This window comes from Passer montanus, unplaced genomic scaffold (assembly GCF_014805655.1).
Source record: "Passer montanus isolate IOZ18808 unplaced genomic scaffold, ASM1480565v1 scaffold10, whole genome shotgun sequence".
NCBI classification, from domain to species: domain Eukaryota; kingdom Metazoa; phylum Chordata; class Aves; order Passeriformes; family Passeridae; genus Passer; species Passer montanus.
The window spans coordinates 5,244,720-5,388,898 of record NW_024356505.1 but is presented as its reverse complement, the minus strand read 5'-3'; the positions used below and the strand labels follow the sequence as shown (position 1 = coordinate 5,388,898).

At 40.2% G+C, this 144,179-nt stretch overlaps 1 protein-coding gene across 8 annotated transcripts; it reads left to right on the top strand.

Moving 5' to 3' along the window:
- Nucleotides 1-28,997: 28,997 nt before the first annotated feature.
- Nucleotides 28,998-83,132, top strand: LRRC3B (leucine rich repeat containing 3B). 8 transcript variants are annotated; one of them, XM_039712754.1, is made up of 4 exons: nt 28,998-29,155; nt 29,727-29,867; nt 72,139-73,077; nt 82,589-83,132. In XM_039712754.1, the coding sequence occupies exons 3-4, from the start codon at nt 72,304-72,306 to the stop codon at nt 82,598-82,600; spliced, it is 786 nt and encodes a 261-aa protein (XP_039568688.1). In that variant the 5' UTR covers nt 28,998-29,155; nt 29,727-29,867; nt 72,139-72,303; the 3' UTR covers nt 82,601-83,132. The 8 variants fall into 8 exon arrangements, with proteins under 8 accessions (XP_039568688.1, XP_039568661.1, XP_039568726.1 ...); XM_039712747.1 differs by lacking the exon at nt 28,998-29,155 and adding an exon at nt 29,162-29,360; XM_039712764.1 differs by lacking the exons at nt 28,998-29,155; nt 29,727-29,867 and adding exons at nt 41,025-41,042; nt 71,487-71,607.
- Nucleotides 83,133-144,179: the final 61,047 nt, after the last annotated feature.

Genomic DNA, 144,179 nt, shown 5'->3' with positions numbered 1-144,179 from the left:
CTATATGCTATCACTGCTACTGACTGAAGTTCTAGTAAGCAAATATATACTGAAATCCCTTATTAATACAGGACCACTCCCTCTTCTCTCCAAATTCTTCTGCTATCAGCTGGATCAGAACAGATGCCCAGTAACATCTGTTGAATACAGAGATTTCTTGCCAGCATTGTACAAAGTGTCTGTGTTGTGTTAAATGCCCTGGCTTTGGAAAGGATAGCATGAAAGTGTAGGGTGCCAAAGGAAATTACACATTACAGACACACTCTGTATTCTCCTGCTGTCCTTGCCATTGCAACAGCTGTAGCCAGCAGCAGTACCTGTGCTGGAGCAGTTTGAAATGTGAATGTGTGGGCGTCTGGTGCTGTTTCCCTGCAGGTCCTGAAGAAACTGTCTTCATCCTCAGGAGGTAAGCAGAGGGCTGAGTGCATGAAGAGAGCTGCACTGTAAAGGGCTTAAATGGAGAACCTGTACAAGGCTGACTTCACTGTTGGATTGTTTGATCTAATTGGAACTGGCGTTTTTGTCAAACCATCTTAAAGGACAGTTAACAGTACCTGGAGTCCTCTTCTCAGGTACTTAAAAAGCCTGGGGAACAAATATAGAAGTAACAGCAGGGATCAAGGAACACTTTAAAATACATAAGAAATCTGGTGCAATCAAACCCTTAATAAGAATTCAAATAGAATTAATGAGGAAACAGCACAATAGCCCATTAGAATCAAAGGACAATTGCAACTGCTGTGAAACAAAATAAAACAAGATGGCCAAGCCTAGAGCAAAACAGATGCCATCCAACTCTACTTCTAGATAAAAACTGGGTATTTATGAAATTCATAGCCTTTTTCTTCTTTCCTGAAGATCTCCTTTCATGTTGAAAGCTAATTTTGTTTGCTGTGAACCATGTCTTTTGTTACACTTATGTATCTGCTTATAGGAGCAGCTGTTCCATATCCTAGGGTGTTGAGCTAACCAGACGAAGCAGTTAAGTAGGCCTTTATAAAATGATGAGATGTCACAGGAAGTCACTGCTCACCAGGCATCCTGGCAACAATGAAGCTGTGGATCTGGGGAGGGTTTCCTAAGGCAGGTGGCAAAGGCAAAGTTTTGGGACTTGCTCTCTGAAAAAATGGTTGTATGAGGAGGAAAAAAAAAGAGAACAGATATGAAAAACAAAATAGAGAAATCAGAGGAAATGAAAGCGGTGATATTTAGCACAAACCCCTTTGGGAAAGCAGAATCAGGGATCTCAGAATATGGTGATTGATTCTGTTTTGCTCCTGCCATTTTCATGGAAATACTGCCCTTGGTGCAGTCTTTGTCAATAGAGGAGGGCACCCAAGGAATTACTTGACTAGCATCATCTGTTTATTTTTGCCATGAAAAAAAGAGAGCTAGATCCAAAATATTGTCCACAGCCTCAGGCAAAAGTATGACAAAAATATGTGTGCAATTATATTCCTCACTTTGGGCTTTGCTGTTATCAGAAGGCACACAATTGCCTCTCCCTGCCCACAAGCTCTTTCTGAGATGAAGATACAGATTATGTATCACCAGCACTCACAGTTAAGAGTCTTACCTCTTCTTCATATGTAAATACTGGGCAAACAATATATAACTCATAGTTATTATAAGTAGAAATTAATACTTTCATTTTGATGATAGAACAGAGGAGCAATTTCTTTCTTAATGTCATGTATTGAGTAATTTTCTTGGCAATGCTCGGGCATGGCTGGCAGGAAAGGGGGTTAAGTGCTGGACTGTGCCATAAACTAAACAACCTGATCTTAGTCTTCCGGAGTAGTAGCAGAGCAGCAGAGAGAACATATGTTTGTTCTCAAAATGGGAAGAACTGAAGTGAATCAGGCCTGGCCACCACTCTCCAAGACAGTGGCTACCATCTGGCATAACGAGATCAGACCACTGTGATGATACAGTCCACTTAACAAGACCACTCCCCCAAGGAAGCAGGGGAGTGGCTAACAGGGTCTTTCTTTCAGAGGCTTCTCTTCACGTTTTGGGTACATTGTCTTGGTCCTGACCCTACTTAATTCATAAGGTAAGCCCCTAAGCAAATTGACCCAAGTCAAAAAGCAGGCTTGTACTGGTAGAGTACTGTAATAGGACAGATCTGTGGCACCTGGGGACTCCTAGGTTAGATGATTAGTGTTAACTCATTAAATTAGGATATTACCACAGAAATATGTGCCTGTCTTTTTGGTGGATAGTGTAATGAGACTAGGCACCTCCACAGAAACTATTCAGTGCTCCCAGGAGTGAAGAACAAGATGCTTGGTTCGCCCAAGAGAAACAGCAAGACAGGTGTGTATCTTAATGGGCATCTAAATCAGGTTTTCTCATTAAATATGTCCATCCTTAAATCCATCCTTTCAGTACTCAGTCTGTGTCAGAGTGTGGCTGTTTTCTGGAAGGGGAAGAGATAGCAATAACTTGCAGAGCTCACCTGGGAAGTGTGGGCTCTTCTCAGCCTGAGGGCTTCTGTACAACTGCTCCCTTTTCTAAAAAAAGCTGAGTCTTTCCCACGAGGCAAGAAATAGAGTTTCTTGCCATTTCTGTGCAGATTGGCCACTGTGCAGGAAGGCAAGATGAAGCAATGAGGAAGGTCCTACAGCAGCACAGGGCCAGGCAGGGGACCAGCTAGAGAACAGCAAGGAGAATATCATTATCATGGTAATTTTCTTGACCTACTTTATTCAACTTTGGCACTTTGAAAGCAGGATCCCTAGCAACAGCATTACAGTCCTGAGGCTTCCTGATAGGGGCCTGGTGTTTGGTTGTTTTCAGCTGCTGTTCCACATCCTGAGGAAGGCAACTTGCCAGCAGTTTAACAAGGACATTGCCAAAGAACCTGTCTCTCTTACCCATGCTCTCTCACCCGTTCATTATTTTATATTGTTACAGTAGCCATGTTTGGGATAAAAAAATCAAACAAAATTTCATGCTACGTGAAAAAAGTGGTGAGGAAAAGAATGCTGTAGGCTACTTGTGCTGATATGAGGGTTGCTCTGTGTATCTGAGCTCATGATCCTATGGTTAGATACAGATAATGAGTCAGAGCTGGATGCTTCCCATAGAAGCATTACATTTTCACACACTGCTGGGGTGGTTTTATGCAGTTAAAAGCACACACAGACATACACCATGATGTCTGTATTGTACAGGTCATATGAAATGTCCAGCCAGTACTAGACTGGAGTGATGCTGAATTAGGGTGCAGACACCCTTGTTACCATCAGGTTTGACAATACCTCAAAACTCTGGTAATTCAGATGCAGAAAAAAGCTGTCATCCCCATCTGCTCTCTCCCACTGCTCCATGGCCTTTCCTTCCTCTTCTAGGCAGAGGCCCAGAGCAGGATTTGTACCTCTCATCCATGCTTCAGTCTCTAATGGGTCTCTGCAAGCAGCACCAGAAGCATCTCAGTCCCTGAGGGATGTTAACTCTTAGAAGAACAGGCCCCAGACCATCCCTCTTTTAACAAACCCAAACAGTGTCTTAAATTTTCCTCTCTGTTAAACTGTTCCTTTGAAGCCATTAATCTAACAAACTTTTAGTACCACAAATACATTTCAGCTCTGTTTTCAGTTCTCCTGGCTATAATAGTTGCTAGGTCCACAGCCAGTCTCAGAAAGAAGAGGGTTTCAAAGACTGCCTTGTTCTTCCTGAGATGTAATCCATTTTATTACAGCTGGCCAGCAGCCTGAAGTATGTATTGTTGCTGTTGGAGATAAACACATTGTGGGTGGAAAGAAAGACAAGCAGTAATACCTGCTATTAACAGCACAATGTAGAATGTGAATCTCATAGCACCTAAGGAAACTGAATCCCAAAATATCTTTGTTTTATGGTCCTACATATCATAATCGTGCCCATAGCTTTGACTTGAAGTGGTGAACTGAGACTTTGCAATAAAAGGTTCAAATGGGAGTGTTGAAATTTTCTTCTCCAGAATTGCACAGAATGACAGAATATGCTGAGTTGGAAGGGACCAACAGGGACCATTGAGCTCCTGTCCATACAGAACTAACACAGATTGTAGGTTCATGTGGGTTTTTTTGAGTATTGTTAATAATTTGTTTACATTGATCCAAGTCAGATGCCAGGGGCACTGGACTCGATGCTTTCTGAATTGTTCCAGACCTGGGGCCACTGAGCACCCAGCTGGGACACAGCACAGCAGGCTATCATACTGTTGGCTCTTTCTGAGGCACTATGCTGCCTTCTGGGTCAGTATCCAGCTTGATTTGCTAATCCTCTGAGCCAAAGGAAGGAAAGGAAGCATTGCCTGAGGCATGCAAGCAGAAGCAGCTGTGTGTGAGTGAAGACAGAGAGGTGGAGCTGGCAGCCAAAGGGTGTCACAGAGGCAGACCAGCACTGTGGTCACCTAGAGCTGGGGCTGGAGGCACACACAGCCTGGTAGGGTGCCAGCAGTAGTTACAAGCTGCAGGCCAGACAGCAGACTGAGGGGGTTACATCATTCTATTGCTTTTGCCCAGAGTGCCTTTGGAGGCTGTTTTAGAGACAGGTGGCATTTCATCCTTGCTGTGATCTATCAAAGTCACCCATCAAAACTCTGGCTACAGGGAAATTAAGGAGAGAAACACCATGAAGGGGAGCCAGGATTTCACCCATTGCTACCAGGATATCACACTCCCTGCTTGCAGCAGCACTGTGGCATTTCTTTCTGAATGTGAGTGTGCTTGTAGGAATCCCCTCCTGAAAGAGGATGATTAACTGATTGTCTGGATGCCCTGCTCTCACCACACAGCTGTTAAGACCCTGATGTTCCAGCAGAGCCTTAACAGGGACTGAACCCACCCCTCTGAGTATAGGTATTTACAGAAAACCTCCCTGCTCAAAACACACTGTGAATAATATATATATTGAGTTATTCTCTCTATATGCATATATGTAACAAAGATCTTGACCTATTAAGTGAGGCAAGTCTCGGCTACCTCTTGGTAAAAACGATCTGGATGTGTGCCACTACCACTTCTCTTTGTCTGCTTTATGTGGCTTGTAGGTGTGCAAAGCCTTGGCTGGCTTTGCTTGTGCATAAGGAAATTTTTTGGCCTTTTTTTTTCCTTTCTAAATAAGAAGAAAGGAATCATAGCATTTTATTTCTTTTTTTAACAGATAAACAGCTTCTTTGAATCTGTATTTTACCTTCCAGAATTCACTTTCAACTGCAGCACTGAAAATGCTTTGTTATAAATCATGCAACAGTGGGTGTATTTTATTTGGGCTGATACAGATTGTGCTGCTTTATGCTACTACTACACCACAAGCTGTGCATTTTTGCATGTCCTGAGGTATTTTACCCAGTTTTAGAAGTTCATGGCAGAACCTTGATTGATTTGAAGGTGCACAGAATTGCAGTATAATGAAAAATTGCCTGAGGTTTTTGCTGAGCTCATGGGTCTGTGAGCATTAATATACTCATCGCTATTCATAAACTGTGAGATACTGCATGCTACTTTTCAAGGATTTAATTGCAGTTTGCATTATAGACCTATTGCTGGTGGCAGGTGTATTGATGAAGTGGGGTGGTTCTGGGATATCTGCTATGTGAAAACTTCCCAGGAATCATTGTCATCCTGTTTCCAGCAGGGCTAAAAAAGAAGTTATCTGCAGGTACAAGAAAATTTTACATTTAGTTTCTAGTGATGCATTTAAACTAGAACATTAAATTTGAGCCTAGCTTCTGTTAGAGGGACTTTGGAGGTTCTGATGCCTGCCACTGAGGAGCTGAAAGCTGAGGGGTGTTTTGATGCATGAGCTTGGGTCTGGGCAAGTCTATGCACAAAAACATGTGCAAGTCATAACACAATGTGCAGATGATCCTCATCTCCTGTTATCAGGCCTTCTGAAGGATGGTTTCACAACGTTTCACTTCAATCAATGCTAATTTTCGTTGCTGTCTCTTTCTTTCTTTCTGTTCATCTCCTTGTGAACACTACTTCTTCAACAGTTTACCCAGGGCTGTTTGTTGCTTTGAAAGTACACGTAAAACTAAAAGTTGCCTGGGGTCACCCAGTTTGAATGTAGACCTCCCTGGTATTGCTTTGAGGACCCTGAAGGGTGGCATAACCAAATGCAAAGTTAGACATGACTTGCACATGGTTCACTTCTCAACTAGTGTAGGATGGCACTGCTTGTGCCACAGCTATGAAGTAACTTGTGATGGGTAGAAAGGAGAAGCTATCTTCCTATTTAGAAGATTTATCTATTCATAAGAAAGAGATATAATCAAATAAGAAATCTCTTCTATTCTTTAGATAGCTACATAAACAGTTAAAATTACCTCTTTGTGCAGGAGTTCTGATTTCTTCTCATTGAAGTTCTGATTTATTCAAACTTTCCTGGAAAATACACTTCATTATTGCAGAATTTTTGTGCTTAGCCAGATGAGAAACAAAAACATTGTTTGAGCTCTTTGGAAAAGAGCTCTTTGAACCAGATAGAAGGGGTAAATTGCTGAACTGAATAGTGATATGATATGAGGGCAATGGGAGAATGTAAAGTTGCTGTGTCATGACTGCAGCAACAAAAGTATTTTAAGGGGGTGATTTCTGCTAATTGCTTTGAGCCCTTTGCTAGTATCTGGTGTCCCTTACCACTGTTCCAACAAGATCTTTCCTATTTTGGATTGTGTTCTGTAGGGAGAGATTAGTGTCTTCATGTTATTTGGAAAGCACCCCGCCTGGGACTGGGCAGCCAATAATGAGTAAATAACTCATGTATTTTGGGAGCCTGTAACAGTAGCTGTGTGGAAAATGGCAAGTCTGTCTGGCTTGCACTGCTGTGTGTGTGTCATGAGTGTCTGTACACAGCACGTGTCTCTCTGGCTGATGTGACCACCAGTGACTGTGCAGATTGTGCACAGTGAACTCTACAAAACCAGAAGTGAACTGCTGGGAAATAAGTAAGCATTTCACAAAAAGCAGATCTGAGAGGACCTTGTGGCCTCTGTAGCCACTAATGCTGGTGTGTTGTTCTCCTCTGGCCCCATTTTCAGCACTGGCCACAACAGCACAATAGCATCCTGACTTGTTGGGTCAGGATGAGCTGCTCTCATCCATGACAAGGGTTATAAACATGCTGTTTCTTCCTCCCTTCCTCCCTGTCATGTCATGTCTGGACAATAGGTCTTCCAGACTTCTCTCAGGGGCTCCTCTTTTGCCCCATTTCCTATTCCTTTCACTCAGGAAACCCTGATTCACCACCCATACAGCCAGCCCAAGGGAGGACATTAAGATTAAAGTACAATATCATCAACTAAGCCAAAAATCTCCCAACATAGTTTATCTAACAGAATGGTGTGTGCCTCCTGCTGCCAAAGTCATGATTTCTTTACTTTCAGCAATGTGAGGATGCTAAAGCCAAGTGCACAAACTGGGTCACTTCATTACCATCACCTTCAAAAATTCAAGGTATGGGAAGGCAGTGCTTCCAGTTCCAGCACTATACCTGGGGCAGGCAGGAAATATCTTTCTCATACTGGGCTGTAAAATAGTTTTTCCTTGGTTCAAACTAGTAAGGTTATCCTATTTATTTTTCATTTATTTTGAATTTAAAATAATTCTTTACAATTTGAGAAAAAAAATGGCCCAATCCCCAAATCCTGTGCTATATTAGTTCAGCATGTATATTAAAAAAATTCCTTTTACATAGGGCTGGAAGGTTAGGAATGGGAATAGTTCTGCTAGGATTGGCTATGGGTAATGGGAAAGGCTGTGTGTGTAATTGCCTGATATGCTTAAAATAAGGCTGAGTGCCCAATACCTGGGCACTAGAATGGATGGGTGAAGAGCAGCCCAGCACCAGAGGGAAGCAGACTGTTGGCTCTTTTGCATCTCCTGCAACTTAAAATCCATGAGAAATATTTACATATAATGTGGTTTTACTGGGATATATTTTGCTTCTAACACATTGCCTACATTGCCCTAATTCCTTAATCCCAGTTTAGTTAGCTGGGCGAAGGCTCCTAATTTCAGGGGCAGACAAGCCCCCTAGTCCAAAGGACACACTGCTGCTTACATTTGTAGTCATGATCTGGCCACACAACCTTAGTTTTTTTCTCTGGTCTGCTACACAAGTACGACCTGCTGGCCAGTTGCTGTTAGCATTTAATATTAACACTGCAGTGAGAATGCACTTTCCCAGAGCCCATTTTTGCTAGATTCCCAGTTACAGAAACTAAGGCCACCTCTCGTCTTTTAATCCTTGTACTCTGCTTTTCTCACATCCTCTGTGGATGTTCTTCTTTTACCTTCACCAGAGAAATCTGCAGATAAAAACTGTTTTTCCAGCCACCTTGGATATTCAGTCATCTTTTGGTGTATTAAGTCTGGTTTTTACAGAAGTCTTGCTGAAGTTTTAGAAAAATCTTCCTTTTCCTTTTGAACTTCTTGATGTTTTAGCTGAACCCTTACAACTTGATCTGTGACATAATATTTAAATAGAAACTCACTGCAGGGTATTGTTTTGGTTTACTACGTGCAACAACAAAAAATATTCTGACAATTCCTACATTGAAGAATTTGCAGGATGAGACAAAAATTAGTTACTGTAAGTAATGTAGACACTGTACACATCAGTTTTATAAAAAGAAAAAATAACCATCAGATTAAGACACTGAGCTCATCTAGAGTTATTGCAGTCAGAGAATTCAATTCCACAGAGATATTTCTCATGCAACACAACATATGCTTTCTGAACATTTGCTCTCTGAAAATATAAATCACAACAAATGAACTGCGAAAGGCATGGCACTGACACACAAAATTACAGAACAAAAGAAATCTCTCTTGGTTTTCTTTGTTTGATTACAAAAAGCTGAAAGGTAAAGATTTGTTTACCTTTACTTTGTTAGCAAGATTCATCTGTCAGGTCTTTATGCTCAGGGCTGTTTCACGTGTGTGGTCATGGCTAACTAACATTTTAGGCACACTATTACTTCTTATAAATACTTTTTAGGGACCTATGGTTGTACTTAGGTAAGATCAACACACAAGGAACTCAGCAGTGGTTGACTTGAAAGGTCAGTACCTGTGGGGGCAATCTCAAAAATAAAATGTTCCCATCGGAAGATGATTTGGAGGCTTGGTGGGGGATTTTGTAGCTACTGGAAAAGTCTTGCAGTGTAAGTTTTAAAGCTTTTCTTGGTTCAAATGGCAATACTTAGTAGTTCAAAACATGGCTCAAGGCAGCAATTTCATTTCTCTGGATTTTTGGAGGAGAAAAATGTAATAGTTCATATAGTTGTACTGGACTTGCAGTTGAAAAGGAGCTTGCATGCTCTAAATGTATTTCAAATGCTGAGACAAAGCAGGTGTGCTCTTATAAACAGCTTTGTAAAGTCAGGTAATCTCGTCTCTGTATGTATTGCACCCTCCTGGTCTCATAAGTCATGAGATATGCATAGAGAGTAGTTTATAATGTAAACATTCAGAACTTCTCTGTCAGATATTTACAGGCTGGCACATCTTTTTTTAATTTATTTTTCATTTGATGTATTAATTTCTTGTATCTGTTTCAACTCTCTTAATCTGAGAGACAGATTTTAAAGGAATTCCAGATGCAAGGCAAACCATTAAAACTCTAAAGTCTGTTGGCACCTAATTTTGCATGGAAATGTCCAATGGTATTTCCAAAACACCAGGTCTCTTTGACATCTAATATGCATTACTTCTCAAAATTAACTAGTCCTATATCCTATGTAGGCTTTTTTGCAAATCCTATTTGATGCCTATCTGCACCTTTAAGTATCTAAATGCCTTTGTAAATCTGGATTCAAACTCTTGAGTACTATCTCAGAATTTAATGATAAGTTTTAATTAAATGATGAATTTTGCCTAAGAAAGCATTTAAGTATTCAGTCTTGGAATTAATCAGGTTCAAGCCAGGGAAGGTTAGGTTCTAGATAATCCTTACAAAAATTAATATCCTAACATTCTCTGTGAGTGTTTAGTCCCATATACTGTAATACAAAAAGATATACTATAATACAAAAAGATATACTCTCCACCTTTTCAGCAACTCAGTAATTTTTTCTTTTAACAAAGGACAATATATCAACTTCAGCCTAAGTCAACTGAGAACCTAGTATCAGATTTTGTTTAGTTGAAGTTTCCAGAAATGTGTAAATAGAAACATACTTCACTGAGAAATCTTTTTATATTACATTTTCTTTCAGATACTTGAGTCTAAGTTTAATGTAAAAATCTTGTACTGCCATCCATTTTGCTTTGGAGAGATACTTAATTTTTAGGGTTGTTTCTTTGCTTTAAGAAGCACTTGAAAATCAGCACGTCTGAAATGCAAACCAATAGAAAAGTAATCTCAGTTTTCTAAATGAGGAGAAAGATCAGAATACTCATTGTTCATCTTGCTCACTCCATAGCATCTAATTTTCTAGTTGATATCAGAAAGAAAAGAAAACAAAAATCAATTTTAGAAGTGAAAGAAGACATTGAAAGGAATATTGCAATATGTTAAGACCATAGGTCTCTTTGTCTTCTCAAATGCTATTATTTTCAACACTACACAGATTGCAGCATTAGAAAAAGAAAGTGGTACATGCACACATTTTTATGACCTCTGGCTGTTTTCTACTTAAACAAATAATGGTCAGAATCTTCTTTTGATATATAAGTTATGGATGAAGTGCCAGACAGGTAGCCTTTATATAATGTTTACATGTTTAATGATAGACATATCTAAAATTAGCCATCTTGCCCTTCCCTGTAGAACCCTCCACACTTTCTTCCTGTCTGTGATATTTACTCCAGTGCATAGTCTAGCCTCTTTAAAGATTGCTAATAAATACCAGGTGCCCGTGAACAGAAATAGAGAAGAAATGACCAGGTTTAATAATGGTTGTGGTGGCAATAGCCTCTAAGTAAAACTGATTTTGCTAGCCCCCAAAAACCAGGAACAAAGATGAGCATTGTCCCAAGAAAATGGGACCCTACCTGCACTTAGTTGATTTCTCATGGTCATAATAGGCAACAGGTAGTTAAAATGAGGAGTTATTTTTATAGAAGTAGCAAACTAACTTGTGAAACAATGGATCTAACTTTTGACAATGAACCTAGCTGAGGAATATTTTGACATCATACTTGGTGTTTTGAGTGTGTCCAACTGAAATGTCATGTAGTTACATGGTCGCATATATTAAGTCCACTTGCAGACCAGCCCTTCTTACAGACATAAATCTATATATTTAATCTCACAAACTCTACTATTCCTGCAGAATCAGTACTTCTGTAGGAGGTCACTGAAGTTTAGGCACACAACAAATTTCATAGAAAATCAAAAATTCACCAGGTTAAATAAAAAAAACCTTTTCTATTTACTGGACCAAAGCCAGAGGCATTTACAGTGTGTGGGATAAAATCAGAGCAGCCTGGAAGTTGGTCAGTGATAAATTTGAGGAAGAAACTAAAAATGCAAGTTGACCTGCAACCGCTTGTCATGATGGGAAGAGAATTTTGGCACTGTGACCCGAATTTAGTCAAAATTAGTGAACTATTTATAACAACAATAAAAGTGTTTGTAACTTAACTAGTTGTCTATTGGTATAATGAAGGATAGTTTTCTCTCCCATTGTGGGTGCACATTTTTTTTGCTTTGTTTTCCCTATTCCCCTTCAAGTTCTCGTAAGACCTACAATATGTGAATATCAAAATTTTGTGTGTTTCAGCCAATATTAATGATCTCTTTTTTTGATCTTGTTTTTTAACAGACTAGAACTTTCTGCAAGTGCCACAACAAAGACAATCTTCTTTGTGAAATGAGCAATATTAATTCTGATCATTTTCTGAAGTAGCAGAGCTTTTCACAGGAGCATTATTTTTAAGTGCTGTTACTGGAATTACTCAGGAGAACTTGGTTTAAATTAGTGATGCTTAAATTAATTAAAGAGAGCAGACTGTGAATTTTCCCATCTGAGTTAGGATTCAAGATCTTATTTGTGAAGGGTTCTTTTTTGTGTGTGTATATTTTCAGCAACAGCAAATTTGAAGAAAATCTGATTTGAATGTTGTCTGCTGCATAGGAGATTACATTAACATTTCAATTAAAAATTACATGCAGGCAATTGCTCATTTATCCTGAGATTTCATATATCTTAGTCTTGTGTAACTCAACACAGACCAGCTACAAGCAGTGATACTACCATACATATATGGGCAAGATCCTAGAAAGGCTATATTTGTGAGAAATAGAAATATAGTGAGAAAAGAAATCTAGTGAGAAAAGAATATGGGAAGTTTGGACACCTGCCTCCTTTTTTGAGTACTGCCCTCGTTGCACTGTGCCTTCATGGAAAAGGGCAGAAGGAGATGCACTTCATGGAGCAAATGCATGACTGATGAGTCATTTGAGAGTGCATGAGCTAATTCAGCTTCCACTGACTTCAGGTGGATGGATAACATGCAAGAATGAAAAGTACTGCACCTATTTTGAAACATTAATTCATTTATCTAAAGTTGTCTGCTGTGTCTGTGTGCAACAAAGATCAGTGGTATGATTATTGTAGGTTTTACATGGCTGGACAGGGATGAGATCAAATGGAAGTACAGGCAGGAGCTACTAAGGAAGGACATGACTATTGATTAAATATGGATGGTGAGAAGTAGTTTACAAAATGTTATGGAAATGTTTCCAAACATAAGCTCGTGAAATTTTGTTCTGAAATTAGTAAAGTGGCCTTCTGAAAAAAAAAAAAACAAAACACCATCTTTGCAGTGAAGGTCAAGTTGGCTGGAGCTGACATTTACTTAAATAGCATGAGTTGCCTTCCCTTTTCTATATCTCTCACTCTTTTTTCTCCCATCTCTTTTAAATAATCAAATCCCTTTGAGAGAAATGGAGCGGTTAAATTTTTTACTTTATGGAAACTGTTGGATTGACAAAGCCTACCCACTGGACCTAATTTACAGAGATCCCAAAGGCTTTGCTGAAGGAACTCAATTGGAAGTTCTTCCTAAGGAAGGGTGTTGTACTCCTGGGATGTATGTATGTGTACTAAGCCTTTTCCATTCATAAGAAACCATTCCTCTTTCAGACTTCAAACTTTTTTTTTTTGCTTGCTGACTGGGACATCATTCTCTTTGTGAACATACGTGATACAAACACCTGTGAAAGTAATACAGGACTGTAGAAGGTGTTAGGCTGGCATGATAAATTGGAAATGGAGTAATCCTGTTTTATGCAATCTCACTGCTCCTCTGAAAAGAAATTAGATTTCTGATTGTAACTGGTTTAATGGTAAGATTCTGTCAGTTTTTAAGTTCTGATTTTTGTGACCTCTTCTTCTCTCAGATAAGAAAACCAGAGTGAAGAGGACTTGCTTTATATAAAGTGTTAACTGTAGAAGCAAAAAGAAAAAAAAACCCAAAAAAAAAGCCCACCTCCAACCATTACAGATATGTTTATTCCTTAGAAATTTCTTTCAGGGTCTTGGCATCTCTGATGAATACGAAAGGCATTTTTAACATATATCTCCACATTTAATTCCTCAGTGCATCTGCTTTGACAGAAATCATTACAATGGGGTTGACACATCTGTGAACCTGAGAGGCGTTGTCAGAATACAGAGGAAAGAGCACACAAGATGAAGTCAGAGCATTTGTTCCTTGACAGCTCAGAGACACTGGCAGCCAGATAGGGCTGGGAAAAAAGAGAAGGCACTATAGTTCCTCCTCACTGATCTGAAGCCAGCAAACAGATATCATTTCAGACATAAACACTCTGAGCAGCATGGTTTCCTCAGAGGTTGTTGCAAGACTGAGGCATATTGATGCCTTCTCTGAAGGTTTATGTTTCATGACCCCATTTTAATGACTGTTTTTTTCCAACAGTCAGTCTCTGCAAAGATTCATACTCAAATAACCTATTTATGGTATGAATTAGAGGGGTTTTGGGGAGATTCAAACTGAAATTTAGCTCCTTATCCTTACAGCTTGCAAAAAATAGAGTTTAATGTCTGAACTGGTACTGAATGATTAGATTTTACAAAAATCAAGGAAGGTAAAACCCATTTGATATGCTTACTTTTTTAGGTTATTAACATATGTAACTTCATGTCTGTAGGTCTTTTTGTACTATAACTGAAAGTATGCCTTTACATTACTATACAGCAACTCTCCTTTTATCAATATCAAAAATGTCACAGCAATGTCACCACTGGAAAGTGTTTTGAAAGCTCAACATTGGAAGCCTGGTTGTTTCTACTTTTTTTTTTTTTTTTTTTTTTTTTTTCTCCTAGAAATGCAAGGTCGGTGAATTTGAATGCTGTAAATACTCGGGCTGTGATGTGTTTGTGCTTTTGTATCCAACTACTACAATAGGCTGCACAGAGATGCATCCATTCTCAGCTGACTTGCAAGCTGGAAAGCTTGTGCTATGGTATGACATGGTTAGTCTTTGGAAAAGACAGATTCCAATATTCAGTGACTAAAATTTTAGAAGTCTTCCTTCTTCTCTGCTGTGAACCTAAAAAGCTTGTTCAGGACTGCTCCTTCTGCAGCTGGTGTCCCAGTGTCTGTTCTACTTATAGTGCTATTTATAACTGGTAGTAGTGTGTCACAGAACCCTACCCCCAAGTTATTGGGGAGAAGCACATGAAGAAAGGTGCAAAGATGAACCCAGGCCACTTGTATCTACCCAATTCAGACAGAAATGTCTTTGCCAGTGAAGAGATGTCAAATAAGGCATTGGCCCAACCAAAACTGGAAAGTTCTGCTGCTGTCACTAGTACTCATGGCATAATGTTGACTAAGGTTGTTTGCTGGTAGACCACAGTCTGTTGATTCAGAATTGGGAAGTGAGTCTGTTCCTTGAACCCCTGGGGTGAGACTGGGTTTTGGATGCAATTGGTAGCAATGAGAGATCAATTGCCTGGGTGCCAGGCATCCTGCCATACAGCTGCCCACGTGCCAGAGCAGTTCTTCACAGCACAGATCTCCTGACATGTAATTCAGTTGGCATCACTGAGGAAAATGAGTCTAATAGCAACTCTTGAGCATTTTAATTCTGCAATCCTCATTCTGTCTCCTAATCATACATGAGTATTATTTAGATTCACAGTTTCCAAATATACCTCTACATGTCCAGCTCCAAAAATAGGTCAAAACACCTATCCCAGCATCAGTACTAAGAATTCACAGGGTGAGAATAGAAGAAAGGCATCCATAAATGTACATCCTGAAGCCCACCCTGCTTTATCTGCAAGAGGGAAAGTGAGGGCAGAGCAGGATGCCCCAAACAATAACAAAGCACATAGGTGAGAGCAAGATCTAAACCTATACAGAGGATTTCAAGCCAGCACCTCTCATGAATTTCTGCTTATCTCCCCAGCCGCACTAGGACATGGAAGTGCAGGGCGTTTCTCAAATTCCAAACCATTTAGGGCATACAAGGTTAAAGATGGCCTCTATAGTTCCATCAAGAAGCTTGTTGGAAACAATCAGGGGTTTCAGAGAATTTGTGCAATGCATTTGCAGCAGCTTCTCTGTGTAAGAAGGGGGCTAAGCATCACTTCAACTACACTGGCAAGCTCTAGCCTGAGTGGCACTAATGACTAAAAAAAACCAAAACAGGCTATTCTATTTGCTATAAGATTAAGAAAAATAATATTTTTGATCAACAGTTCTAAACTCCAGTCTTCTTCTTAACATCATACTCTTATGGTTGGAAGATGATTAGCTAATATTCCCATGCATTTTATTTAACATTTATTTACTCCCAGACTTGGATAACTTAATCATAATAAAAATAGATTTATTGGTCTGTTTCTCCTTCTAGCCCAATTAGGTAAAGCTCAGAATTTTATAGGATATTTAGAACACTGAAGCAGATGCTGAATAATAACAGCTAATCTTTGTTCATTGTGATAAAGCCCAGAAGAGCTTCCAATGATGGCCAAGCTCTGTTATGATCCTGGATTGCAGGAAAATGAAAGATATCTTTGAAGTACCTCCTCTACAGTACAGACCCATTTTCATTTCCTAGTTAGTCCTCTTCTCTCATATGATCAAAATCCCATGACTTTCTATAGATGCAGAATAGCTATTCCTGATCCTGTGTTCACTTAGAGGGAAAGATTGTGACTATCCCAATGTCTCTTTTAACAGGACCAAAAAAGACTGAGGTTGCCATGGGTAATTCCAAGTGTTCTTTCAGTTATGCTGATTTTACTGAAACAGAAGTTTCAAAAATATGGTATATTCAAATCCAGTATTGATGACAAGGCTACAAGTGATTTTGGGGGTATCTATGTGGAGTCCACAGAGAGCACAACACCTGTTAAATATGAGGAGTCTCCAATCTACAGGAGAAATAGTGCAATAATCCTTTTTAAACTGGTGCAGGGTCACACTCTTCCAGGTGCCTTTTTGGATTTCATGTCATGTAAGATATTACAGCATAAGATATTCCTTCCCAGGTAATACACTTGTTCCACACATGTGTATCCCTGAGCTAATGTTTCTCAATCATTCTGTCTTCTCTCCAACATTGTATTTTTCTTGTTCAACCACTGTCTGGTCTCCCATTCCCAAGAAACTGAAAGAAATATAGTCTGAGAGACTAAATTTTAGTAGAAACAGTGCCAGTGCCTGGAAAATTCTCAAGGGTGACAGCACCCATCTTGCAAGCCCTGAAGTAGTAAGTCATGGCAATTAAAGTGTTGTTTCTTAATGAAAGTGATATATAGTATCCCTGGTTTTATTGCATCCCTTGCTGCTTTTTGAAGTGTGTTAGACAACTCTAAAAATAGATATAATTGCCAGCAATTGCAAAGGAGCCTGTTTGTGAATGCCAAAGAGATTTAAAGGTAGATACATTTTGAAAACATTGAGGCAGGGTACTTTCTTTTTCTTCATCCTGCACGTTGTTTGGGGGGATGCAAGAGAAGAGGGTGTCCACCAAGTGCAGTTCTGCCAGCAATCCACAGCAAGAGGGACAGTAAGGTCTGCAGAGAGTAGAAATTGGGCTGTTTCATAAAACATACGCCACCTATTTTAATAGAGAATTTTCCTCTAAAACAACAAATGCAATGGTTTTGTGCATGTGTTTCAATGCTTATGAAAGCTACCAGTTGCAGATACTCATATAGATTGTCACAGCTTTCCTGAAAGTGGCAGAAATAAGAGAGCTCAATAATTCCCTATTCATTCCAGAGAAGTGAAAGAAAATGTGCAGTCTTGCTGCTTTCTTTTGCTCCAACTTAATCCCAATCTTGAGAAGTTGCCATCTTGTTCCAGAAAGACAAAATGCTTCCCTTGTCCCACTGTGCCTGCTGCCCTTGATGATAACCACCCACTGATGCCTTAGAGGCAGCAGACAGGTTTTGCTAGACCCTGGCCATTAATGAAAGCTTGGGTGCTGCTGATGGCATGGAAGCCAGGGCAGCTCCAGATTGTGCAGGAATATTAAGGTAGTTAGCATTTGTAGCAGCCACAAATGATATATTTTGGAGTCCTGCATAAAGGAGCAATGGATTAGCATGTTTATGAGAGGGTCACCTGGTGCTCTTCACTGCTCTGCTTTTGATGGGACTGGGAAAATGATGATGCAATATCCTCCAGATGTGACCACTCACTTGCAGTGGTCCCCAGGCTAGTGACTGCCCTTCAAGGCCTGTTTGGTGACCTGAGACTTAGAGCAACTCTGAGCAAGAGTTTTACCAAATTGTGGCTAAGGCGTATATTACCTGTTGGTAATAACTAATGGCCTATTACCATTATCATGAATCATCTGATTATTTGATTCAAAACCTATAAATCAAAATTTTCAGTTGAAAGACTTTTAGCAGTACACTTCCAAATATACTTCTTTCTTAATTCTGAAAATGTAGGGAATAACTGCCACAGGGTAAAAAAAAAAAAACTAAAAGAGAAAATGCATTCCCAGTCAAGTGTATGCAGTACATGATGCATCTCACACATATATATATACACTGCAACAGTTTTCAAATTCATCTTTCTTTAAATAATTTTAGGCACAAATATTTTTTTTCTTTGAAGACCTGTAATGGCCAAAAATGTTTAGTTCTGTACTGAATTTTATTTTTCTTAAACAATAACAACTAAGTATAGTTAGGTGAGAAATGAGTTCTTTGACACTCAAAACACCTTACAAAGGAGCACAGAGTGCAATTCATCATCATACCCCACCATATCAAATGACTCATGTTGTTTTCAACAGATATTTAAAACCAAATTCCATGGAATTCCAACTGTTTACTGCATTATCTCTGAACATTATTTCTGCCAACTGGTATTGGGTACGCCAATATTGCAATGTTTCTTGCCTAATTTGGCCTGGGCATCACCTCAGATTATGAATTCCCATCTTCTTGAGCAGTCAGCTTTTAAAGACAAAGATGCCTTGTAAAATCTGAATACAGTTTCTAAAATCTGAAAACCTCCACTAACATTTTTGTTTGTCTTTGAGCTGGGTAAGAGTTGAGCTATTTAATTTTATCAAACTGTCCAAATAAACCACTCTTGTGCTGGTGGAGTAGTGTGCCAAATAGCAGCCTAGAGCAGAGCTGCTTGGCGCTCTTAAACTCCTGAACTAGTAGGCTCATAATGAAAACAATTCACACTGATCTGTAAGAAGTATAGAAAGGCCCATGCACCCCTCATTAAAATGAATCTGTTTCTTCATTGCCATTCTGTGGTAACAGGGGCCATGTTTTGACTCACCCTCCAAAGCGTGCACAGTAATTGTGTACAAAACCTGTCCACAAGGAGATTCCTCAGTGCATATAAATGTAAGACAGGAAACAAGGAACCAGATGTAAATCAGTGCTTGACTTAGAAAAGATAAAGATCTCACTTCAGTTCTGTCTTGAAGGCTTAAATGGAAGAAAATTGCACAAGCCTCTTTCTGCATCAGGGGTGGATGCAGTTCTGAATCCTGGTGCTGTTTAGCATGCCCAACAGGGAAGAGAGGAATGCTGTGTTAAAAATCTGCTTCTTTGTAGGTCAGATACATGTCTTGACTCAGTGATGACTAATAAGAACTTCAAATTCAGTTATGCTTTTATTTTCCAGTATACAGTTCTAAATGAGTTAAAGAATTTCTTTCCACCCTGTTTTTTACTGAATCATATTATTTCCAAGATCCTGATATTCTGATCTCATGTATACACAGAGATCTTACGATCAAAATGTTTTCAAGCTCTCATCTTCCTCAAATTCATTTTTACACATATTTTCACAATGCTTCCATATGATCTAGAGAATATTTGTCCTAAAGTGGAAAACTGATGTACAGCTGACTCTTTCTTTACTTTTTCTCCTTGACTTTTGAAATGGATCTGTCTTTGGTTTTAGACAAACAATGCTATATCAGAAATGTCTTATTAGTAAAAGCAATAATATAGTTGATGTTTTTGTCCTAACAATGTAGCATCCTATATAAGATCCAATGTTACTGTGCTCATGCTGCATTTCTGCAAGCACAAACAATGTATCATCACTGGACAATAATTTTGCCAGATGAAGGCTGTGACTTTGTCCTCTGAGGGTTGTCTGTAAGCAGGTAATACTGTTGAACTAGACAGAGGGATTTACAATGAAACTCTTTTTAGTTATCATGCATAAGGCCAGGGAGCTTCTGAAAATGGTCCCTTTATGAGTAATTTTAATATGTTTCTAAAAGATTTAAAGTGATATAGGCTCAGTGTCAGAATTATATGTATGGCTATTTTTAAATGGTAGTGTAAAACCCCAGCTGCACAGATTTGTCTGTGTTCATATTTTATTAATCAGTCTGTTTTAATGTCCTCACTTCTATCTCACTCTCTCTCATTATCTTCCTTTAATTCCCTGCCCAGCTACTTCCCAGAGACCATTTTAAAATGAATTCTAATGATTTTAGGCACTTTTAAGATGACTGTCCTCATAAAACTGTGCTCTTAGTGAACTAAGTTGTTAGCTGACAGCAGTATTATTTGGGGACCTTGTCTTACTGTTTCCCCCAAGCTAGCAAGAGTCAGGCCAAATCCTTGGTCTAATCCTGTTTACTTATTTACAATTTAAATCAATTTAAATGAATATGCCACAGGATAATTGACTCCCTTAAAATATAATAGGAAAATAAAGAGGATCTAAGCTCCAGCTGTTTTTTAGACAAGAAGACAACTCAGACAAATGCTGACTGGGCTCATTTCCTGCAACCAGAAAAACCTTGAACACATGGGGCATTTTCTCTGGCCTGTTGGGAATCTGGGGCAATTTGTCCCCTCTGATTAATGATCAGTATGGCTAACAGCTTCACTTACTCCACTGAGTCTGAAAGAGTTCTTGGCAGACAACTGATTTTAAGTGGGATCTAATGGTATTTTGGGTTAAACACTCTGGATGGCAACCTTCAGTGCCTTTTAACACAATGGTGAATGAGAAGACTAGTCAGGATTTGTGTTAGTTAACTGGATTAGTTAAACAAGAGTGAAAATGTCTGATCTTATTGACATCCAGAAGAAATGAGGCAATTATGCGTCAAAGATTTCTGGTTACTTGAACATCTTTTCTTTTGTTTTACCATTGTTGTTGTGGATCACTGTGTATCTATCACTACTCTGTAACTTCCGCTTGGGCAATTTGCCTAAGATCAGTGCCTTGTAACAAAATATCCCTTAGTGAGCTTCTTTGCAGAAAGTCCTGCCTCTCCGATTCCTAAAAATCCAGAAAGACAGTGTTCATGCATGTCATTTTCTCTGGACCTCTTGTTCTTTTATGGTGCTTCTCCATCCGGATGTACTGGCAAAACTCAATTCAGTGGGGAGGTTCACACTGGACTTTCTGTGAAATTCTCCAAATAGGAGACTGTTGAAAGTTGATAATAAGGATCACAAACTGTGTTAAATCTCCACCAGCTTCTTTTCTGTTTGATTTATTACTGTGGAGAAATGCACATCTTAGGGTTTCAATCTCAGTCCTCCCTAGTGTTCAGCACCAGAGAAGAGTAATAACAAGGGATGGCTAATATCTGAGAAGAGAAGGAAATCTTCACACATAGGACACACGTGCACACACACACACACACACATATTTTTTTAATTTTTTTTTTTTTACTACAGATCCTGTCATTTCCCCTGTAATATCTGTTATTACACCAACACACACACACACACACACACACACATATATTTTTTTAATTTATTTTTTTTTACTACAGATCATGTAATTTCCCCTGTAATATCTGTTATTACACCATAATATATTTGTCTATTTCAGAACACACCTGTTACTACACCAAAACATAATTTTCTCGTGAGACAATTTCAAGGAAGATAAAAGCACTTTTTTTCAACAAACTGGCTGCAGAAAAACAATAGCGATCTCATAGTAATAACTGCTTTTATGGAGCATGTTTCATCTTGTGAGCAAGATCTGCCTTGAAAGTAAATTGCATATACTTTCCTATTTTATCTAGGTGCCTAAGCATGAGGTATCATTTAACCTACATATTTTGTTCTCCCAGTGTTTCTGTAGGTATTGTTACAAGTGTCATTCAACACAAGACTTAGGCACATAGTTTACTTTAAAACCTTTAAAAGGCTCAATTGAAGTCAATATCAGTACTCTTAGTACTCTTGGTACACTATATTCAGCAGATGTGTAAATACCTGCATCTTAGTATCTTAGGTTGGCAGCTTCTTTGTGGCACACCATACTTCCATTAATGTAAAAATACCACATAAATATGTGGAAAATATGCATTTTCTGTAAATATGCACAATATCCCAGCAAATTTGGCTAAGAGTTTTGTACATAACAATAACAGACATAATTCTAAAAATTCAACCTAAAACCAGTCAGTCAAGCCAATTATTCTGAAAGACTCAAGACAGAACATCCTAGGTACCATGTGGATTCTACCAGAGCAATCAAGTTCTGTAAGTCCTCATGATACTGTACATAAAGAAAGAAATATTTTCAATATCCTCTGAACAGTGTCTCAGATGTCCACATCTCAGAGGGCTGAAATGCATAGCTGTTATGCTATTGTCAGTTGTTGCTGGACTACATTTTAAAGCTGGTTTTTGGTTTTTTTTTCTGTTTAAGGAAGACAATAAATCCACCAAAGTTTCTCATTTCCTGCCCAGACACCCTGCAATCTGCTTCTGGGATAGTGCTGGTTGTTTCTTATATGTCCCATCATAAACAGTGATTCTTTATAGAAACATCTTTTCATTCTAGCTACTAAAAATGACAGCAAAAATTATGCAACAGAGGAGCTGCTTGGAAAACATCATTTGCAGTCAGTACATACACTCAATGACACAAGCCCATTTCTTAAATAAAACTGTAGTTTAAGAGAAACCTGTGATAAATCTAAACTGAGAAGAATATATTGATGAGCTAAGGCTATAATGTGTCCTTTTATCCTACCCTTCAGCAACAAAAATATTCACTTTCTCTAATGATAAGCATTATATGAAGCTATAGCTATTGTGATTTTGTAGGCTTCCAGGTGCAAACATCTTTAGGATCTATTAAACCATTTTTTGTTTATAAATAATTTGCAGTGTCACACTGTTCATTGCACTTACTAGTGATACATACAACACATTTTTCAGGTACATTATTCAGAGGCAGTAAGTTATGGAGATGTGTTTCTACCTTGTTTCACCAGTCTGAGTTGGTCTTCTCTCATTCCTTTTGATGACTCTTTGGGTGAGATGTTAGAAACAAGTTTTCACTAATTATGTCAGTCTACACAGAAAAACAGCTAATTTATGTTTATTCAGTAATTGTTTTCCTGGATGCAGCCTCTCACACCTCCCAACCAGACCAAAACACCATGGTGTGTTTATAAATGTTTTCCCAGAGAAGGTGTTAAATATCCAAGTTTTCATGCAGGGATGCTGATCACCCTCATGCCATGAAGATGGAACACCTGATAGTTTAAGACTGGAAGTCTGCAGAAACCTGCTTTCAATAGGGCTTTTCCACAACCAGGCTGCCACTCTGTCCTGCAGTTGTGTCCATCAGCCTAGGCAGGATGGGACTACTGATGGCAGAGGCTGTGAGGACAGGTCTCTTCTACTACAGGCAGGTACCTCGGATAACTTCTGATGCTTGCAAGGCAAATACCTGCAAGCAATTGGCAATATTTTGTGCTTGAGTATTTTTAAATTTTGGTGGGAATTGCTTGGTTTTTGAATTGTCAGTGAGTTCTTCTATCTCTGACCAGTGGCACTGGAGACTATTTGGTGCTTGTGGTTCATGATATAGCCATGGTCTGAGAGCCCTGGAAATTAGAGGCTGTTGTTATGTACAAATTTTATATTTCCTTACAATTTAAGGCCAAGAGAGATCATCAGACTGTCTAACCTGTCTTGCATATAGGTGCCTATTAAATGTTGTACATGCATGCCAAGGCTGAGAGAACTACTCAGTCCTTGAGAAATTGAACTAAAACAGTGCCTAAAACAGTACCTGAGCATGCTATGATACTTGAGAACTGATTAAGCATGCCCAGACAACTACAGAAAAAAATCCATGCAAAATATCTACCATGCTTGCCAATCTGAGCTATTAAAATTTCTACTGCTTCTGGACTGGGCTTAATTCAAACCCAAGCATCAGATGTCTAAAATAATTTTCTGCTTTGTGGTAATCTCTTCCTGGCTACAGCAAGATAAATAATACATGGTTCAAGGGAAGGCAAAAAGTTCTTCTGCAGAATATATGAGACCAAATATCTCTCAGAGGAGTGGAGAAGAGGTTCTTCCTCTCTGCTGTAGGCAGCCAACTGGAGCTCTCAAGTATGGGATTTGATTATACTTATTACCTTAATGCCAGCCTGAAAATGTCTGAGTGGGCAGGGTGCAATTCGAGCCATCTTGTTCCAGCCATAATGGAAGAAGCTACACAGATGCATTGTCCTAATGGATGGGGCCAGAGGGATCACTAGGGGACCTAGCCTGATGTGACCCTCCGTGCCTCCCTGAGCCTGCTCTGTCCATTAGAAGTTCTCCCAGAAGCTGAAGTAAAGCTGTATTTAAGAAAGACAGCCTTTTTTAGGACAAGATCAAGCAATGGTGAGTGCACCACCTCTCTTCATAAGCTGTTACAGACTTTAATTACCTTTACTGCTAGGAAATTGCATCTGATTTCAAGGTTGATTATATATAACCTGAAACTTCCAGTCACTGGATTTAGTTGTGCTTTTGTCAGCAAGAGTGAAAAAGCACACTGTTATCTATTCCCTGTGTCCTCTCACTTTTCTTAAGTAGAATATGTCCAGCTCTTTAAGCCTTCTATCTCAAGACTTGTACTTGACATACAAAATATTTGGATTTTCTCCAACATTTTCTCATCTTCTTTAAAGCGCAGGCACTAGAACTGTGCTTGATATCTTGGACACATGCAAGGACTGTGCTGAATCCTTTCCTCACCAGTGTACTGAGACCTCATGTAAAGGGTGATTAGGATAATCACTTTTTATCATTCCCTGAGTCTCTGCTCTCTGAGACAGTGTCCATTCCTACAAGCTTTTGGACTGTAGTGAAATGAATTTAGTGGGCTGCCTGTTGGACAGTGATCATTTAGCCAAATCAAATTACTGCAGAAGTAATATATCTTCTTTATTTATTGTGCTATATGCAAGCCTTTAAAGCAAAGATTCTATCTCATGGCCCGAAGTGCTGAAAACAAAAGAAAACAATATCAGGCAAAGACTGTTTCTGATTCTGCTTGGAAAGCTCCTCACATTGAAATCTCCCCATTAAAGGGCTACATTTTGAAATTTGTCAGTGAGACACTTCTTAATCCTCGCAATAGGTGACCTGTTAAGTCCATGTAATGCAAGACTTGAAATCAAAATGTCATGTGGTATTAACTACCTTGCAGAAATCCAAGCATCTCCTATCAATACAGCTGCTTTTCTCCTGCAGACCTGTAATCTTTTATATAAATCTTCAAAATAATCAAACATTCCACAAGTGTATGTGTTGACAACTAACTGCCACTAACCTGTTTTGACCAGGATTAAATAGATTTATTCTTTTTCTAATATCTAAGTATCCCAGAAACACATGCTATTTTGAGAGAAGACCAAAGCATCAGTTTCAACTAATGGATGTCAGGCACATAGCAGAAAAATATACTTCCCTACTTATATTGTTCTCTGAATCAGAGCTAGGTGGAGTATGAGCTGAACTAGTTGAGCTTATTTACAACCACTGTTTCTCTCTCAGAGTTAATGAATTACTGTCTAAGGGTCTTCTGGTATTTAAAACAGAAGCTCTCTCCTAAAAGTCACTTCATCTCTTTCCTATAAAGGGACTAAGTAAAAGAACAACAAAAGCTTTCAAATGATGGAAGCTGCCAAATACAGGAACAACAGAAACTACTGGTGCTTCTTGAAGGGAGTGTTTAATGCCCAGTCCTCAAAGCCTTGTAAGAGTAGCTGTGCTTAAATGGTCTGCACATTGCCAGCACAGAGCTTAAAAAGATTGAGACACAACGGATTTGTACTGGCCCTCTGTAAAGAGGACTTGGATTCATTACTAATCTTCTCAGGGCAAAAGCTCATCACCTATACAGGCAGTAGCAGTACCCATGGGCTGAGAGGAGAATGAGGGCTGCTGGTACCATCAAGCCTAGAGAGAAAGCAGAAACAGGCATACAATTTAGAAAGGCAGCTATAGTGTAAACATCGTGGTTTGTGCTGCTTTTAGTATTTCCAGGTTGCAAAATTTCATGCTTTTTGCTGTTCTCCTGGCTCAACTCAGACTACTGCTCTGGGCCCTTCCCATGTCCTCCCTTGGAGTATGGAGTAATCCCAGGGAGAATGTGCCCCTGACATGTCTTTGCTATGCTTTCTACAAAAAAAAAAATCACACTCTGGAACATGAACAGAATACTCCCTCTAAACTCCTAAGCATGTGCTACTAGAGCTAAAAATGCTGTGAGATTTAGCTCTTTAATGTACCTACATCTAGAATATTAATTTCATGCTACTGTTGGCTATGAAAAGAATTGATCCTGTAATGAAAGGAATATTAGTCAAGGGATAAAGAGAAGGTCACTCAATTTATCTCAGCACTGGAAGAAGCGGTATTCTTTGGTGATTTTGTAAAAAGCTATTAATGTCTCAGAAAATAAAGGGAATAGATGGTACCAGATGATTCTTTAATTTAGCCATTGAAATATTTTGTTAATATTTATACATTTTTAAGGATCTGATCCTGTAAAGTCTTGTTTATATGAATAATCCTTACTCACAAACAGTCTTGCTGAATTTTGTAGGGTTTTTTGCGTTAGAAAAAAAATAATTTGTGTAAAGATCAGTACTACCAGGCCTTTAAATATTTACAAACACTCATCAAAATTATTTTATGAGGGAAACTGAAGAACCATCTGGTATCCCCTGTTATTTAATGCTCCCTGATTTTCCTAACTACATGTAGAAGTCAGCAAATATTAACATTTTCTTTCTTATCTGAGGGCGGCCAAATTACCTTCTCCTTATCCTTTAAACTTACACTCCTTCCTAAGAGAGGACTAATCCTTTCACTTCTACTGATGTAAAATGGACAGGCAATGCCTGTAAGACAGTCAGCAAATCTGCTGCTGGGTTTGTTCAAGGAGCAAAGTTTTTTTCACCTAGAATGATAATACAGTCTTTCTTCTGCACACAACCACCATGACATCAGCAGTATTTCAGTCCTTAAAAATCTGTGACATTTTTAACAGCAAGTAGCTGTGCATCCCTTTACAGTAATTTTCCCCAGAAAAATTACTCTATTCTTCTTTTCAGAGATATACTAAACAGCCACTTTTCAACTGAAGTTGTAGATGCTTAGCTGCTCTCAGGAGTGAGTCTTTGAATAAAAACCTGCATACCAGCTACACATGTGAAGCTGGTCAAAAACCTTTTTATTACGTGCAATTTCAACAACAACAACAAAAAAGTAGTATTTCTATCTTTTTGTGAAGTTCTGTTTTTCTTGGCAATTAGACTTAAATCATTAGGATGAACGACATCATGGCCAATGCAGTAAGTTAAGTTATGTGTGCTAAGATCAGTCATCTCTTATATTGCTGTGATATTTAACAATACAAACAGTTCATTCCACAACGTACCACCAGAGGTTCAATTTTAAAGGGAAATGACTGCATTTTAATCTCTTTTTTTTTTTTTTTATTTTTACTTTCCTTTTTTTTTTGGAGGGGGGGCAGGTGGGGGCAGTGTGTCGAGCCAAATGAAAAGCAAATCTGCTCTTTTTTTTTCATTAAAAAATATTTAACAACAGCAAATCACTACAAGGAAGTTTGCAATGCTGGTAATGCAGTATATTGCAACCAAGTGCTGGGTACTACATCCAGCTGCCATATATCTATATACCAAACAGTAAAAATATGAACACAGGCTGTATTTGAAGAAAGGAATGCTGCACATTAGATTTTGGGTTTGGGTTATCAACAATGAGTAATATTTTTTTACTTCCTTAAAATGAATCTGAGTTGGTTTCAGCTAAAGGAATAAAACTCACAAAGCCTGAAAATTGTTTCCCATTGCAAATAATACAGGGCTGCTAATGCAGTCATGGCTTCAGTCAGTTTCATCAGCTTTGTGACACAAACACACTACAAAAAGAAATGCATGCTCATGTACTAGATTTTTATTTTTTAACTCCTTGTGTCTTCAAAGCTGGGTTGAGTCAGTGCGAGAGTTGTACAAGGAACTAATCCTTTTTATCAAGTTGCTTTTTGTATTTGTTATTTTATCTTGTACTAATAAGAATTTAAAATGATAGGCATACATATAAGTGTTCATGAACCAATTTGCAAATATTCCTAGGAGAAAAAAACAGCGGGTTTTGCTATAGTACAAAGGCCTGGTCCTGCACTGTCTTGCTAATATGATTCAGATAGATTACTCAGAGACGTAAATATTTACTTGGATAAAATCTCACTGGACTGAGGTTTAATGATGAAAATTGGCATTTGGCAATGCATTTCTTTTGTCCCACCCTTCCCTCAAAAGACCATCTGTCTGTGGCCATAGCACTGGTCCTTCTGACCTAGAAGTTTCTTTTTTGACAATGGCCGATATGGAGATAAAACAGAACAGTTTTGTATAGTTAGAGGCAAAAAAACCAGCCCAGAGGAAATCAATGCCAATTCATTTTCTGTTCTATGCAGCATCTTAGGCAGCTTTCACCTTAAAGCAAAAGAGTTAAGATGGATCTTTCTAAAACCCATCTGCTCAGGTGCTCTCAACTAGAGACAAGCAACAAAATCCTTTGCTGCACAAAATGAATAGAAAGTTTACTTTGCAGAGGCGAAGTAGAAAAGTGCATAACAGAGAAAGTATGTTCGAGTGAGAGAGGCAACCAGTTGGTGATGTTTCCTAAAGTCTGGGTTATGACAGGCCATGCAACTGCTGCAACACAGCACATTTCACAGAAGCACCTCTTGGAATAAAGTCGCAGGAACCGTGGTAAACTCGAAGCAGGATGTGAATAACTGGATCAGCACAAAAGGTTGGTGAGGCTGAGCACAGCATAAGTTCACCCATCGTAGCAAGTATTATACATTGGCAATGACAGCTGTTCACTCAGATGAGCAAAACAAATAACCTTATTCGTATTTTGCTGGGGAACCTGGTGGGCACTGGGGGGAGCAGAAGCACCCTCTGAAGGCACCCCACGGTGCTCCCGACAGGCCGGGCTATCTCTCCCCGGTGGCCCGGCGCGGGCGGCCCCGGCCCTGCCCCTGAAGCTGGAGAGCGAGAGCCACACTCAGCCCCGGGCGGCGGACGGGCAGCATCACCCCTCGCGGGCAGCACCTCCCCGCTGCGCGGCGGGAGCCAGAGGGAGGTCTCCTCCTCCTCTCCCTCCCCGCCCCGCTCTCTCCTCCCTCCCTGCCCGCCTGCCTCCGTGCCTGCAGCCGCAGCGCAGGGCAGGGGCGGGCGGCGCGGCAGGCACAGCCTCCCGGCGGGCGCCCCGGCCCCGCCGCGCCGCCCGCAGGCTCCGCCCGGCGCTCCCATGGCGCGGCGGCCCCGCGCCAGGTGAGCAGCGCTGCCTGTTGCGCCGAGCGGAGCGGAGCGGAGCCGCCGGGGCCACACGCCGAGAAGTTTTGCGGGAAGGCGCCGCGATGTGAGTTGCGGCGCCCCGCGGATGCGCTGGGTGGGGGGCGGCAGCGCCGGGAGGAAACTCGACGGGGAGGGAGCGGGGGGAAGGCGATCAGCGCTGCTGCCTCCGAGGGGCTGCCGCCGTGCCGTGCCACCTTCCCGGCAGCGATCGGCGAGGGCCACCGGCGGTGCCCCCTCCCCCAGCCCGTGCTGGCGAACCTCCGCTGTCCGTGAGTCCTGGGGGCTGACGGGGTCGGGATTCCGCCGAGGCAGCGGGTGATGGGGAGGGAATCCAGAGGCGGAGGCTCTGGGAAGGGGGCTGACACCCTCTCGTTTGGGTTTAGAGACCCACGGCCCCCGATCCCGTACCGGAGCAACATCAGGAAAAGGGGTGGAAGATAAAGCGCCCCTCCCACCGGTGTGCGTTCCCGGGTGCCCGGGCGCTGTCCCTGCCCGGCCGTGTGCCCCGGGCTGCCCGAGGTCGGTCGTGCTGCTCAGCGTGCGGGCGGCGGCCGGGGCGCCGAGCGGGGCTGCCGGGGAAAGGGGGCGGCGGAGGCGGGGACGGGAGGGAAGACGCCGTGTGTGTGTTGCCGTAGGATTTTTCCACTTTTGAGACCTATCAGGACCAGTTGCTACGGTTCGGGCGGCGGTGGCCGCGATGCGGGGGGAGGCGGGAAGAGGGCATCTCCCTCCGAAGGCGAGCAACAAATGGCAGCGGCGGTGCCTGCTGCGCCCAGGTGAGCTGCGGAGGCACCGGGCGGAACCGTAGCGGGTGCCGCTGGAGCTGTCCCGGGGGGCTGTGGCGGGGTGCGGGATGTCCCCGGCCCGGGACAGGAACGGGGGTTCAGGGGTCCCGCGGCTGCGGGAGGCTCCGTGCCACCCGGCGATGCGAGCGGGGCACGGCCGCGACCTCGCACGGAAATGTGGTGATCTCTGGCAGCAAGCGGGTACGGGGTACTGTGTGTCTGTGGGAACCGCGGGCTCTTCTCTCGCCTTTCTGGCAAGCTACACGTCCAGAATTTCCCTCGCCAAAAATTTGGAAAATGCCTCAGATGTGCCAGCGAGAATTCTTATTTCCGTCTTTGCTTCTGCCTTCAAAAATTAGGCGATTTTAGAGTATCAGTTAGAAAATGTAAAAGTGATTGAGGCTGCAGGTTATCGTCCCATCTTTCTGATTGTCCCTAGACAGCAGACATGGTGTAATTACAGAATGAAAACAGCCGAACAACTTGAAAAGCAAAAATAGACCAACCACCTAAAGAGTCAGAATAAGAACCAGGCAAACAACATTTAGTGCTCTCCTCAAAGAAGTAATTCTAGGGTTATTTACATAGATATGAAAATGACAGAATAAGCTAAAGCTTTTGAGACTATTGGAATTAATTAAACTATAATAGCCATAAGATAGTGTTGCAGGTTTGGTAAGGAAAGGAAAACAACCCTTCCTCAAGCTGAAAACTCTGACTGGGGTAGCCTTTTCTGAATGTTGAAAAGACCTGTCAAAAAATTCTTCTTATGGTAACCTGTATAATAATTTGTAGGTTTAAACTGGAAGGTGTGCGTCACGCCCTACTGACAGCGGTAGCTTGAGCACTTTGATATAGAGCACCACAGTGTTCAGATGGCTTACCTATTGATATTATTCTTAGTAATTTAATTTAAAAGTATAAACTTCTAGTTTGGCTTAAAGGGAAAGAGACGAAGCTGTAGAATTAACTAAATTTGCAATACCTTTGCTACGTTCAGTGTCTAATTTTCTAGTTTAGTTTCTAGATAGTAGAATTGCTCAGAATTAATTATAACTGATTGTTGCAGCCCTTACTTGTGCAGGTTGCCTGGATTTCTGTGGGATTACTTCTACAGGTGATATTCTGATGGCTCAAGATAGCAGGATCAGGCCCATGGTCAGAGAGTTCCAGCACGCAGCACTGTGTAGGGCTGTGCCCATTGGTACTAATGAGATGGTTTGGACTTTGGCAAGAGAAGAATGTGAGGTTAAGTCTGGATCTCTTGCATTTATTCAGCTCTTGCTGGCTGGGTCACTGAACCCTGATCTTGCCATCCCCTGAGGTTTGCTGTAAAATTTGCGCTGACTTCAGTCCAGCCAAAATGAGCTCCTGTGTGATTGCAGTTTCCAGTTGCCTTAGGGCAGGCTGAAAGCTGCTGAGTCTCTTGGAGATCAGGGCCTGAGTGAATGAGGATTGTACTTGCAACTATCAAGAATCAATATGTTTTGCCTCAAATGTGAGATTAATTGAAAGAGAAGTATCATTTAATAGGCATATAAGTCTGTGCTCTGGATCCAGTCCTGAGCTAATAAAGTCCATGAGAGCTTTGCTGTATATAAATGGAATAGCAAGACTTAAGGGTGCAGGTGTGATTTGTCTTTTCCATGTGCTTTATGGATTTGTATTTCAAATCTTTTGGGAGGTAGGAAATTCTTCCTGCTCACACTGAAACAGCATTAGAGTAACTAGAGTAACAGAGCAAGTGCATGATATGTCAGCTCAAGAAATATCCTCCCAGCAAGAGAATTGGAATTTATAAAATTCAGCTGTATTCAGAAGTGCTAACTCAAGTGTCTAAAGCCAGAGAAAATGTATTGCTTCATTTCAAAAGCACCTTTAGATGCTCAGTTAAATAATAAGGTGCTTCTGAGTCTTGTTTTTAAGGATATTTCCTGTCACTTCACTAGGAATATTTATGTGAGTAGCACAAGGGATACATGGCTCACTGGCAGGAAGATTTTAAACTTTTCAATGAAGTGGATGATTTAAACAAGAAGGAATACAGGTAGAAATATTTCTTGTTGCCACTTCAGTTAATCAGAAGATGAACTAAGGAAAGTACTTCCTCTCAGAGTGGAATACTGCATTTGTAATGACTTACAGGATTTGCATGTAACTACTGTCCTTGTTGTCATCTGCATGCCTGGTCCTTGGATCAGCACTCATTAGAGAATGCAAATTAAATTAGTGTTCTGTGGCTAGCAAAATAATGCCCCTAATTTTGCCTCATTCAGTAAGCTTTGTTCATAAGCTTAGAGAAGACTCTTGTGAAGCAATTTAGAAACTTATAATAATGTTAAACAGAACCTTATTTCAAAATTATGTTATTTTGAGCCAAGAATAAATTACTTGAGTTCATAGCATATGTAGCATTTACCTTGGCTTGTTTGGCCAAGCATTTTTAAGTTGATATTTTATTTACTGAAAGTAACCTCCAGAAAGTGCAATTTTGATAGGGCACTTCAGTACTGGTATGAATCAAATGCCAGTATTTCTACTGAAAGCACAAGCAAAAAGGATTTAGGAATTTCTCAGCACCTTCAATAAGTATTTTTAAAGTGATTACAGCCTGTGAATACATGGATGAACAAGGTATATCTTCTACTCTTAAATCCAATGTGCTGTGGGTGAAGTAGCATCACATTTAGAGATGTTTTGGTGAATTTAATCTCTGCTTCTAGTTTCAGTCCAGCTCTTTTCATAAGTAGTTTCTGTGTTTCCGTCATTCTGGTGTGGTTTGTTAGTCTGGATGTACAGCAGACTTGTGGGTGCATCCCAGGGGGAAAAAGGAGTGTGATGTGGTATTGGTTTTACTCACTGCTTCATCAGAGCATCAGATAAACAGTGGTTGTGGAACTAACTGTGGAGGAGGATGTCATTAGTTCACAATGCTTAAAGATGCGTGATCCTGCTTCATGGGGGTTTCTGTGGGTGACTGGTGCCTGTGTCGGTATTGCACTGCTTATCCCCATCAGCACCTGTATCCAGGGCTGGCTTTGCTTCACACGCTTAGTTTGAACTTGGAAATGCAAACACAACGCTTACTGTTACCAAACAACAAAATACCTTTTATTCCTCCCTCTGGATATTTAAATGTTCCACTGAGTTCCTTCACCAAGCAGATCTTTTTAAAAAACAGGCGTATTTCTGACTGACTTCTGCAATGGACATGGGGAAGTCCTTTTCATAAGGATCATCCCTGCTCCTGAGTTCTGTTTTCCATCAGCAAGGAAAAGGTAATGATTACTGAATTTAAATGGTGTTTCCTTCTCGGGAGGGTATGAACTTTTGTAGTGGTGGAAAGAAGAGAGGTAGACAAATGGAAACATATGAAGAAGGCCTGATGCCCACAAAACAGATGAGAAGTAGATGACAAGAGGGAGAAAGTAGTGGCTGATCTGAGTAGTTTGACTCTTGAAGTTGAGGTGATCTGGGCTGTGCCATAGCCCTCTGGCTCTGTGCTGTGCCATGGATTTGTCATGGCCCTGCCATGGGCCTTCAGAAAAGATGTGTTGGTTGATTTCAGTGGGACTAGAAGCCTTCCTGAGGAATTGAATTTGGCTTTTTGTATCTCAGCTTCACTGACAGAAAGGAGATAAAAAATGCCTCTTGAGGAAATGGGACTGGTAAAAAGCCTTTTCAGAGGTACATTGATCTGGATAATTGGACTTTTTACTTAAACAGAGATGAAAATTACCACTACAGATCTTGGTGTGCTTGATTAAGGTTTACCTCTGCTTTTCATCTAGCTTCTGTGTGTGTTTTAAATTAATTTGGCACTTCATTAATAGCAGTTTTATAAAGCTGCTAACTTATCCTTTGTGAAGAAGAAAAAAGTTAACCTCTGCTTGCCAAATAGTACTATAAAGATATGCTAATAAGAAAAAATGAAAAGGATGGAAGTGAGTGACAATACATAAATGGGATGTTACTCTGGCCTGGAAGCAGGAAAGCAAATGGACACTATTTAATTATTTAAGGAACAATAAATGAGAAGTCCAGTTCTCAAGTGACAGTAAAAGGAGAGATGAACAGAATTTTAAAAGGTTAGGAAAGAGAAACAATGCATAAAGAAAGTAGAAGGTGGACAGAAAGCGACCAAAAGGTCAGGGGATGGACTTAAGATTTCTATGGAGTATTCAGTTGAAAAATATTGCCTCTGTATTGTGGTGCTTGCATAACAGCCCATGTTTACTCAAATTATGGAAGTTTGGCACACAGTGTCCTCCTGGGGGGTCACTTCATGTTCCCACTTCATCCTCTGGATGCACAATCTCAGTTAATAGGGCGTGTGCTTTTACAGACGGTGTGTCTTAGGTGTCAGGCTCTCTTAAGAGGCTTTGTGGATGTTGCTAGTGCTGTCATTTACTTCTGTCAAAGTTGCTTCCTCCACCAAACAATAGCATTGGTTTTAAACAGAGTATTTTTTGGAGTTTACCAAAATTGGGTGACACACTTCTGCAACTGTAATCACTAAAGATACATTGTACCTAAAGATCATAAGTATTCAGCATTTCATTGCAAATGTTTGCATTGGGAGTTAGTGATACACATGAAAAGCATGTGAAGGCTGTTTACCTCATGTAGATTACAAATGTGTATTGTTTTGGCGGAATTTCTTAATGCAAAATATTCTTGTAATGCTTACACAGTATACATTTTTCTGTGCTTGTGAGTAATTTACAGCAAAAGGGTGAAGCCTTTGGATGTGAAAATAAATCCATGGTGCTTGCCATTGAAAAGGCATGGTAATTAAAGGAAAAGGAAAATCACTGGTCAACAATGTTGAGTTCCTGCTAGTACTCCCTCACCTTTAAAAGCACAGACAAATGCTTCTTTCTCTTTAAAAAAGGAGCTGCAACAAAAATTTTGTATGAAATTGCTTGTTAGGTCATATATGGTTAAGTAAGCAATGGTGGTTATAGATCTTAGTGATGAAACTTCATCTTATTAGCATTAAAACCAAAATAAATGTACGCCATTGGTGTTTTAATTGTTGACTTTTTAACCTGTTTCTAGTTTGTGTTTTGAAATGAAAATAGGCACAATCTCTTTAGACTTCCATTTAAATTATTTTTATTTTTAGTTCTTCACATAGCAGTTTTTGTATATTGTTTTGTACACACTCTTTCATTAAAAAAAAAAGAAAATAAAAAGAAAAAACCTAATTTTCTTATACACTTCTGAAAATACTTCTGTAATGCTTTTGTTCGTGCTGAAGATTTATTCGAAAATGTTGATGTTCTGTTATAATTACCTCTATCTATGGAAAAAAATGGCATTTGCCAGGAGCAAAAATTGTGGAATCAGTAGGAGTTGCAGAAGAGGAAAGGTCCTCAACAGCAGGAGGCTGACTGTTTGCAAGGCTGGAAGTTGGTAAATCCAGGGGTCAGTCTTTATAGTAAATCTTGCTAGAACTGGGTTTGGTTTTGTTGGGTTTTTTTCCCTAGATGTACTGCAGATGGTCTTTAAAATTTATCTTGAATTCTTACATTTTATTAAATGTAATTCTTGTTATAAATGTCAAAAGAGTGACCCTTAGTTCTTTTCTCCTAAAATGAAATTAACAGGCTAATTCTGCCATTGCAACCTTCAAATAGCGTAATAGTGTTTCTAAACGTCCTTTTTGCCCTTGTTTGCAGCTTTGTTGACACCAAGTCATTGAGATGAGAATTGGTGACTTTTAAACAGTCTATTTTTAACAAAGTTTGTAATAGAGTATTACTGTTTATGAATGTGTGTCAGACCCAGTTTGCACAAGCACTGAAAGGGAAGGCTTGTATCAGAGGAGATCTGCTTCTAATTACTCATTTTCAGCTTTGTTGTTCTCTGGGTGTTCCTGGTCCTGTTCTTCAGGTGGGAGTGCCAGTTTTTACTCTGCTGCTGCAAGGACATCTCTTTTTCAAAGCTGAGAGATTTCAAACTGAAACCTTTTGCAAAGGAATGGTCTATATCATGTTATAAAATGAGATACAAGTGGGGACATTTGGTTTCTAGGCTCTTCTAACTTACGAGTGAAATAACTCCTCAAACTTCAGATCACAGTATTTCTTAGATCTTTAGTTGTTACTTCTAACACACTGCATATAACCAAAGCCCACAGTTCAAATAGAGTAAGAACATCTCAGCTTCAACTGAAAAGCAGCACATGGATGACAGCATGCAATCCAGGTAATCCTTTCTTTTCCTGTATGTTTTGAGGCTGCAGAGCTGACTTGTCATGTCCCTACACACCGGATTTGTGATCCCTTCTTGGTTATAAGCAAGACTGTTGTCATTGAAAGGTTAATAATTTTTGTTCAGAAAATGTATTGGTCATTTTCCAGAGTCTTCCACACATTTTGCCCTTTGACAGAAAACATTTAATCTGTATTCTGCTCATCACTTTCATCAATTACTTGGTATACATATTGGCATCTCTGATGCGTAGTGGGTGTTAGGAATAATTTCTTGACAGAAAGGGTTATCAAGCATTGGAACAGGTGTTTGAGTCACCATCCTTGTAGGTGTTTGGAAGATGTATAGATAAGGCACTTAGGGACATGGTTTAGTGGTGGACTTGGCAGTGCCAAGTTAACAGTTGGACTCAAAGATCTATTCTAACCTAAATGATTCTGTGATTCTATAAATACTTATTTTGCTAGAGTAGGACTTGACAGGATTTAGACATGCAAGAAACCTAAATCTTTGGCTCAGGAAACAATCCTGATGGATACAAATGGTATTTCAATAACTTTCGATCCAAAAATGTTTCTTGCAAAGCGACAGGACTGTTCTTCTTGCCAGTCATGGCAGGTGCTCCATCTGTACAAATACCACCTAATTTGAACAAGTCAAGCTTAACAGTTAGCTTTTTTTTCTCACTATCTGCCACACTTTCAACAATTTTTTCTCTATTCTTTAAACAAATGTGAGGCAAGGCAGCAGTGTGGAATGAAATGGACAGAGGCCAACCAATTACTTAATTGTAGTAGATTTTTTTAACACATTGAAAAGCAACAGTCAACCATTCAGTGTCAGTAACATTGCAACTTCCCTTGGTTGTAGGCAAAAAAGAAAGAAAAAAAAATTGCATTAATCTTAAAAATTGAAATGCATGCTGTTGTGTTGTCTAATGCCATCTCAGCCCTTCCCATTGTTATGCTGGTGAACAACTATGGATATATCAGCTGTGTGCTGTTTTTTCAGTCTGGTTTGTGCAGCAATAATTGATGTACCCTCTTGTATTCAGGCTTTGTTTTCAGAACAGCCCTTTCTCACAAGCTTGCCATAAGGGATATTTGCTATTATACCTTTGTCACTGATTTCAGCTCATGGATGTGTATTTATTTTTACCATGTAAAAAGCTGTCATGCTAGGGATCTTTCTTGAGGTGAAATCTGACGACAGGTCAGATGCAATAAAATGTGTTTTACATTACTTTCAGGATTGGTTTGTATAAAAGTACTGTTCCAATCTGGGCCTTCCGTGGCTGTATCACCACCGACATACTTCTACAGACCCTATCTGTTCTCCAAAGAACTTCCCTGAGACAAACAATCTCTATGCAGTGTCAGCTCCATGCACTGTCATCTTAGTGGTTTTTTTCACTGTGGCATGCATGACTTGGCAGACAATGCTTTGATGATAAGTAAGTGGATTTAAAAAGCTTATGGGCATTTGAATTAACTGGGAAATCATTAGAAAAACATAAGGTGAGTGAGGTTGCACAGGTCCTCTATTTTCCCCTTGCTGTGGGCTTGCAGAGCAGGTTCTGTGGGGTCCCAAAAGGACTCTTGTTGACTGGAGTTAGTGTGTCTTGTTTCATTGCAGCAATACTTAATCAGTGAGCTAAGACTGCTAATTTTAAATTCTGATTCTTGAAGCTATGGAGTGGAGCTTTGAATACCGAGTAAATGCTTGGGCATTTGCAAAGGGAGACAAAAATGTTATCATGCTTGCAGACCAGTTCTTCATTAATGTAAAGCATTGGTGGGCTGAGGGCTGATTCTGTGACCTCATGTGTTTTCCCATTCACTTGGCTGCTCCAAGTAGCCTCTTCCATTTCCTATGCATCCAAAGTTTCCTCAAATTATTTTTTTTAAGGTATATTGTTGCCTTTCTTCTAAAAGTATGTAAGGCTCGGAGTTTGACTGTTGAATTTATTAAATATCAGTATTGAAGTAGAATTGACATTTTTGTAAATGTAGATGTGATGTGTGTATGAGGAGTTAATGTGACTTTAAAAGCATTTGGTCTCAGCCCTTCCCACCTTGTTTCTGCATTTTGGACCAGCCACTTGCAGGTAAAGGGCACTGACAGGGTGACATTTTAGTGACTTTAAATACCACAGCTGACAGAAAAAAACTGAATTTTTAAGGATCAGCTATCGGGGGGAAGTGCACTTCAGTATTCCCATCTAGGAAAAAAAACCCAACCATATTTGTTTTTAATTACAGATACTGATCTTGTCGTGGTCAGTTGATGCAGAGGTAGCCTGGCTGCAGAGGTGGAAAGTTTGTGGTAGTGAAAATTGGAGATTGGTGAGAGGTGAGCCTCTTGCTAACATTGATATTACTGAGATTGACTGTTGTTACTCATACATTTGAGCGTTCTTGGAATTACCTAGCAGCATTTGGCATGGAAGTGTTGCTCCTAGAAACAGTTTCAATCTGAGAAATTAGCCATAAACTTTGACCCTTTTCCGGTATAACTTAGACTAGATGGTTTTATTTGACAGCTTAATAGTTGTACATAAGCTGCTTCTAAAAATATTTTACACTTGAACTTTATTAGTCTTGAATATATTACTTTTTCTATATTATTTTTATAGTTCCTGCTAAATAAAGGATGAACCTGGAAAAAGGAAATTAAAAGCAAGTGATCTGTATCTTCACTTACAAAACAAATACAATATAATTATTACATTCTTCCCAACATTTTCACACCACAGTGGGGAAAAAAGAAAAAACCCATCTGTGTAAACCTTCTGAAACCTGCTTCCTGTGCCGTTGTTTGTGCTCCTTCAGGTTAGAGGGAAACACTGTATTCCTCAGATGCCATAAGGAGAACATGGCTATTCAGTGGTTGTGGCAACAAGCAAAGAAAACACTGGGCTGTGCTATAGCTCCCCATAATGGTGAAAGCCTTTAGTTTTTCATTAGGGATTTGACCCTTGGTTCATTTGAAGGGTGAACTTGATTCCCTTGCCCCTACAGAAAAAAGCTCCCAGACTAAGCAAAAGCACTGGCTGCTGTCATTACTAATTCATCAGCTGTGACGGGGTTGGTGTTCTTCAGCTTGGGTTTGCGTGTCAGGATTTAGGGAAAATGGAATGAGAGGGAAGTGATGTCTACAAAGAGCTGGCAGGGATGTACCAGATAAAATACCCCTGTAAGAAGGCTCATCTGAAGAGATGAAAGGCAGAGTAATCAGCACCTGCAGAAACGTTTCCTTTAAGGTTTGTACTTCTGGTGAGAGGTAAAAGATGAAACACGCCACTAATACTACAGCATGTCCTTGCTAAGCCTACAGCTGCTTTCCTGGCAGCCCCAATGGGGGCATTTTGCTGGGCCCTGAGAAAACAAGTGTTTTGGATATGCACAGGTCATGAGGATTTGTCAAGGCTGAGACGTGAGCCCTGGTGCAAAGGCCAAGTCATGGAGTTCCTAAGGCGTCCAGGGAGGCATCTCAGACAGGAGCTCAGTCTCTGGGCTCACAGCTGTCAGCAGTGATGGGCATCCCTTAAAAGTTTGTTCAAGTGCTGAGCTTTTCTACAAAAGTTTGGAGTAAAGGAGTTTCTTTATAGGTTGGGTGGCTGGTCCAGGGTGAAAAAGGAATGATGGCAAGTTTTTCAGTTTCGCTTACTGTTCTCTGAAATACCAGTTTGACTCTTAATATGAATATTGTCAGTGTAAGTAGACAGTGTTTTTAATTGCTGTTGTTTACATGAGGCCCTCAAGGTTGTGGTTGAGGACTACAGGAGGGATTTTCCAAAACCTTACTGAGCAAAAGGGCTCAATTCCTTTTCCTTAACTAGTGGCATGGCGTAGGGGTGAAATGGATAGGTGAGATTTCAGTGTTCTCAGTACTGGGTGGAAGGGAGTCCCCGTGTGACTTTTGCAATATGGTTTGCAACATTTTCTAACTTGCCAGGCATTTCTCCTTTGCTTTGTTTTGCTTCCCCAGTACTTTTAAAACCTTGTTCTAGTTTTCCTCTGAACCAAAGTGATCTTTAAAGAACAAAGTCCAGGAAAGATGTTGGTACAACAAAGAAAAAAATTCCTAGAAGAGGCTTCGGAAGTCTCAAATGGGAGGTGATTAGTTATTTTCCGTTATCAGGGGAAAATGGTCCTTCTAAATAAGAAGGTAAAGTGTTCTCAGGTGACAGAAGACTCTTCAGAATGCTTTAACAAGTAAAAAAATCTCTGTGTTTCCCAAACAAGGGGGGAAAGATATTTTATTATAACATAGACCTGTAATAAGTTAATAAAAAGTAAATTTTGTGTAATTTTCCTTGAAAATATTTTCATACTAATGAGAATCATTACAGTCCCTAAACTTTCTAGAGCTTTCTTTTTATCCTGCTGTCTTCCATTTTCACTGCTGCTGCTCTCAGAAAAAGCTGTTTTCCCTCTCTTTGAGGTGTCAGCTACACAGGAATCTTCCAAGGCACCACCTTGACCCTTTATGTGGGCTAAGGGTTGCATGAACAGGGCAACAAAAGTCTTTCAATGCAGGTGCCTGGAGCTGGCCTTCCTGTACCCTCGCTGGAGCTGGTGGGGAAGAAGCTGGATTTTTTGAGAAGAAAAAACCACAGGAATATGCCTAGGTTCAGACCTGAGACTGGGATTGTACAGAGGTTGTGATTAGATTGGTATTTAGTTTGGAAGCATCAGTATTGTGGATTTATTTTTCTTATTTTGCTTGAAAATCTCTCATATTAAAAGATTTCAAATAAACCTGTGTCTGAACTTGGTGGAATGCTTTGATTTTTGTGGGTGTAAAGCATAGTAGATTTATGTCCATAATGTGTATGCTGTCTCAATTTTTTACAGACTTATGCAAAATCATAATGAAAACACCTTGAAAATGGATGTTATTTGTACTGATTTGAACACAGAATATTTCCAGATGGGATGTGAGGTATTGTTCCTAACTTGCTGTATAAAAATTCTTGAAATAACTGTTTCTGGGATTTTAATATTATCTGTTGAATTCATATCTACCCTTGTCATCTGACAGACTACTAAAACAAGATGCTGCTCAAAATGATAGAAGTGACAGTCAGACAATGCATTTCATTCCTGCTGAGTCCTGTTAGGTAGTTAGTCTGGGGAGATTTGGATCTCACTTCAGTCATTCAAGGGCAGTCCTTTGGAAGTGATTTGCAGAATATGTAATTGTGCCCATAAATCCCTCGCTTCCCCCTGCAAATAGGGTAGAATTTCTGTTGCCACCCTAGGCAACAGAGGAAGTGTTGAGGAAGCAGCATTTTTTTCCCCCTCCTTTTTCAAAGCCCAGCAGTTGCGGTGAATTCCCTCTGCCACTGGTCATGCTTTCATTCCTCTGCAGTGTGGTTACGTGGAATTGCTTTTGTGTTTCTGTCAGTGTTTGATCCCTTCCAGCTGGTAGTGAGTCGAAGAAATCATATGTATGGACGCCCAAACTCTGCCCTTAGCTACACTTGTGAAAACCTGTGGCATTATATGGTTGGCTTGGAAAGGCTTAAGAAATCCCGTGAGATCCACTCCGCTGAAAGTCGCTCTGTAAATGTTAGACAGGGCTGTTGTTTTTGTTCTAGTACATTTCACTTTAAAGCTGCACCTGAGCTGCAGTCGATGATACTGTTTCATAACATTGAAAAAGAGGGACAGATTTGGAGTATGAGATGTGCTGTGCTGTCAGTGGAGTTTGTCACTGGAACTGTCATAGCTGGGTGCCACGGCAGTGTCTGTGCTGCAAGAAAAACGTGCTCAGTGGGGTTCTGGTTCCTGGCAGCATTCAAGCCACTGGCCAACATGCAACCATCCTCCTCAGCAGCCTGATCTCCTTTGGGAAAGAGCCAGGGCCATCTGCTAGCAGGCTTGGCAGCAGTGGTGTCCAGCACCCTGGGGTATCTTGGTGGACCCTGATCTTGCACAAGAGTGAGTCCCAGGCAGCAGAGGATATTTCTTCTGGGCCAAGAAAACTGTGTTTAGGTCTGACACATTCCTAGCATCATCCAGTATGGAGGAAGCACAGGTCTGAGGAACCCCTTTGGTCTTCTGGCTCTGGAGAAGCTCTGGGTACTGGCCCATGGTGGTGTGGCTGGGTGCCCTGTGCCTTTGAAACATAGTGTAAAGGAGATGTACCTTGGTGTATGGATGGGCCCACATGATCCTTTTGCTTCGTGGTTAGTGTAGAACCACAGGAAATAATGCTCAGGCCGATACTGTACTGACACAGCATCTTTGACTCATGCTGATCTTTGCCATGGAGGATGGCAAAGGTGTGGAGGATACTTCATGCAGCTGGTCCACAAAGAACCCAAGAGCTTGAATAGTTGTATAATACTAATTTTTAAAAGTGTTGCAGTGACCTGAGCAGGTTGAAGTTGCAGTCAAAATGCCCTGCCCTGAGTAATTGACTTTAATTCTTGGTTTCTGTTTCTTGGGATCCTTGGGAGACAAGGAAACAAATTATGAGATGTGAGGAAGGTAAGCAGAAGATAGGATGACAGGTACTATGCACACCTCCAGGACTGTCATTGGGTATTTTTATCTACTTCTAAATTTTGGAAAAATTTCAAAAGAAGAGTTTTGTCTATTTTTTCCAGACTGAATGGAAATTTTGCCATTGGTTAATATAGAAAGGAAGTCGGAAATATCAGAATTACATGTGAATTATTTATGTATCCAATTTGCTGCTGAGAATGAAGGGACAAGGATCTTAAATGCTGTTAATTACTGTGGATTTTATTTCACTGACTATGGTTGTAGCTGCAGGCCATGTAGCCTCTGGAGGTGACCTGGGTGCCATACAGTTTAAGGGCGCTTCTGGAAGGGAATGTGTAAAGCATTCATTGCTGGGTAGTCAGGTGACATCTGGAGGTTTTGTCATGTTAGCAGAGAAAAGAGATGTTTTTCCTTCAAGTCCTGAAGGATTAACAGCTTTATTTATGTTTCTTCTGGCATGTCCAGAACAGAAAAAATAATAGGAAAAAAGTTACAATTCTGTAGTACAGCATCTTCACATTTTTATTTTGTGCTTCCTATAGTCAAGGGATTTCCTAGCAAGAATAGAAACATCTGCAATAGCAGCTCCTATTTATGTTAATCTTTTCCAATCAGCATGCAGCCTGAAATAATTACAATAAATGCACTGTCTGCTCCAAACACTCACAACTTCCATTTATTTCAGGCTTCTTTGCTTCACAAGTCTGAGAACATAATCCTTCATTCTGCTCTGCTTCAGCTCCTTTGCGTGAATTTATCCAACAGTATCTTTTGTGAGCTTCATTAACAATGGTCATGCCATGATAAATTACATAAATTGAGAAAATTTTAATTAACTAAGTTAACAAAACAGCCCCACAAAGCATAATAAATTTAATTAGGTAATGTTTTCCTGTAATAAGTTTGCACACGAGGTGTGTAATGAAGTGGGCCAGAGTAAAATCTGTAATCTGAAGGTTTTTAGATTTCATAGCTGCCAGAAATAGTTTCTTTTTTTAAAAAGTATTTTTATAAGATCATATGCTAAACATACCTTGTTGTGCAAAGGATTATGCAAACTTGGCAGAAAAACAATAGTTACTGACAAAGACATGACTAAGAGTATGTTTGAACAGAAGAAGACATCTTCCACTCTTTCCCTGTCTGCTTCTGCCAGAGCTGCTCCCCAAGTCAGGGTTGTTTTCTCCACCTTGGCAGTGGTGCTTTGGCTCTGTTTGGGTTTTTGGTTTTTTTGGTTCTGGGCAGAATTGATGGGTGTTTTTGGTCAAGTTGGCTAACGTGTGTGGTGTAAAGAGCACATTCAGAGCAGAGTCTCCTGGTGCTGTGTGTGTTTAGCTGGGCTGCTTGCCCAGGTATGTGGGAAGGAAAAGTAAGATCAGCCTTGGCTCATGTGTGGAGTGCTGGGGAGCGACTTCTCAGGTGTCCTCTGCAGCTAACAGCATCTGTCTTTGCTTTTTCTTTCCTAAACCTGCATCCAAAAATATTAAGATTCTATCCCCTGCCTCCTACCCTCTTACACAGCCCAGCCAGGCTGCTTTTGCTTGGGCAATTCTCCCATCCAATGAATTTGGTTCAAAAATAAGAACTTTGCTTTTCCTTTATGTCCAAGACAGCTTCGTGACAGTAAATGGTACTCTGATTTTTGATGATGAGACAAGGAAGAAATTAAACAAAAAACAGTGGGATAGGACACAGAAAGGAGATCTTTAATTTATCTGTATTGGTTTGCATTTCTCCCAGGCTCTCTGCAGTCACAGAGAGCAGTGCAAAGGGAGTATGGGTACATCATATTTACTGTTTTGGTTTGGTGATGCATAAAGTCAGAGTAAGGTTTTGTAATTGTCTTTCACAAGTGCAAATGATTGTGTGTTGAAGGCTGTGAAAAATTGTTATCAGTATTTATTATCTCTGTGAAGTATCCTTTTTATATTTGAATTTAGGGCTGATTTAGAGAGACAAGTTTGATGTCAGCAACATCAGTATACAGTTTGGGGTGGATCTCTGGTTTTTGTAGCCCACTCACATTGTTTATCATCAAACTCTGAAACAAGGGAATGGGACTTTTGGACATTCTGTGAAAAATACATAGCACTAAGTCATCTGATTTGTGTGTGCATATAATTATTCTGCTATCTGCAAGAGATAATGTAGTATTTAACCAGGTGAGGTCTGTTGTGAAGATGGAATGGCAACTTACCTGAGCTGGTGTATAACTCCTAACCAGAAAGGTCACAAAATTGTGAGAGGTAGATCTCTTACAGTTTTCTGACTCACAGACTACAGTTAATTGTCCATCAGAAGACATTATAAAGCATTTCAGCATGTGTATATATCGTATCTCTCTCTGCTCCTGCCTTTTTACAATCAAGAGTGAAGCAGCTGTAATTCTAGAGGAGGTAAGAGGGCATAAAGTTTATGTAGCAGAAGCACATCTATTTTACAGAAAACGTCCCACTTAAATTTTAGGGTTCTACCTGAACAGTTTGAACAGTTGCCAGACACACTCCCAAGCTTGTAGGGTATTGCACAGAAATCATGACTGTACTCCTTTGCAGAATTCGAGATAACCCGTAGCACGCATGGTAGTATGGTGGTAAAGAGGGACACACAGGTCTGGAGAGCAAAATAAAGTGAAAGAAAAGAGTTGATGGGAACAGAAAGTAGAAATTAATGCACAGAAGCAGAGGGGAGAAATTAGTGGAGGAAATACAGGAATTAAAATACAGTGTTGGCTGAGAAAAGCAGCTCACTAGCAGTCGCTCACTAGGGTGAGAACGTTGTATGTTCAAGAAGAGATTCAAGCAGACCTTGCCTGGAGATTTGTGAATCTTCCAGTGAAGGACTTTGGGATGAGCAAGAAGACACTTTGCCTCCTAAAGTGTTACAAGTTAGGTAGCTGAGACAGATAAATTTTCTAATAGTTATCTGGAAAAGAAGATATTAGAAATTAAGATCTTGATGACAGGAGTATGTCAAATTAATGCATGATGTATTTTTGGAATTATACGATGTGTCATAAGCCAATTTTGTTCCAGGGGAAATGTGACATCTTCTCCCTTGTGAGTGAGGTTTCCAAAGGGCTGAAAAGCAAGGAAAATGGAAAGCAAAAAGTGAAGTTGTCAGGTGGAGAAGGAAAGCATCTCCTCTGGTATTTAAATTGATAAATTGGTGTTGATGTATCCTGCTCTTCAACCCCTTCTGATAGCTCTGTATGTTTCAATGGCTACACCTGTTTTCCATTTTCATTCTGTTTCAGGACAGTAAATTTTACTTTGACCTGTGAAGCCAGTCATATCCTTTTACATAGCAGTGACTTCCCAGGAAGCAGAAACATGAGTCTGTTCTGTTGCCATGAAATACATGCTGTGCCTCACAGCGGATCTGTTTCTTAACTCACAAAAATGTGTGCAATAAGATTTTGCTAGGCTGCTGAAAACATTTGAGTGCAGTTTTACATACTGTATTCTTGTTTCTTCTGCTTTCAGGATCTGGACTGTTTAGAAAGGAAATGTAGAGCTAACATCTGCAATCTGATGTGGTCTTCCTTTTCAGAAAAAAATACTGTTTCTGGCATTCATGTTGGGATAGAGGAGCCATCCTTTCCAAGACTTTCAGTATATATATGAAAATATTCAAAGAGCTGACAGTTAGTAATTATTATTCATTGGTGCTACTTTGCTTCTAGTACAGTGAACATATTTTTGAAGTAGAATTAAATCCAAGTCTCTCCAGGGGCTGTTGGTATTTTGCTAATGCTAAATTAAAGCGTGCCATGTGCTGTGCACTAGAGGTGGTCAGTGGTGGCTTGACAGAACTTAATTGTGTGTGTGGCAGGGGTGCTCTGAGTCACTGCATGGTAGGTGTGGTGCAGCTGCAGTCTGGTGGGAAGTCACAGCCCCTTGTGTCTTCATGAGCAGGAAGGAGACATTCCCAAACTGCTTTCCATCCTGCCTGCAGGTTAGGCAGTCCAGCTCCTGGAGTGGTTATCCTGCACAGCCAGTTTTGGTTCCTTCTGCTCGTCACTTATCCCATTGCTTTTTCAACTCCCAAGCTGTAAATACTTAAAATGAGAAATAAGCTAATTAGCAGCCATGAAATAGAGATGGGAGCTGAGCTTCCTTAAAAAATCAGTAAGTGAAGAAGCTGGTCCAGATTGGAGAAGAAGGGATGTAGTCTTTATAATCTTCAAAATTATCATCCTATTAAGCTGTTGAATCATGTGTTTGGATTTATCAATATAAAAATTTAGTAGTATTCCATCCTTGGGACATTCTAGTATATGTTGGAAGTTTTTAAATTACACTGCCCTGTTTTGAGCACTCATCCTCTTAATACATTTTTGGTATTACTTTCCTTGATGAGGTCCTCACCCTTCTCAGCCAGACACTTGGAGCGTGTTCACCGTGCCCAGATGATGCAGTCAGTGCACAGGATCTTGCAGCATGGCTGGGCTGAAGTATTAGTGGGGAGAGAACCACCACAATTTAAATTTGTGAGTGGTGCACCTGAGCCAGCAGAGTCATTGTGTGGGGAAGTTTCCTGAAGAGCTGAGCTGAAGGCCTTATTCCCAGGCTCTCCTTCTTCCCACTCTCTTTTCCTTCTCTCAGTGAGGGCTAATCTAGCTCAGGCAGTCATGCAGTGGATGTGGATAAGGTTCCCTGGAGATGGTAGACATGATCTCTGTAGCATGCAGTAACTAAAAGGAAATCAATGGGATGCAATGCTCAGGTACAGGTGCAGGTGAAAGACTGGGGGGCAAATCCCCCTGCTGAGAATTGCACCCACAGTGATCCTCAGTGCTGCCTTGGAGCAGGGAAGGAGGAGGAGCTGTGGCTGCAGCTCAGTATTGGTGCTGTGGCTGGTTAAGTGGAGACAGAGCAGAAGAGTTCAGGAGGAGAGCAGAACATCTGAAGATTCACAGGGCTAGCGTGATATTTGGGAATTGCTGTGTGCAATGGTGGCATTTTGTTCATTTATTTTGTAATCTGTGATGACAGTAAACTGAATATTGAACAGCTTAAATCTAAGCAACTGTCATTTCATGCTTTGGTGAAGAGGGAGTGGGTGAGTGAGATAGTAGGGGTAAATTGTTAATAGGAGTGAAACCAATATGTGCAGCTTTCTCTGAACCTGCCCACCTCTTTTTTTTTTTTTGTGTAATATTGAACAGCTGGGGCTGTGCTATCTCAGCTTACCATCACTAATCAGGCTATAGATCTCTGGGGACATGCTTTGCTCTCAGTTGCTGTGGTAGAAATCTAAGCTTATTACTTAGATTACTTGCATATAGACCAGCAAAATCACATAAACAGATTTTGACCCTTTTTTGTCAGTGTGGTTCATGAGATGTACTCTAATTTTTTGAGTGCTCTTTGTTTAGTCAAAGAAGAAACCACTTGTACTCAAAATGAGAGAGCATTTGCACTATTGCCTTTTTTTTCTTTGTGGAAAATTGTTCTGCTTTTAGTAGAAATAAAATTAATCTAGTTCACTGGAAATTAAATTATTTACTTTGTTTAAAAAGGACATTTTCATAGTCCATAGTCTTCATGCCTGCCTGTAAAAACACAGGACACAGACTTGACCAACTTAGTTACAGAAGTGTTTGCTGCTGTAATTGAACTTCTTCAGCTGTTTCAAGCATTTTTCAGGGAGATTTTCCCTCTTCCTTGAATTCCATGGAGTTTTTATCTTAAGTATCCCACTGGTGACCCTATATATACTTTTTAATGCTGTGCTATGTAGGTCTATTTATGAGTTGCTGTTCTAGACTGCTCTCTCCAGAGATGTAATTTGGAACTGGTGTTTCATTCATCACAATGCTTACCTTGGTCTGAATCTACAATTTTGTCTGTTCCTTAACTTTCAGACTGATGACTCATTTCTTTGCTTCATGGGATTGTTGCATGTGATCTTATCCCACTCTGAGATGAGCCTTGGAAGTGAGCTAACAAGAAATGTTTACAGAATTCACATAAATCACAATTCCACAGAGAAACATAAGGGGGAAAAAATGGGAAAAAAGGGTTTCCTATAACTTGGAGGTAAATCTATACCTAAGGGACTCCTTGTTTTCTTCCAGGTAGCAAGTGACAGGACCAGAGAAGATGTCCTCATTGCACCAGGGGAAGTTTAGACTGGATAGCAGGAAAATGTTCTTCACTGAAGTGGTATTCCAGGCATTGGAACAGGCTGCCAGGGAAGTGGTGGAATCACCATCCCTGGAAGTGTTCAAAAGGCATGTGGATGTGGCACTTGTGGACATGCTTTAGTGATGGACGTGGATGTGGCCATGGTTGGACTTGATGATCTGAGAGGTCTTTTCCAACTTCAATAATTCTGTGTGATTTTAAACCATTTTAATTATTTGTCTGTTTCATATGACTCCCTGAGTCTCAGTATATGCAAGAAGATGCACTCTGCCCCTTTCTGACCTTCATGAGAAAGTGTGCAGAAGCAGATTGGTGCTTCCATTCAGGAACGGGGTGTAGCAAAACCACCTGTGGGAATCCATGTGAAAAAAGAAATCCTGGTGGGATGTCCATTGTATTTGCAGGCCTTTTCTTTAGAAGAGCAGTTCCCTGCATGCCGTGTCCCTGCATGACTTAGCAGCATCCTGGAGGTGTGAATGCCTGTCTCTGCAGAGCAGGATATGCAAAAGATGAGGGGATGGGTGGTGGAGGTAGACATGGTGACTAACTCTTTATTCCTGGAAGTGCACCCTCCGTGTGGAGGACGGCATTAAGTATGTCCCAGATAGGCTTCTCACACTGCGTCATTGCTGGGGATTAAGCCATTTTCCCCAAGGATTCTGTACTTGGCAGAAAGCTCTGCAGGAAGTGCTAGTGTGCCTCCAGATTTAAACATACCAGCACTTGCATAATAGGTTTATTCTTTATTATCTACCTTTTTTTTTCCTGTTCTGTGGCACGGGCTTCAGATACTGCACATGATGATTTTGCTCCTGCTGCCATGTGGTAGGACCACATGGTGAAGGAAGGATGTTCGGACTTGAATTATTTCATCTCCCAGAATTTGACAGTTTTACATTGCCGCTTCACTTTGCTTTCTTTCTAGTATCTCTTCTAGTACTTTTATTTTTATTTTTAAAAAATCAAACATTAAGGCCAGTGATGGTTACCAGAAAATTGGTTCTTCTTGTTTCCAACTAAAAAACAATTAGTGAACTGCAACTGAAAGAATTATCAGGGTGTAATTTTGCCTTTTTGGGGGAGGCAGAAGGAATTTGCTTGCATCAATCTTTCTGTTTTGCTAGGTTTGTGAAACCACTTCTCTAGGTGATTCTAACTTGTTCATGCTGATTTTGAATAATAAAGGGAAATTTGCAATAAAGACTTGTCATGAAATTTGAGGAGTGAGTGCCTTTATGCTCAAGGTAAATGAATAATCTCTTTCTGTATGTAGGTACAAGTCCCAGCCAGCCCTCTTGCTGGTGGTGTCCTTTAGAACTAACCTGGGTTATTGTATGTGCAGAGTGCAAACTGTGAAATCATACCAGTCAATGTTTTTGTGGTTATCTGTTTGTAAGGGCTGTCGTGGTAGCTAAAGGCAGCATAGAGTTTACACTTGGCATGTTCAGCTTGTCTTCCAAATGCTGTGTTCATACCCCAATGACTGCCAGCCACCTGGGACCTGTTTTCACCTGGTAAATGTTTCTTGTAGCCATTTGGAGGGTCTGCATGACTACAGTGCACAAGATCTTTCTTCAGCCTGGCAAATCATGTTTGCACAAGTAGTAGCTAGGTGGTAAGGGTCAAAGCTGGGATTTCTCAGCAGTCTGTGTATTAGGTTCCTTCAGAGCACAGGAAAAATGTGAAAGAGGCGCATGGACTAATTCTGTTTAACAGCTTGTGCAAAATATATGTAGGAGTGTAAAGAAGAAACTGTCACTACTGAATCTCAAAAGAAGTAAATGTAAGAAAAATGTTTAGAATTCAGGGAGGAAGGAGAAAATAATGTGCACAGATATAATGTGAAGCATCAAGTTCTTGTTCAGAAAGGAAAGCTATTCAAAGGCCATTTGGGAAATTTGGGTAGTTTGCAGTGGGCATATTCTGTTGTATCTTGCTACCAGTTAACAAGCCTCTAAGTTCTTGGTGTGTGTCATAGTTTGGCCACATACCACTGCAGCTTGCTGACTAAGGCTAGTGAAATTTGTTTTTCCTGAGGATGTGTATCCTCATAGGACATGCATAAAGAGGCTGGCTGATTTATTCTTCACCTTTTGAGAGAGCTAAAATGTTCATTACAAACAGCTTGTAAAATAGAGAAGAGCACTTTGTTGTTAATGTTATGGGAACACAAATTTCCTGTGTAATTTTATATTAAGCAAGCAGAAAAAAGCAGCAGTTTACCCCACATATTTGGCTTCTATCAATATAGAAAAATATTTGCTTAAATGAATGTGACTTCCATTTGGTGTTATAAGGGAAAATATGTTTGTACTTCACTTCTTCTCTTTGCCATACTGTTTAATCTTGCTTACTTTATGTAGCTATGCTTAAATATACCATATCGTATAGTATTTTTATGAATTATCTGGGCATTTGAATTTCCTCTGCATGGCCCTTTTCCACCATGAGAAAGCAGTGAGCAGTTTTCAGTACCTAAGGGAGATTCTCTTCAGTGTAAAACAGTAGTAGAAATTAAACTTGTTGTCTTGAAGTGTAAAACCAAATTGTTCAGGTTGAAGAGGAATTTGTCTGCTATCAGTGCTATTGAATTTCCTGCTACATGAAATTCAAAGGTATTTCTGTTACTGTGAACTTGAAAATTCAGGTGATAGTTGCTTTTTTATTCCCAAAGGCAGGAACTGCATGATCCCATGGGTCCTTTGCTTATGTGTGGAGGTTAACCTCATGGATGACTCCCTGCATGGCTTTGGAAAAAGTCTGGTCAAGCAGAGGTGCCCCCTTTCTCACCTCCAGCTTATCTGGACCTGTAGAAGCATTGGGCAGAGGTGGTATACCTTGCTTCTGCAGTGTCTTCTGGTGCTTGAACTTTCCTTCAGAGCTTGGACTCCTGGGGGGCTCTGGGAGTTCTGGGTTAAGCAAATAGCCTGAAAGAATGTTTGAATGATGCCAGGAGATGAAAACAGCAGTGCTGCATCTGCTGGAAGATAGCAAGAGAAAGCCACACAGAATCCCTGAGCGAATGCAATGACAGATACCAAGCACACCCGAGGGCTCTTTGTTTGACAAGCTGAGGACCAACATAAAAAAAGCCTTTTTTCCTTTTAAGGCTACAAATCCCAACAGGAAGCTTCAGGGGAAACCTTGGTGGCTTGTTGCTGCAGAGTTGGGTTTTTTCTTTTGGCAAATGTCATATCCCTGTAGAGGGTTGTGAATTTGCCTCAGATGTTCTAAGAGAGTATTGTAAATGAAGGATGGAAAAATTTATTTCCTATTACAATCCATTTGACTGACATCTTAAAATTAATAACAAAATTTGGTATTTTAGAAAGCTTGTTCAGTGGGCTTGTTTCATTTTGAAGCTTTCTAGCTACACTTTGAGGATTATCTTCTGTAATTTGCATACAGAAAACAGAATGAAAGTTTCCTTTTGTTTTCTTGCCAGCTTGAGTGTCATTTTGGTGCTCAAAAGCATTTTAAAAAAAGGCTCAAACTTCTTTTTTTCTCTCTGTTTGTTTGGTTTCTTTAAGAGCAATGTTTTTAAAACAGCTTGTATAAGAGTAGGCACCCAAGTTGGTATTTGATGCATTGAATTCAGTTAATCACTTAATTGGTCCATTAGGTTCTTAGGAATTTATTTACCTAAATAAATTGACTGCATGTGACTTTTTGTCATTTAGAAAACTTCTCCTTTCAAGAGTTTACAGATAAGTTTTTGCATATTTACCGGGGCTATTGTCGTGCTATCAATTCAGTAATTCAATTTGTTGACTTCAGTTACAAAAATGAATAAACATTTCCAGTTTTGGTCCTTTGCTTTTGGATGCTGGTGGGAGTTAAAAAAGAAGAATACTATTTTGATTTGGAGTCACAGAGCAACACAGTAATTGTGTCTCTTCAATGTTAGTTGGCTAATAAAACCATTTCTCAGGAAGCACTGTTCTTGTGGAAAGGAACATAATTTCAATTAATGCTTTACACCATGTTCCTTTCAAATAGGGTTTTTAAAAGAGAACATCTGTAATTGGATCTGCTTACTTACTGTAGTCATAGTGGAAACTATACTCAGTGGTATGATATTTAATAAAATCTGAGTGATAGAAAATATCTGCAGCCAAATTCTGGTTTGGGGTATGTGTGTATAACTAACTCCCTGTTGCAAGTGAAGAACCCCATGAAACCTTTTCTTCACAGACTACACAGGTTGTACAGTTATGTGTAACATAAAGAGGAAATAAAAATGTGCATCTGCAGGATTTAAGCATTATGCTGCGAAGCCTAGAATTACATCTGTCTTAACTTATGCTGCTTTTGAGTATTTTCTTCTTGAACTTGTTCTTTCAGCTGTTCTGTTTAACTTGATTGGAAGTAATCATGGAATGGCTGAGGCTGGAAAGAATCTCTGGAGATTGCTTAGTCCACTGCCATGCTCAAGCATGTTGCTCAGAGCTATGTCCACCAGGCTTGGATGGAGATGCCACAACCTCTCTTGGTAACCTGTTCCAGGTGTGACCACCCTCACAGCAGGGAAAGGGAAAAAAAAAGATTATTTTCTTACTTTCAGATGGAGTTCCCTGTACTTCAGTTTGTGCCCATTGACTCCTGTCTTTTTGCTGGGCACAAATGGGAAGAGTCTGTCTTCATGATTGTTTCCCATCAGTTGTTTATATATACTGATGAGACCTGCCCTGAGCCTTCTCCAAACTGAACAGTCCTTCAAATCTCAGCCTCTCATACATCAGATCTTCCAGTTCTTTTATCATCTTTGTGGCCTTTGCTGACTTGTTTCAGTCTGTGTTTTGCACATACCAGGAAGCCCAGGAGTAACCCTGCTCTGTGCAGCTGTCTCACCAGGGCTGTGTGCAGGGGAAGGAGCGTCCTTAACCAGCTGGTGATGCTCTTTCTGATGCATGCCGTGATGCTGTTACCCACCTTTCTGTGAGGGCACACACTTTGTGTCTGTCAGGACCCTGGTGTTGCTCTCTGCAAGCCTGCTTTCCAGTTGATCAGGCCCCAGCATGTAGTGATACTTCATACCCAGGTGCAGAACTTGGAATTCACCTTTGTTGAGCTTCATGAGGTTCCTGCCAGCATGTTCTCCAGCCAGTCCAGGTCCTTCTGGATGGCAGCACACCCACCTGGTGCGTCAGCTGCTCTTCCCTGTTTTTTTTATTAGCCAGCTTGCTGGAGATTCTCTCCTACCCTCCAGGTTGGTTATGAAAATGTTAAATGATGTTGGTCCCAGTGCTGACCCCTGGAGTACTCCACTAGTGATGGGCCTCTAGCTGGACTTCGTGCTGCTGTGCACAGCCTTTTGAGCCAAGCAGTTCAGCCAGTGTTCTCTGCACCTCACCGTTTACTTACTTAGTCTGCACTTCATCAGTATGTCAATGAGGATGTTACGGGAGACAGCATCAAAAGCTCTGCTGAAGTCAAGATAAATAACATCCACTTCTCTCTCATCTCAGCAGGCATCTCATTGCAGAAAACTATCAGGTTGGTCAGATGTGATTTCTGCCTTCATAAATCTATGCTGACTATTCCCAGACATTTAATTTTACTCCATATGTTAGGTAATTGTTCCCAGATTTATTTGCTGATCACCTCCCCAGGGTTGGAGGTGAAACTGACCTGCCTGTAGTTTACGGGATCCTCTTTCTTGAAAATAGGATAGGCTTTCATGCAGTCCTCAAGAAATTCCTCTGATTCCTATGATCTTTGAAAGATAGTTTAAAGTAGCCTCCTAAACTTCAGTCAGCTCATCAGCACTCATGGATGCATCCCCCCTGGATCTGTGGGCTTGTGTATGTCCAGTGTGGTTAAATGTCCCTTCACTGCATCCTTCTCTGCTGACAACAAGCCTTTATGGCCCCAGGTTTTCTCACTGGTTGCAGGGGCCTGGGGTTTCTGAGCATAGGATATTGAAGGAAGAAGTTCCTTTTAAACTGACAGCCTTTTTCCTGATAGTCTGTCATTCCAGATATCAGAGATTCACTTAATGTGCTTTAGCCACAAACCAGTACTGTGCAGCGTGTGTGTATTAAAAAAAAATAGAGAATGTTGATAAACCTGTATTTAAATTAAGCTATTAATGTCTTTCCATGATTACACTAAAAAAGAATTCTACACAAAGCAGTATAAATATACCAAAAAGGTGTGCGTTTTTTCTGTGTGCTTCTTTTCTGTGTTGGCTTGGCTGAGTGCTGACTGTGCAGAGATGTGTAACAGGAGTGACTACAGACAGTGCAGCGATTTCAGAGATGGTTTTCATGTGTCAGAACAACAAGGGGAATTAGTCTGCAGTCACATTCATGTTGCCATTGAGAGCTGTCGTCCATGCCTGAGCAAGGTTGTTTTAAGCTTGCAGGGGTGTAACAGTCCCAGTCTACAAGTGTTTATGCGCAGTTGTCAAATGGGGAGAAAGAAGGAGGGAAAAAAAGCTAAGCTTTTTTTCCAGCTCAGCAGGAACCTGGCAGCTCCTGAGCTCAGCAGGACCAGAAACTGCTGCTTCATGGGTGGGGCCATCAGCCTAAGGCAGAAGGCTCCTGCCTTCTTCTGAGCTCCAAGTCTGGACTAAGTTAGCAGTTTGGGCTAATGGGTGCAAAGCACAGATCATCCCTTTGCTGCTGAGCATGTGCCACTGATGGGGAACATGGGCTGGTCAGCCCTGCCCTCCAAAGAGACATTGGCCGTCTGCACTGAACGGAGTGAGCGCTGAGGAGCCACTCGTCCTCAGCAGTGCTCATTTACTTTCCAGCATGGCTCCACCAGATTTAAGTCCATCATAATTTTTTAAAAGCCTTTCCCTTTCTTAGATTCCAGAAACAGCCAGTGACTCTTCAGAGGGGTTGCACAGCACTTAGGACTCAGCCTAGAAGCACATGAAGATCTGCCAGGGTTGCTCCTCCTCCTGCATGGAAGCAAGAATGGCTGTGCATGGGAACTGTGGCACTGCCTCAAAATTAGTGGGAGGCTGAAAGTGTTGCAGTAATTATTCCCAAGAGTAGCTGTACCAACTTCTGGGCTTCTTTCTGCTGGTACTGCTACACAAAAAATGTTGTTTATTTTCCTCAGCATATCTGCTGCTATCATCACATCTTGTGAAATCAGAATTGCAATGTGTGTGTCTGCTCATGATGGACTGTTCATAACATAGCCCACATCAGGTGTCTCGTCTGAAAACACATTGCATGACCTCACCACAGCCACCTGAGCTTCTGCTTCAGGTCATTGCTCAGCTCCTGAGTGTGAGCACAGCCCAGCAGCATTCAGTGGGGCCACCTTATTCACCTGTTCATAAAGAGCTGCAACCTTTAGTGCACCAGAGAAGCACCTTCTCTTTGTTTTGAAGAGAGCTGACTGAAAGCTCCAGAAGGAGGAATTGATAAAGGAAAAGTACCATATTTTTAAAAAGACAGAAAAATGCCAGTGTGGTTTAAATTTTGTATTTCGGTTGAAGTACAATGTTTTTAATCTTTCCAAGTTTTTCAAAATTCATATTTAATAAAGAAAACATGTATATTCCCATAACACTAAAACATCCATTAAAATTTTAGTAGCAGTATTGATATGGATGCTATGAAAAATGCAGCAGAAATAAGAAACTACTTAACTGAAAGAATGGCACTGTATAGGAAAAAATATTAAATTAGTTTTTTTCCTCTTCATTAAACTTCCTGTTTTAATGAGTAAAGGTAGGGTGTAACATTTTGCCTGGGAATTACTTGGATAACTTTGAATAAAATATGTATTAACATGTTATAAATAGAGTCTTTTTTCCCTCTCATTTTACTACTAAAATTTATTCTAAGAGAAGCCTAGTTATTTATTTTGTTATTAATAAATGATTGCCTTACTAAGGCAGATGTTAAATTCATTGATGGAGAACTAATCATTCATTCTTAATGGAGCTTTTTGTACAGCCATGAAAATCACTTTATAATATGAAATGATGACGTGGTGGGTTAGTATTGTATATGAACTTGTCAGACACCTCCTGGATTGGTGGTTGGCTTGCCCACTCCTCTCTGTTTGCAGAGGTCTTTGCCAAAGTGCATTTTTGTGTGCAACTTTGAAGAATTCTAGAGGGGTTATTTGCAAAATGACAGCTTTTTGGTGGAAAGAGAAAGGAGAGTTTGAATACATTAATCAAATGAAAGGAGACCCATCATAGTAGCTTTTTGGGGCTGTTGAAGCTTGTACCCCAAGGAGCCACGGGCTTGCCAACCTGCAGTGTCCTTGCTCGCCATGGTGCAACCATGAAGTGGCTGGTAGCACACACTGATGCCATAGCTGTGGGTGTCTCCCTTTCATTTTCTGGGGACACTTTAAGAGCAGAGCACCGTGAGAGCCCTGGTGGTGCAATAACGTGGCTGTTGCCACTGTGAACACCCTACTGCTGCTCACATATCATGGATCAGCATGAAAACAGGTCAACAGCACTATGTTGACTGAGGTCCAACACTGGGCTTCTCCTCAGGCTAACAAAACTTTTAAATGTAGAATTGCAAGGATGGGTTCCTTGCAGCTGGAAGAGATGGAATATTTGTCATTTTCAGAAAGCTTCCTTTTGGGGTGCATTGGACCAGAACGAGTGACACTGAAAGGTGTATGGCACCACTTCATTACAGAAGCTTAATCTGTTTTGTTGTATTAGAGGTAGTCTGTTATCCACACTGTCCAGTGAGGAAGGACAGGATGGAACTGGAGGATACCTTTGCCAGACTGAAAGCGAGAAAGGAAGCAGTCAGGAGTGCAGGAGTGCTCAGATCTGAACCAGCTTATGAAGATGGCTGCATGTTGCTGCAGCACTGTAGCCCTGCATCTATGGCAACTAAGGACAGGAGCATGAGTAGGATAATATTTCCCATAATGGGAAGCCTGAGGAAGAAGATTTGAAAATGCTGCTCTCAGGTGATGCAGTTTGGTTTACTTGTTATTGTGGTGTTCCTCATAGTATGTAACCTGGGACTTGATAACAGTGTTGTTTAGGCCGCTTGGACTTCTTTGTATGTCCTGGGCTTTGACTTGTATTCAGATGTAGTAATTTAATGCGTAAGAGGTAAAGGTGCCTTTGAAAAAAGGAGGACAGTTAACAGGGTGCTTTTCATTATTGATTCTCATTGTGAAGATGTGTAAATATGGGAAAAACTATGGTTTTTTTCACAATACCAGTGCATTTCTCCCTATTGTGTTAGTCAGTAGAATGCTGCTGCTACTGCTGGGCTGTTTCATGGTTTGTCATGTAGATCCCAGAAAGATGGTATAATTTATAGAACTTGTTAAGGCTTGGCAGTTTCACTGGGCTCCAGGTTGTAAGGAATTCACCCATGGGCTTGTGAGCCAGTGTGGTCTCTCATGTGAAACTCCCACATCTGGCTTCCTCCCTTCATGGTGCATGTGCAGGCCTGAGATTAACTTCTGGTTCTCTTTATTCTTCACTCTTCCTACCATTCCACAGGCTTTTCTGTCAGCATTAAACTTTCCTGTAGGCACCACCGTTCTCATAGCTTCTGTCTTTTTGTCCATGAATTAGTAGTCCTCTCAGTGAGACAAAGACTTTTCTTTGTAGCTGGGCCATCTCTGTAAGAGTCCCTGAATTGTAATATTTGCTTCTGACAGAGGAAAAAAAGTGGGTGAGTTGCTTTGAACTCACATGCTTTTATTTGGGCCAAACAAAAGAGCAAACCAAAGAAACAAACAAAAAAGAGGCAAGTAACAAATAAACAGATGAAAATGTCTTCATTTCAAGAGAATATAGAATATCCATTATTTATTTGCTTTGCCATTATATTTCATTACTTCTCCATTACATTTTTTTTTTTGGAACAAATTGTTTCAGGAGAGGAAATAGAAGTCTCATTTACCAACCAGTGCCCAGACCGTTTTGGGAAAGTGTGACACAAGGAACTCTTACTGGCAGATAAAGCCACCATCATAGTTATGCTGAACACACCTCACTGAGAGTAGCTGTTGCTTGAGGAACTTGAGGAGAAGCAGGCAAGAAGGAAGGTGTGTATGCCATGTGCCAGGCACAGATTCCCTTGGCTTTGATTTGACTTTTATACATCTTAGTAGAAATGAGTGGGTTAGTGACCGGGCAAGGATCGCAGGTGACACACTGGGGCTTGGCATACCAAGGAAAACCTGAGGCCACTTGGATTCCTGTACTGAGTGAAAAAATTCAGCCTTACGGCTCTCCTGGAGTCTGACTGAAATAAGACTGGTAGTAAACAACTTATGTGCTAATAGCAGGGTGCCTTAGCGTGCAGGTGGTTTGGAACAGAAGTGAGTGCCTTTAAGCATTGTTTTATGGTGTTGTGCGTTTCAGACTGAAAAATGGCCACAAGCTTTATTACATTGATATTAACACTTTTTCATTACTCTCTCCCTCCCCCCTCCTGCAAACTGCTGCATTCATCCATTATAGTGACTCTTCTTTCCTCTTCACCTGGCGTTTTGCACAGTGTGGGGGACGTGGGTGGCAGAGGGACAGCTGAGGACATAATGGACCTCATCTGTTGCCGAGGGAAGCCAAAGCCCAGGCTGCCCCAGGTGACCTGTTGAGGTAACTTGCAGAGCCTCAATGATGACAGCATCCCTCCTGCCATTTCTGCTGCTTTTCAGTGACCTGCAAGGGGCTGAACGTCTTACAAGACCTTTTCCCATTAGGTTTTTCCATCCTCCCTCCTGCTTCTTGATGGCAGGGGCTTCTCAGTGCAGATGTTGTTATCCATTCTTTCCCAACCCTTGCAATCATATTTTCACTGCACTTGCCACTGAGGGCTGTGTGCCAGGATGTTTTAAAATTAGGCAACAAGCAGCCATGATTCACAGAATTGAATTTGCCCTGCTTTCTCCTGCAGTGTGGAGAAATGGTGTTAAAAAGTGTTTTTAAAAAATCCTATTCTTATATTCTGTTTCCCATTCCAAGTGTGTCAAGTTAAGTTTATCTCAGTGCCAGTACCAAGAGTAACCAGAGTTAAATTAGCCTTCCTGTTAGCTCTGCTTGTGTTTCACTTTTCAACAAGCCTTAGTAAAATAAATTGTGCCCCACATGTCTTTAAATTTCATTATCATGACCTAACTTAATTTGCTATAAATTATTTCTACCTGAGCTTCTTCAGCTGTGAACTTGCAGCCTGAAGTGTCTTGCTTATTGGATCATTGCCCAGCTAATCAAGATTTTTTTTTTCCTTCACAACTCCTGCTTTTTGTATCGGCTAGGTCTGCCAAAGTCAGCTTGGCTCTATAACCTCAGAGGGGACACACAAAGAGTTGATACATTCTTGTCTTTAAAGTAAGGGTCTTATTGAACCAAGTTTCAGTCTGTTCCTGTTGTACTCTAGTGCTGCTGATAAAGACCTGTTTTCCTTTAGTGAAAATGTGACCTCAAGGGTTTGTTCTCTTCTTGGAGATAGCCATTGCAAGACTTCCTTTTTGCTCTTCCTTCCTTTTGTTTTCTCCTTGGGAAAAGCTACTGACTGGAAGATCTCTGCACACTCAATGTCAAGCAGCTGTGCCTTGTTTTTGTTTTTGCACAGCTAGGTTCCATGTCTGATAAAGGCTGGTGCTTATTTCCACTGAGAAAAGCAGATTTTTATTTCTTTAGAGCTGTTTCTTTCATTTAGCTGTTGGTGATAACTTTTATTTCAGTGCAGTGAAGGCTTGCCTGCCCCTCACCAAGCTGATGAACTGCAAACAGGCTGAAGATTTTTGCTGAGTAAGGGTCAGAGAATCCTTAAAGGATTTCAGCCTGCAGCCTCAAGTTGTAATAACTACTTGCTATCATGATATGTCCTCAGAAGAGAAACTTAATACAGCAAGTTTTTTATGACTTTGGAAAAGTACTACTACATAGTTTTAAAAAATAAATAAATAAATAAATTACCTGACTTCCTGGGAAGCTTTGGGGATGTTCCAGAGCACTTATTTCAAAATGAAAACATGCTGTGATTGTTGCTTAGATGTAACACATGTAATTTGAACAGTCCCTTAATGGCAGCTGAGGGCCTGATGTAACTCACCAGCAGATTAAAAAAATAGCCAGTTTGTTTAACTTTCATTTGGAGAAAGTGCTCACATTGAGCTCTTGATGATGAACAGTGGAACATTATCTTTCAGTATAGCCTGTCTGTTGAAAACAGACTCTCTTGCTTGGTGTCTGGATCCTGGTGGAGCAGATAGGTCTGCTAGACTAGTTTAACTCTTACAGTGAGTGTTGATACAGAGTGCTGCAAGAACAGTGGGCACAAGAGGTATTGCCCTGGGTACACAAAAGTCTTCTCATTTCAGACATGCTTCAGTCTGACCTAAATTTTTGGGCTCAATATGAGGTTTACTGGTAAAACGACGCGTCATCTGGTAGGCAGGGGGTCAGATTAGATGATCTAATAGTTCCATCTGGCCTTAAATTCTTAATTAGGGAAGTGCTGCCAGCACAAGATGGCATTGAAGCTTTACACTGCTAGATTTTTCTTTCTTGGGAGACCCTCACCTGAAGCAGGGCTGCAAAAATTGTACTTGGGCTAGTTTTTTCCACAGTTTCTAATGGTAGTAGCTGCCAGCAGAGCTAAAAGTGCGTCCTGATGGGAACCTAGTAATCTTGTTTCCATGGAAGTACAAAATCCCTGTGTTTGACTATTCTAGATTACCACATGTTGAGCTTTTAGAGTTATAATGATACCTAAATATAGAAGGAAAAATATATTATTAGAACTGAAAAAAAAAAAGAGGTAAGTCTCTCTGGCAAGCTAATGAAAAAGAAATTACAGTTATTTGAAGTTACTCATGGATTAAAATATTAGAAGTGGGGATGTGATTTTTGGGTGGTTTGATGGGTGGGTGGTTTGGTACAGTAAGTTATGATACTTTTGCTTGACACCTTTGGTGCAGAAATGGAAGCGTGATCTTGTAGATGTGCTCCTGGCTCTCTCAGCTATGCAAATAGAAGAGTGCAGGTGTAATAACCATTGGCACAGCAAAACCAGCATCACCGATCAGCCAGTTTCTTTGGCAAGGTCAGATGGCTTGCAGCTACCTCAGTGTGTCACTTGATTGTAGAAGGTCATTTGAATGTCTTTTAAAGTTGTTTAATCGCTTATTGATCACATAATTACTCCATACTTGCTGTCTCTTTTACTATTTTCTGAATTATATTGATAAGTTACAATTTTAATTTCATTAGGAGAAGCTTGTGGTTTTGTGGTATTGAGCATTCACTTTTAGGTTTAGAGCTTTTAATTGGAACGTTCAAACTTGATTGATTTCTTTTATATGTCGGTACACATTTTTTTTTCCTTGCATTTTTCTTAATGAGTTACTCTACTTCTGCATGCTTCTTTAAGGTCCCATTAATATACAGGTAGCATATTTCAAAGCACAAGGAGCTGAATTAATAACTGCTGCAGTACTATATTTTAACTGCTGACCCCTTTTGCTATTTTATCTTGTGAGGTTTTGTCTCCCTTTAAGATTTTTTCAGAGTAATTGCTCTGGAAGTATATTCTTTTTGTTGCTAGTCTCATCTTGTGTACTATTATTCAGGTTGCTTCATTTTAGTAATAGCTTCTGCTGGCTTCTTTCCTTTCAAATTCTTTGTGCCATGAGTTATTGCTCTGTGTTTGTGTCTCTGGGAAGTTGTGCAGGAAGAGAAGCAGCCTCAACTTCCTGGGTTTTAACACAGCAGAGTACTCTAGACCCAGTAAAAGCAAGAGTTTGTGAAAGTGGGTGCTGAACTGTCACTGTGACACTTCCTCTGCTCACATCTGTATTTCCTGTTGTGCTGTCTAACCCAAGAAATGGTTCCATCTGTGGTGGCCCATTGTAATTCCTGGGAACCTGCTCTGTGACAGAGGACCAGCTGGAAAAAGCCACTTTCAGCCATTCTCTGCTTTGTTCTCCTTCTCCCAGTCTTTCTTTGGAGTCGGCAGCACCTCTCATGCAGCATTCCCTGGTGCCCAGGTGTCTGCTGCCAGCAGCTATCCTGCTGCTCCTTTGGGCAGCTGATGGCAGCTTTGCAGAGCCACCAGCATGTTCCTTGCTGAACAGTCCCCTCAGGTTAGCACACTCATTTCTGCCTTGCTGACTTCATTATCAGCACAGCCTCCCTAGCCTAATTACAACCTCTGTCTTCTACTACGTTGCAGGAGCATTTGGATGAACCTCAAATGAGCCTAAAGATCATGGCACACAGAACCAAATAAACACCCTTAAAAGTGGAAGAAGGGTCTCTAGGTGGTCTGCATCTTGCTTATCTTTGCAATAGCCTTAAAGGCTAATAGTTCCTTAAAGGCCTGCCAGTTTCTGGTAACACAGTTTTGTTAGCACGGGTTAGATTTCCACTTTGCAAAAATAGAATGAGGTCTTCAAGTGGGCAAGGACACCATCTGCAGTCACCAGATGCAGTTATCAAGATTAAATTGCAAGACTTGCCACTGATTATGCTGGTAATCATTGAGGTAATCAGTGTAATTATCTTGAGATCAAGACAAGATTTTCTCTGATCTGATAGATTCTGCCTGATTAAGTTAAAGGAGCAACCATCATTAGCTACTGGAAAGAGTATGGCTCCAACTGGGCACTTGTCTGTTTCACTTTGATCATGTTATTATATGATATGGGAGAAAAATAAATTGGCAAATATTGTGAAATTGACATTTTATGATGAAAGCATTTTCCATTAGGTTGTATCAGATTTCTTGAAAACCTACAGCATTCTTTATTCATGAAAGGCTCCTAGGTATTCTCCTCATAACGAGTCTTTAGAAAATACTTTAGTCTGGATCTCTTTACCCAAGGAAGATGAAGTATTTCCACTTCAGGCTATTTTAAGCTTTCAGAATATATTTTTTTTCTACTATAGATCATGTGGAAGATTGACTCAGCTGCAACTGGAAAGGATTTTCTTGCCAAATAGAATGGTTGTTGATGTTTTCTCAGAAAATGTGACTGAGACTTGGTAGAATATAATCCCAAACTCTGATGCACACTAATAATCTAGGAAAAAGTGATGAGGCTTTGGAGAGCTCTCCACAAGTAGTCATTTGTGTGTGTTGGAGCATTCTCCATTAGCATCTGTAATGTGGTTCTTCATATTCTTATACAGTGGTAAAAAAATCTTTTTGCAGATGTGTTTGGTGAGCAGTAACTGGCATATCTTGAGCCTTTATTCATTTCTTCTATAGGGTGTCAAGACAATTTCTTCCAAATATAGTAATAAATAATGTTAAGATTATCATGTATCTTACATCTTGTGCCTTTCATTTTTAATTTACTTTATGTTGACACTATATATGCGCTGTAGTGTATGTAACATTTTGCTTTCTTTTTCAAATGGCATAGGTGTGCATACAAAATGCTGTTTATATTTCCCATTAGGGTATATTGCTCAGGGAAGGGACAGGAGTTGTCTGTAGTCGTACGTCAGGTGAAGAGGATGCAGGAGATAACAATGGCAGCACTGAATACCTTCCAAAAAGCAGGTGATTCAATCTTTGGTAAGGCTCAAAAGAATGAGGTCTAACAGCATCCACAGCAGCTGCTTCTTTAATTTCCAGCAAGTTATCAAATTTTATTCCAAGAAATGTGTTGCCACAGAAAACTTCCAGGAGCATAGGAGATGATTGGTAATATTTTTTCTGTCATCAATCTGTTATATCTGCTAAGTTTCACACAATTATTTATCAGCTGAGAGTTGTGAAATAATTCCTGACTCTATGTGAAAAGGGAAAAAAGTCAAATACATTTTTTTAACATGAACCCAACCCATCAGTCTTAAAGTGCTGATTCATTTGCCCACACAGTATAATTAAGATGTTAATCTGTAATAAGAAGTGATACATTCAGTGATCTCACAATCAGAAAGTAATTATAGCTTAAAATGTTCATTTGGCTCTCCTCAACCATTTTATTACTCTGTGACAGGTAAGGGAGGGCATTCATAGCTCAGGATCTATAAACCTTTACCTACACACTTTGCTTGTACAACTGGAAAAAGTTTGCAGTTATATATAGATGCCTGTACTGGAAGTTTTTGGGAACAAAATGTTGACTGGCATTCTGAGTCCTGTCCTAGGGGAGAATATTTCAGTTTGAGTACATTTGGTGTTTCATTAGATAATGAATCCATTATGTAGTTTAAGTTCAGGCTCACACTGATTAATCATGACATTTCAATTATTCATAGAATCAGTGATCTTTTGCACCCCTTTTTTCCCACCTCATTTGCTGTTGGCTTCTATTAATTTCTCTTTTTACTGCTTTACGATTTTTCATCTTGCCATATTCTGAAATGCTGAAACTCTTCCACTGCTGGAGACTTCCATCTGGGAATTTAAATGACCTGCAAGCAGGTTGTGGCACCAATCTGGTTTGGTGCTTCATAGCATCTTAACTGCCTACCTTCAAGGTGGCTGGGCTGTGAAGCTGCCAGGCCTCCAGGTCTGAGGAGTGACAGGGAGAGATGCATGAAAGACAAAGGTTGTTCTGGGAATCCAAATCAGGTTCTTGTTTCATCTGCTAAATGGAATTTCCTCCTGTTGTCCTGGAGCCATGGAGAGGGTTGAGTTGCCCGACTTGCTGTCCCTCTGTGAGTGAGATTGCCCTTGGCCATGGTGTGCTAACAGCACATAGGTGCCATTGTTTGAAAGGATTGTATTGTTTGTTTGGAGGAATTCACTTGGTACCCATGCAATTTGATGTTTTACAGTGCACAGACAGCACAGAGGTCAGAAGTGGCTGCTGCGTTCCCCTTTGGGTCCTACTGCTCCTGTCCAGCTCTCAAGTATGGTCACTTTTCAGTTCAGTACCCACTCACTCAGTCAGTCACATTGCCACGGTGTAGTTTTATCATATATCCATAGGTGTGTAAAAAAAAAAAACCCATAACTTCTTATTTTTACATCAATCTTGTGTTTTTAAAATTTGTGGGCTGATTCAGCAGATGTTGGTGGAGCCTGGCAGGATTTGATGGAGGTTTTTCCCCAATGTGCACAGACTCTGCTGGCCTCCAGAGGCTCAGGTCTCTCAAACCTGGTGCACAGTACAGCCCAGTGTGCAGCACAGTAGTGTAAGATTTATTAAGGATAGGAGGTATATAAATAGTTTTTTCTCCAAATATCATCTCTGTTTTAACTCTTCCTAAAAATATGCCATTAGCTATTGTTTGGGAGTAGTGGTGGCAAATCTCTTTCTTTGGGTTCAGGTAAAATATTCCTGTCCTCTAGCAAGCTGGACTTTTCAGTCTGGATAATCACCTGTTCATTTTAGCCTATAATCTCCATCTTATGGCTGTCTTGTCAATACTAATTGCAAGGTAATAGTTTTAGAGATAAAGTAGTATATGGCTTTTTATGACAGTGGGGAAAAAAAGAGGAGTACAAAGTCACAAAACGTAGCTCTATGGATGGGGGATAGCGAGGTGGGGGTGTGTGTGTTTTGTAAGAAGCAGACTGGCATTACAGGAAGCAGAACTCATGGGAAATAATGTATTAGAAAAGGGGATATTTTCTGTTCCAATGGTTAATTTGCTAAACCCAATGTAACCCAAAAATATTCAATATGGCAAAGTTAAGACCTATTTTAATAGAAAATAGAATACTAGATTTATCAATGAGCATCTTTTCTGTAAACCAACCTTGTCAATGTCTTAAAGGAGGGAAAGAAGTTATAATAATGTCAGGTCATTCAAAACTATAAAGCATTTCAGTAATTTTCTGGAAGTTAAAATAATTATCTATTTCAGTGCTCCATTTAATGGATTTTTAGTTATAAAATTTTAATATTTATTCAAAGTGCAAGTTTGCTTTAAAGATGTCTAAAAAAAGAGCCCTGTAGGAGTCTCATTTCCTGGACTTTTCTAATTCTGTATCAAAATTCCGATACTGGTACGCAAGAAAGTTGTTACTCTGAAGGGTAGGACTTTACTTAGACCAGGCTTGAAAAGTGGAGCTCTTTTTCAGGGATCTCCTGAGGGCTTACTGGGAGTTGAGAGCTTCTTTTGAAGGCAGTAGAGCTGCTCCCAGAAATAGGAGCTGTCTCTAGATTCATATAGGAGTTGTATGGGCTGTACGAGAGGAGGATGGGAGGCACCCTGATATGTGCAGTGCATCTCTGATGTGGGGGTCCTGCAGTTGTTTGTGGGGATGCCTTCAGTGTTAACTGAGAACACAGTGATGTTTGTTGTGGACTCCATGGTCCTAAGGAGTGTGGAGCTCTGCAGTGCCATTTGGGATCCATTTTCAAATGAGTGCTTCTCTGGGTACCGTGCCTAAAGTTTGTAGCAAAGTCACTTAAGCTTTACAGCTGTATATCCTTGGAAGCATGGTAAGCTTAGGCAGGTGAATTGTGCATCAGTCCCTATGATCCACGTTCTTAGGAAGCTGGATTGTACATAATTTTTTCCAATTTTTCTGGTGGTTGAAAAGTGACAGACCAGACGGACTGAGTACAGTCATGATGCAGCCAACAGCTCACCCCCTGTGGTTGAGCCATTGGCTTCTTCCTTTTCCCTGTTCTGATCCTGCCTGCTCGTTTGAACACATCACCTACAGTAGCAAGAAATTCCTTTCTAATCATGGAGCCTTCAGTAACCTTAAATACAAACTGTGTGTGCAGTTGCTGAGCATTAGTGGTTAGCTGTGACTCCTTTGACATTGCTGGAGTAATAGATGCAATCTTTTTCATCAGTGGGTCCAGCTTTGAAGAGAGAGCAGAGAACTGCCGCTTATTCTTCCCATCAGTGTTTGACAAGGCAGTGTTTGGCAGGCAAAACAAGTGAGGGTGCTGTGTGTGAGTCTGGGGGCTCTTGTGTTTACCTGTACCTGTGTGATCCTGTTCTACAAGACTTAATCTGTGGCCTTCATTCTGTGATTTAGAACAGGAATCTTCCCATAAAAACATTTATATTAAATACATTTGGTCATGGTTTTGTCTTTATGTCTGAGATCTTGCTTGCTGAAGAGCCGTCAGGAGAAGGGTAATGGTCTTGATTTTTTCTCAAAAAAAATGTTTGGGAGTTCACCTGACACCGTCTGAAAATTCAGGTGAAATTCCAAGTAGAATGTTGTCCTACTGGAACAATTTGAACAAAGATATTTTACTGTAACAGGTTATTTTTGTAGTGCTAGAAAGTAATCTTTGAAGGACCCCACTACAATGTAGATACACAATGCATGGAGAGGCCATGTGCTGAAGCAGTAGGGAGTAAATCCCTCTCTTGCATCTGAAAGATACAAATTTGAGTGTCATCAACAAGTGGCTCCACCACTTTCACCTGAGGGCTTAGGGGGTTGTGTGTGTGGGTTTTTTCAACGTGCTATAGGCAGAATTTGTCTCAAGGCTGGTGGTAGTCTCTGCTTTTGAGTCCCCTGAGAGCAGTGGCTGCCTCTCAAGTGCTCGGATTTGGTCTCTGTTCCGTTCTCTTTTATGGGGGCAGGGGGTGTGTGAGTACTTGGGTGATGACCAGAGCTGCCATGTGGACTCTGAAAGTAGAAACCCCTTCCCCTAGTCAGACATCTTTAACTAAACGTATATGGTAGATTGTCTTTTTATTCATTTTTTGTTGTCTTAGTGTTGCCCTAAACAACAAAACATCTCAGCCTGTGTCATTTTCTGGCTGTTCTGTGTGATGGTTAAAGGATTTTCTATCCTCCTGTGTCTTCCTTTGAAGATAAACAGGATAAATTAATATTGCAGGCAGTCTTGTCCTGGGCTTTCTGTGTGACTTTCTTGAGTCTGTGGAGCCTTTTTCCATGTCGGTAGTTGGAGGCACCAATGCTTCCTCACATCACTAGTTTCTTGTGGGGAGAAGTTATTATTCAATTAGATAATTTAGTAGTGTTGCATTCAGGAGCTAAGATGCAGTCCCTGCACCTTGTTTGCAGTAAAGACAAACACTTGCAAGTACCTGACGCCTGAAGCTCAGTAGAAATCTCACTATGTATTAAAAGCAATGTGCTTTCCCTGAGGATTTCAGGATTTGTACATTTTCCTACATTGTTGGATGTAGGCACTGAGTGAATGGTCTTGGGGGAACTCGAGAAGAGGAAGCCTTGGAAACCTGTTTAAATTGCAAGACTGTAAAGAACTCTTCTGTGCAATCTTTTGTCTGTAGTATTATTCCCCTGCAATATTTGACTTGGTGTTAGGTATTCAATGTTTGTGCTTGTATTTTAGAAATGTGCACAAAAAGCCTTTTTATACCGCGCTGCTACAAGTGCTTCTTGTATTGCTGTCATTTCCCTGTGCCTTTGTTCACTTTTTAATTTCTTCTTTTTCTTTATTTGCAGATTTATAATTAATTCACATATTTATTTTAATTCTGTGTCCTTCATCCCTTTGTCTGTAGTCATTACTGTTTCTCCTGGTATATCTCTATTGTGTTTGTTCTGACTTTGACACCTTTATTTATTGTGTTCCAAGAAAGAGGAAATTAGATATAGCTCAAGAACCCACAGATCTTTCTACTGGCATTAGAAATGTGTGAATCCTAGTTATCTTTTCCTTTCTTGCAGTCAGTAGAAGTAAAGAAAGTTCTTGCTCTAAGTTCATTGTTTGAACCTAAACCTCAAGTATCCCTTCGATGGTATATTCCGAAGCAAACAAAGCTGTTTGCTGACTGATGCTCAGTTCCATTGTGTTTCTGCTGGTTAATTTACTGGGAATTTGCTGAGCTTTGTTCTTATTCAGACAAGTTTTGTTGAGTGGGTTGTTAATTGCAGGTTTAAGCTTGTATTTGCTCTATGTAGCAACTTAAAACATTGTGAGTTCTTTCCTCTCTATATTAATTTACTTAGTTAGGCCTTTAGAAGAGGCACTGCTTCATTAAACACTATCCTGTTTAGTCTGTAATGACTCTACTTCTTCCACTCTAAACACATTAATACATTAAATAGTTTAATTTGTCTTCAGTGGGATGAGGGTGTTCCACAAAGGGGCTTGGGGCCTCTGATACATGCTCTTTGGTGTTGTAACAGTGCTGTGGAGGACTCAGCAGAGTCTATGCTATATTTCGAGGCTGACTGAGTTTTTTTAGCCTGTAATGAATCAAATTTGATATTCATTTGTCACAATGATGAGAACAGTATCATTTTTGTGCTTCTATAAAATGAAGCACCCGTGACTACTTCAGGTCTTTGCTCTTTCCCCCCAGTCCCTTCCTGCAGTGGAGCTCCAGTGCCAGTGGTGGGAAGCCACTGTGTACAAGTAGTAGGTGATGAGATGACGCTCCTTCTGTGGTGATGAGCTGGACCACTCATCTGCTCTTTGGGTGCAGCAGCACAGTAGTGAGACACATGAACATGAAGGGAAAAGAAAATAGGTGGCTGTTTTTCCAGGGGACAGGCTGTCCTGCCACAGCACCCAGGGCTGCTGGAGGGAGCAGCAGATTGCCGGCTCCGAGTGCCAGGGGGAGCAGCTGCCAGCTCCAGCTTGGCCTCCGAATGGGCTGCACATTTTAGCAAGTGCTTAGCGCTTTTGGGCAGGCTGGGAAAAAAACAACTTCTGGAGCTTATCTCCTCCAGTAGCAGATTTCTGTCTGGTCTAAAGAGTGGGCACTGCAGTGACCAAAGAGGCAAAGGGAGAAATGGAAGTAGGAAGGATACACCCACTGCAACAGAGTTCTTTTGTGTAAGCCCTGTTTTATCCACAGAAGTCATGAAGCATTTCATTGACTCGGAAGGTGCTACCTCACCTCTCTTTCTTCAAAGGGAGCTTTTCATGCTCTGCTTCGTTCCCTTCTAAACAGATTCACATTTCCAGGGTTAATGTCACAATTTCTCATTTATAGCAATTACATTTCTTTTACATTTTAGAGTAGAAGTTTTATAGAATCCAAGTGTATGCTTTCTGTTTCGGTACTTGGGCAATCACTGATTTGAACAATAGGTAAATTGAAGATTAGTGGTGATACACCACTCTCTGCAGTAGTTGCAGTGAAAGTATGCTGAGCTTGTGTGAGCATTCCCGAGCCATGGAGTAATCACAAGTAATGTACACGCTGTTAAGATTGGTTTGGGTTGTTTTATTTTTCTTTCCCTGTGGGGTTTCTGACACACTGAGCCTCAGCAAAAAGGGTTAAATAGAACTTGAGCTATGAGTTTGAAATTATGCTTGACACATCTGATCCATATTACTGCAGTGTGTCTGCAACTGCAGTTGGTATGTCAGTTCTGCAAGTAAAAAAGTGATTGCAATGCAATTTCTTCTTTTTCATGTAAAATCACACATTTCCTCCATGCAGGGATTTTCTTGTTCAGTGGGCTACAGTGTGGATTTAGAAAAAAAAATAATTCATTTATATGTAAATACAACCTGAAGGCTACACATATCTGTGCTGCTACAAAGACAGAGAGCAGGTACATGAAAACAAATGGACCTGTTGTTGTTAGAAATTCATAGTTTACCATAATAGGGATGGTGGGGGGTGAGGGGGGGAAGGGTTGTCTTTGAAATCATATAGGTCAGCAATTCAGACTTCTGTATTTGTATTCCACTTAAAGGAGAAAATGGAAAAGGTTCTGGATGTTTGCTATTTTAAAGCAAACTTGAGGGGGGAGAAGCAGAAACAGTATTTTTCATATGTCCTATTAGCAAATTACATGCTGTAAATACGATATTTTAGTCTTTGGCTCGGCAATAAATTTTGTGAATTTTATTTGTTTTGGAGGGTGGGGTATGTGAGTTTTTGGTAATTGTTCCATTTTTTTTTGTTACATGAAAAGAAAATTTTCAAAAAAACTGGAAGTAGAAATTACGTCTGTGGGTCTCACCAAATGCTGGGAGGTACAAGAAATCCATCATTCTAACACAAAAGAGGAGGAGGGGTGGACAAACAAGGAGATGGTGGGTGATTGTGGTGTCATGCAGAGCATTTGCTTTACCTGAGATGTGTTCCTTGATGTAGTAGAAATATTTCCTTGCTGAAGTATTTGGATTTAGACTTAAAATAGCATAAATTATTTTGAGATAAGTTCACATTAACCACCGCAGATTCGTCACTTAACCTGTCACTGTTGCTGGAGATAAAAGTCTTAGCTTCTATCAATGCATCTTCTACTTCAACAAGAGAAAATGCAATTTAGTTTTATAGGTATTTTAGAAGAGTCTGTGATAAAAGCAAACCAGTTTGTTCTCTAATAAGTATTAAAGACCAAACCTGTGCAATTTGTAATAAGTGTAGTCTATCCTCTTAAAAATGTCCTGGGGATTTATGCACTAAACTCAGATTAATGCTAATAGGAGTTACTTAAGATAATAAATCATTTCTTTAGCATGGCATTTCCCTCTAACATCTTTTTATTTCTTTTTTTAATGAAAACAAAGTTAGAATTGGAATTTGTGGTATAAAGAACCTTTTTTCCTTCTTCTCTGTAGGCATGCTTCTAAGAAGCGTATTGACCATGAGGAAGCCCGTGTGCTAGTAACCCGTTTTTACTAATCCTGCCGAAGAAAATGAAGCCACGTTTCAGCTTTGCCGATCCTTTTCCCACCCTGGCGGCTGAATGAGAAATGGTTGTGTGATTATGCTGACAGCCCAGCATGCATTTGGTAGACCTGTGGTTAACTCGTTCCCTCTCCATGTGTCTGCTCTTACAAAGTTTTGTCCTCATGATACTGTGCTTTCATTCTGCCAGTATGTGCCCAAAAGGCTGCCTCTGTTCCCACTCCGGAGGTCTGAACGTCAGCTGTAGCAATGCAAACCTCAAGGAGATACCCAGAGATCTTCCTCCAGAAACAGTCTTACTTTATTTGGACTCTAATCAGATAACATCTATCCCCAACGAAATTTTTAAGGACTTGCACCAATTGAGAGTCCTCAATTTATCAAAAAATGGGATTGAGTTTATTGATGAACATGCCTTTAAAGGGGTGGCAGAAACCTTGCAGACTCTGGATTTGTCTGACAACCGGATTAAAAGCGTGCACAAAAACGCTTTCAACAACCTGAAGGCCAGGGCCAGAATTGCCAACAACCCCTGGCACTGTGACTGCACGCTGCAGCAGGTGCTGCGGAGCATGGCCTCCAACCACGAGACGGCCAACAACGTCATCTGCAAGACCTCTGTGCTGGATGAGCACGCGGGGAGACCCTTCCTCAACGCTGCCAACGACGCCGACCTCTGCAACCTCCCTAAAAAGACTACTGACTACGCCATGCTGGTCACCATGTTTGGCTGGTTCACCATGGTGATCTCCTACGTGGTTTATTACGTCCGACAGAACCAGGAGGATGCAAGGAGGCACCTTGAGTACTTGAAATCCCTGCCAAGCAGGCAAAAGAAACCAGATGAAGCCGATGACATTAGCACTGTGGTATAGTATTCTGAATAAAATGACCGCCTTTGTGGTGGAAACTAGAGTTGGATGACGCTAAAACCAGAGGTTTACTTCTAACGTTCATTGTAAACATTAAGACTTTTGGGGCTTTTTTTTCCTGTTTAACTGAATTACGCCACTGTTGAGCTTTCTAACAGAAAGTTTTGTCTGGGTGGTAAACTTCAATTATTTCTCTGGTGGTATCCTAAAGCAAGCAAATTAATATGTAAACATTAGTTTAGACCCATTCCACTATTTAATAACGAAATTTATTTTTTTAATTTAAAAACTAAATAAAAGCTTAAATTTGAACCATGTAAAGCAGAGTAATTTATTGATCAGAAACATGTCCAGTGCCAGAGCACTCTTGGCTTGTTCAGTGCCCATGAGGTAGAAGAGAGGAGCGATGATGAAGCGGGCTGTAAGAAGTCCAGGAGTGGAGAGTCCCCAAAGGGCACGTCTCACCCATGGGTGCAAGGTGAGCAGCTGGTGAATGGTGGCCCATTTTGTGGGCTGCCTGCCACAGTGGGAAAGGGGCACAGTGTGGGCAGAGCAGAGTGCCCTGACTCTAAGGGACTGATGCTTGCTTAACCTCTCGGAGGGCATTTTGGCAGTGCTGGGGAGGAGGCAACCTGGAGGAGCTGCACCTCAGGACATCAAAGAGAGGTAAGCCAGGGGCATGTGGTGATTTTCATCTTACACCCACTTACTGCCTTGCATGAGCTTCAGGCAGGTGACCTCATTACTGGGGAGTACAGCAAGAAGGCAACAGCAAGCTTAGTATGCTGGTCAAACTAGAATACCATTAGTGATAATTGAAAAAAAAATCTGGTGGGTTTAAGTTGTATATTAAGCAATTTTGGCTTCTATTTTTCAGAGAACAGCCTTTTAAAAAATTGAAGGAAATAAATGAATATATAGGCTAGGCATATTCTATTGTGTGTTAGGATATATGTGTGTTTTTGTATGATTTTGTGGCTAAACGTTTAGGAAAATAGAAAGTCCACATGCAGTTAAACTCAGCCTTGCATATTAAATGGTCTTTAATCTGTCTTTAAAAACACAGTGTTTTTCTCTTTTCATAGATGAAATTTTCAAAGGGAACAAATCCACATTAACATATTCCTCTTGTCCTTTATTACCATAATAAAATGATCCTTGTCTCTGGGTCCCTATAGATCCAGTCTAACTGACATTGGAATATGTATTACAGAAGGGTGGATTTAAAAATGTATAAAACACTGCTTTCCAAGAGAAAGTGTTAAAGGTCAGCCTTAAAAAAATGTAAAAACCCTCCAGAGTAATCTCTCTGATTAGTTTATCTATTATTTCTGTTACGGTTCTGTTACAAGGGCAGACACTTGTTTATCTTATTTTTTTTCAGAACACTGTTAAAATAATAGCTAAAACTTGTTTTAAATCAAGAGACAGAACAGAGAAAAAATTAAATGGACATAGAGTCAACTTTTTATGTCATCTTTGCACTTTTTTTCATCTTGATATGGTGAGTCCTTGTGACCGACTTAGCTGTTTGCATACCTCCATGAGCAGTTTTTGGCAAATTAAGAGAATGTTAATGTTTGTAAAAGGCACAATCTGTCTGTAAAATATCCACTGTCTGATATTTCTGTCTCTGCCACCGACTCCCTTAAGCAAAAATGTTATTTTGTAAGGCGAGGCTCTTGTTGATGACACATCCTCCTTAGTTAGCATTTTATGTTTTCCTGTTTCCAAGCTCTATCTGACTATCTACCCAAGCCCCCCAAACTCTGTGTGGCCTCCTGCAGGACCCAAAAGCAGTAGGGTTAAATACACATGTGAGTCTGAAGAGAGCAGATAAAAGGTTACACTGTAGAGGCAATATAACAAACTCTACTGAACGGGATGTGTAGCATCTCTGTGTAGGCTGAGCAAAATTACTTCCTGATGCAATTCCCCTAATTTCTCTAAAATTTCCTTCAGAGTGAAATTGGTCTCATTTCTGTCACTGTGTTCCCCAAGCAATATTTAGGATAGCAGATAATATGCTACAGTGGGAAAAAGCAGGGGGGACTTGCTAAAAGATGACTGTAAGCTGGAGGTACTCACAATCAAGAATTTGGTGTTGTTTATTCACAGCTGAATGCAGGAGTTTCTCCACAAAATTTGGACAGAATTATTTAAACAACAGTTAGGAAATCCTGGTCAGTTTTAAAACACTTTTAAAAGCACTTGGCAGGTTTTAAAAATTTAATTTCAAGCAACATTTTCAAAAAGAACCCCTCTTCCCAAAACTGACTAAAAAATTGACTAAGAAAAACATAAATAAGTTATCTTTAGGTTTTCTGGGGTTTTTTTTTGTTTGGTTGTTTTGGTTTTTTTTAACTTGGTCCATGAGACAGGATCTGGTACAGTTTTACCCCAGCGGAACTTCTGGCTTTTCAGCTGTAAGTTCTGACCCAAACACATGTATACAAAGCTAAGCATTACTCTGTAGGAATGCTTTGGAGGGATGATTTCAAGAAGATAAGAAGATGCTTGTTTTTACTGTGTTTACTTCACACCTTTCTTTCCAAAACTACTGTCTCTAGAAAAGCCTAGGTGCTGCCCTTTGAAGTCAATGGCACAAACTTTGAGACTATCAAAGTGAAACTCTTCAAGGAGTTATTTCATTTACAAAACAAGTTTTGCTGAGAAATTAGTAATTTGGTTTATTTTTGTCTGTGATACCTTAGCATGTAAGTACAGATGAGAGGAAATGGATGTTTCCTGACTCACAGGAGATAGCATGTGATAGAAAATAAGAAGAGATATTCATAATACAGTGATTTTTTTTTTTGTATTAAGATGCTTCAGGAAAAGTAAAGCTGGGACTTAATAGCTTAAATGTGATTAATTTTTCTACCCTGATTTTCTTACAGAAAACATCCATATTTTTGTTTCTAAATGGTACAAGATAACTGTCAATATTAGTTTTTTCTTAAAATGAATGGTGATTTTTCTCAGCTAATTTTCTAGTGTTATGCTCTAAGGATAAAATCTGGGGTAGTGCATTTGGTCTGTGTGTATTAAGGCTCAGGCTTTATGTGTTTCTTGTATTCTTAATTTGGTACACTGTTAGATACACATCTCTTCACTGTTAATGTACATTATATTCTTAAGTCTTTGGTAGCAAGATTTTGCACTGCAATTGCCATGAATTTCGGGGGTATGAACAGAAAATGTGGTGATCCGTGTTCTGGTCTTTCCAAGAAAAAAAGAAGAGTATAGAATTTTTATTTACCAAATAGATGCCATGCAGAGAATCTACCACATTTGTTTTTCAGATTGAAAGGGGAAAATCAGAAGCATTAGAAAGCAAAAAAAAAAAAAAGGAAGTAAAAGGAGCAGCTGTACGCTTAAACACTTGAAGGTGTCATGGAATCTTGCAACGTGTTTAAATGTGCAGTGGGGTCTTGGGGTGAATATAAATCAATTTTGAAAAGGGTGTTGCTCTACTTCCACACCTGGAAAAAGATAAACAAGCTAAACAAGAGTAAATGAGATCTCTTTTAAAAACAATCTTTAAACTTTAGGAGGGAAATCTAAAGAAGGAAGATATAGGAGAATATAAATTCTGAGCCATATGTAAAGCCATAGTATGGGCAAAACAAATGGGAACATTTTTTCCTAAGCAAGTGAGAAACAAGAGTCCAACTAAAGCAAGAGCCAAGAATTCATCAGGTATTAAGGGAGCACTGTGAATACATAGGGGAAATGTTTTGAAAGAAACTAGGCTAGCATTTGAGAAGGGGAAAAAGTCATGTCTCAGTTATTTTCTGGTTAAAAGATAAGAAACAAAAGTATGAAGAAATCATCTGTTGACTTGAAGGTGAATGGTTACTGAAATTTCTGAGGTGTCCCACAGAAATCAGAATGGCAGCAATGTTGCACAGTGTTTTCCTGGAAAAGGGAGTTGACAATGAGCTGATAACATTTGTGGGTTATAAACAGTTATGGAGGGCAGTCCAGCCTACAGCTAACTGTGAAGAAATACAGAAGGTTCTCACATTTCTAAGTTGGCAGATGATGATATAAAGAAGATTGGATTTTGTGTGAATAATTACAAAGTACTGCAGATGGCACATCTGAACATGAGGATATTCTCTAAATTGGCTGTAATCAAATGGAAAAAACATCTTGGAGGCACAGTGGGAAGCTCTTCAATGACAAACACCAGAAATTATTAGGAGGGAAATAATCAAACAGCATGGTGGAATGGCATGGTAAACCGCTGAATAAAATTTGTGATGAACACACATCTGGAACATTGCATTTCAGTTTTCCATGTTTTCAAGAAAAATGAACTTACTTCTGAAGTACTGAATATGTAGAGGAAGATAATAAGACAATCAAGGATTTGAAGTTGTTTCCATAGGAGAAGACATCTAACATGCCCAGTCATGGAGGTGAGATGACATTAGAACTCACTGTAATAACTGGAGTAGTAAACAAAAGGGAAATTCAGAAGCTCTGATCTCTGTTTCTTGCAACAGAAAACAGCAGTCTGGTTAGACAATATCAGGCAATGGATGCTGGGTTTTTTTAAAACATTTTTGTAGAGAGCATGCATTTAAATGAAGTAGAGGTTACTGTAGAGAAGAAAACATATTCAAAGGTAGGACTCCACAAATGTTTGGAAGTCAAGGCTGTTAGCAGCTAACAATGCTAGCATTATATAGATACACTTCTCAACAAGGAAAGTCCCTGCTCATCCCAGGAAGCAGGGTTGGTTTCCCTAGGAAAACCTTACAGGTTTGTGCTTCTCTTACTCTCCGAGACACTGTTGTGGGTGTTTGTTGAGGAGAAGGGAAGGTGGGCTTGATTTGTATGGCACCAATGCTCTCGAATGTCCAGCAGGATGCAAATCAACCTGCTTCCTTGAGAGACAGGAAAGGGTATTTTAGTGGACACAAGGAGATTTTCCATGCATGGGCTGGGAATGAAGTCCAGGAAAATAAAAATCCCATGTATGTGTTGGTGTCTTCTCACTGTGAATTGCAGCACTAACTGCTGGACAAGGTTCGAGCACTCCATGCCAAGTTGTGCCAAGACTGTGTTAACTAAAGGAGTGACAGCTTTCCACTTGGGATCTGTGGAAAAATTAATTCAAACCTTGCTTGACATATCAAGGCAAATTGGTACTACTCTTACAGCTCACCTGGTGGTCCATCTAGAAAGAATGGGAATTTCTCTGCAGGTTCTTCGTTAAAACAAGATTAAGGACTTGATTTTCACAAAGAAATCCCTTCATTGTTGTTTCTTCAAGTGAAAACTGATGTGATGAATTTTCTTGAAAGTATAAGTACTTCTACAGACAGTGCCACTTACGACAGAGAAATACCTGGAAGCTTTGGTTTTCTTTTGCTGGAGTCAGTCTGAGGAGTGAAAGTCACTGACAAGAATCAGATACAGGTGTATACGTGCCATGCCATAGCAATATGTGAAGGAGGTTTTTTTTGCATGCCAGTGCATCCATGAGTATGTAGATGTGCATGTGCAGATGTATGGATATACATCTCTCAAGTTCAGTCATATTTCCCTGTGGTTAGTTGTGTACATGACTGTGTCAGTTAGCTGTACATACACACACATGCAGATAAAACAGGATCTCCTTTGGATGCTTTCATTTGCCCTGTTTAATCATGAAAAGAGTTGCTTTGTTGCTTCAAAGCCATGATTCATACTGCATTTAAGCCAAGTACACCTCCATCCTCAGCCTTTCACAATGCTCCCTGATCCCAGTACCAGCTACACAGAATGTGGAAGAAAATGAGGTGACACTGGTACAGCTCATCTTCTTTCTGAGATCCTTAGTCACATCCATTGGCTACCATATTGAGCTGTTACAGACCTTTGTGAACAACTTTTTGTTTTCCAGCTGGCTCAGAAAGCAATGCAACTTCCTAGAAAGCAAGATATTTAGGTAGATGATATAATGCCTTCAAGCTCATGAGGAGCTGCCCTGTTTGTGAAAACTGGACAGTGCAAGTGCAGCTCATGTTCCTGGATTAGTTCTCCTCTTCTGCACTTGTAAATGAGTAGGTTCTTGGCATTACAAGTGTGTTTGGCTGTGTTTTTCTCCTAGGAGATAGTTATAACCCTTGGAGGAAATTCCTTGAGATGGCTGTGGGTCTGAATACAGCTGCTAATTCCAAAAGAAATGCCAGAATGAAAAATTATGTGGTTTTAAGATTTCCCTACTGCAAGGAAACTTGAGAAGCTGTTAAATTTTTGGGAAATCAAACATCTGTGTTATTCTTAATGCTGTTTTGAGGTTTTAAAAGCACATTGTGAGCATCCTGCTGTTTTGGTGGGGCAGTCTGCAAGCAAATTTCATAACAAAGCAGCAATCTCCATAGCCTGTTAGGGGCAGATTAAACTGGACATTGAGGAGAAAAAATGCCAAAACCAAACCAATGTGACAAAACCACTAACAATAACAACAAAACCCAGATAAGCAAAAAAACCAACCTGACAAAAAAGTCCATATTAAGCCATCTGTTTAGGTATCTTCATCCTTCACAATTAGTAGTCACTGCATTATAATGAGTTTGTGATCTCTTAAATTCTTCATAGCTCCATTTTAATTTGGAAAAAATGAGTCGTTTAAGTACATCTGTCCTAACACTGGTAGTGTATGAGCTGACACTACTCATATTTAAATGGAGATTGAAGTTGAACATATCAGCTAAACCTTGTCTGCACTGAGTTCTGTTTCTGTGCCTGTCTGCACATCTGTAAAAAAACCTTTAGGTATATGTTAGAAAAATACACATTTTCTGTACATAGGTGTGGTTATAAAATCACGCTCTTTCAAATATGCTTTGGAAGTTTTTAATATATAACAGCAAGGGGAAGATTGGGAAGGAAGAACGGAGCCCAGAACTTTCAGGTTGCCTTCAGACGTCAAAGCGAGACAAAACGGAGTGGAAAAAAAGCCCTATCAAAACCTATTATTTTTCTCTTTCTTTGAGGATTAGCTTTGTGCTCAATGCTGCATTTCATGGTTTACCAATTTTTTATTTCTGTACCTAAGCCAGATTAGCATTCACTTTCCGCAAAGTCTCTTATAAATCGAGTTCTTAGCCACAGAGAATACTGAAACATATCATGTTGTCTGAAAAAAACCCTGTGACTGCAACAAATAAGCCCCCTAGACAGTATCTCTATACCCTGTTAATTAAATTTAGTGGCAAAGGAAAGCAGTTGTTGAATTAAGGTAATACTAGAGAGATTTCAGGTTCTGGAGTAGATGGTGGCCTTTATGTTCTTAGTGTGACTATGTATGGGGCAACCAACACACCTTTTCACTGTTCTGTTTCAGAAGCTCCAGGTCTGGTTGCTGTTACAGGACACAAGATCCACTGTCCCTGTCTTCCTGTAGTCCTTAAGGACAGGGGCTTTGGGGAACACCGTATCTGGGAAATGTCACCCTCACTGAGAGCAGTTTGTTCAGTCTCACTTCAGCACTGCCAGCTATGTTGGTTTAGGCCACGTGTAAAAGGAGGGGAACTGCTGTTTGCATGAGATCTGTGAAGCCTCTCACTCTTGAAGGGACTTGCTTACCACTAGCAGCAGCTACATCACAGGTCAGGATCCCAGAGACTTCATCCTTTAAAACCATAGGGAGATTGCTTTCCTTCAGAATGATACAAGTTATTTTTGGTACATCAAACTTTCCAGTACTATGAACTGAAAAACACCAGCACAGCCTGTTTGATTTTCAAGACAAAGGTGTCTAACCACTTTGCAGCTGTACTCAAACTAGAATATTTTGCCTTGTCTTTAGTCTTTTCTTGTTTAGTGTTACATTTGTGGTTGAATAAACTGCATGGCTCTTCAGATTGAATCTTCAAACAAGCTTGTTTTCACTTACCAGAAATTATTTCCAATTGCTATTAATGGCAAACCTCACTGGGAAATGTATTCACGGGTCAGCAGAGATTTGTTCTTTTCTCATGTGTTTTGCAAGAGTCATGAACTGATTAATATATTAGGGATTTGTACAGAGCTAATGATGTGTGTATGCACAAGCTCTTTTTAAAAACAGGGCTAATCAATAAATGAACAAAGTGAAATTTGCTGATTCTATTCTGAAAATCTGAAGTAAAAAAGGATTATCTGTTTAGGAGAGCTGGGTGAGGTGTAAAGGTATTCCTTCAAGCTCTGAAGTACATGGAAACATCTTTTTGTTTTCAAAAGCTGTGGCAACCCTGAAACTACAGTTGCAGGATAGCAGATGTAAATTGCAATGCTGAAAATAATAACGAATGGATCTTTAATTGATAATTAAAGAAAATCCATCTCTCCATTTAGTTCTCACCCTGTGTAATGTATGAGAATTCCTGGCTGAACTTGAAATTGTGCTTTCTTAGTTAGCAAGCTTTCTTCCCAAGTTCAGGAATGTGCTTTGGACTGTATGTGAGACAGAAGTTGTGAAATTGCCTTCAGTGGGATTAGCATTTCTGCAATAAATGTTTTATTCATTCAGGGTGAACTGAGCCACCATACTGGCAATTGCTTTTGTACATTTGAAAGAGTTAATTTGGGTTTAACATCTAAATAATGACATCACACAGCTCTGCAGTGGTGCACCCTCAGACTTCTAGCATGGCAATGAAAAACTATCATTTCCTTCTCCTGGTGGTAGATAGCCATGACAATTGCCTTAATTTTTTATTGTTTATATAACAAAAGACATGTAGTGTCTTTTTTGTATTTGGCTCTACATAGACCTCTGGAGTCTCTTAAGTATGTGTGTAAAAGGACAGTCTTTTAGAGTGAAGAAAAAGTGGAATTTAAGATGGTTGACTGCATGTAATTAGCTTCCAGTAATGGATCACAGTTCAGGCAGCCATCACCCACAAAGTTACTGTATAGCAAAATCGCTGGAGTCAGCAGGCTTCTGGAAAATACCCACCACTATTGTTTAAATGCTTGTGTTCCAGTATTTTTCCACAATTATTTTTGTTTCTGCAGCATTGTGTTCTCTCTGTGAACACCACTGTGGAGGTGATTGTTTTGGGAGGAATGAGCTCTGAATTTCCAAGCTGTCCTGAGGGTGTGGAAAAAAGGTCTTTCATGGAAACTACCTCAATTAAAAATATGACAGTACATAATCGTGGACCTGAGGAGACCTGACACACATTTCACTCCTGGCCCCTGACTGCCTGGGTAAATAGATGCCATACTTAGCACAGAGAACAAATGGTTTGGGCTGAGAAGGGTGAGTCATTCAAAGCTGAGTTGCTTTTCCTGAAAGCACACAGAAATGCAGTGATTAAACAGGCTTTACATTTGGAAAATCCTGCAGGCAAGTCTTTAATCAGTGTTGAAATGCTTTTCCATGTGCTTTGTTTTGACACAGCGTGGTGATGGCTCTAGGTACGGCAGTCACTTTTAGCTGCTAGAGGCGTATGGGTGACGACTGCTCACGTTACGTGAGCACAGTGCTGGGTGTCTGACGAGTGTGCTCCTTCTGCTGCAGGTGCTGGATTGAGCTCAACAGAGAACCAGCTTTTCCACACAAACTGAGAAGATGCCTGAGCTGCGTGGGCCGCCCGAATTCAGGGAGAGTGAGCAGATGGCACCCCGAGCCCGCTGCAGGCCTGGTGATGCTGTTCCTGATGAACTTGGTTTGAAACACTAGTTCTCATCCCTTGTGGAAAACCACAGTGGTTCATGACACATGGACCTCAGCTGTTCCAGCTTCCTGCTCCCATACACGTGTGTGTGTGTTTGTGCACTTGTGTGGGTGCAGCAACATTTGACTCAGCTAGGTCTTGCTGGTGGGAGAGCAGAATTTCTGTGCTGGACTCACTGTGTGAGTTATTGTGTATACAGATGATAATATTGGATGGCAACAATATCCCTGGGAAGCTCTCTGCACACTTGTTGGAGAGTGGGTGGGAGAGGGTCAGAGGCTGCTTGCCATAATCATGTGCTATTGCAGTATTCATATAAGTGGTTCGTGTTTATGCTGTTTTCTCTTTTCTTACTGGTTTAATACTGGAGCCTTTTCTGTAAAAATGAAGGAACTTGCCATAATCATGTGCTATTGCAGTATTCATATAAGTGGTTCGTGTTTATTCTGTTTTTTCTTACTGGTTTAATACTGGAGCCTCTTCTGTAAAAATGAAGGAGTAATTAAATCATTGCTTATCAGTAATGCCATAATGTTTCTGCCGTAATGAAGAAGCGCTTAATTACTGTGTGTTACATGTCACATCAGAGCCTGTCACATTGCTTTTCTCAGGGAGATTCCCCAGGGAAGGAGTCAGCCAAGTTCTTGGTACATCCCTGCCTGACTGCAGGGCACACAACTGAGCAAAACACACTTTGTTCACCTGGCAGCTGTACTCAGGGGGGTTCTCTGTGTCTGTCAGAGACAAACTGTCCACTTGTCTTTCAAACATTGCGATTTTCCACATGTAAACTTCATTTCTTGTTGGAGCAAAGATGTCATTCAGAGGAGATAGGTGAAGGGCGATGAGAATCTGCGAGTTATGCTCCCAAGGAGAAAAGAGTGGCTGGGGTGGATGAAGCAGAACTTGATTTGAGGCAAGGGGTTACAGGAGTGCCTGGAAAAGTCAATAAAACCCAGAAATTGGATGATCTGTATTTGGGAGAAGCCCTGAACTCTCTGCAGAGAGTGGAAGAATAGGAGGGAGAAGCTGAGGTAAGATGCCTACTTGGAGAGGATGCCCTGCATGAAGATATGCATTTATTCAGGCAGGTGCTGGGAAGAGGTGGGAAGATGCAGGGAATTCCCCTGTTCAGTTGCCCCAGCCCTTGCTGACACCATGCCTTGTTTTCCACCTCCCATAACACCATTGATCCTTTCTCTGCTCCAGAAAGGCTGTCTAGGAGAGGTATTAGGAGGTTTATGCTTCTGATGGTCAGTCATCCAGTCCCGCCTGGGCTGGCCGGAGTGTTTCCACCTGGACATCTGGACCTCCTGAAACCTGGGTTGGTGGAAGGCATCGCACCGTCGGAGCTGCTCCTGCTGCAAGACTGTTTCCCATGGAGTGGGGTGGGGGAGAAAAGGTTCCAGCCTCTCTGGTGGCTGCTGGGTTGATCTGCCTCTGTCATATTGCTACGCCACAGCTTTGCTCTTCAAGCTGACCCTTGGCTCTTCCCTGCCCAGTCTCCATCAAGGGCTGAGGAAGAAAGATATTTTTCTTTCTAGGAGGTGAATCATAAATAATGTCCATGCTCTGCTTTCCCACTGAAAGGTTGTTATACCAGCTGCATGTGTCCTTTGAAACACAGAAAAAATGTAGTGTGTATAATGAAGTCATCCCTTGTATGCTTCTATCTGTTTTGTATTTCTTTTTTAAAATTTTTAAGCTGGGACACCACCTACCCTGCTGTAATGTCTTCCTGGGTGACATCCAAAAGTGTAGAGGGTCAGATCCTTACCAGCAGTAGATTAATGTAATTCCATTAAAATCAAAGGAGCAGTTCTCATATATCACAGTAAAGGTCCTCTTGCAGAAAGTATTTTTGACTGCCAGCATCCTCACTGAGCATGGGGGAAAGAAATCCATGGTAATTTGGGGGGAATATTTAGCCAGTCTACTTTAAAGGTTCTCCTATTTCAGTTGTGCCTAGGGATTCCTATCAGAGAAAAAGATGCTGATAAAGGGGATGGTTTAGCACAAGTTTAATTCAACATTGACTTAAGCTGTCAGGGCTAAGTAGATCAAGAAGAATAGCACTCAAATTATGACAGCTTCAAGGCTTTGTAGATAAGAGAATTTAATTTTAATTAGGATCTTCACTGAATTTTGAAAAGATCATATTGTTTCATCAATGTATGGAAGGACAAGAAGCAACACGAACTCTTCCACCTTAAAAGTAGGAGCAAACCTGTCTTTTGTTTTAGCCCAAACCCTGTGAAGGCCAATATAACTTCTGGGGTTTTTTTCCTGGAATTATATGGTACAATATTATTGTTTCAAAGCTATTACTATACTGAAAATGTTATTGCTCTGCTGCAAGGACAGTAAAGCAGACTTTACTAAAAGCAAAATTTTATTTCAGCTGACTGAAGACATGCCTCCCTCCCAGTTTAGAGGTATCTCCCTCACCCAACAAGATTTTTAAAAAAATAAGTTACTTTTAAAATGTCAGTCTCAGGCTTCATCTTAAGTTAAAACTTTTAAATCAGAGGTTTATTAAAGTTAGTGTTTATAATGCTAAGATTATGCCACTTGCTCCTATGAGGAATTTATGGATAAATAGCTTACAAGCAGGCATCATGCATTTAAAAAAACATGTTTTGCAGGTTTATGTAACTAATTTTAGATACAGTGACTGTCTCTACCTAAGATCCTCATCATTGTCGAGGAAATGAGAATTTCTCAGGTCTATTATCATCCTTAATTCCATTAAATGTACTCAAGCACCGTGAATGTAAACCCTTGTTGTTTGTTGCCAGCCTCTTCTAGGACCTCATCATTCTTAGGTGGGAACAGATGGGAGGCTGGTCTGCTGGGGTTCTTGATATCAAAAAAGACTGAGAAACTCCTGTTGAAATAGAGGAAAATTGTTCAATTTTTAAATAAATATACCTAGTTGAAGCTCACTTTTGAAGGAAAGAATCTGTGGAGCATGATTGGAAGGGTGTTCAGAAAACAGATGGTACATTTTTATTGTTTCCCTCTTTCTTCTTTTTCACTTTTGAAAATGAAGTCCTGCAAAAATTTTACAGTGATTGTAGAAATAGAAAAGTAGTGAATTGCCCCAGTCAAATGAGAGGATGTTTAATAAGAGAAAGGAAAGTATTTTGTTAAAATCAGATTGTCTCAGACTGCTAATTTTTTTTCAGTGGCTAATTAACTTCAGATAAAAGAGATTGTAAAGTCTTTAATATCAATTTCAGTTCTTCATGAAGATGCAAGTACTCGAACATCCTTGATGCATCCTTTATTAAGCCATGGAAACTGTGAAAGACTAAACTCTTGATCTTTCAAATTGATCTAAAGGAGACAAAAATCAAGAAGGTTTTAGCTTTATTCTCTTCATCTGTCCTTGACCCAGCAGCTGTAATTTAGCCATCAAATTGATGGGGAAGACAAAACTTTATACAAAATATGTATCTTCTCTCAGGTCAGCTACAATGGAAGGAACATTTGGTGTAGAGGTTTTAATTTCTTTTAATTTCCCGAAGTTTCAAACTGATCTGTGCAGCTGTAAGTGTACAGAAGCTTAAAACCAAATTTGCAAAACCTGAAGCAAAATCTGATTGAGTTTATAAATCTGGCCTTGATGAGGAGACTTAAGGCTGGATTATTCAGATTGTTTTGGAAGTCAAGGTGATTAAAATTTTCTCTTAAATAAGAAGACATCCTTTAGCATCTTCTTGATGAAGACTCTAAGATTGGAAGTGCCTGTTTTGGAAGATGGTAAAAGCCAGAAATCAAAGCATCTTTCTTTAATAAAAATAATTCTTCATTTCAGAAGTGCAAGGCAGCCTGGAAGAATGAAGACAAGCCCAGGACCCCTTCTTTTTGTGCTGAGCTGTGATGCTCACAGATGCTGAGTGAGGGTCTGTAGGAATATTGCTACCAGTGGGGTGAGAAGGGATCAGAAGGGAGTTACTCTTTCTGGCCCTGCCTGGGGTGAGAGCAGGGTGTGGCTTTGCCATTCTGGTGGGTTGTCAGCCTGGTCATCAGCAGGAGTTTGCACTGCTCCTGCCTGCATGCCTTGAACCTTCCCCACCATGCATGGGACTGCTGTAGGGCTCACCCAGATCATCTCCCATATGGCCCCCCAGGTGTGGGGGTGTTTGTGGCAAGAATTTCTTCCCTTTCCACTTTGATTTTTTCCTTCCTGTCAGTCACTGCAGGGAAGATTCAGTCCTCTGTGTCAGTGCAGAACAATGACATACCCCAGCAGGGCCTAAGGGCTGGGCAGTAATTGCAGATATATCCACCTCCAAGCCCTGCAGAACACTTTGTCTTTCCCACTCGTGATTCCTGTAATGGGAGGAAGCGTGTTTAGATAAGGAGTCTCACATTTTGAGAGTTCTGTTGTCTACAGGCAATGTGCTGTCTGTATCTTTTGCACACAGGGCAAGAGGGGCTCTGGCATTGCAAGAGCAAAACCTAAAGAGCTCCTCTAAAACACACACAGCTTACTAGTAACCACTTCTAAAGAGAGGACATTGCTTTTATATCCTGTTTTCTAAGACTGTTACCAGAGGAAAACTATGTTTACTTCAGTGTCCTGAATGAGGATGAAGGGCTCAGAGTATCCAGATTCTTGGTTACTCATTAGAACTAAAGGTCTTGGTATCAGATATCATATCCTAATGGAGTATTAATTAATCATCTGGCTGGGAAAGTTTGGCTTTAGAAATATGTAACATAACTGAAGTGCTTCCACTTTTACTCATCAAATTCAGCATGAAGATCAATTTGTGCATCTGCAACCTCTTCAAAAGTAGCTGACAACAGAATGGCTTGTTTGCTCAGAGACAAACTTCTGTGGCTTGTTACATGATATGGAGTATCTGAGTTCACCTTCCTATCTTGTATTTGCAGTTATCCCAGGAAAAGGGGTTGGGGAAACAACAGGAAACCTTGAGACAGACTAGGATAAAAAAAATATACTTTGTGACAGAATTTTATGATGGAATAAACTGTGTTTTATTTTATCCCCTTATACACCCATCTGTCTAAACTATTTTTACTCACCTGAGACCTGTCAGTGTTGGGAACATCTGCCAAGATGTTCCACTGCTGATGATGGGTATGACATTCAGCAAAACACTTGCAAAATTTTATATAAAGGGGGATGCAATATGTTTTTCATGATCATGCCTATCTACCATTAAAGAACACTAAAGTTCACTCAAGGTTTTCCAGCTGGCTGGTTTTGAACTGAATTATCAAAGACCTTACATTGCTCTTAAGTCCTCAAGCACATTTGCACTTGCTCCCCCTTGCTTAATGTACTTGTTATAAAAGTAAAAGGTACTGTCTTTTCTTAGACTTGTGAATATAGCTGAGAAAAAGGAGAGGGACCCAATAGACAAGATCTTTCAAATTGCAGAAACTGAAAAAATTCTTGCATTTTTTTTTTCTCACAATTATGTCTGTTGGCTACGAAAACATGTCAACTTCTCCCATGTATCTTGCCAGAGGCCTTATGACAGCTAAAACAATGCTGTTGCTGTTTAAATGGATACAGTGTTTTCAACTTTTTAGAGCAAATACAGTATTCATCATTCCACTAATATTGATATTCGTAGAAGAGACTACTGGTTTACCAATCAACTGCTTATTTTACAAGCCTGTCTCAAAACAGCCCCAACACCACTGTCCACTTTTCAATATAATCTTGTTGCAGCCCACTGACAACACTTAAGACAGAGTTTTCTGTCAAATTGGAGATAACATGAGCTGGTGAATATGGAATAAATGGGATTTTAAACAATCCAAATGTAATGATTTTCACTAGATGATCAGAAAGAGTTTGCCTATTACTAAACAGAATGTGGACAGATTTTCTAATCACATCTGTCATTGCTGCAGACTTGGTCTGCAATAATTTGTGTTACTGCACAGCTCCAGACACCCTTGTCTCTGCTGGGACAGTATAATCACCCAGTCAGGCTTCCTTAGCATTTCAGTGCCACTGCACCATCCTAGGCACTTTTCTCATGGCCATGTGCAAGGCTAGTGTCAGAATTTCCAGTGCACAGAAGGCAGAGTATAGTCATGTCCATAAAGCACAGGTTCATGCTAGAAAAGACCTGAACAAAATCTACATTGATAGAATGTAAATAGAAGTGGTGACACAGCGTGTGACCAGTTGCACGGTTTCTGATATTTCTAAAGTGATTAAGTATAAATAATCAAACCATGAAAACATTTTTGCTGCTCAACAGGCATCTTGGCACCATGGTGTCAGCTTTGCAGAGACAGCCGGTGACACATTAGTTGGAGGATAAGGTAATGGGTTCACAGAGCACATCAGCAACAGATCAGTATGTCAAACAAAACAGAACTAATGGAAAAAGAATCTTCAGGACATTTCTGCACAAAAGAAGCCAAGGGGAAAATATTAAGAGAACAAGAAGAGCTGTATTATCCTACTAAACTGTGTTTTGTGATGTTGCAGCACGGAATTGAAGTTGGTGCCAATTCTTGTCTCTTAGAAGAGATTTCCAAGCATTTGAGAAGAGTTGGCTCAAACTGAAAAGACAGGAGTCTGTGAAGGAAGGCAAAAGCCTCCTGTGAAATGGAAAAGGTAAAACCTCCTCCTTCCGAATTATCACAATTTCAGAATTAAAAGGGCTCTCAGGCAAAGATATGGGAATGGGTTTTTTTTTGTTATTCCTCAGTTTCAAATAAAGTGTCTTACTTTACTACTCCATAGAAAAATTGTATTTTAACCTTGAGGCATATATACTAGTTTTATTTCATGTTAGCCTATTCAGCTGCAAAGCAAGTAGTGTGAATCAAAGCTGTTGGTTTAGATGTTTTATAATTTGTTGGCTTCCATTTAAAGCCAATAACCCTAACACTTCCATAACACTTCGTGACTGCACTAGTTCTCAAAAGAAATAACACACACACAGCTTTCATTGATCTTTGGGAAGGCTGGAATGCTATTCTGTTAGCATTTTAAAAGCTATTAAAACTTTCAATTAAACAGTGTGATTTTTGTGCTATTGAATTATTCCTTAACCTTATTGAAAGAGATAACAGAGCCCTTTCTGCCAGTTGTCATTCCTCTCTTATGCTGAGGTGCACCATTCTGAGATGGTTCATAGGAGGCTGCTCAGCTACGAATGTGTGAAATGGATGCAGTGACCCAGCAGTGCTCTGCTGCAGGGCTTTGCATTTAGCCACTGTGGGTGAAAAATGCTTCTGGATGCAATTATCCTGGCGCTGCATGAGGGCTCAGCAGTCAGACAGTGCTGCTTGTGCAGGAGTCACAGTCTCTGGGGTTTAGATCAGTGCGGGAGGTACCGTGCTACGCTGGTTTACAGCAGCCAGGGTATCGCTCCGCACGAGCCTGGCAGGGACAGCGTTTGGCTTCCTGGAGCACAGCAGCCTTGGAAGGAGGCTGGTCTCAGCTCTCCAGGAATGAAGTTGCATTCCTTCAGTGCATGGGAACAGTTAAGCTCACTTGCACAAAACATATGTTGCTTGCATAAGAGAGATTTTGGGTGAAAACTCTGCTTTTAATTATAGACAGTTGCATAAAATGTCAGTGATTAAAGCACAGATTCAGCAGTATTGTTGGCCTGAAGGATGCCAGCCAGAAAGCATGTTTTTCCTCCTGTTTACTCCTCTTGGAGCAGAATTTTTCCAACTTTATGAAAGTTTTCTATTCAAGTGGAAAAAAAAAAATCAACCAAAGAGGAAAGTGGCATTTCCTCATCTATTGTGTCTCTCAAGTTTTTTCAACAGCAAAATTTCTCAGGAGCTGAGCAGGGTGGTTTTGAAACAGGGAAGATGGGAGATCTAATATCTCATTTCCAAGCAAGAAATCTAAAAGTCAGGTTTATGTTGTCTGAGGCAATCTCAGCCTTTGGTTTCCTTTTGTCCACAGGCTGATGGGGAATGCCCCTCCTTTAAAATCGCCAGTTGCCTCTGATAAGTAAAATTCCTTCAGTAATTCTCCAGAGCCTGAGATAATTATATCCAAGGCAAAACTGGCAAAGTTTGAAATGTGATCAGATATATACCCAGCTGAGCAGGATCCACTTAAGTATTTGTTCTGACTTAGCCATTGTCACTCCAAAAATACTGCCATGGAGGAAAATATAAACATGATCCCTTCTTTTTTAGGATTGTTACCATCTGTATCATAGTTACCAAGTATTTCTTGCTTAACTTGCATTTAAAATTAACTGAGTCTATGCATCGCCTGCCTTTAGTGTAATCATAATATAGTAATCACAGCTCTCTTCACAAAATGTGGTCTACTTCGATAAGCATTTTGCTTTAGCTTTGAGTAATGTTTTTTGACAAGTGCTATTTTTGCCACTTCTTCTATAAATATATAGGTTATTATTATTCTGCTGTAGTGATTCACTTCTGTACTCATTCCTCTGGAAGTACATTGAATTACACCAGCTGAGATTATGGCCTCTACTGTGCTTTTCAGAATGTTTTCTTTTAGTCTCCTCTATTTTTAGGTCAATTACTGAGTCCAAATCACATTACAGGACTGAAGATAGCACCTGTCCTTTTATTTATATCCTCATATTTTCTGAGTTCCTGTTGCTGCTTTTTTTGACCTCCCTTCTCCATGTAACTGCTTCTCATTATGCTATTTCCTGATTTAACCTAGATTACACAATATCTGTGTACATTCAATAATCCCTTTGAAGGAATTAATTGAGCAGAAAATGCTAACAGGAGACCTGTGGGTTAACCCCAACAAAGGCAAAATCTTCAAGCACATAAGGAGGATACTTTCCTTTTTAAATGAGGTGATTTATGGTAAGATCCTATTTTACTGTGAATGCTGTGCATGAATTACTTTGGCAAGGTTTGTTGAGAGGAAAATCATGTTTTAAGGAGTACTTCCTGGAAAGCCGGATTCTGGCTGATTCTAAGAAGGATCCTTACCACCAGGAGGGAACACAAAAGGCTGCCTTCCTTTTCTAATCTCCAGTTCTGCATTTCTTGAAAAGTCTGACAGAAGTCATTTGATTCACAAGGTGGTTGCCAGCTACGCGTTGCCAAATGTTGGAAAAAGGGAGAGGAGCCACGCATGTGGCTCTGGTCTCTGTCTGCAGTCTGACAAATGTGGAAAGTGAACCAAAGCAGCAACCCTCAAAGAGCACTCACTTGGAGTTACCAAGTTTGTACTGTCAAATGTAATGGCCAAGAGCCAAGGCTCTTCTGTGTGAAGTGCCCAGTTAATAGCTGAATGAGTATTTGGAAGTCTTGGCATATAGTTAGGCTTTGTTATCACCTGACCTTTTCTAATCTAATTTATTATATGTAACACATAACTTGCTTTGTGTAGAGTATTTTTTGTCTTTAATAATTATACTTTATCCTTAAAAGTAAGGAGTACTGATATATCTATGGCAGTGTAAAACTAGAATTACTCACAAGTGAGGCAGATTTTAAACATATTTCCAACATAATTTATAGAGATAACTTCATATGCTCTAAGAAACTTAAATTTCAAGAAAGGACAGCTCTTCCCAAAAATCTGCTCTTGCACTAGGATGGGCTGCTGGCATTTCAGGCTATTCAATCATCAGAGTTCTCCACATCAGTATTCGGTGTATATGTTACCATGATCAGTTAAAGATCAAAATAAGGCTATCAGTTTAATGTGCTCTATCTTTGATTCTGCATCACTTTACATATAAAGTGCTGTTCCTCTGGGTTTCTAGCTGATACTTGAGCTGTGCCAGACTTAGCATGACTTCTTTGATCCCACAATGAAATGGCCTTGAGAGGAAAATAGGAACAAAACAGTAAGTAGTAGGTGAAAATTCAACTAGTAACAGAGTAATCCTTTTTTCTTCCAAATATGGCACTGAATTTGACATGTTAGGAATGTTGTCTCCATTTGCCTATTCCTCAAGAATGTAAAACAATTGCAATTTTGATTGTGAAGATGTGTGTCTAAGATTATGACTTGAGAATAAGGTTGGAGTGAGTTATGTGGCAAGGGTTAAGAATTCAGTGTTTGAAGTCAGTTTCTGAAGAAGGGCACTTCTCTCATTTTCCAGTCAGTTTGAACTAAAACAGCACCTGAAGAACATTTATGTTTAAGGTGTTTTGAGCTCCCATCTCTGGTATTGCTGTCACTGCTGTTAATTGCTTACTTGGGTTTCTTTTCACTTAGTGCTGATTCTTGGCCCTGGCAGACTGACTCACTGTAAATTTACTGAGAAAGAATCCTTTCTTTGTCCTCAGCAAATCTGAATAATTAATTTTTATTTTAATCATTGTGCTCCTTAGCCGACAGTATCTTCATGAAAGAAAGAATGAAAGAAAGAAAGGGACATGTTTAATTAAAACAAGAAAGTGCTGAAGTTAAACAACATGTCAGTCACTCTGGTAGTTGAATAATATGCTATTTTTTCAGGGTTACACACTTGCCTTCTCAGCACTATTTACTGTACCACGAATGCTTCCAAAGCTTCTTTTTGGAGCAACAATCTGCCAAAAGCTAAACAATTTTCAATTAGCAGAGAGGAAGCTTTGTGTTTGCACCTGGGAAATATTGGTAATAATTCCCTGGCCAGGGGAGTGCCAGGAATGGGGGCCAAGGGCATGCCCAGAGGAGGGGTCAGAGCTGTGCCTTGTGCAACCACCTTCCCCACACAGGTGTTTCCAGTGGGGAGACTGAAATCTCCAGTTCGGTGAGGTGGTGCATTATCAGCATTATCAGCACCTCATTAGCTGCCATCCTGCAGGGGACCTGCAGTCACTGTGTGGGTGCTGTGACCAGTGCCAAACACAAGGTAGTTTGTAGCTGCTTTGGGCTGAGTGAGCAAGATATGTGCAGGGGAATTCACTGTGCTGTTTATGAATGTGTTATTTTTGCTTCCTGCTGGGCATTTCCTTGGTCACAGTTTGGCCTTCAGGACTGAGATGCTCCAGAACATTGTCGCCTTTATTGAAGACCTAACAAACACCAATTTATTCTGCACTGGCTCTTCATGCTCAGTCTCAGATTTATCTAAATTTCTTCAAATACACAAGAAAAGATGTTTTGCATCCCAAGATGTCTGCTTCAAGAGCAAAACCCGAAGTGAATAAAGAAAGCATTAAAGTAGTTAAGCATTAAGCTAAGTAGTTTAAAAGTTTTAATGTAAATTTGAATATTTATGCACTTTTTAAAAAAAAACAACAAACCCCCCACGAAAAGGAAAAGGAAAGGAAAGGAAAGGAAAGGAAAGAAAAGAAAGAGAAAAAAGAAAAGAAAAACCACCATGTGATTGTGGTGTTTATTCAGGACAGACATTTTAAATCCCATTTCAAATGGGATTTAAAATGTCTGTCCTGAATAAACATGTTTCCAGGCCTGGCTTCATGTCAATGAAGCATTCTGGCTTTCTTTTAGACAAGGTGCTTGATGTATTGAAAAATAATCTTGTCAGTGCCTTGTATATGCATGTTTATGTTTCCAGCATGGATAACTGCATAGAGCTCATCACTCTGATCACAAAAATTACCCAGACTGGAAGCTGTTCACTTTGGGTTGGTCCCACTGCTTATGCAGAGCAATGTGCATAGCAGCATCCTGTTTTCAGGACGTCATCCTCCCAACCAGCAAGGGTACTTTAGTGTGCTTTCTCCAGTTTTGTACTCCCACAAAAAGTGGGTTGTACAAAATTCTCATTGGCGCCAACATTAGATCTTTTCTAACTGACTGGGTAGTTAGAATAGCTGCAAAATCCATCTGTGTCAGGATAACTGGATTGGGATAGAAGGGGACATGCCTAGGGCTAAAGTTCAGGGTCATAATGATGTGTGCCAGTGGCTGGAGAAGATGTGTTGGTACGGACATTAATATGATGGATAGGTTGAACGAATATGGAGAACCTTCAGGATTCCAAATCAGGAAACCCAATTACTGCGTGATGTGGGTGAACTTAATAAAAAAATAATGATGCCAGTGAAACTGTAGCCCTTCTTTGTAGCACTCCATCAGAACTGCAAAAACAGATCTTAAAAGGAACAGATGGAAGGATCAGTTTAATAAACCTTAGTGCACATTTCATTAGGCTTGAGCCAGAGGAAACAGCAGGACATGCTCTAGTACTGATTCTCTTTCAGAATGGCAGCAAGGGTGCTAGGAGCTGTGCTCTCATCTGATACCAGTTTAAACTCTCCTATTCCACAAGTAAGGCAATAAAACCCATAACCATTAGTCTCTTGTCCAAATCTCTCTTCTGACCCTAAGCACACTTCTGAAACAACTGTGGAGAAACCTATCTCTATATGACCAGGCCAAATTTTTCATCAAATGCAAGGGAATGCAGAGAAAGAAAACTCTGAAGGGATCCTTTGGCCAAAGTGGAGTTATCTCCCAAGTGGGAGAAAAAAAGACACACTTCAGAGCATGATTCCTCCTCTTCTGAAGGTGATGGCTAAGTGACAGATGAGCCATGCCTTGTTTTTTCCATTGACTGGAGGGAGACTGCAAGGAGTAACTTATTATTATAAATGTCTTTGTTTTAGATGTCTAATATGGGGTGAGACCAGCCTTCTTGAGGAGTACCCTAAATATGCTCAGTGAAGCCTCCTCTCTAATATCAGGATGAAGAGCTCACTATACATGCCTTGATGTGTATATATATATAAATATATTGGATAGGTGCTTCTGTGCACCAAAGTCTGTAGGAACAATTATAATGAGTTTCTAAAACCTAGACCTGATGCTTTTAAAATTATGTTATGTACCTTTTGCTGTTCAGTTTCATTGCCTTCAATTTTACACTCCTAAAAAATCAGTGGAAAAAAAGGTGCAGTCATATGGTTCTTACCTGCAATCAAGGGTACCTGAAAGAAATTAATTTGTGTTTGTTAGATTGCACTTAATCTTTCCTAAGAAGACAAAATTCACAATACATTTCCTGACATTCATCGTCAGCATTTATTTTACACTAATTTTTCAGTGAAAACGGGCTTTATCAGTTTAATAGTTAACAGTCCTGGTCATTCCTCTATCTTAATTTGTAATGATTTCCAAGGCACCATAACCTGAATAAATGGATGAAATATCCCTGTGTACCTCAAAAGCAAATAATTTTATCATTTCATTGCAATATATGTGCTCTAGAGCATCCATCCACACCAAATTAAGGTCCTGGGTTGTACAACTGACTTTGCCATCTGCTTTGGGCATGGAGTTCAACCAAAAGCCTTCAGAGGCTACCCCCATCAAAGAGTAAAATCTGTCTTCTAATACAGGAACTTGGCCCCCAGACTGGCACATCAGATTAAAACACAGGAATAAAAGCCAATTTGGGATCCAAATGTATTAACCAGAAGGAGTAGATTGAAGCATACAAGAGCACATTTCTCTAAGGCTAACATGTGCTCTGATTTGTATCTTGCACTTATCACTGATCTCACTGAGACTTCACAAGCAAGATATGTGCAAGCACAGAATTTGTCGATTTGCATTTGAAGCTGACTTTTGATTCAGTTGGTGAGAAAGTGAGAAAACAAGGAAGCAGTTGTTTGGGCCGGTGAAAAAGAACAAAGAAAATGATGGTGACAAACGAAATGCTCACTTATGGGCAAGGACAGATAGTCTCACCTGAATGTTCTTAAAGAGCAGGCAGAGATAATTACAGAGGCATTATCAATCATTTTTGACACCTCATTAAGAGCAGATGAATTACCAGTGGACTGAAGGACAGGGAGCCAAAGAAACAGCCAATGGTTAAGTAGGTAATAAACAGGAGAGAGAGATGTGGACCTTTGAGGCAAGCTTCAATATCCAAAGAAACAATAAAAGGGTTTATTCCAATTGCTATGGCTTCCAAATGTACAGATTTCAATGCCTGTGGGAGGAAATACTCTCGGGTCCAAGGAGAAGCAATCAGATGGTCAAAAATATGTTGAGCTAGTAGTTGCTGACTGAGAAGAAAGACAACCCCCACGCTCCCCCCTGCCATTCCTCATATGTCAACACCAAACAGTGTATTTTATATTTAGAATATATTTGGACAGAATACTGAACAAATAAATAGTTATGATCGATAGAAGAATCCAAGTAAAGGACCCAGCACATGCTTGCCCCACAATAGTTAACCTAATTCAGGCAGTCCTTGCATTGGGGTGGGATTTTGGATACTAGTACTGAATTTAGTTTAGTAGACAGAAACATACAAGCATAGAGGCTGGAGGTACAAGAATGGGCAGCCATGTCCTGGCAGAAATAAATTTAACCTTGTCCTGAATCTTCATTTTTCTTTCAAACAAATCCCAGGCTGAGTTACTCACATTGTTTTGGAATTTTTGTATAGCATTCCAATATTTTTTTCCACTATTGGGGTAATTTGTTTTGCTCCATTTATTTAAGACAGCTCTTTTGGGGATTTCTTTGTTAGGATATGTATGAATGTCCATTAAGAAAGAACAGTAACTGAAGCATTAATAAAGTGAGGCAGATGTTAAATTAATATGAAGGCAATGATCCTATGCTGATATAGGCAAGTTAAAGATCTGTCCTACTGAATACCCAGAGAAGTGACTTGCCAAACCATATTATCTATGCTTCACTGCTTTATTTTCTGTATGCCTGAGAAAAGCCAAAGAAAATTAGCTCCCTCTTATACCACTCACAGCTAGGAAAGGATCTGTCATTATCAGTCATGAAAACACTTGAAATATGGATGTGCTGTCTTCATTTCCACAGTCTTCTATGTCAAGCTTATTGCCTTGCTTTAGAGGACATAGCATTTTTTTCAGTGTGCATGGATTTCAGGCATTTTTGTCAGCAGAGCAGGGTGGGGTGGTGGAGGGGAGAATGTGTTTTATTGCAATCTCTTCTTTGATTTAGAATTTTATTTACTTCATTAATTTTCAGGTACTTGAGTTTTCTACTTTTAATAGTGGGACCACTATTATGCATAGACTGTTAATCTGTTCTGAGATCTCCAACTTTTAACTTTTGGTCATTCATAGCATTTTCAGTCACCTTTCATAGCTATTGTAGTGTTTGAATGGTATATTGCTATAACTTTTTAGAAATGTCAGGATATGACATTGGCAAGTGCCAAGTGACCCTCGTTCTTTTCTCCAGAAGCCAGGAGAAGACCAGGTCTGTGATATGTGAGATCTCACTCTTAATTAGGACTGTTTTAAGCCTTTATTTCATTACAGTTTTAAGCCTTTATTTCATTACAGTTGTAGCTGCTGTTTTCACTTTGTATCTAGGATGGGCATTAAACTAAAAAGTGCAGCTGCTTTCAATTATACTCTAATGTTCTCTTTCAAGATAGCTTTCATTTTTTGTGGCATCACTTAGTTGCCCTTCCCCCTTCCCTGCTGTCTTCTGCACTCAGAGCTTTTAACCACTTGGGAATGATGCAGGGATAGGAATTAACAGATGTCATTTGCCACTGCTTCTGTTTCTGGTAGCAAGACCAATTTCACTTAGTGAAAAAATTATCTTGTTACAAGCCAACTAAAAACTTCTGTCCATGGGGAAATGTTGGAAGAAGTTGCTGAAATTAATAGGATGCTGTTAGAGAGGTGCCAGAGATAAAACCTTTGTAGGCCTACTCCTCCCTTCTCCTTCTGTATCTCTCAGTCTGGGGCTGGGGTTACCTCAAGAGAGGGGGACCTTTGCTGGTGAGATGGAGGAAGGGCAGCAGCCACAGACTGCACCTGCAAAGGCAGCATTTCTGCATGGAAAGGAAAGGTGTCCCGGTCCCATGAAGTCAGTACTATCAGGAGTTGTGGAGCCCCAAGTTTGTGGGGAGAGACAAGGACCCTGGCATCTCTGACAGAAACCTGGCAGACACTGAAGGGCTCCTATGATGCCCTTTCTAATGTCATGGTTAGGCTGAGTTTGCCACAGGTGTGGGCAGGTTGAGCAGCCTGGGGGTGAGAAACCATTGCAAAGGCAGCAAGGGAACAACACAGATCCTGGGAATCACTGGTGTTGCTATAGGTGAATGTGCCTTCATGGAAAGCAGGAGACAGGCTTTCCCAATGTCCCTCTGGTGAAGATGAGCTCTAGCTGTGCTCATTTGATGCTGGGGTTTTGTCAGCCTCCATCAAATTGAATAGAGAGAAATAAAGATCAACCTGTGAAAGGCATGTTGATTCATTTTCTGTTCATCCAGGATCCAGAGGTGAAGAACACCAGCAAGGACAGTGGGGGTGGTAGCCTCATTCTGTTCATTCTTCATTGTTCCCTCAAATTAGAAATCTTTCCTCTTTGTTAACAGCAATTTCAAAGAGAGAGCAGCTTGCTCCCATGCAAAGTAGCACATGAGCAAAGAGGCACTCTTTTGGCAGATGAGGAAGTTTTCCCTCTTACTTAGCAGCTGAAAAATGGAGTCTAATGTATAAAACACCTCTTGTAATTAATCAACTGGCTTGTTTATGCCTCCTAATCTCAAATTTGAAAGCTGTCTGGAAACTTGACGTATCTTGGGGATAAAATAATGGGCATTAAGCTTATTTTCTAGCAAATGAAACTTTGGGAGTCTGCCAGCAGTAGTCAGGTTTATTGGACCATATCTATTCAAAGCAGGGAAAGGCATGAGCTGAAGTCATTGACTACCTGAAAGTTCATGGAGTGATGAGCAAGACTGGCCTCTCTCAAGAAGTGAAATGAATAATAAATGGCCAAAAAAAGTGGTAAAGTGCTAAAAATAAAGTCCAGCTACACTGTAAGCCCTAGTACAAATGGTGAGGATCAGTTCACATTTCAGCCTGTTCTCTGCTTCATTGCAGGGAAAAATGTGTTCACAGAGCACCTCACTAAGCAGGTTTTTTGCCCCTTGCTGTTCAACTCCAAGCTCTGTAATGAATGTGTCAGCATTCTAGCAGAGCTGGGAGGGGAATTTGCACATCTTGGCTAGGGGCCATATAACCCTGAGGAGTGTGGCCATTCCTTCACATCCACACTGAAAAATTCCACTGATTCTGAGGAATAAATTGCCAAGCAAGGGCTGTGGTATTAGGAGATGAAAATGTATTTGTAGCATCTCCTTTTTAGAAGGAAAAAAGAGGTGTCTTCAATGAGAAATAGTCTGAAGGTGTTGAAGGAGTTTACTTGACTCATGCTAATAAACTCTTTGATGAAGCAAATTGGTTTTAAATGGAGAAGCTGGACACACAGTCCAGCTGGCCTGAGAGAAACCACAGGTAAGGGGTAGATCTGTAGAAAAATGTGGGACTTCATGAAGTCTTGTGCTGGAAAGAGAGAGATGTGGGGGCAGATTGCTGAATCTTCTGAGTGCTGCCTCCAAACTCTTACCTCAGTGTGAACACACACATACAGTCACATTAAAGGTATTTACTGTTTGACCAATACAGAGAACAGATTTAAAAAGGTGACTTTGGTGTCTGAGTGAAAGGTGACAGAGATGGTGGTTCTCCCCAAACCACAGGGTCCAAAGCTGGGCTGGGAAATGAAGAGCCCACCTCAAATTGCAAAGGAAGGAGTGACTTAAAAGGGAGGAAACACAGAATCACAGAATTGTTAGAGTTAGAAGAGACCTATGAAGATCATCTAGTCCAAGCCCCAAGAAAGAAAACATTCTACACAAGGCTCTTGCTTTTAAAAGAGAGTGATAAGATGGAGCTGTCTCCCTTGCTATGTGCTGAGTAACAGCTGTGGAGGTATCTTCAGTCAAGGAGCAGGGGGAAGCAGATTAGATTCATCAGAGAACTGAGACTGAGCAGCAAGGAGCTATGACAGGAACTGCAAAAAGGGAACAAGTCAGAGACAACACACAGAGGCAACGGTGTCTTCACAAATCCTCCTTCAGATGAGAATTTCCTGTGAGTGGCTGTCAGGAAGAAAAAACAGACAGGATAATGTCGGGTATGATCATACTGGGGACATCAGAACAATGATACTGCAAAACCTGGGGGGGAGAGAGAGCAATGCTGAGGGCAAATGGGTAGAGCAGGGCTTTGGGAGCATGAACTCAGAGTGAAACAATTCCACCACAAAGGGAAGCAGCACTGCAGATGCACAAGCAGCATCTTGGCTCCAGCAAATGCATTTGGGAGAAACACAAATGCTAAAGGCCATTCACCTTGGTTGCATTAGCAATTTCCACAATTCACAATAGTGCAGTTTGCTAAATCAGGTGTGCTTGCACATAACAAGGCCCAGCCCAATATCCACTTTCACTGGAACAGATCCTGATTTGCCTTTGTGTACCCTCCTTTGCCTGCTGACTGGGTCTCACTTGACAGAGTGTGGGTTGAGACATACTGTGCTTGCCATACATATTTGTCCCATTTTATTTGGTACCACCACCAGGATGCTTCCCCCTGCTAGTACTACTGCAGGCTTTATTTCACTACAGAAATAATGCATGTCCTCGGGTTCTTTCCATCACACATTCTCTGTGTCTAGTCTCTGAAAATATTTTTAGGCACAGTGCTCAGTGTCTTCTGGCCCATGTGACATGCAAAAATGGAAAACTGATATTTACTACTGACTCTTAAATTGGTCTTAGACAAGAGGTGAAAGCAAGAACCACAATGAAAGACAGAAGATGTATATTGGAAAGGTAAAAATACTTATTTTAAGACATGTTATGTGTATTAGGAATTTAAGGTCCTCTTTCACATAAAACTTCATGGTGGTCTGAGTTTTTTGAAGTTGCTCAAAGAGCTTCTTCTGATGTCACCTGCAGTGCCATTTTTCACATGGCAACTTGCTTGTTAGCCTATTTCAAGCACTGTTGGCATTTTAAGAGGCTTACCAGCCAGTTTCTCATTTATTTGAACTATGTAAATCTACAGGTCAGAGGCTTCTCTTTGGTATCAGACTATTCTCTGTTAGTCTACTGCAAATTCCCCTCCTCTTTTCCATCACATTGTAACTGCAGTCTTCCATTTGCAGAGAAATGGTCTCACACAAGTAAAATTATATCCAATTCAAAAAATGCCAGGAATCTTGGACTAATCTTTGCTTTTGTTATACTGCTTCACAGTCCCATCTCTGACAGAGATGATATTTTTCCCAGTGAATGAAATAATATTTTCAAGTCACTTGACTAGTTTTATAGCTTTCAAAAACAGCACTGCATCCCACAGGAGGCAGGAAGTCCCAGAGTTCTGTGCAAATTTTCCAGTAATGCTGTTTTCACCTCCTAGCATTGAGCTGCAGCAGGACCCAGCCCATTACACCTCCTGCAGCCACTGGTGGCACTTTGGTTCTAGGAATGTGAAGCCCTACCTTAACTTCAGATTGCCATTTATAATCAGAAAACACAGAAAAACTACACCACCATATTATCCACATGTCACTGGTGCAAAGTTTGAACTGGCTTTTTTTGGTTTGCCCTCAGCTGGAAAGTGGAATAAGCATGTCACCTTTTGATATCAATGTTGGATCCATCCTCATTTGTAATGAGCAGGGAAAAAGCTGAGAAATCACTTTCACTCATTTATAAGCAATGTCCAAAGATTGCTAACACAGACTGGATGTCCAAAGCCCAGACTGCCTCCCTGCAGTGCTTGCAGCAAGATCTCACCAGGCAGTGTGAATGTGCCCTTTTTTGCATGTGGAACAAAATGAAACCACATCTGCTCCTTCTCGTGTACACAACAAGTGTGGCTGTGGCCCATCAGGGCCCTTTCCTTGTGCTGACAGGTGGCAGAAATTGAGTTGGTCATAAGACCCTAAAAGTTAATGAAGGCAGACATCTGCAGCAGAGCAGTCTGTAGCCGAGCCACTTAGAAAACTCCCTGTGCAGCCAAGAGAGAGAGAAGACATTTCTGTGGAGCCTTAATTTAGATGTCTATTTTAGGGTGGCCTGAATCACACTTTGGTGCCCATTCAGCACTGACCTCTCCTGGTCACCACTCAGCCCAGGTGACCTACATTTAGGTGAGTGACTCCCACCCCTGTTTCATTCAGGCAGATGAAGTGCCTCTCTGGAAGAGCACTTTTGGCTGGGTGATGTCTGTAGCAGTGCTGGCTCTGCCTTTGCTCTGGTAACCATGACTGCTTGAGAGGTTATTTTGGGGCACTCGGGAGCAGTTTAAATTTGCTCTCCCCAGTTGCAGGCAGTTTCCTCCATCTGGTCCTGAGGTCCATCAGCTACAGCTATTGGAAATGCAGTTTGCATCCCACTGCATCAATAAAGGTGATTCAAGCACAGTAAGGGGCTCTAAAGGCTCATTTCATTGATGTTTGCTGTTATTGAGTACATACATAACTTTCCTGCCAGCTGGAGATGGCTGTAATAAGACCAGTCTCAATAAAATGGAAAGGGATCCTTCCAGAGAGAAAACACAGTGGCTCACAGCTCCTTCACGAATTGTTTCTTACTTACAAGTTTCAGAAAACAAAGTTCTGTTGGCAGGACATTTTCCTCGTGTTTCTTCCCTGCCTGGAGGGAACTTGGGGACAGACACAGACAGTTCTCATTTCAGAACGACTGTGATAACCATTCAACATGCAACAAAGAGAATGAGTATGACCAGTGTTGCTAGAACACAGACAGCCACACAGGTGGGGGTGAACTTCATAGGCATTTAAAACAAAACCATAATCACAAACATAAAATTACCCTCACACGCCCATCCTTGGACATCTCTGAGAGACCTAAATGGCAACAGGAGGGAAGATCTCAGAGTAAAGTAAACTCTTGTCTGTTTAACCGAATGAGTATGACCAGTGTTGCTAGAACACAGACAGCCACACAGGTGGGGGTGAACTTCATAGGCATTTAAAACAAAACCATAATCACAAACATAAAATTACCCTCACACGCCCATCCTTGGACATCTCTGAGAGACCTAAGTGGCAACAGCAGGGAAGATCTCAGAGTGACTCTTGTCTGTTTAATCAACTTAATGCTTAAGGAGTTTTTCTTCTACCACACCAAGTGAACTCTGTCTGCCTAAAACCTATTTTTCAATAGAGGTGAAGATTCAGAAACAGATTCTCCATCCCTTTTAAATTTTTTTTTTCAAAGATTCTTGCCCCGATGTTTAAAAAAATGGTGGACCTTCTTGTCTTACAACCCCTTCTGGCTTCCAAAATTTGAGCTTAATAACCCTGTTTTTGTTTCTTACTGAAATCTTCTCACTAGATCAAGTATTCACTGTCCCCTGCCTTCCTTTTTTCCCTTACTTCAGCTGCTGTCAAGCTACTTCACAATAAATAGATCAAACCCTCTGCAAATAAACCATTTTCTCAAACTCATCAGGCCTCAAATCATCTCTGCACATTTTCATTTTCCAAAATGTTTTTCAAGATGCCTGCATCAGGACTTCATGCAATATTTCAGTTCCAGTGGAATCACTTCCCTGCTCCTACTTGTTTATATCATATTTCTGTAGCTGAGCATTATTTCGCTTGTATTGCCAGAGCATCACAGGGGGAACTCTGCTTGCACTGTGGCAACTCTGAGACTCTGCTCATCAATACTGCTTCCACAACTCTGCAGATACAGTCTCAGCCATATTAAAAAGCTTTATTTGATTACACTCATACACCTAAACTCCCTGCACCATTTCATATAGTTGTCATGTCATTATAATTTCTATTCCAGCAGCATATGTGATATTCACAGGTTTGCTTTAAATCAACAGGAATGTTGCATTTAATTCCAGATCACTGACCCATGAAATGGGTTGGTCAACACTGTTTCTAGTACATACCACCATGGGATGCCACTAGAAGCATACTCATTCAGAGAAAATTTTATGTTAGCAACAGCTTTGCAATCTGCCATTTAGCAAGTTCTAAATTCATCTTATCCAAGCTTTATTGACACTAATTGCTCATTTTTGCAACCTTGCCATGCAGTTGCTCATTTTTGAAAAGCTCAGATTATTCTATGCCAGCAAACAGTACACATTAAACCATAGAAATCTTTTATGTCTACATGACAGTAATTATCAGCCAAACACATAATTCATAGTAAAATCAGGCTGTATTGACAAGATTTGTTTTTTAACAGCATCGTATTAACTGTCATGAAATGGTATTCACACCTTTTACTTCTATTTACATCTTCATTAATTAAATCCTGCTAATTTTCCTCTTGTTTTGCAAGGGACATACATCAGATTGCCCATATTAGCCCATTTTTTCTTTTTACTGTACCATCATCAAAGGATTGAAGCAAATGGCTGTACTTTTTCATGCAAGTCATCCAAGTCTGGTGATTTATAAACATTCTTCTTAAAGACATGGTAACATTTTTCTTACTTTTCAACGGACTGGAAAACATTTGAAGTGGCATAGGCTTATGACCTGCTTTTCACCAATTTGTCTGTATTTTCTCCAAATACAGAATATAAATATCTATTGTCAATTTCTTTCTTTTTTTTGTCTATTGAAGTTATGAATGGTCCTATTTTCACTTTGCAAAGGCGGTCTTTTATTACTTCATCTGCTTGTACAATGACTCAAAAAGTCCGTATAATGCTAAACCTGGCAGACCTTTTTTTCTGTAATTTCTTTACCTTCCATTGTGTGTTTTGTCAAGTGCTAAGTTCTAACTGGTAGCTGTTGTTTACTCCTCTCTAACACTGTTACAAAGCACCAGCCTTGTGCTTTATATTTACTTCTTTAATTACAGTGAGAGGTTCAAATCAGAGAACCATCAGACCTGTATAATGACAGCAAACCAGAGGGCATGAGAAGAAGATTAACAACATCTCTGTCATGGTCTGAAAGAAAAGAACATCTTAAACTTCTCCTGGTACTCCAGTCTTTGACTTTGCTAGACCCATGTAGAGCACCCAACACTAACTTATGCTGATGGCCTGAGAGCAGGAGGTTTCAGGCTTCATATAACACATGTAGGGAACATTTCTGAGTTGAAACCATTGTTTCATGGTCTCCAGGGCCCTGAACTGCTGTAACTCTGCTGAAGACATTGAGGTCAACATTTCAAGGTCTTTTTCTTAAACACCTTATAATATTGTAAGGATTCTGGAGCTTGGAGGCTTGTGCATTTTTTCTTGAGGTTAGGAGTTCATGTAGTGGCTGTTTTGGGTGATGACTGAGGTGTCGTGAGCTGTGCAGAGCAGCCATTATATTTAGTAGGATGGAGAGGATGGTAATCAGGATCACAGAGTAACTCAGGTGGAAAGGGTCAGGAGGTCTCTGGCTCAAGCCCTGGTGTAAAACAAGGCAAGCTTCAGACCACATTGCTTGAGGGTTTATCCAACTGGATCTTGAAAATCCTCCTAGAGAGAGGAGAATCCTCCTTGCTTTCCTGCCTGGCTGTCCTTGCAGTGAAATCTTCTCCTTAAATCTCATGAGAATCTGTCTGTGCTCCCCTGTTGTGCCCAAATACTAATAGCTTGCTTCCATCTTTTCCGTGACTTCCTTGTGCTCATCAGGCACCTGTTGTTAAGTCCTTCCAAAGCCATCATATCTCCTGATGGAAGAAGCTCACATCTCTGAACCTCTCCTCAAAAGGCAAGTGCTCCTGCCCTGATCATCTCTGCTGATCTTGCTCTGGCTCATCAGTGCCTTTCTGGTGTTACAGGAGGCAAAACTGGACACAGTATTCTAGATGTTGTCTAACAAGTGCTGAGTAAAAAACTTCCTTTGTCTAAAATATGTCTTTCAGCCTCAATCCTTTTCTTCACAGCTTTTCCAGGTCCCTTAAGTGGATTGCTTGTGCCCTGCCTCCATTTTTCGTGTCATTACCACTTCAGTACAACAATCTGGTGCCCTGCTTTTGAAACTCTCACAGCTCTGCCTTGCAGTCTGCCTGAGTAATCAGTATTCAGAAATAAAAGTGATATTTTGAAAAGATGAGCACAGGTCTGGTTTTGCTAATGCTGGCTGCTGTGGCAGACTATACAAGAAAAACCAAAGAAAATCAAAAAGTTCTTCTGTCCCTTCTCAGAACAGAGAGTGACAATAATGGATCCGTTTCCTACAGCAGCAGCCATGGGGGCCTTTTCTTTGCTAACAAAATATGCCCTCTCTGCCCAGCCTACAGCAATTTTTATCAAGGAAAGCCTCTCAGCACTGCCTTGTTATTTATTCTGCCTGCATGGCCCCTCAGTGCTGTGGCTGCCGCCAAAGACAGACTCAGGATGAAGCATTGCCAGAGAATGTTAAAAGCAGAAAAAGTCCCAGAAGCCACACGAATGGATGCAAAACTGTACATTCTCTTCTCACTCCAGAAAAAAAGCAACAACTGTTAGTTGTACACAGACTTCACGGAACATTTAAGCTAAAGAACCCTGAAAAGTCAGGGGAATCATTCCAGATGTTGTGAAAATGGATGTGATTCTACACACAGAATATTGAACATTTCATTTTATGAGGATTGCCTGCATCACTCGCTACAGTGGCCAGATAGACCTGTTCAAAATCAGACTTTTCTATTAGGCAAGGAGCAAACCTCAGTCATGTCTTCCAGGCTGATGAGCTCTGAAGCAAATATGCACAAGAGCGCCCAGTATGCCATAAAAACCATAACTAATGTAGGAATTGGGTACTCCTGCAAGGAGAGGACATTATATAATATTCAACAACTAAAACAAGGCAAATTTTCATGGCACTTCAAACTTCTGTTTGTTCTTAGAATTTCAAATTTCCATACCTTCCTTTTCCCACATGCTCTGTCACAATCCTTTCTCAGCCCAAGCCTTCCCCACTGGTGGTTCTGGACATCACCTTTCTTTCCCAGGGTCTCTCAGATTCTTCCTGGTAGGGTCCATCTTGGGTCTTTCTACCTGTGTGCTCTGTATCAAGAGCAACAGAGAAAACAAGGATGAGATTCATCAAGTGGGAAGCTGTGCAGAAACAGAAGGTTACTGTTCTTTGACAAGGTGAATTTTGAATAGGGAAAATGAAAGTTTTCCAGGGGGTAATTGGCAATCAATTATGGCTCTTAACAGCAAGACCACATATTGACCATGTTGGGGTGCCTGTGGAGTAGGTGCAATAGACACATGGAAATGAACCCATGTGATCAAAATCTGCAAGACAGACTGATGTCTTGCAAATAGAAGGACAAGCAGTTCTTATTTCTTATGAACATGTTTTTCCCATCCTTCAGCTCAACCTGTTGCAGCTGCTTTCCCAGACATTTCATAAATTTATAAAACCTTTCGGCTACCAGGCCCAAACACCCAAATAAATAACTTATTCAACTATTTTCCAGAAACAACACCATTCTGTGATCTATGATAACAGAAGTAAATTAAATAAAACACACAAAAAATAGAGAAGCTGGTAACATGGTGATTGGGGTGCTCCATTTTAAAACAAGGCTGTTGGGCACTGTCAATACCATAATTAAGGATAATACAAACCATTTTTGCATACTGGTTTCCTGTGACAGATCTGAATTTTCCTAAAAAACTGTAAGAATCACTAATTGTAAAGATGACGTAAATCTGGTCAGCATTACACCAGCCTGGGAATGTATTTAGTTTTAATCAATGAAACACGTATACTGACAGTTGTAGGAATGGACTGAAAGCTCATTAAGGCCTGTTCTAAACTGGGGGCTTAAAGAGGAATTTAGACCTGATCCCCATTTGCTTAAAGTAGTAATGAGGTATTTCAAGAAAATACTTTATTGAGAACAGTGAGGTGAGAAACTCTGCTCAAATGAAATGGCTTTTTTATGTTATAATATCTATTCCATACAATCCAGTGCACATGGAAGGTCATTCAAGCCCAGGGAAATATTTTTCCCACCTCACTGTTACTTGTTTCCAATTTCTGGAATACAGCAGTGTCCAGTGGTTGTGCCAGCCACTGGGGGGAAATGTCTGCCCCAAACATGCACGGCTTGAACACATCAGAAAGATGATAAACAGCGGGAGGCCGTAACCCTCGTGTTGCAGAGGCTGACCCAGAGACCCCGAGCGACTGCACTTGCCAAAGGTGACCATGGGAATCAGCAGCAGTGCCAGGCACTGGCTTGCTGACTGGTTTATTGTCCCTGAAACTATCAGTCTCTGAAAGGACATCTTTCTCTCTGATTATTTTTTCTTTACTTTTTAACGGGTGGTGAAACATAATCAAAGAACATATTCATTACTGGTGTTTGTCCAAGAAGTTTCTACTAACATCAGCCTCTTTTCCTCCACACAATGCCAGTTTCACGGATCCATTTGCATCACATTGGGGAAGTCCTATTCATGCATCATTTGCAATATGAACCATCTGTTTTACTCAAAACAGAGATAAAAGACAATGCAGTCTCAACACTGATGGGATTCAATTTTTAATCTTTGTGCACATTTGTTAAAATAATCTACCTTTGAATTTCAAGCTTAAAAATACTGTTGGAGCAAACACTGGCCTGCAAAGATCATAGTGATTTAATTAAAAATGTATAAAAATGTCAAAACTGGCTTAATGCTCCTGTGGGAAGGAAATATGGCCAAGTTTCCACCCATCTTGAGTACATATTGGCTTATATTAATTGCCCCAGAATGAAAACAATCTTTTCAATCAGAATTAATTACAAATTAAAATTAATTAAAGTGGATTTACATTTGATTGTGACACTGGCACATAAAAAGCTATATACAATCTCTGTTGTGATGCTGGAACTGTTCTATGGCCCATTCTCAAGATTTCATGTCAGAGGAACCAGTAACTTCCTTTTCAGCTTCAGCAGAGTATTTATATATTCACATCTACAATAGTTATTCCATCTCAGCAGAGAAGTAGCCAATTTTTCCCTAATTAAAGCCTCATTATGCCATCTTAATAGAAACACATAGCTCTCTTCCACCTCAAATCCCTTACTAAGTTTTAACAGCGCCCAAGGACACTCCATAAATCAGTAGTGGCAGTACAATTAGTACTGAGGATTTCTTGGCTCTTAGGTCTATATTCAGCTGCTAAGCCAGCTCTCAGTTTCCAGCCTCTGCCCACTCTTTTTAGTCTATATCAAGTTTTGTAGGTCATAAATACATGCAATGTCAAATTAAGTACCCCTTATCACAGCCTGCCCACTCACTCAACAACAACAACAAAAAAATGCAGAGAAGAAGGTGAATGAATATTCCTTGTCAAAGGATAAACCATTTGGTCTATTTACCAAAAGACATAATGTGATACACCTTGAGGGTTCTTGGGCTTTTTTCTTCCCCTTTCTGGCAATATATTCCTCATGCTATTCTGACAATATAAAATGTTCTAAATAGAAAACAGAGAGCTATTTTTTTATAAGGTACCATATTTTTATTTAACATCCAAGCAACAGCTTCACAAATGGGGTTGAAATGTAAAGCAAGCTGTTTCCTAGCACCAGTGGAAAAACCTTCCCAGTGACATTAAAGGGAAATCTTCATAGACTTCAGCTTGTCCCTGGTTAACCTGGCACTCAGTACAGCAGGATGGCTGCATCCCTCTTACTGTACTGTTACTAGACAATAGGTTAAGGGATGGGAAGAACCACTCATGTCTTTTCTCTCTGAACCCAAACAGGCATAGCCAGACAAATATATTTAGTGGTATTAACTCCCAAGTCTTTCTTCCCTTAGATTTCTTTGCAGCACCTGTTGCCACATTTTGTAAGGAGCAATTTCATAAGTCAGTGTCATACAGCAGGCTTGGTACTTCTCTTGATGTCTAACCTAAACCTTTCTCTTATCTATTTTAAGCCATGACTATGTGCTTCTTTATTATTCCCTTCTTCAATTCTACAGCAAAATAAACCTTCCTTAGACATTGAAATGCTCTCCACTGAATGGAGTGGGATGATCATGTCTCTGTTTCAGCTCACAATGTCCCTGAGGATAGAGCCCAGGATCTGATTTGACTTTGTGGCTGCAGCAGCACAATGGGGATGGGCTCAGCTTGTTGGCCAACAGGACCCCCACAGCAGATTCTCTACTTCGGTAGAGTGAACATTTCCTACAATTTCCTTTTGGGTCCAGCTACCTGACTTAACTCTTATAATGAATAAATCTTCTTGTAGTCTCATCTTCATGTAGTTTTGGATGCTCTTTCTCAACCTCACATTCAAATTCTGATGTAGGAAATGCTTACTTTTAAATCAATTTTTCAATAAAAACCACCATGTTGGTACCTCACTCCATCTGCCATCTCAATCAAAATTGTGGTTTATTTGACTGCTACATGTTTGATCTTGTTCAGTAGTGTCCTTTGCTGTGTTTTCCCTTCCAAAAGTCTTGGTGAATTCCAGGGGAGGAAATGCTCTCATCATCTGGGCTGGGATTTTGTACAGAATCAAAACAAACAATTGTTCTGTCATGTGTAGTGACACATTAATGCCAAATTTCTCTGCTTCATCTCCACAGATCTCCTTGGTTCTCAAATGACCCATAATCTGTGGAGCAGGAAAGATGGGCTGAAAGCCCTGGTACAGCATTTCCTGAACCCTGCAGATTGCAGCGTCCCACTAGTGTAATCTGAAGTTGTCATTGCCACATGGGTAAAAGCAGCTTAGTTTAGAAGCACAGAAATGTCCAACTCATTAGATTTACCAGGCCTTCAGCTGCCTTCCAGATGCGGTTCAAAGTGCTGGCTTGAATCAAAGTCTGTTGGTAATTTCTCCAACCTCCAAAATTGTTACCAAACCAGATATTATTCTAAGTCAAAAGAGCAATTTTTCCCCCCCCAACAGACGTAGAAAAGAGACAGATGCTCATCTACCCTCTGGCTCTTTCCCTTTTATTAATTTTGTGTTTTAGGGAGTTAAGATGAGGGTGAGGGGGCATGTTGGACTTTTTTTCTTCTTTATCCATTTGGGTAAAAAGAGAAACTGTTTTTTCCTCTCCCCTAGTTTACAGATGAAGAAGTGTTCTACCTTCTGTATTGTTTTCTTTCAGTTCAATAAACAGGATTTAATAAAATATGACATAAAAATCTTATGATTATCTCATTCGATTTTTCAAACTGAACTAAATGACTGCTAAGATGTAGAAGAGAATGAGAAGAGAGCTCACTTTTATACCACAGCCCTCAGAAAAGTTTATTTTTCTGACAGAAGTTAAATCTGCATTTTTCTGTAAGGCTACCTTAAGCATAACCATCGTGAAGGGCTTATATCATGTTGTAGCTTCTGGGTATTTCTGTATTGTTGTCAGAATAAAGGTAAGGTTGGTGTCATGAAATGCCAGTAACACCATGCCCAGCATAATGCAGATAAGCTAAAAGCAATGTAACCTTTAAAAAAACATCAAGCTGCTATTTAGCTACTGCACACATTAGCTATCTGACACCCCAGGCTAGCAAAGTGGATGATGCAAGTGTCTAACCTTTAGTGCAAATATATTTGTATGTGAATTATCCAAGCTTTGTGACCTGTGGCTTCCTATCCAAACTCACCTTCCGGCACAAAACATGAGATGAGATGCTTTCAAATCACAGGAAGCAAAAAATGAAGGGGATTTGGCTAGAGAATGGGAGACAGAAAAATCATATAGCAGGGAACAGGGAAAGTGATTCAGGCACTGCTTAATGAAAATGGGAGGCATGCAAGGAGCTGATGCAAGGCATGACAGCAAGAAATATGAAGGAAATATAATGGAAAGTTGTTACATCAATTTAGACCTCCTCAGGCACATGGACCAAATGCTTTTAAACAGCCTGTGAGGCCACATCCCCCTTCTTAATGTCCAGTCAGCTATAAGTAGAAGATTGTAGATTAAATAAATACCATTGCAAATGACAACATTCATCAGTCTAATTACCTGCTTTTTGCTGTAATTTATCTGACTTGCAAATCTATCTCCAGGAAGGTGGGAATAATTTAATTACTCCTCAAATGCAGGGAAACTTGGCAGACACAGATCTGTAGTTACAGGCACTGAAAGTGTTTTCAAGCATAATATAATGAGGTATTTTATTCAGGTAATGCTCTGGGGGTTCTTGGTTGGAATCTCAGTTGAAATTATGATGTACTGTTCTGCTCCATATTTGTTCTGCTCCATATTCACACATAGAACATATACTTGTTTCAGCTTTTAAAAACAACCTTTTAACCAAACAAGCATGCAAGATACTGCATGCTTGTTTCACTTTAGTGTTTGTGCACACTGTGTTTTTTTGAGTCTGAGCAGAAGGCAACAACCTATAATTAGTAATGATGAGAGATCTATAAATACATTAAATATTCTTTTTGTTTTCCAGGAGATTGTGTGACTTTGGGTTTTCTTTAGCAGGAGAACTGCACATTAGTCTAGTAAATGATATTAGTAACAGACTCAGGCCTGTTCTTCACTAGCAAGAGATACTCCCCTTAGGCAAGGTAGGATAAATAGGAAAGGCATGCAGCTATATCCAAGGGAGGTTGTAATTTCTGTGGCAAGTCAACTGTCTTTGGGCTTTAAAGTGTTTTTTTAATAGGACTGAAAACTGAAAATATGAAAATAGAAAGTCTCTGCAGACTAGGGGGATGTAGGCAATGGTTGTTGTGCAATTCATTTAGTAGTGGCAGGCAGCTGCCTTCCAGACCCTCTCCTGCCAGAACAAAGAGGAGTTTAGAGGGGAAAGGAACTTAATTCCCACAGTAGTGTGTGGAGGTGTGGAGAAGCATTACACACACTTAGCTGCATTTTATCCTATTTTCCTTATGTGATAATCCTCACACTATGCATATACATAAATAGGTATTTGTTTTTAGCACAGCCTTCTTCCCAGAAAACTATTTTGAAATGCCTTTCAAATAATTTTCTACCTAGCAATTTATCTTCTTTTGATATAACAATGGTTGTTCATGCAAATGCAAGGCAAGCTGAACACGGATATCTCTCCAGGATTAGAGCTGCTGAGTGTCCAGCCTGGGAGACCAGCTTCAGTAATAGCAACACATCCCTAAGCAGAAGGACAGCACCTGGCAATGCACAGAACACATGATTACTGCAAACCACAGATTACAGCCTTCTCTGCCCTCCTTGTTGACTGTATACACACTGGTGGCTCTCTCAGAAACAAGCCTGAAGCAACCTGACACACAGATTAGGAACCCACTACCTTCATTACAAGCCTCCATTTCAGATGTACTCAGCCTGCAAGGCCTGCCTTTCTGTTCACCTCCATAGTAAAATACTTACTGGATTTGAAAAAGAGAGTTGTTTAAGATCTCTGGTTTAACGACTCATAGTCCTTGAGACTGAGTTTGGAAAAACTTCATTGCCATCAGTCTAGAAACAGTTCCAGCCGTGCTGCCTTACACTGGGGATGGGACCGTGTCACTGAGAGCAGCCAGGATGAAGTGCCAAGTTTCAGCTTGTGTCAGAGTGATGCTGACTGCACACAGGTACAGCTCTCTCATTGCAGCCTGTCCAGTGCCTGGCTGTAACCCCTCAGAGTATCCTTCCCAGCTTGGCTCCCAGAAGGAGCCATTACACATTGCCCTTGTGCATCCCCATGACAGATAAACTCAGCATGGGTTGGGGTTTTTTAATTCCAAACTGCTGCATAACACAGTCTGTCTGTCTGTCTGTCACTGATACTTAAACTGCTTCCAAACTGCTGCATAACACAGTCTGTCTGTCTGTCACTGATACTCGAGTGCACCCTGACCCAGTATTGGAGGGGGCCATGAACCTTCAGGGGGGTTGACCAGAGAGGGTGTGGAGTGTCTCCCACTGGAGAGACACAAGAACCATCTGGACACAATCCTGTGCCATCTGCTCTAGGACAACCCTACCTGAGCAGGGAGGTTGGACCAAATGACCCCACTTTGGTCCTTTCCAACCTGACCCACTCTGTGAGTTTGTGATTCAGTTAAGTCAGTTTTTTCTTGAAAAAAGGCCGGGCAAGTAAAAGACATCTCACTACAGCTCAGGTAGGATGACTGTTTACCATTACCGTGACCAGGGACCTTTTTCCTCTTGATCCTGGTGATGAGCACCTGCCAGTGTCACAGGGAATATGGTACTGTCATGGAAATGAGAAAGACACAGCAGAAAAAAAATTTGGAAGGAAATTACAGTAAGAGGAGCAGAGGTTATAATAAATACATAGCGCATAAACATGTGCAGGCTTGGCACTGTCTGCTTGCACACAGACTCCCCGTCCCCAGCCCAGAGCAGCTCTGGCTGCTGGTGGTGGAGCAAGAATCCTCCTCCCACTGGCACTGGCTGCTGGCACCTGGTGACCTGGTCAGTCTGGAAATGGCAGTGACAGATCAGTGTTTGTGCTCGATGTGCTCGCAGCCATGCCAAGCCAGCTGGTTTCCACATGTCTCTGCTATTTGCTCTCTCCAGCTCATTAGCTGGTGGTCAACACGAGCAGCAGTGGTACGGGGCACAGCTCTGGGTGACACTGCTGGTCTCACGTCTCACCTGCTGCAGGTGTGGGCCAGACCTGTTACTCCTCCTTCCACTGCTGCCAGTCCTGCCCACAAGGGACCTCTCCTGGCCCTCCACGGCTCTCAGAGAGTGCAAAGCCCAGGCAGCTGGGCAGAGTCATCTCTCCCCATCTGTTGGAGGCTGGATAAGCTTAGCCATAGCCTGAGACTTCACTCAAGGGACACCAGGAGCTGCACAACAAGCTTGTTACATGCAGATAAGGCAAAAGTCACATTAAATTGTGCATGAAATAAAAACTGACCCCCGGTGGAGGTGGCAGGGTCAGGCAGCTGAGCCAGCCTTACCGGGGCTCTGTCACTGCATCCTAATGCCAATGCAATTTCCACAGCCTCCAGCTCCACAATCTCTCCTTTGATGTGACTCAGTGATCTTTTCAGGTGGTTAATTCCAGAACCTGATCTGCTTTAGCACTGGAGAAGGTTTATACCTGACCTGAATCTCTGCTTCTTTGCACAGAGCTGATGAGCCTTCATTTTATCCCTCACAGTTTTGTGTAAGGGAAACTGTTTTTCTCTCACTTCTTTTCACATTTCAGATGTCTGTACAGCATTATTATATTCCTGTGGATTTTGGCTTTTTATTGAAGTGATATGAGAGAGGGGAAGAGAGGGCATACCAAGAAAGGGATATTTAGAGATGTCCATATTAAATTATGGGGAAACAGAGCAAATACTTGGTATGTGTATGTGCCAATGCCAAGGTAAATACATGTAGGTGGATGCTGTATTTTCATATTTACAAAAAATGTACATACATAAGCACAAACTATTTTTCTTCATAAAAATGCTTCATTAACCAATTGCTCTTTTAATTCTATATGAAAATTCCCCTTTGAAAAAAAAAGAAGGAATTTTGAATGCCTCTAAATGCAGTCAAGCTGAATCTGAACAAAGTCTCTAAGAAGGGACCAGGGAAGAGTTTATTAATTCTCTTACTGAGCCTTGTGAGCCTTTCTTTCAGAGCACCTGATCCCAGAGCAGGATACTGGCACACATTCCTCAGCATCCTGGTCCTATAGAGCAGGCTTTATCTATCTGCTTTTAATCTAATTTATAGATCATCAAGAATACAAATATTATATGAATACATGGTAAAGGAGTCACAGAGCACAGCAGTGTGGGCTAGTGCCTGAGCAGAAACCCCATAATCTCCAGACCCCATTTGTCATAATGCCCTTAGCTCGTCTCTGTGTTTCTGCAGCCACTAAAGCTGGGTCTCTCTAGGCACCAGACACCAGATACCCAGTGCTTCCACAGGCATGGAAGAAATGATGACAGCTTTGGCTGCTGCTCATGTCCTGATTGCACTGAGGCAGGGGATGGCACAGTCCTGGGCTTTACTTGTCCAGCATCTTCATCTCTGCTCTGCACGGAGGACTTGTGCCCAGATACTTTTTAATGGGTGAATAGAGCTCAGACCCAGACTTAAAATATGGCTCAGGCATACACTGGACAGGTGCTACGCTGCTGTGTTGGCCTTGTTCTGGCTACAGATTTTGTGTGGCCAAGCAGCACTTTGGGTTGCAGATAGCCAAAAGTCCACCAGCCCCCTTTGGGGCCAGTTGTTGGCCCATGAGACCGCTGATCACGTTCCCTTCGCTTTGCAGAGTTTACCAACAAAACCTCTCTCCAAGGCAACTCAGCTCTATGCTCTTAGCTGATCTTCTCATGGTTTACACTGAACTGAAAAAGGTCACAATTGTGCCATTCTCTGAGTATGAAGAAAAGCTCAGTGGTTTTCTTTCTGTGAAGCCTGAAAGGCATTTCAGATCTTGAACTGCTGGAAAACCAGCAACCCTCCCCATGATTTAATTTTCAAAGGCGTTGACTTAATTCCCAGAAGACAGTGATATTGCTGGCAGTAATCAAGAGGGCTGTGCCTAAGAAGAATAAGAATCCCCCTCCAACTAATTTTTACTGCCTAGATACATGAGAGCACAAAGCTCTGCAGAGAGAGGGTAGAAATTCCCTCTCCCCCTTCCTACCCCAGATCTGTCCTAGTGGGACAGATCCACAACTGCTTCCCACCAGCTTTACTGTAGTTTAAATGTACTGGCCAAAAGACATCATCTCTTTAGTCTCAATAAACTTAATTCACCTCTACATCCTGCAGATAGTTCCTACTTTAATCCTATAGTGCTAGGCTTAAATGACAAAATGATCAGAGGGGAGACCTGGGGGAAAAGTAATGATTTCTAGCTACTCAGAATCCCCCTTGTGAGGGAGTCATTTGCTCTGTTTGGAGATGCATGTTTCCCCTATTGCAGGGAAATAGGGGAGAGCTGGCATTTCCAGTCATCAGCTTCTGAAAGGCAAACTGAGTGCAGCCTGTCTGCTAAAATCTGGCAAGGACTGAATTATGCAGAGAAGAAAGAAGGACCATATCATTTGCACAGCATGCTATATATTTTCTTTCTCTGTGTTCTCGTTATGCCTCAGCAGTCTTCTCTACCAAAATACTGAAATACAATCCTTCCTTCTGAGAACACAGTGAATAATTCTTTTCCAGATAAATTCAATCCCAGGAAAGCCACTGATCTTAATGGCAGAGTAGCTGATTGAGCTAAGTCTCAATCCACTTAATAGCCAAATAATCCGAAATCTGCTATTAAAATTTTCATCAAAAGATGCTGGCAGGGAAAAACATACTTTTGGTCTGTCATGCAGTAACAGTTCTTGCATGAGACCATTCCCTTCAAAAGGAGGCTTTTCTGTAGCCAGGATGCCTCTCTGGCTGGGTGGACCTTGCTGCAGGTGCCCCTCCTGTGTGCACTGTGGCAAGTCAGAGCTGCTGGCAGTGCGTGGGCTGGCCAGCAGTGTGTGGCTGTGCAGGGCAGACGGCTGCTGTTGTCAGCCACCTCCAACGCCTCTCCCACAGCAAATGTCATATAAGGGAGAACTGGAAAACACATTTGACTTACAAAACTATTCCCAGTCGCCTTCTGTAGAGCCTGGTGCTCTACCTCCTCTCTGCTAGCAGCCTGTATTTACTTTTTCTGCCTTCCATTCCCTCCCTACATCAAGAAGAAGGCGACCATTCAGGCCTGAACTGTCACTACACCTACTTTATTATTTGTTTTCTGCATTGACAAATGTATCTGCATTAATAAGTCTTAAATACTGGTTTTCCATTATGTATTGTATTTACTATTTTCTTTTAAATTTTAAATGTGTCTATATTAAATATTTAGTTTCCCTAAGGTTGATATATTCCTCTGGAATTTTATCATCTTACCTGCATTTCTCTTGTTTCTTCAATAATAAAAGTTTTCAGGACTGAAGGGAGAGTTTGGCCACTTAAGGATGGTTTCAGTTTTTCTGAGAGCTGCTGAGAAACAAATTTGTAGTTGATATGATTCCATGTTAACAGAGTTTGACCTTATCTGAGCACAGCCTTAAAAGGAAAGTCTGTTCAGTCTCAGGCTTGAGAGTACACAGACATGTGGACCTTATGTAAGTAGTAATAAGTGCTTACAACATTGCTCAGATATCTTCATTGTTCATAGCTGTACTTTTGCAATACTTTTGTTTGTTCAATTTCCTTTCTCTACTGTAATCTTAATGTAGTCATAATGGATTTGATTATATGTTGTTGCTCATTCTTGGCTTATTACAAACTGCTGGCAAACAATCCATGGCTCAAATGTACTCCTGCAAAATCAGCTGCGTAATAATGCCAAATAACAAACAAGTCCTTGGTGCAGAATCTGTAAACCGAACAAAGGGACACATCTCTGCAGTATGCTAAACAAGATTCTGCCTGCACTTAGCAGCATGACTGACAGGTGAAGATAAAGGGCAGCAGTAAAGAAAACTGTTTTTTGAAACTTACACAAAATACTTTTTTCTGCAGAGCAAGCATCACAAATATAGCAGAAATGCTATGGACTAGCACACAGGATGCGTGAAAACTTCTTTGGCATGACCTGGATGTCTGATTTCAGCCCCTCTCATGAATAACACCCTTGTCCCAAACTTAAAACAGTACAAAGCCCCACAGTGTGTTTGTGCTCTTCTCCTCCTGGGAGACAACAGTCTCGACAGAAGATGCCTATTTGTGAGTCATTGGATAAGGGAGGGACCAACGCTGGAATTTATAACAGCTCTGTGAAAAACCCAGCTCCTCATTTCCTTTCCATTTTTTCAGGCACTTATAACAAGCTCACTTTTTGAGTCAGATGCAACACTATGTTCAATCCTGATATTTTATTTCCTTCCTTATTTTTTTAACAACAAAATTAAAATAAGCCATCTATTTATTAATTTCACTTCTGAGACAACTTGGACACCTCTGTCACTTTTATCTGCTATCTCTTCCCTTTTGCTTGGCTTGTAAGCTCTTTGGGCCAAAGAGGTTTTCTCTGTAGTGTTTTTGATTGCCAGAGTAATAAGAAAATAAAATAGTAATTATAATCTGCTGGTGTTTGTTCATAATAAATAAATGCTGAATGTTTCCTCAAGTGAACAAAACCACCATGTCTCGCTTTTAAAATCCTTAGGTTTGAACTAATCACTCATGGAGTAATTTTCTATGCATCTATGTGATTTAGACTTGCATCGCTATGGAGGACATGCAAGCACAGACTGAAGCTTGTTTGCAAAACACAAGCATGTGTACTCCTAGTGCTGGACTGGGCCTCCAGGGAGCAAGTGATGGCTGCCCAGACACAGCTGGGTGACTCTGTGCTGATTAAATTCAGGGGTATTAATGCTGACTGTTTCTTTAATCTGCTCTCATTCATACTGAGTCTGAGCAATGGTCTGAAACATGACTGCACTCCCTGGAGCAGAGAACCCCTTGTTAAAGGACTGGGATTATAGGTGCAAAGAGGGATTTCTTCATCCTTACCTGCATGAACCAGCCAACACCAAATCATTCATAAACATAAAATCTTATCACACTGATTTTACAGACACTGATATATTTTCCAAACAAATCCATGCAACCCTTTCAGTTTTCCCCAACTCTTCACTGAGTTGTGTTACTGTGGCTGTAAGCAGCACAATGTGTAAACATTAAAAGGTCACCTCACAGCAAGCGAAACTGTGTGAGACACAACTGGCCATCAGTAGGACAGAGATAAAATCATAGAATAGTTTAGGTTGGAAGGAACTTTTAAGGTCATCTCATACAAACCCTCTGCAGTGAACAGGGACATTTTCAACTAATCAGGTTGCTCAGAGCCCCATCTAGCCTGACCATGAATTTTTCCACAGATGGGGCATCTACCACATGAGCAACCTTGCTCCAGTGTTTTATCACACTCATTGTGAAAAACTCATTACTTATAGCTAGTCTAAATCAACCCTCCATCAGGGTTTAAAACCATTGTTCCCTGTTCTATCACAATAGGCCCAGATAAAAAGTTTTTCACCCATCTTTCTTGCAGGCCCCCTTTAGCTACTGGAAGGTATCATGTCTCACTGGAGCTTTCCCTTTTCCAGGCTGAACAACTCCAACTCTCTCAGCCTGTCTTCATAGGAGAGGTGCTCCAGCCACTTGATAATCTCTGTGGCCCTCCTCTGGACCTGCTGTAACAGGTCCATGTCTTTCCCATGCTGAAGAAAAATAGACAAGCAGATGGTCAGAAAATCCAGGTAGTTTCTTCCTGTTTAAAATATTTTGGAACAGAGGTCAGGCATACATTCACTCAGAAGAAAAATCATCCAGATCCCATGATCTAAGCACACTGTCCACTGCCATGCAATGCTGTCACAATCATTGGCATGTCCCTATATCCCTAGAGTTTGGCACTCAGAAATGGCAAATGTACCATGACCAATTTTATTCTCCATTGTTTCCAATACCTGTCACACATCCAGTATTTTCTTACCAAGGCTGTCACTGAAACCTGCAGAAGCTGAGTTTACCTGGTCACTCATGAGGCAATGCCTGCTCTGCACAATCCTGCATTAGGTTCCAGTTTTCTCCCAGGGGAAGTTCTCCTATGGCAGATGGGATTCCATCTCTTGTTTGTGTCCAGAGGAGCTGAAAACAGCAGAAACTTTGCTTAATTTGGCTTTCGCAAGAATGAGCACTGGAAACAGAGCAAAAGAACCTTTTCTTCTTACAGGGGTGCTGGAGGCCCATCTGAAACAGAGAACTTACCTTTGTATGTGTGACTATCTGGCCAGTGTGTTCCATCCTCCCTGTGTGTGTTGGTCTTGTTCTTCACATGATCAAAGGTGGCTAAAGACCCAATGGCCCATGGGGCTGATCTTTGCCCAGCTGAGACCACAGCAGCTCACAGTCCTTCAGCCTGTATGAGGTAAAGTTATATTCACTGACACTCTGTGGAAAAATTTAAGCTTGTTTCAATGAGATTGCTACTCCTTCACTGTATTTTCCTAGAATCACAACCCAGAAATCATACACAGTATTCTACATATATACAGCAATGCTTAAAAAAATGCAGTGCTGAAAAAAAATGAAGATCTTCTGTCTCAGAAAATTTTCTGCAAACCTTGCCTATTCTATTATTTTCGGCTACTGTCATCTGATCAGAAGTACATCTTTACAGACTAAAATGTATAGAATTGAAGGAAGCAAGCAAATGCTATTTTAGTGAGTTTATTATCTAAAGTAGGACTTCCATCTGTTTCAGACCTAATTATTACATCATTTTTATGTAGCTCAATTTACAATGAGTGAATTAAATGCTTGTGTGAGTGGTTCATACAATGTGAAACACAGCTGTCATTTTTATAGACAGAACAGGGCAAAATGTTCTCAATACACTGAATTTCATTTTTTCTACTGTGTATACAAAAAAAATCCCTTTGCAGCAAATATTTTTCCCACTCTCTTAGTAATACACAATTGTATTTTGGGGAACCATACAGCACTTAGTCAGATTGCAATAAAATGTAGGATATTTTCATCTGCCAAGGAAAAGACTGAATTTAGTGATCAAAACAGCGGTCTCTTTGAAAAGCATTCAGCTGGTTCTTCCTAACCTAGCTGTTGCCAAACAAAGACAGATTAAGATTAATTGCAGTAATTAAACAAAGGGACAGGCTACAGCATTAGTAGCAGCAATGTATCACATTCGTGGTTCCCAGATACTTTATTCAACAGGAAAACAGAAAATCACAGGAGTTCTAGTTAATGTTATGTATATTTTCTATAAGGATTAACTCTTCAGTTGATACCAGTTACAAGGCATGTGCATGTATAGTTTGCTACAGCATATCACTCTTCCAAAATCCCTTTAGCAAGTAAAAGCAAGCTAGATTTAGCACATATTTTTTACTAGATTATAACCCTCTAAAATAGTTTAATGGGAGCAATTTTTTTGAACTACCAATTTTTTACTTGCATTTCAAAAGTCATCTGACAAGCTGTAGTGAAAAGAGAGGTAGAATATAGATTAGGATCTAGAAAAAGCTCTTGTTTCAAACTAGATAAGGAATAGTCACCATTTTATTTTTGTTTTCCCCTTATCCAACATTTTTTCTTGCTTTTGGGTTGGGGTTGGGTTTTGGTTTTGTTATTGTTCTTTGTGTGTTTGCTTCAAAAGAAATGTACCCTGTGTGAGGCCAGTTTTGGTCACATCAAAGGTTCAGGTTGCAGTGTCACCAGGCTCCCAGCAGGACGCTGCAAATTAGCTGCATTGCATTCAGAAGGCTTGGCTGTGTATCCATTCTGAAAGCCAGGATACTGGCTGTTGTTTTCTCAGAATGAAAAACAAAACACTGTTGGATCTCTCAAACACACACTCTGTCAGGGTAGAAAGCTAGATTTAAAAACAATTTTCATATTTAGGATATTGCAACGGATATAAATAGTATAAATATCTTGGACCAATAGTTTATGGACTCAGCATAAAAAAGCTTCTGCTCTTCCAGGACTTTTCCCATCCTTTTTGTCCCCACAGAGCTGAACATAAAAGCAGTCTCAGCTTAGCATGGAAATGTATTTTAGGCTAAATTATTAACAATGCAGACAGTAATTTAATTGACATGATCAGAGATTATGTCAATTAAATTAAAAAAAAATAAAATTCCTCTTATGTCCACTTCAGTGTGGCACTGACACAACCTGTTTTGCTGGGGCTGGCACAGCTTAAGGCTTAGTCATTAGTCATTAGGACAGAAATACACACGTTAAGAAATCAATAGGCAGTTTTGCAAGCAGAGAGGTAGCAGAAAATAAACAGAGCTGTACTCTAGGAAGCAATTATGTATTTTCCTCATTTAAGCTTTGAACTGGAGAGTGAATCTGATGGTGGGAAGAAAACACTAAGCACAACTGAGGAGGGGAGAATGTGTCCCTTGCAAATAATTTCCCATGAATAGCTGCCTGCTCTGATATCTTTTGATCGAGCTATTTCTAGAGCTAACCCTCTGCTTGTAAATCCTAATGGTGTAAATACTTGATGCTAATCTTGTTTCAGAAATGTTTCATCTTGGCTAGGCATTAATAAACACTGTACCAGAAATGCTAGAAGTCCAGCCACGCACAAGGCCTTGCTATAACAGATCAATCAATAGTGGAGGGAGGTGAAGACCAGAATGATGTTTAGATGCCTTTGTGGTACTTCAGGCACATTTTGATTCAGCCAAGATCTGGTCTGGCCTTCCCTTTGCACAAGAAAATTTTAGCTTGTGTAAATGCTCACAGAAAACAACTGCTAGTTCACAGGTGGAAGTTTGCTTGATAAGAAAAGAAAATTTGATTGGGTGGAGAGAGCAAGACCTGTGTAGTGCAGTCATCCATCAGGACACTACAGATAAAGCAAGGGGATACCTGCTCTCACTCCAGCTATGAATTACAAGAATAGTCATTACAGACCATTCACTAATCATGTACAGAAAGGGGGTCTATTGTATAAGCCAAAAATTATTCATCTTTGTGGATTTTTAAGTCTCCTTAAAGGAGTCAGATTTTCAGGATCCAAGGTCCTCAAGACAATCTCATTCTTCAGCTGTTTTTGAAAGCCATAATGTATAGATCACAGTCTGTTAAATAACAACGAAACTACAAGAAGCTGGCTCTTATTGCAGTGAATTATTATTATTACTATTACTTGGATTGCTATTGACAAAGATTGGCAGCATGGGTGAAACAACTGGAGATAGGTCGCCTCTTTGAAGAAAGTTTTGTGAAATATGCAACACAAAAAAGACAAGCTCAGCTCTAAATAACTTCCACTCTCAATGATGCATTAAGGGGAGAAAGAGAAATATTACTTTTCCTTATTCAGTGCATTGATAGCATTGAACTTTCACCACTTATCTGCGGCTAAAGGCTGTCCTCACTTATGCCAAATAAAGGATATTAATAGCAACAAGTGTCACTGGACAAAAGTGGTGAGTGAGTCTTTGGTACAGCCTGTTATTGATAAGACTCTGATCCCCTGCCCAGCTGAAGAACAAGACTACAGCTGCCAAACAAAGCGCTTTTGTTTGATGTGGTAGCTGCAGCCATGCAGGGAAAGGTGCCAAGTATGATTCTGAAGTAGCCTTTTAATAGCAGATAGCTAAAATGAGAGGTTGCACTGAGTGGGAACACAGCACACGTGGGGGGAGGCAGTTTTGCTTGATGTGTGAAAGCTTACTGTTTATACAAGCTGATGCACATGGCATTACATAATTGTAATTGGATGCTTTTTTGTCTCAGGAGACATCTGAATTGTAGCTTAATCATTTGTACGTGACATTCTGCAGCTCCTATTAACAAAACAAAAGTTTTGAATTGTACAAAGATATTAAAAAATCCCAAATAAAGTTTAGCAGGAACCATGTTCACCTTTTCTTTCCATAGCTTTGCCTTAGACCCTCTGTAACCAGTGTGATGTTTATGGAAATGTATTTTAGGCTAAATTATTAACAATGCAGACAGTAATGTTGTGATTCTGGTTCAGTAATGTGATTCTGTTTCATTCCAATAAAAAAAACTGTGCTGTAGGATAAAAGTCAACAACTCATTACACAAGTCACCATCTAGTGGTATGTAAGAACATGAACTACTGTTCTTTAAGTTTAGATGTTAAATAAACCTTGTGATCTTAGGGACTTAAAATAACCTCTTCAGTGCTGTTCCGAATGAATTTGTGAATGCATATATGGTCCATATGTGAATATGTACTCCATATATGTAGTTGTTACATATATGTTCAGTTTTTAGATGTATGTATAGTTGTAGCGTAGAGAGATATTTAAAAAAAAATTGGTGTTACTCCATGCAAAGTTTAGTTGCAATAAAGTTTTATGTCATATATTTAAAATTATGGAGCACAACAGTTTGTAGGGTACATGTTTCTTAGCCTTTTTCTCTTCTCTGTATGCATTTATGTGTGTGTTTCTCCATGTGCATCTGTAGCTGTATTTATGTGCCTGTAACTGACGCTCCAGAGCGTCCCATGGAAGGGGTCTGTACTTCTTACTAGCCAGCTGAATTGCAATGCAACTCAGTGGTTTGCAGTGGCAAACTTGTGGTTTGCCAGTGCTATTTGGCTACTGCAGGAAGAAGTGACATCTCCCCCACTGCAGCTATCTGTTCCAAGAGAAAGCTATTAGGACTGACAGAGAAGTTCATTCTTGCTCATTATATTCCAAGCCCTTACAGATGAGGCAATTTTTCACTCTTCTCAGTTGTGATAAAAGCTGAGGACAAATACAGCATTATGCTCTATTCAGCCTGTATCTAAAAATGTTCCGAATTTATTTATCTCTGAAGAAAAGCTGTATGCAAGCCAGCACCTTTTCTCTCCCCCAGTCTACCTTTCCTATTTGCATTTCTATTTAGCATTATTTCACTTGGGGCCAAATCTTTGAGACATTATTTGACTTTAACCCAGTCTTTCTTCCTGCATTAGTCACCATATGAGATCTGTCCGACAAAGGACTAAATTAAAACTTTTCAGACAGGATGTGCTCTAGAACTTCCTGATGAAACAAAAACCACATGGCAAACAAGATACGACATCAGATTACAAAGGTGCACTGATGGCAAGCCATAGTATTTCTGTCCCCGGGCTTCCAAAATGCCAGTGGATACATGGGGTGGAGCTGGAGGCAGAGAAATGAGATAGGTTTGATGCAAGGAAGGATGATCTGCAAATAAACAGCTATGATTAGTACTTGGCCATGTGCAGCTTTTGTTGTTGGACTCCCACAGAAAGATCAGTATTACCTGTCACAGAAGCTAATAGCAGGTGCTGACCAAGGCCAACTCACCCTTCTCCCCACAAGGCTGCTAAGAGCAAGAATTTGACCATGTCATGCTATCCTCTACTTTTGGGGGACATTGATTATGGAGATCTCTAAAGTTAAGGCATTGTGGTGGGAGATCTTTCACTGGTGAGCACGGTGGTAATTGAGCCAGACTTCATTAAAGGCAAGAGCACAAAGGAATGCAATGAAACCATCTTATAAAATACAGGTGAGCTTTGTGGATTAGTCTTCCTAAAACCTAGTCTGCAAAGCAGGGACTTTTAAACACTTTTACTAATTTTCAGTTCCTGCCTCCTTGTACTGAACCTGAAATAAGGATAAAAGGGATTATTTTCTATGTTGATTCGTGTACTGGATTTGGTTCCCTCAGTGGCAGGGTACTACATGTCAGCTAAGTCACAGGACCTGCCTATACCCCCATTTACACTGCTTTAAATGTAAATGAGATTTTTTACCTTAAATTGTTGCATTTAGCTAATACATTTTTGCCCACGTTTATTTTAGTTTAGGAGCAGGCATATGACTACTTACTTCAGCTCAGCTCAAGAGGTAACTGCTTAGGTCTTAGTTGTGTTCTTGAATTTTGAAGTCTGCCTGGATAGTTCTCCGTGGAGTCTGGGAAGGGAAAAACAGCTGAAAGGAGAGGGAGTAATGTCCCTGCCTCAGATATCCTAAGAGCTCTGATACCAGTAGGAAAAATGCAGATTCATACTTCCCCAGATTATGTACTAACCTTAAAAATTCAATTCAGCTCTCTCCTGAAGGAGAGAACTGGCTTCCTCTACTATTTTCTTTTTAAAGGCATGCAATATTACAAGTGGCCAAAGACACCTCTTGCCTGATGTCTACTTTTAAACTGTGCTTTTAAAAAATGTCTTTTTGCAGATGGCATCTAAAAGGCAAGATAGAACACTTGAACCTGGGGCTTTGTAGCCCCAGGAGAGTTAGCCAAAACATTCTAGAAGAAAAGAAAAAAATGGGTTTAGGAAATGCTAAGGCTCCACTGCAATTGCTGGAACACTGAGGAAGATAAGTAACAAGGATAAGTGGTCAGATCTATAAGTGGTGTAAACTGGCATCGCTGAGGTAAATTCAGGGGCACTACACTGATTTTCACCACTGAGGACTGTAACTAGGGAGGAATGTGTAACAGCCTTGTGAGGCACAGATTTTCCTTTCTGTGGAGAATATTGTTTCAGTCTCTCCCACGGTTTGTCAGTGACTGCTCCCTGGTGAGAACATGAAGAAATTGTCAGGTCTATTAACCTTAACAAATGTAAATATGAACCCAAAATGTGGAAAAAATGCTTGGATCTGAGATGAGTTTCATTCTAACAGACTGCACAGCCAAACAGTCACTTATGCAGCCAACCCAGCAACAGCAGTCACTGAAAAAGAAAATTGTTCACCTCGCTCTTTTCAGGTTGTCCTTCCTTCCTGTTTCTTGTTTTGGTGGCACTTCATGTAAACAGCTGCACTGAAGGAGGCTGGAGTCACTGATGTGATTTATCCTAAATAAATTACCTTGCAAATGCAGGTCTTTCTTCTCCAGTCAAGACTGTTGCTCACATTTTTCCTATATAACTGCAAACAAATCTTACTCACCAATTCACTCACAAAGCTGCTGCTAGGAACTAGATATACACTCAGTTCTTGTAGCATCTGACTGGAACCAGGAGCTGTATCCCCTTATTTCTGGTCCCTGAGAGAATGGCATGTCCCATGCCCCCTGACCCACAGGGAAAGAGGTATTCTTTTGCCTGATAAAGGCTGTTCCTGATCATGGGGAAGTGTATGGCATCAGACTATCACCAGTACTGCGAGACTGCTTGGAGCATGACTTAGTTTGGGATGGAGTCCATAATGTTTACATTTCCCATAAAATCTGTTGCAATAAAAACAAGTAATCAAAAAGAAACTCAGCCCACATTTCCATGTCTGCACTTATACAGGAGGGCCTGAGCGATCCCATTGCACTGGATTGGGATGGCAGGAGCTGTGTGAAATAGCCTATTTCTCCACATTGTGAAAAGACTTTACAAAATTGCTTCCTGCAAGGACCATTACCCTGCAAAGGTTGGGATGGGGCTAGAGGGAGAGCTAGGGAATTCTTTACTTGGCAGATCCTTTGCATTTCCTGCCAACATACACAGACATGCCTGCAAGAAATGCAGGAAAAGCTCCCACTAAGTTTCAGTCTGCTTTTTAAGATCAGGCAATACTTGCAAAGTAACTGTGCAGCTTAAGGTAGAGAGAAGTCACTGTTTGGTTTGTGCTCTCAGATTCACTTCTCCACAGTCCAGGTTCATACAGAGACAGAAAGCTGTGCACTGCAGTTTTTAAGGAGTCAGAGGCTGGATTCTCCTTGCCACTCCCATGTCCCAGTTATGTACTGAACAGGAAGACTCCCAGGCTCAGACCTACAAGCTGTAGAAGCTGAAGGTGTTCCAGCCCAGGGCTGTCCACATGTGTTTCTGCATCTCCAGCTGTGCCTCTGCATCAGCAGCATGGCACACACTTCTGCATCTCAGCAGCTTCAATGCCCAACCCGATGTCACAGGTGGAACTGCTGGGCAGAGAGGATGGAGTTAGTCTGAAGGATGGGGCACCTGTGTGCTGTCAGCTCTGTTAGACAGGTAATGCCTTCCAGCCAGGGTAAAAGTTTGTCTGTCAAACCCTCCAAGTGCTGGGGCTGTGCCTGGGAACTGGGAGTCCAAACCCAGAGACAGGAGACATGGAAAGCAGTGTCTCAAATTTTGTCTTTCCCTTGGCTGGATCAAATTTTGTCTGTCCCTTGGCTGGATCATCAGTTACCTGTGAAGGTGGTTTTCAATCTCCAAGGTCTCACTGAGGGCTCAGGCACTGGAACTGTGCATTCAGGTGCTGGCAGGAACACATCTTTCTCATTCTGCAACAGGAAACAGGATTCCCTCTGCTTGACAACCAAGTGTACTAGGATACTAGCCCAGACAGCAGACTTTGAATTTCTGAGTGAGAAAATAAAAAGAGAGAATTCCAAAGCATTAGGAGTGTTGCCTTTATATGCAAGAATATTGATGAATACTTTCCATACTATAGTGGCACTATAGAGCATACTCAATGGGACAAGGATAAAAAACAGGACTAGATTTGGCAGAATAACTTTAAAGCATACATGGACATTGGGTTCCTCTAGCTCCATTTGGATTTTAAAAATTTATACTTACTTTTATTTTCTTCCCTTAAAGACATTTAAATGTCAATGGAGATTTTATTTCATTTTGGAGCTTTCTTGTGTTTTTCAGTTTCCAAGTCAGAGGTAAAATGGGTAGCCCTTCATTTTATTTAGCATGAAATGAATTACAAGAAAGTGGCACCTCTAGGAATAAAATGTCTTCAGTCTGCATGTTCATGTAAGTGTAAAACGTACTGCAAGGCAGATTGCTTCTTCAATTTCACTACACATTTGTAATAATAAAAAAGTGGACTCTGAGGAGAAGTGAGCCATGGGCTGTGTGATTTGAACAGCTACATTAACACACAAAGAAAAAGGAGCAAAAGTTCTAGACAGTTCTCTATTAATAGAAAAATAAAACTGTGCCCAGAAATGCATAAAGAGGCAGTAAATGAAAGATTGGATGATGTACATGGTAAGAGCAAATCTAGACAGATTTCCATTTGAAAATAAATAAAGGCTCCCAGTGGCATGTAAATCAGGGGAAGGGAGGCAGAAACAAATGAGCAGACAGAGGAAGGGAGGAGGGATCATACATTGCAATGTACAGTTATTGGTACTTGGCTAAAATACAGTGTTGGAATGAATGACAACCTATACCAAGATTCTAATTTACAATACAGAGATACAGGGAACATTCCATCAGTGTTTGGTAGGAAGGAAACTAATGCCTGAGTCATTCAGAAAGCACTGATAGCCTGTTTATAATACCCACATCTGTCACAACAACCTTTGTTGTAATTACACTCCCCTTGATGGTAAAAAAGAAGATTATGTAGATTATCCCAGAGAAGGATGTACTCATGAATCTGCAGGCAACATTCAAAGAACAATCCACTCAGAACTTGGCTAATCCAAGAAGCCATAAAGCATACTGAGTCACTGAGCCACATTTCATCATAATAAAGCTGAAAAAAGAGACATACTTAACACTGAGCAGACCTTTGATACCAATGTAAAGGAAAAGAGATGGAAACTGGAGGAAAACACCCAACTAATATCTAAATAACACCTTCTGGGCCACCTGCAGGTAATCGAGGCTGGATGTTAAGGGCAGAATAAAATAGAATATCTTAGGATATTGCTTTTTGAATGTCTAGCAGAAAAAAACCCCAAAACAACTGTGTATCTCTAACTCCCACTTGAGAAACACCAATCTGAAAATGCCTATCCTCCATGAAACAACAACAAAAAAATGTTTAGCATTCAAACATACTGAGTATTTGCAAATATTTTTTGCTATTCATTCCACTTTGAGACAACTGACAACAAGCTATAGCAATTCCAATTTAAACTTGATGGTCAGTGATTATATTATAGGTTGTCCATGTAGCTCAGCCTTAGAAAAAAGATGTGGAAAATCAATAGGATTCTACACTAATGATGAATCTGTAATAGCTCAGAGTAGCTTGTTCCCTTCAACTGATACCATCAGTGTAATGGCAGTGCCAAGGAAATGACAGACTTGAGCCTTTGCAAGATAATGATCACATTTTCTCCTGTTTAGAAAGAAAAAAGAAAAAAAAAAGGATTGAGGACACATGGTTTTAGCAGTACAAGCAAAATAGCATGTTACAAACGCTATGTTAAAAAAAAAGAAAAAGAAAGAAAGGGAGGGGGTGTTGGGAATGAAACTGGAAACAAATCTTACTGCTGGACTAAAACCTTGGTGATTTGGGGAATTTGTGAATTGTCCCTTGAGACAAAGTCCCTTGAGCCTTTCTCTGCCCCCTCACTTTCACCCAGATATCCTGTAAAATTTATTTGGAAAAAAAACTGTTTAGAGGTGAAGCTACACATTTTCCTGTGTTTTTGCAGATGTTTCCATATCTACATTTTCCTGTTTCAAGGAGAAAATCAGACAGTACCACCTCTTTGCTGTTTCACCTTTGTCTCTCTGTAGAAGCATAAAAATCCAGCACATGCCAGAAACTCCCCACACATCCTCCCAAAACAGACAGAGGAGCTATGTGGGTGCAAGGACAAGGCTGGAAATCAGTATTTTCCCTTAGATGAAGGTGATGTGACCAACCCTGCAGTGTGGTTAGTTCATGAGTCAAGGCCTTGAAATGATGCACATTTAGTTCCCAGTGCTAAAGACTTTTCCTACACACCACATGAATATGTAGTGTGATTGTCAGAGCCTTACACTTTGAAAAATTAGGGAATTAGCCAGCAAAATGGGGATATGAAGACAGGCACCTGCCAAATGTGCCTTCAGGACTGCAGGTGCACAAGTACCAGTACAACATTTTACAGCATTGTTTTTAATTTTCATCCCAGATCCCCAGCATCCCATATGGAAGAGGTTCATTGCAATGAAAGAGTAACCAGCTGTTTCCATGTTGCATCTTTGTAGATTTGCTCTGGTTTATGCATATTGCATCTGAATTAATGTACACTTAAGCTAATGGGGAATCTCATGTAAGGCATCACAGAGAAGCTCATACACGCTCTTTGCACCCTGAGACTATAATCTATTTACATCCCATGGCTTTTTTTTTGTTTCAGACATACCTGCACAGGAGTTTCACTTCTCTCAGGCTTCAGTTTGCACTGTGGCCCTTATTGTTTCTCTCCTCTCCTGTAGCTGGCAAAAGAAAGCTGTAGCATCTTTGTATTTTGTGCCTTGCCTGTAAGCTCTGTGGCAGTGTACCATGTTTAGAGAGTTTGAGGCCAGAGGGGATCTTTAGCTCATCAGCTACTGCTCTTTAAACTGCCCTCTGAGTAACTTGTCATTGCCAAAAAATGACACGCCTTCAGAGAACATGCCTGTTCTGGAAGTCATTGAAAGATGGAGCATCTATCACTTCACTAGATAGTTTGTGTCAATCACTCCTACAGAACAACCTATGTCTTGTTTTTAGTTTGAATTTGCTGTCCTTTAGCTTCTTTTTTTTTTCTGTACCCTTGCTTGCTAGATTAAATAGGTGATTCACTCACAGTATTTTCTCCCTAGTATGTGAGTGTTCTGTGGCCAAGGTGTTACTTTTCTCATAGATTCATTCTGTAGTGCCCAGCACCAAACAGCCTTTATACTGTTCCTTGGAGAGAAACAAGTGAGATCACGTCTGTCCTCTTTTATTTATTCAATTAAACATGTTTATTACCAAAATAAAATCAGCTAATTACTCCCTGGATAACTATCCTTCTTGACTGCTTTTAAAGTTTCACTGACCTGTCACAGTGTGCTGCTACCTGGAACAATGTGCCAGTAGTTAAATCATGTATTAACCAGCAGAGATTGACATTAACTAATGTAAAAGTATTCATAATTTCAGCTACTATCAAAGAGAAGTCTGGACTGCTGGTAACAGCAGTTACCAGAACATTTTAAAGGCTGGAGGGCATTTTCAGTACTTACACTGAGTGACATGCTCACTGTGATGGCTTAGTCTAAAATATATGTTGTCTAAGGCACAATTGTGCACTTTTGGCATAGCAGCATTTCAGAGCTAGCAACTGTGGGTGGAAACATGAAAGCACCAACATGACCCTTGTAGCTTTCCCTGCAAAAGCCAACAGCCAGAGAGCTTCAGAGGCATTCTCAGCTGCCTGTCAAAGTCAAAGGAGCAGAAGTTTGCATGGGCTGAGCAAAGCTGAGGGTGCTGGGAATGCCAGCTGTGCTCCACTGCTGGAGCTCCAGGGACACTGGTCAGTGCAGAATCTTGTCTCCCAAATCAGCCCTCAGCCTTGCCAGGTACCTGCAGGCAGGTCTAGCTCTGGAGGGCAGGGCTCTCATTGCCCCAGTGAACATTCCTGCATTTTTTTTCTTTACCAGCTTAATTTCACTGATCCTGCTTAAAGGCAGGTCACTACCCACAGTCACATCAAGCAAATTGGAAGGGCAGAGAGCTGAAAGTGAGAATGTGGGAGTTGGTGGGAGTGACTTTTAAAAAATGGTAAAAAGTTATGCTAGGAGAGAGTCAGTTATCCACACAAACTGTAGAGGTTGGGTTTACCAGCTCTACTGTGAGTCAGTTTTAACACCAGAACACCTTAATTCACTATGGGTTTATTCTAGTAAGACAGATGGTTTCATTCCTGATTATAATGTTGAAAGTAAGAGTGTACAGACAAAGATAACACAAAGTCATCCTGAGCAGCACTTTACATTTGAAAACTCTCTTACCTGCTGCCTGGGCTCTTTGAAGGATATTACACTGTCATCCTGAATTGCTAGTTCTTAGATTTCAACAATAGTTTAAAAATTTACAAAGTCCTAGCCACAGGGACAACCACCTGAAAAAAAAAACAAAAAACAAAAAACCAAAACAAAACAAAAACCCCAAACCAAACAAAAAAAATCCCAAAAAACCCAATAAGGAACATTTATAAAACAGTGTTTCATACCATCTAATTTTCTTCCAATGTATATTTGATGCCCTAATCTAAATAATTGCATTGTCATAAAATTAATTTTTAAAATTTAAAATTATATTTACAAAGAAAATCCCCAAAACCCAATAAGGAACATTTATAAAACATTGTTTCATACCATCTAATTTTTTTCCAATGTATATTTGATGCCCTAATCTAAATAATTCCATTGTCATAAAATTAATTTTTAAAATTTTAAATTATATTTACATTTTTTTTCAGTTTATTAAAATCTGTGTACAAATGAAATGAACTTATTTGAAGTGCTGCCTCAAAAGAATTGATATTCAGCATCATTTTTGTAAAGATGTCCAAGTTGATCACAAAAGAAAAATATTCTTCCTAGTCCTGCATTTATGGTTGGATTGCAAAATAAAACTCTAGAGATATGAAACAGCTTTGGGGGGAAGGCAGAATGTTAGTTTATTCCAAAATACAGATTTCCGTACATGAAATATGAAAACAGCTTCTAATATATGATCAATATTTTCAGGCTCTTAATTTGCAGGGGTTTGGAGATAACCACTTTGCAGAGAAATTCCTTAACATTTCTGTGCACTCAAGGATGAAAAAATGAAAACTGCCACGCATTTCAAAAGCACATTTGGCAAAAATGAAAGAGATCATTTAAATTTTCATAGTACACATTCAAGGCTGTATTATGAGCCATATACAGCTTCCCTTTTTGTATTACGCAGTGTATGGACTATGAGATTGTTTAGAATATAAATTTTCATGCTATATTAATATGCACTGCTTTATGGCTAAATATTGTTTATATCTTCCAATATTCCTGGTGTGGTTCCATGTTGCCTTCAAAGTAAGCAACAATGTGGAGAACAATAAACAGACTGTGCACTTACACATACAGCTGGGATCAGCTACTGGAACATTTTAATGTCTCTGTGTATTGGGATATCAGTGGCCTTTTTAATTAAAAAAAAATTTAAAAACCCTTTTGTGCTTACCAATTACAGCCTAATTCTAAGCGGACCTTGGAAAAAATTATTCACACCTCTATCATGATGATGTGACCTGACATTCTGCATTTCATTGCTTCTGAAACCATCACTTCATCCCTTTCTGTGCTTTCCTGCTTTTTAGCAATAAAAAAGTTGTTCTTTTAACTGTGCTACACTTATGTTTGTTATGGATTCTACTCTTATGCTGTTTTAATTCTGATTGGCTATGTTGAACAACTGAGGTTCTTTGCAATAACTACAATAAGCCTTACAATAATTATTGCTACCTTTACTGATCCTGCAAAATTATTTTTCCATTTATTGGGAAATTGCAAAGCTCTTTCTACTTAGAGAGTGCATTGTGATTTACTGAAGAAATTACTACTGCCATCAGTGCCAAAATTATGATCTCTATTAAAAATGTCATTCAGCTAATGAAAAATGCCATGGTAGTTAGATTTAATCTGTAGTTAGATGGATATTAGGTACTGTATTCTATATATAACAGCCATGATTTAGTTATAATAGATATATGTGATAAAATGCTCTTTATTTTCTGGGAGCTTGAATACACAGGCTAATCTTAGCAATTATTCTTCAACATAGATTTCAACTCTACTGAAAATATGTGTCATACTTTTTTTTTGCGAGGGTTAAAATTCTCTTCATATAAAATAAATAAATAAATAGAAGATTCTGCAGTTTAAAAAGTTCTACACAAATGTAAAATTATTTTTTGGATGGAGACAATACCTCAGAGCTATCTAGGGAGAAATGAAGCTTCATCAAAGGCAGGTTTGACTCAGTAGTTCAGAAGCCACCCCATGTCGGAGTCCTCTGCCATTCCCAGAGGAGGGGATGAAGTTTGCAATAAGCCATGCTGTAATAACGTCTGGAAACTTCCAAGACTTGTCTGAAAAGTCTGCACTTCACAGCTCTATAATGCACACAGTAGGTACTAATATTCAGCAATAAAATACCCTTATGTCTCTTTGTGTCAAGTATTTCATTTCTCCATAGCTATTAAAAGCACTTCACAAAAGATAGCTTTTTTCCTTTTTTGTGAATTGATCCTCACCTGGATTACAAGTAGAAGAAACATCAGCAGTTATTTATGCAGTGCCATATCTGTCATTTTACTTCAAGGTAGTCTTGGGAAAACTAAAAGAAAAAAAAAAGTAATGTCTTTGCTTTGTAAGCTTTGTCAACAATAGGTTTTGTTAAAAGATACAATGCAAACAGGGCTTTATTGAACAGTTAATTCCTTAGTGCAGTTCTGCAGAGATTTGATGGACTGGAATCAGGGCTTCTGCTTATGCCTGTAGAAGACCAAAATGGGAGGTGGTCTTTTATTCCAGGAAGAGTCTTGGGAACACCACCTGGTACTACATTTCTCTCTCTTTTTCAGACGTTCTCTTTCCTCATCTTACCTCCTTACTCATAACAAGGGATTTCGATAATAGAGAACTTTCTCAAACATATCTCTAATTATTACTATCCTTCTCCTACTTCCTCGCTTTCTGGACTTGCACTCTGAAGTATCACATGCAAAACACCTCTATTGCCACCCTGGGAATGTCCTGAATTCATAGTCTACACATGTTCTTGAAATAAGTATGGGTTTTTATGCTTAAAATGGCCTTCCTGTATGTCAGAACTGTTCAGGAGACAACATTCCCACAGTGCTTCATGAAGTGTATGTCATAAATCACAGTCACTGCATGCACACCTTACCCAATGCAGACACAGTGCATTAGAAACACAGATGACCGAGCACTCTCTCAAAACTGCCTTTCCTCTCTTGTTATCTTTTCAAGAAGTTCATGGTTTCAGCGAGACCAAATCTAACACTGTGAGATTTAGGAATTTTTTTCACACAGTAAACATGAATTTCTGTGCATCTTTGTGAAATACCCATTCTTCTGTTTACATTGTTTTTTACATATTTTGGAAGAATAGATGTTTTTTCTACCACACATGTGGAATTGGTTATGTTTTCTTGTCAAAGCTGAGATACTCTTCCCTCAAGAGGATTTCCTTTGAGTAATTGCCTAACTGGTGGCCACTGAGCTGTAATTACTCCAGATGAAACCAATTGTCATCATTCCTTACAGTGCAAACTGCACTCCAAACACTGCAAATAGCATTCCCATTAGTCATATCTCCAGCACAACCTGCACATTTTTCTTGCTGAAAACAGATATTGATTTGACACCGTGCTGAGATGATATGATGTATAACTGATTGTACATTTCTGTATTGTATTAAATTAGACTAATGCACCCAGGTTTTCAATCTAATTACATCTGCTCAGCTGATGGAGAGAGTTGAACCCTGTGCAATTGCCTTGGCAATTGCCAATATCACTTTATGATAATCTACTTGGAGTAAAAGAATCGTAGTGAAACAGGAATAAGCTGAGTTTCTCCTAGATCTTTTCTAAAGTCACTCGCATTTTCAAGGAACATTAGGCTGATCTCAGCTGGTAAATAAACATTTGAATCCTACTCACGAAAAATCACAGAAGAAAGTACTCAACATTTTCATGGTCTTTGGAAGAGTGTATCACAGCTCCATGAATGCACTCTGGTATGATTTGGTTTTGGCAATTTATGATGATAAATATTTGAATTGTGCAGCTGTCCCTCTGAACTCAAGATTTCCCCAAGTGTAAGATTAGTTAATATATAATTTTTTTACTTCCTGAACAACACCTGATTGATAAGGTATACAGTCCCAGATAGTCATCTTAAGTTTAGCAGGAAAATTAGGTGGTAAACATTTCATTAATATCTAGCTGGACAAAGAGAGGAACAAAACTAAAATGAGCAGGAGACAGAAAGTACAAATGATCTTTGATCATGAGTAGCTGCATTTTTAAGAAGGAAGGAGTTGCCAAAACACCACAGAATATTTTTTATGTTGTTTATTATCCATTACTTCTCATGGAAATTTAAGTCCTTTTCTCTTCTAGTTTTTGCAAAAGTACAATAGTATAACCTGAAGCATGTTAGGAAAACAGGCTCACTTGAGAGCCTTTTGGGTCTGTGAATGATCAGGATATGAAAAGAATGCTCAGTCTCTGTGAAACAATAGCCAAGAAACTAAACAGCACCTTAGTGTCAATACACAAACCAGAAAAAAAATGGAACAATTCCCCTGCTTGGAGCTTTTTTTGTGGGAAACCTCATTACAACATCTACAATAGCCAAGAAACTAAACAGCACCTTAGTGTTAATACACAAACCAGAAAAAAATTGAACAATTCCTCTGCTTGGACCTTTTTTGTGGGAAACCTCATTACAAAATCCGTGTGATACTGAATTGACTGTAAAATAGGTTAGGTTAGTTTTGTCCTTGAGAAAAATGGACAAAAGTAGCCAGTTTTCAGGATGAAGATGGGGCTCAGCCAATAACTCTGAAAGAGCTCACCAGTTAAATAGTTTGATTACTGAAAGTGGTGGATAATGCTCTTAAACCTGCCTTACACAGCTGAAGATGTCAAATATGATACTGACCAAAAAACAGCTTCAGAGAGAACCATGGAAGTCCAAACAGGGAATCCTGATGCCTGTTCTTGGCTTCAATGTCATTCTAATATCAGAGAGAACAGACACCTGGATAAATGTGTCCAATTAGGGAAGAGTCCACATGCTTTTCTTTAAGGCTATGCCTTACCTTGCTGGCTTGGTGGAGTTATTTGAAGAAGTCAGGAGGAGTTGAATAGAGTGAACTGAATGACATGGTGTACCTGTCCTTCTAAAGCACCTTCAGTAGATTTCCTCACATTTAATTTCCTGAGTATTTCTAATAAGCATTAAAAAATAAGAGAAGTGGAACAAACAAATGTGATGGTGGGCAGAAACCAGCGGGATGTGTGTAGGAGCCTGTCCTGGTTACAGTATTGATAAATGAACTGTCTGTGAAGAAGTGCACAACTTACAATAATGAGTGCCTGGGTAGATCATAGCAGTTGATAGCTTTCAGTGTAGATAAACATAAAGGGATGAGCTCTGGACAAAAGTACTTCTAATGTTACATCTTAAATGATGGGCTCTGAGCCTAGCACTAATATTCAGAAGTGAGATTGTTCCATGAATACATCAGTGTATCAGTCAGTAGCAGTCAGGGATAAATAGAAGTTAAAATTGCAGACATTAGTAAGAAAAATAGAGAGTGCAATAGGCAGTGTTACTGTAACACTGTATGGATGCATGGCTTGACTACAATTTGAAAAATATGCAGTTTACATCTGCCTGTGCCAGAAAATTTATATTAGAATTAGAAAAGGTGCCAAGAAAAGCTTGAAGGATAATCTGAAATGGAAAACACCTTCTATAAAAGAAGCAATTGAGCAGGCTATGACTTCTGAGTTGGGGGAAATTATCCAGAAAAATTATGATTGGTATGAAGATGGTAATTAGAAAGCAACTGTGAGCAGTGTTGTCTACCACAAGAACTGCAGATCTCCAAATGGAGCTGGTGGGAGCCAGATTCAGAACAAACAACAAAGGAAATGGTTCATTGTGCATCATGTACCTGACAAGTTGAAATATTTTCCAAAGGATGCCATAGAATTATGGAGCATTTATATGATCTCCTTTTGTTCAGCAAGAGCTTGGTAATGAGAATGTGATCTTGAGTTAGGACAATCATATGAATCCATGTGACCAGACCTACTTTTTGGTGATTACAGATTTGGTGCATTGATTAGGACCTGGAAAAAGGAAACACAAAGCCATAGCAAAATGACTACTGAGGGAGAAATAATGCTGTGGATAAATCATACATAGCTCATTATTTTTCTTTTTCTTTAATACCATGAGTGTTTTCTGAAGAGGCAGGAGTCCTGTTGTCACACCTGTAACTAAGACCATCAGCAACAGAGGATTGTGTATCAGGGCAGGAACTCACAGGCTGGAAGCCAGTGAATCACTGATGTTGTGTTCCAGGTGGTTTTACATGATAGAAAAAGAAGTTCAGGGCCCTGGAGAGTTGGTACAACCAATTGCCTGCTGTGCACTGTAAATCAGGGAAAGCAGCTTACAATTAACAAGGAGTGTTGCAGGTCTAGTCAATATACTCTGTTTTACTGATAATCAGAAAGGTCCAAAACCTCTGGGTCAAATTGTTAGTGAATGTAAATCTCAGTCAATTAAAATTAGAATTTTAAAGTTTCAGAATCAGATAAAAAAAAATAAATCCTCTTAAAAGGGGAAAAGCAATCATAAAACCTGGTCGAGAGGAACAATTCCCGCTCTACCTCTCCTGATTACCACATTTGCTCCAGCTTCACAGAAAGAAAATCTTTGGTCAGTGAAAGAGTCATTGGCTATGTAATAATCTTCTCTACTGTCTTGCACCCATCATTTTTGCCAAAAAAAGTAAAGCATTAATATTTTGCCTTTTTGTCATCACATCCAAGAACTGGAGCCTCATCTAAATCCCCTTGAAGTCAGGGAAGGCTGTTGACTTCAGCTGGCATTGGAGCAAACTCTGAGAATGTAAATCACCTGCTAGCAAGTTAAATAAAGATGTGGGTTTAATTCAAGTTGAACATAGATAAATTTAATAGTACTGGCATAAGTGAAGTTATACAGGTCTGCAGGCACACCAGCCTTGATTCTGTTTATTGCTGTTCAGTTGACTTCAGCAACTCATTCCATGAGGTAACATATCAAAATGGCATTTGATAATGATTTCCACTATCAGTGAAGGCATGAAGCAGAAGATTAAGTAGAAATCAAAGGTTCCAAGGGTTAATAATAATATCTCACAAATGGGAAAGGATACTTTGCCATGCATAGCATTTCAAAAAAATCAAAGCCAATCCCTTTTTCAAGACAGCATGAAGTCAAGCCCTATCTAGAAAATGGTACATTTATTAGGATTGCAAGAAAAACTGTCTTGCTATTATCTTTGGGACGAGATAGACTTTGCAGGGATGACATAAATATTCTTACCTCCAGTGTTTGATTGGCATAATCTGTCTGCAACACCTACAGAATCTGATACTGTATTGCAGGAATGTGGCATCAGTCTTTTTTAGGAGCAAATATTTAGAACACCTTGAAATATTTCATTGTCATACATGTGTCTGTGTGTATGATAGAAAATAAATTTTGCTGCTGGTCCCTTGGGATGTAGCTTCTTGCACACAGAAATACTGATTGCAGTCTTCATCACAGCATAGAGACACACCATATTGTGGTATCTGGGCTGGAGAACACAAAAAGAAATAAAACAGAAAGGGAAAAAAATTCTTTTAAGTATTTTTGTCATCTGAACAGCTGCTTTGAAGGGAAGAAAACAGGACCTGCTATGACAAGTTTCTATTCTATTTTTTTCTGTTGCTACACAACAAGTGTCACAAATTCACACAATTTACCACTGAGTTTTGGTTGGGGTTTTTGTTGTGTTTTTTTGACAGACAACATTTTTTCCCCAGTATCTCAAAGAAAATCCACCAACGTTGTTCTTTGCAAAGATTACATTAACATGCCATATTAGTGGGAAAGAAGGTAACCCTCAAGAAAACCACTTGGAACCGACCAGTTCTTGCCTAACTCTTTCATTCATAATCACACAATGAGAACCTTGAGTGGGTTCTGAGAAGCACTTGGAATCCACAACACCCCATCTATTCACTGAGATATTTTTAATAAACATTTCTTGTCATCTGGGCAATCAAATCTTTTAAACAGAATGGTCAGTTGCTGTTTGGATGGGAGTCTTGATTACAAGCATTCTTGCAAGAGCAGCTTCTACAGGATCAAGATGAGATACCACTATTTGTTCTGATTATTTCTTAGAGTCCAGCAGGTCTGTGGTCCCACATGATGACTACAGTATATCAATGACCCATTTCTATTTATTATCTTAAAACTATGCACAGAACTTCTTCTAGCTTCCCTACTATGTACAGTGTCCTACCTATAACCACAGAACTAGACAATGGTTTAGGTTGGAAGGGACCTATGAAAGTCATCTAATCCAACCTCCTGCAGTTCTTCTAGCTTCCCTACTATGTACAGTGTCCTACCTATAACCACAGAACTAGACATGGTTTAGGTTGGAAGGGGCCTATGAAAGTCATCTAATTCAACCTCCTGCCACCCCCGATCCTGCCCTAAATTAGTTCAGGCTTCTTAGGTAGTTAAATCTTGCTAGTTATGTCTAGAGCATTTCCAAAGACATTTCTGCACCTGCATTTTGCAGACTGTTTAGATTTATCCATGTGGCATTTGGCCAGTTGCCTCACCTATCTCTGGAACTAACAGTATCTTTGGGATTGCCCAGGATTCCTCCACCCAGGAGTGAGTTCACCAACACATTGAGGCACACAAATAGTGCCTAACTGATCTAGGCACAACAGGCAATTGTCTGAAATTTCCACCTTGGCAGTAGCTAGCCCATTGCTGTGCCATGAAACAGCACAGAGATCAATCTACTGCCTATTTGTCTCAAGCCAGTCTGTTGTCACATCTACTCAGAGATCACCAGGAGACTTCATGGATCAGCCACGGAGCTGAAGACAAAATGCATTGGCTATGTGCACAGATAGAGTGCTGGTACCCATCTACATCAAACCTGAATTTAATCCTTTTATTACAGCTATGGTTTAAACCCAAGCTTGTCAAAAATGCTTCATTGGGTCTAACCAGGCCTACCACTTCACTAAACGTAATACTAACACACACATAATTACGGGGTAAGAGAAATTTTTTCCACTTCAGCATTTCCATGCATTCAGCCATGTGATACTGTCACATTTGTGAAGCATGTTTCTATTTATATGTTCAAGTAGCTGTCATAGCAGCCTCAGCATCAAATAGCTGCTCTGCAGGAGTGAGCAGACAGTTGCTAATGGGAAATGTTACAGAACTCCTGTGGACAAACCTCATGCTAAGCAGTATTGCTGCTTACTGTAGGACTAAAATTAGAACAATTTTGCATCTCTAAAAAAAATTGCTGCTACCTAAATGGGTGCTTTTAGCCGAGGGTGGGGCCACCAGGGAATTATCTGGACACATGTATTTGAGCAATTCATTTTAGAGAAATCATTAAGAATGGATGTCCATCTCAGACATACAGTACCTCACAGTTTTCACCCTGGGTTAAACTAACTAACTTATAAAAAAAAAACCAATCAGGAGAGAGCACCAGCATTATCTTTTGATTTTCCCTGAGACATACTGTTGATTACTTCATCAACAAAGGAAATTGAATGTGAGACTGAAATGGGAAACAAAAGCACACAAACTAATCTAGAAAGGATGTGTGTCTCATATTTCCATTTGCATGTAATTCTAGTATACTAACACAGTACTTGCTGGTACCCCAAAAACCCCATAATACTCCAAGACCCACCAGCTTTCTGAGCAGAATACAGGGATATACACTGTGCTTAGGCATTCTTCTAACACACTTCAGAGGAGGGACCATTTTTTTCAATGCAATGGTTTTTTTTTTCTTTATTGCTTTCTGTAACTTCAAGACTTTAAAAAAATATATAGCTTCATTCTAGCCATGGATATTTTACTGAAAAATACTGCCTTCTGTAATCTTATAATTGACCATGATTTGGATCAGAACAGTGTTTACAGTGCTTATAGTTTTGAATGGAAAAGTTTACCATCTTAAGGCAAGAGATGCAATCAGGCATGACTTTGGCTTACAGGGCCAGAGCTCCAGCACCTCATGTATAATCCAGAATTAAATAAGCTCAAAAACGTATTGCATTTTATTCTATATTTATTTTCATCTAAAGATATTAAATATGTTTTATATTTAGACATATACTACATGTAAAAACATATATAATGAATTATTAATTATATTAATTTATCTAAAATTAATTTGAACTAAAATTCCATAACTTTATTATTATGGCATTATGACCTTACAGCCAAAAATATTAAAAACTTTTAGACTAAATCTGTGAACTCACAAGTTCATTTGCAATAGAATTCCCATACTTCCCTTGACACTTCCCTTGAGGAAAGGGCTTCTGCAGCTGCCCAGGTAGGATGGCTCAGCGAGATGAGGGCTGAGCATGGGAACAATTCCAGTGGAAAAGCACCACTGATGTCTTAGCTCCACACGTAATTTTTTTAGCGTATTGGGGTACACAGGCATGTTCTGTACATACATACCTGTCTCAGAGCTGCTCTCTCCTCCTTACAGATCTTGTCATCCACTCTCCTTTTCTGTGAACACAGACTCTCCAACAGAAACCATGTTATTTGTAGCACTGCCAAGTTCAATCCACCTGCAGAAGCACCTAGAAAAACAATTTATATACGCACAAAAGTACCTGTAGAGTTTGAACACTACATGTCTTAGCACTTCTACTTCTGTTGAGAGAAGCAACATCAGCAAATATACGTCAAGAAGAGGA

Bases quoted from the DNA above. Each gene is read 5' to 3' on its own strand.
- LRRC3B (XM_039712727.1), top strand. From the start codon at position 72,304: ATGCATTTGGTAGACCTGTGGTTAACTCGTTCCCTCTCCATGTGTCTG.